Source organism: Ictidomys tridecemlineatus, chromosome 7, assembly GCF_052094955.1.
Source record: "Ictidomys tridecemlineatus isolate mIctTri1 chromosome 7, mIctTri1.hap1, whole genome shotgun sequence".
In the NCBI taxonomy this organism is placed as follows: domain Eukaryota; kingdom Metazoa; phylum Chordata; class Mammalia; order Rodentia; family Sciuridae; genus Ictidomys; species Ictidomys tridecemlineatus.
In genome coordinates this window covers 46,830,325-46,974,503 of record NC_135483.1, presented here as the reverse complement: position 1 = coordinate 46,974,503, position 144,179 = coordinate 46,830,325, and the positions used below count along the sequence as shown (strand labels likewise).

The window sequence follows — 144,179 nt, the reverse complement described above, 5'->3', positions numbered from 1 at the left end:
AATAAATACATACTCAAGAATATTATGAATGGTTGATTTTATTGGCATGTTTTATTAATATTTAATTTATGCTCTCTTAAAATTTTTTCTTTACATTTTTTGGTGCATTATAGTTATACATAATGGTGGGATTTGTTGGTACATATTAGTACATGCCCATAATATAACAATATAATTTGGCCAATATCCCTCCCCAGCACCTCCCCTGTTCCCCCACTCCCTGGTCCCTTTCCTTTATCCTATTGATCTTTCTTTGGTTTTCATGCAATCAATCACCTTTCTTTTCCTTTTTTCTCTCTAATTTCCATATATGTGAGAAAACATACAACACTTGACCTTTTGAGTTTGGTTTATTCTACTTAACACAACGTTTTCAAGTTCCATCCATTTTCCTGCAAATTACATAATTTTCATTTTTCTTTATGACTGAATAAAACTCCATTGCATATATATAGCACATTTTCTTTATGCACTAATGTGTTGGTGGGTACCTAGGTTGGTTCCATAGTTTGGCTATTGTGAATTATGCTGCTATGAAAATAGTATATATGTATCACTGTAGTGTGACGACTTATATTCTTTAGGATAAACACTGAGAAGTGGTATAGCTGGGTCATACAGCATTCCTTCCATTCCTAGTGTTTTGAGGAGCCTCCATACTAATTTCCATAGTGTTGTACTAATTTATAATCCCGCCAACAGTGTAAAAGTCTTCCTTTTTCTCCACATCCTTTTCAGCATTTATTATTGTTCATATTCTTGATGACTGCCATTCTGGCTGGATGTGAGATGAAATCTCAGTATAGTTTTGATTTGCATTTCCCTATTAGATAATAATGTTGAACATTTTTTCATGTATTTGTTGGCCATTTGTATTTCTTCTTTTGAGAAGCGTCTGCTTACTTCATTTGCCCATTTATTCATTGGGCATTTTTATTTATTTATTTTTTTGGTGTAAAGTTTTTTGAGCTCTTTATATATTCTAAATATTAATCTTGTCAGAAGAGTAGCTAGCAAAGATTTTCTCCCATTCTGTAGGTTCTCTCTTCACCTTCTTAATTGTTTACTTTACTCATTCTCTTTCAAAAGATAATACACTTTCACATTCATTGGAATGGTTAACATTAAAAACAAACAACAACAGACACAGAAGAATAAATATTGCTGGGCATGGTGACACACGCCTATAATCCCAGCTATTCAAGAGGCTGAAGGCAGGAGACTAGTTCAAAACTAGTCTCAGCAACTTAGCAAGACCCTATCTCAAATTTAAAAAGTAAAAAGAGCTACCACTGAGCTATACCCCCACTACCAGAAAACAAATAAATACATAAGTAATTATTATGTGATTCCACTTGGAAGAAATAATTCAAAAGTGAAGTGACATTCAAAAAGGAACAAAGTAAAATGATGGCTACTAGAGGTGGAGAGAAGAGGGAAATGGGAAGTTAGTATTTAATGGGTATGGAGCTTTAGTTGATGAAGATAAAAAGTTCTGGAGATGGATGGTGGTAATACCTGTGCCACAAGTGATTGTACATAAGGTAAAGAACCACACACTAAAAATAGGAAGTTGTATGTGTATGTATTTTTACCATAACACAAAGCAAAAAGGACAGTTAAATAAATAAATGAGGGGTAAACACCCATTATTACCAATAAAGAATTGAAGCAAATCCTTCCAAAGGCTTGACACAAGTTAGGTAGCACTGATTGTATGGTACTTAGGGAAAGCCTGATGAAAATGGACTATGAAAAAGAAATCACAAACTTCAGTCAAATCTTTACTATGCAGCTTCAGTTCCTCTGTGTGAAGTTCATTTTCATATCATCAAAAAATACAAAATTATATTCAAGGATAAAAGACTTTCCTGCATCAAAACAGCTTTCTTTTTTATGATAGAGAAATACATATCTATGTTACTATAATCACATAAATTGAATAAATGCAATTTTCTTCCACATATAGGATGAGAGACATCCCTCAATAATACAGTGGCACTTAAGCACTTGATGAATGCAAAACATTTTTCTCTTAGTTGTTTGCTAACAAACATGAATGAAGAACTTTCTGGAGGGTCCAACAACATAACTAGAAAAGAAACCAGGTCATTATGGAAACTGCTATGAATTATGTATTGTGGAATCATCTAGGATTCTTCAGCAGCCCAAAATAAGAAAAGAAAAATTATGAACAAAATAAGTAGTTATGATTTTTGGAAAAGATATTTGCAATGTAGAGAAAATAATGTTACAGAAACATTCGGGCTTTTCATGTTACTGATAGTTTTGTGAACTTTAAAACCATCTCAAATATTCCATGCTGTTTTCGTGCTATGAGTCTCAACTTTTGTTTTAAAAATATGGTTAATACACAGAACAAGAATAAGAAATTCTGGCTTTGCGGTTTACTGTCAGTTCAATCCAGAGCAATTTAATTGCCTTACAGTGAAATGAGAATATAACACCCACCTTGTTCTTATAAGGATTAGATAATAACATAACTCATATATTTGGAAAATAGTAGATATTGGATAAATTGATATTACTGTTAATACTAGTAGTGTAAGGACCTGGGAATAAAGAAGGAATCTGTCTAAATCATCTCTATTTTTCCAATAAACTTCATGGCTAGACGCAGTGGCACTTGCCTGTGATCTTGGCAATTCTGGAGGCTAAGGCAGGAAGATTGCGAGTTTGAGGCCAACCTCAGTAACTTTGCAAGACCCTGCCTCAAAATGAAAAATTAAAAGGGCTGGGGATGTAACCCAGTAGTAAAGTGGCCCTGGGTTGAATCCTCAGTACCTAATAATAATAACTAATAAAGTTAAAAAAAAATTTAAAACACCATTATCTTCTTTGTAGCTTGAACCTAAGAAAAACTAGAATAAATGCTTTTTACTTATTGCATCCCAAGCCACTTTAAATTATCCTTGGACAAGACACATTTTATTTCAGACTAAAAGTTCTACCCAGACCTGGAGTAAACACAGACATTTCCCCAAATGTAGTTCTCAGTCAGGTTCATTCCCACTGAGATCTGAAATACCAGCAGTTGGGAAAGGATTGCAAGATAACCTGCCTGGTAATGACTTTTCTAAACCTGTCTTTAGGGAGAGTGATGTTGACTTCCATTTATCCCATCTAGCAGGAGAACAAGAGGAAATTGGCTCAGATTGAGCCAGAAAGATTTACTGTTATTATGGAAGTTTTCTTCATTCTGTTCTTCCCTCAAATTACCATCCTATCATTCTTTACTTTCATTACAAATGTCACAAAAATAGCTCCTTCTTTCCACCAGGCAATCTATGCAATGTGGTTTTCTTCTCCTTTCTTCTCAGAGATCACTAGTAACCTCAAAACAGTCCTAAAATGCCTTCTTCCCGCTCACCCTCTTCAACTCTCTGTAGCATCTGACTCTCTCTACTGGTCTGTTCTTTCTAAAGTGGATTAATCACTTTGAACATCATTTCCTAGCCTCCTGGATGGATTCTCTTTTACTTGCACCTGAAGAGTAGACATTCCCTGGCCTTGTGTCAACTTTCCTTTTGTCTCTTGTGTAGCACACCTTCTTTGGAACCATTTTCATGACGATAAAATGCTGACCTCAGTACTCCTTCTGTCTCCACAGTTTTGCTCTTGTTATTTACTCTGCTTAAAAAATCTTCTCTTCAACATCACTTTTTCAAGAGTCAGCCCACATGGCAAGCTTCTCCGAAAAGCCTTCTTTCTCATCAAATTGAACATTCCTTTCTATGATTGTAGTAGTTTATTTGCCTCTCCTTGATGGTACTTCTGAGTTATTGCCTGTTCTTTCTTCAAGAGTAAATTTATGCCAAGGGAAACCAAAGTACTTAACAAGCATCAAATTCATATATTAGAGGAAGAGGAAGCCAACAGCATAGGTAAGAGAATGAAACTGGTGTGCAAAAATCACTGATATTATTCCTAGAAATTTCCAGTTTCTCTGTCCCTTCATATGCATCTCTACAAAGACCCCTACAGGCACTTGAGTTTGTTATTTGTTTGTACAGGGGATTAGCCTCAGGGGTGTTTTACCACTGAGACACATTTCTAGCCCTTTTATTTTTTATTTTGAGACAGGGTCTCACGAAGTTGCCCAGGCTGGCTTTGAACTTGAGGCCAGCCTCGAACTTACAATCCTGCTGCCTCAACCTCCCAAGTTGCTGGGGTTACAGGCTTGCACCACTGCTCAGGCACATCTCTTAAAGTAAACTTGGACTTACACTCCATGCAATAAAGTTGAGCAGATAATTTGAGTGAAATGTCTATTGTACCTACATGTATGTTGTTTCCTGGTTTTAGAAACACATTTACCGTGTCAAGGAGAAATGAACAAGAAAAGCAGATGAAGTACATAGTGAGGTTTCTATCTATTATTCTAACCACAGGTAGAGTCTGGAAACACTAGGAATGAAAGGAATGAGAAAAACAGTAGCAGCAATCCTGGGGAAAAAGTGACCAAACTGTTGTCAATTTAGGAGGGTGGAGTTGTGGCTCAGTAGTTGAGTGCTTGCCCTAGCATGCCTGAGGCATTGGGTTCATCCTCAGCACCATATAAATGTAAAATAAAGATATTGTATCTAATGAAACAAAGATGTGAAAGGAAGGGTCATTAACCAATCCTTATTCAAAAACAGAAATCAGCTTTGGTATTTAGTCAAAGTACCATGAACTGACAGTACAGCTCTATGAGGCCAAGATTATTAAACCCTCTGACAGTTGTAAAACTGAGTCTCAGAGAAATTACTTGGCTCAAAAGTCATACAGTAGGTAAGCACAGAGGCAGGGTGCACACCATTTTGGTGTATTTCCAATGATGGTGCTCTTCCTGGAAACCCAGGCAACGATGTCAACTGTTGCTCACTAAACTTTCACTAGAAGTAAAAGCTGAATGAGCCACTAATTTTAAAATACATAAATTTTAGAAAGAAATATTAAAGTATTCCTAACAAACAATTAATGCCACACATTGGTCAGAAAACCATCAGTAGAAAACAGGACTAAAGGAAGATCCAGAGGACTGGATTTGGGATTGTTGTTTGTTTTAGAAATTCATAGCTTGCAGATGAAAAGTTACTTCTGCAAATGATTACTTAAAATAAAATATTTCAACAATACTTCCCTTGAAACTTCATGTCTGGATTAACCTCTGAATTTGGACTTTCTGACTAAAGAGATCTGTCCTTGCTACTCACTGACAACCCACATTCCCAATTCTAATTCCTGTCCAATCAAAACCGAGGAGGCAGCGAGATAGCAAAACAAAGATGTGAATTTGGATTATCATTAGCATTTTGACTGACTCAGTTTAGCCATGTTTTTGAACTCTTTTATTTTGAAATAATCATAGATTCAAAAGTACTTGCAAAGATTCCAAATGCCTTTCACCCAGCTCTCTTGAGTGGTTAATCTGACATAACTATAGAATAATATCAAAACTCCTTTGACATGGACTGATGCAGTGTGTATGTATCATTCTGTATCACTGTATCACAAATGTAGATTCATGTCACCACAACTTCAATCAAACTAAGAACTAACTATTCCATCACTGTAAAGCTTTTCCCTAGTGCTACCCCTTTTATAGTCATACCCCATTTCCTCTCCCTCTCCCCATTCCTATACCCTGGCAGCCATTGATCAGCTTTCCATCTCTATCCCTTTATCAGTTAGACTATTATATAAATCTAATAAGTGGGATCACATAGTATGTGACTTATTAAGATTAGGTTTAGGGAGAGAAAAGGGAAATTGCATGGAAATGGAAGGAGACCCTCAATGATATATAAAATTACATATAAGAGGTTGTGAGGGGAATGGGGAAAAAAAACAAGGAGAGAAATGAATTACCGTAGATGGGGTAGAGAGAGAAGATGGGAGGGGAGGGGAGGGGGGATAGTAGATGATAGGAAAGGTAGCAGAATACAACAGTTACTAATATGGCATTATGTAAAAATGTGGATGTGTAACCGATGTGATTCTGCAATCTTTGTAATGTTTTGAACAACCAATAAAATAAAATTTAAAAAAAAGATTAGGTTTATTTTTTTACTTTGCATAAAGTTCTTGTGTGTATTAATAGTTCCTCTTTGGACCGAGCAATATTTCAGACTTGGTATTAATCCATGATGGTATTCCATGGAAACTGTTGAACTATTAGCCTATAAAAAGACATTTTGATTGTTTCCAGGTTTTGATTATGACAAACAAGGCTGCTCTGAAAAAGCATGTACAAATTTTGCATAGGTTCAAGTTTCATTTTTCTGGCATAAATGCTGAGAAGTGTGATTGCTGGATCGTATGGTCAATATATGTTTAACTTTTTAACAAACCACACAATTATTTTTAGAGTGGCTGAATCATTTTACATAGTGTTTAATATTGTTAATATCTTTAAAAATCTGTCCTAATACGTACATAGTGGTATTCATTTGCATTTCCCTAATGGCTAATAATGTCGAACACATTTTTATATGCATATTTGCCATTCATGTATCCTGTGGTGAAATGTTTCTGTGTACTTTGCTCATTTTCAAATTGGATTATGGGTTTTCTTAACAATGATATTTGAGAATCCTTTATATATCCTAGATATTTGTCCTTTATAAGGTATATAGTTGCAAATTGCTCCTCTTGATCTCCAGCTTTTCTTTTCACTTTAACACTTGAACTGCAATATTGACTCTTTTCTGGTCTCCAAATTGATGGCACACCCTGCAAATCTTGACTTTGCCAGCCTATGCATTGTGTGAGACAATTCTTTAAGAACTCTTATCTATGCATCTACCCATCCATCTATCATCCACACTATTGGCTCTGTTTCCCTGGAGAACTAACTCCTGGCTAATACAAGTACTATGTTTACTTATGAGTATTATACAAATAATCTCTTAGTGTTGACATATTATCAGTTTTAATGAGCATGGAACCCCTACTTGCCTTTATCTCTCTTTAACCTCTGCCACTGATAATATAATTGTCTTAAATATCTCCTAGATACTTTGAGAACAGCATTAGTCAGTATTGTATTTTACTCATATTTTAGTTCACGCCTGTGCTCTTTCTTTCTTCCAGATATCCCAAGATACTTCTTTCATCATTTGCTTTCTGTCAAGAATTTCCTTTAGTCATCTTTTTAGAGTAGGCCTTTGGTGACAAATTCTAATAATTTTCTTTCACCTAAAGATGGCTTGATTTCACCTTCATTCCTAGAGGATATTTTCATTAGAGGTAGAATTCGGGGCTATCAATTCTCTTCTTTCAGTACTTGACAAATGTTTTCTTACTTCCTTTTGGCTTCCATGATTGCTAATAAGAAATTCACTTGTCATTGAATTATTTTTCTTGATAGGTAATGTATCATTTATCTTTGGCTGTTTTCAAAATTTCTCTTTATTTTTAGTTTGACCATGATACATTGTGGTATGGATTTCCTTGAGCTTATCCTGTTTGAAGATCACTACATTTTTTTAATCTTTAGGCTTTTTAGATAAATTGTTGCCCATAACCATTACATTGAATGATTTGGGTTCCATATTCTTTCTGTTCTCCTTTTGGCATTCCAGTGACACAAATATCAGACATTGTAATGGTCTCTCATGTCCCAAGGTCTCTGCTCATTTTTTAAAAATTTTTTATCAGTCTATGGACTCTCTGTTGTTCAAATGACACAAATCTCTTCTGTCTTCAAGTTCAATGATTTTTTTCCTTTTTTTAAAAATTCTTCTGTTGAATTCATCCACTGAAGATTTTTTTCATAATTGTTAATTTGAAATTTTCATTTGATTCTTCTTTATAACTTTTTATTACCACAAATTCAATTCATTTTCTGAAGTTTTCCTTTTTAAAATTTTGTTTCAAGTGTTTCCATGTTACTCATTGAAGTATTTTTATAGTTGCTACTTTAAAATCATTACTATACAATTCTAACATCTGTGTCATCTCAGCTTCAACAGGTATTGATTTTCTTGTCTCATTCAGCTCATTGTTGTCTCAACCAGATCTTACTGGGTCTTAGAATGACAAGAGATTTTTTTTTCTTTCTTTCCTTTTTTTTTTTTTTTGTGTGTGTGTGTGTTTGTGCACTAAGGATTGATCTCAGGGGTACTTCTTTAGCTACATCCCTAAGACTTTTATTGTACTTTTTATTTTGTAAAGTTGCTGAGAATCTCACTAAGTAGCTGAAATTTGCAATCCTTTTGCCTCGGCCTCCTGAGTTGCAGGAATTATAAGCATGAGCATCCATGCCTGGCCATAAAGTGATTTAATGATTGAAACAAGAACATTTTGGGTATTATACTGTGAGACTTTGTATCTTGTTTGAATTCTGTGAGTTAGCAGGCATCTTCTGGTGCTGCAATGTTAGGGGGCACCTCCTTGCTGTTGCCACGTTGGGGAATAGATCAGATTCTCCACCCAGCCTCCATTATCACCCAGATGGCAGGGGTTCTTCATTACTGCAAGGTCAGATGAGAGTTCAGGCTCTCCATTGGGCCTTTCCTGATACCACCTGTCTAGGAGAGAGAAGATGTCTCAATATTGCTTCCCAGGTGGCCTCCACTGACAGGAGGAGGGGTAGTAGCTTTGCTATAGCTCAGTGGAGGTTAATGTCTGACTCTCCAGTAGACTTCTGAGCTGTCTTGTTGTGGGAGGGAGAGGTGCCTTATACTATAGTGGAGTTTCCACTATATCCTTATAATAATCCCACTATACCCTCCTTACTAGTCTACACTGACAGCTTTCAAGCAAAGGGAAGGCATTTAGGGATCCTAACTACAATCTGACAATGGGAAAAGTCTGGGCTTTCCATCCAGCCCTTGCTGGTGGGGTCAGGGTGGGGCAGTTTCTTCTGTGGTGTTTGGCTGGAGTAAAATGGTTATTATCTAAAAGCTTTCTGCCTTATTTGGCTGCCCCTTCTTGAACCTTTGGCTAGGGAGAGCAGTTTTCTTTAGCTGTTGTTGTTGTTGTTGTTGTTGTTTTGTATGAGACCATTGGCAGTTTGGGTTGCCAGCTTCTCCAGCATGCAGTCTGGGATATACAATAGCCCTTCCTTTTCTAAGGTTTTTGCTTTCATGGTTTGGGCTACCAGTGGTCAGTTGCAATCAGAAATAGTAAATGGAAAATTCCAGAAATAACAATTTCTAAGTTTGATTTTTTGTTTTTAAAGACAGGGTCTTACTGTGTTGCCCAAGCTGGTCCTGAACTCTTGAACTCAACTGATCCTCCTGCCACAGCCTCCTGAGTAGCTGGAACTACAGGTGTGTCACTGCCCTTAGCTCATAAGCTTGAAATTGCATGCTATTCTGAACAATGTGATGAAATCTTGTAAAGTCTTCTGGGATGTGAACCATCCCTTTATCCAGTGCATACATGCTGAATGTAGTTTTACTACCTCTGCCACCTTGGTAGCCATCTTCATTATCAGATCAACAGTCACGTTATCACAGTGCTGTGTTCATGTAGCCCTTATTTTGCTCAGTAATAGCCAAAAAGCATGAGAGTTGTGACACTGGCAATCAGATATGCCAAAGACAAGCTGTAAAAGCCTTTCTTGAAAAGATGAAAGAAAAATAAGGTATTTTGAGAACAAGATCACATTCACATAACATTTATTACAATATAGTTATAATTATTCAATTTTATTATGAGTTATTGTGAATCTCTTACTGTGCCTAACTTATAAATTAAAATTTGTCACATGCATGTATAGAAAAACTTAGTTATATATAGGGTTTGATACTATCCGTGGTTTAATGCATCTCCTGGGGGTCTTCTAACATAACCCCTCCACATAAGAGGAGACTATTTATAAGACCAAATAATAATAATAATAAACCCAGACAACTCAGCACCATGTCATTCCTTAAAGGACCCTAGATGGTCTACCTTCTTCTTTGCACTTTTCAAAGCTTTCTTATTTGTTTTATGTATCACATCTAGGAGGTTTTTTTGCATTTAGTGGGAAGAGTAGGGGAAAGAATGTATGTTTACTTTATCTTCCTGGAAACAGAAGTCCTCTGTTTAGAATTTTAAAACATTTTAACATATTACACAAAAATACATAGACTTTCTCATTCTTCAGAATCTGAGGATTTCTTTAATAGATGTTAAGAACCTAAGGGCTGAATTGTGTCCCTTCAAAATTCATATGTTGGGTTGCTAATCTTGGGGTGTGCTATGGTTTGGATATGAGTTGTCCCCCAAAGCTCACTTGTGAGAATACGAGAAGGTTCAGAGGAGAAATGATTGGGTTTTAAAAGTCTTAATCCCATCAGTGAGTTAATCCTCTGATAGGGAGTAACTGAAGTGGTAGGGTGTGGCTGGAGAAGGTGGGAATTGGGGTGTGGTTTTGGTGTATATATTTGTATCTGACAAGTGGAGACCCCTCTCTCTCTCTCTGCTTCCAGATCATGATGTGAGCTGCTTTCCTCTGCCACACTCTTGTGCCATGATGTTCTGCCTTACCTTGAGCCCTGAAGAATGGAGTCGGCCTTTTGTGGACTAATACCACTGAAACTATGAGTCCTCAAATAAACTATTCCTCCTCTAAAATTGTTCTGGTTGGGTCCTTTAGTCACAGCAGGAAAAGGCTGACTAAAACAGGGTGTTACCATAATTGTAGACTGGTAATTAAGTTAAAATGACATTAGGAAATTACATACAAGTGACATTAGTCCAATATGACTAATGTCTTTATAAGAAGAAGATATTAAGACGCAGACAGGCTAAGAGGAGTAACCATGTGACAATACGGGAGCAAAGATGACTATCCACGAGCCAAGGAGAGGTCACTAAAGGAATTGACCCTGCTGATACCTTGATCTTGCGCTTCTAGCCTCCAGAATTATAAGCAAATAAATTTCTGCTGTTGAAGCTATCCAATTCATGCTACTTTGTTATGGTAGCCCTACAAAATGGAGACACAGTACATTACATTAAATAATGTTTTGATTTTTTTTTAATTTGGGGGGAAATTTTTCTAAATGCAAAAGTTAGTTCTCTCATTTTTTTCTTATCCCTTCCTTTTGGCTTAGACTAAAAATTTCACAATTGTAACAGCCAGCATATGCTCCAAAAAAGAATTACTTTTCTCCAGGAGAGATATTCTAAGAAAGTATTTAGAAGTTGAAAGTCTGGAAATTCTTCTGCTATTGAATCTGTTCCATAGAATGCTGACTAGAACTTCTAAATTCACAAAATACCTGTCTGATGCAAAGACAGATGGTGCCAGAAAAGAAAAAAATCTGGGAGAAAAATGTGAAAAATAGCCATACTGCACTGTGCAATGAAGCAAGTAAAGACTGAAAGTTAGATGGAGGGACAGAAAATTTTAGAAGGAAGTATGAGAAGAAAGAAGAGAGCATGGGAAACGGGGGTGGGGGGGAGAAATGAGGTTGAAAAAGAGGAAAGACATAGTATAGGGACAGAGAGAAAAAAAGAGTATTAATTCATCTATCCTCTTTACTGTTATTTATAGAAGCTCATGGAGTTCTTCCAGAGTGGAAGTGTCTGTATGGGTTGATAATAATGTTTTGAAGAAAATGGCCAATGTGCAAAAAATTATGCTGTGAATGTTTATAAAATAATACACACGGTTTTCTCAGTTTGTTTTGCCGAGTTATTCATGACAATGATGTAGAGTAGAATAAAACAGTTAATTGAGTGGTGGGAGTTTTCAAATGCAATGACCTTTCAAAAAATTGCAAAGCATAGAACATCAGAGAGAGGTTTTTCTTTCAATGTTTGGTTTCAGCAGGGTTGAACCATTCCAAGCATTTGTGCATGTTGTTACCAATGACTAATTGTTTTTACCGACTGATAACAACTCTTGGCTGCCCCTGTCCAGAGAATCGCCTCAGCCACACAGGAACTACTTTGGGGATTCAAGGTTCTCAAGCACATCTTACCCAGCAATAACTGAGAAAGCAAGTCTCTGATGACTGTGTAGAATCAAGAGAGATGAAATGTAAAATGGGATAAAGGTGAGTCTATTAATAGGTGCACATTGTCCCATAACTCAGAACTCAGTATCTTTGTCAGGGTCTTGGCTGAAGATTCCAGTATGCTATTGGGTTGGCTCCTGGAAAACTTGGGGAGAAAGAACTCACCCCCATCAAAATAAAAAGTGAAAGATACCTTATCTTCCAATGGCAAATTAGTGGAGGAAGGGATCAAAAAGCTCAGAGAAGTGGACATGCTAGAATGGGATTACAATGTAAGACTAGCAAATCTTCCACAGGACCATGCTCAACTCCGGGTACTTCCTATCTTATAAGGAGCAAACTTAAAATTTAACCTCAGTTGGTAAAAGAATTTCAAATTCCCTCTTGATCTCATCTTATTCACAGGAGTGATATCAGATTAAGATGAGGATGGAGAGCTATGCATAAATATCCATCTATGGCCTTCCTCTGGTCTTGAGGGCCTCCACTGAGGTATAATTGTATTAACCTAGGCTTTATGTTTCCAGATTATTTTCTTTATTATACAATTTAGCATAATTTATCCATATTAACTTTAAAAAATAATTCAAATATTTCTGTTTTTTAACTTTATATCTGTATGGCAACAAATTTTCTTCATATACTTCAACTGAAGCAAGATATTATACAAGAGTGAATGTAAGCAGGGAATGGTGGTGCACACCTGTAATCCCAGCAGCTTGGGAGGCAGAGCCAGGAGGATGGCAATTCAAAGCCAGTATCAGCAAAAGTGAGGCACTAAGTAATTTAGTGAGACCCTGTCTCTAAATAAAACACAAAATAGGGCTAGGGACGTGGTTCAATGGTCGCGTGCCCGTGAGTTCAATCCATGGTACACTTCCCCACACACACAAAAAAGAGTGAATGCAGAAGTATATATGAGAATTCAGCTGTTCACTATCTGGCCAAATATGAAAAATATTTGCAAAAAATGTAAAGTGATTCTACTTCTTGCATAATTTCTTTTTGGTTTGGCAAACTATAGTTATTTTTCATAAACATGTTATCTAGATTGCTATGTGATAAGGTTTTATTGATATTTAAAAATTAATTAATAAATGTTTTTAAAAGTTTGCATATAGTAAATATATGTAGCTATAACCCAAAATAACAAAAGCTCTTTGGAATCCTCAATAATTTTTAAGCTTCTTAGGTCTAAAGAGCTTAAGATCCACTAATTTACAGGTTCCTATGACTTCCATAAAGAAGCTCAAACAGAATCATTGTTACGTCTCTTGATTTATGGTGCTGGGGATTGATCTCAGGTCCTCACACATACTACGCAAGTGCGCTGCCACTGTGCTAAATCCCCAGCCTACAGATAGAATCTGGAGCAGAGGAACATAGAATCTGAAAATGAATGGAATCACATCCCATTGGGTCAGTAGGGTCTTAACAAGAAGTTCTAGTCATGAGTCCATTGTCATGTAGCTTCCAAATTTCTATTGTTCATGCCCCATCTCAAGCCCAGTTCTCATAAATTAATGAATTTCTTATCTTTCAATAAATTGACTTCACTTAAGTTAGCTGGGAATAATTTCTGTTGACTACAATCAAATCATGCTAATGAACACAATGTTTAATTAATATTCTTTTTTTTTTAAGTCTGAGTCTGAAATCTTTCCTTTATAGTTCAAACTCTGTTGTGAACACTCCACCAAATGAAACATTGGTGACATTACAAGGGTCCTCAACAACAAAGGAAGAAATGAATTGGAAAATCCGGTTTTGCTCTCCCCAATCTATTTTAAGCCAGTAAAAACTGTCAGCTCATAAGACACCATCTCCCTTTCTGATTGCATGTTGACAAACTAGTCATTAAAGGTCTGCTTAGCCAGAGTCAGTATGTCTATTGCATTTTATCTTCAAAGTGTGGAACATACATCAGTAGAATAATCTACTCAACAAGTATAGGTATTGCTGCAGATAATATTAGCCTCATTTTGAAAACTAAAGCAATTAAATCTCTTCTCTTAGGTCCTCAAGGGAACACACATTAAAAGCTTCGCTGTAAAGCTCACATCACTCAACAGAATCATGGCTCCCAGAGAAAACATGTGAGCTGTAAAGCTCACATCACTCAACAGAATCATGGCTCCCAGAGAAAACATGGATGTTCAGCATCTATGCAAAAGGAATTTGAAAACAGCACATTTACTGAACAAAATTTGTATAAGCCCTTATTTTAAAATACAGTAGATAACTTGTGCTGCAAATTTATTTTACTTCACTAAAAGATAAATTTTCTTTTTATCCTTTCAGACACTCTTATCTAGTTTCTTCTTATCTTTTTGTAGAAGAATATGTTCCCTGAGAAGGCTTATTTACTATCTTTGTAAGTGTAATTCTCAAACTCTAGTTTTGGTAAAAGATTTATGAAATCTGAGAATCAAAGCATTTAAATACCTACAATGAGCAAAGATAAAGTCCTGCTCCACCCAGTAAAAACTACATGTGAAGGCTCTGCATTTATTTTTGGATATGACAGATTTAGAAAAGGTATGAAGTAGAGAAGGATGGCCAAGTTGATAGATGAGATCAAAATCATATTTTATAAAGAAATTTAGAGTGTTTAATCTAGAGATATTTGGACTACTGGGCATGAGTATTGTTGTCCTCCATATTTGAATAAAAGAGTTATTAGACTTTATTAATTGATTCCAATTTGTGAAAGATACAGGCATAGTTCTTTCTTTTCTGAAGGTTTCAGAGCATTCCCCAATGCCAAGACCATACCAGTTAGGCATGTCATAGGCATTGGATGTCATGCCTAATTGGATCTGAGATGCTTTCACTCCCTAACTCACCTCACTTGTTATTTAAATCATTTCCACCACTGAATCTGAAAATCTAATTAAATTAATAGAAGTAACCATGGAACCTACATCATACAAAATAATTTTGTGCTAACAGTTAAAAATCTGTAAGGATAGATCAGTTTTAACTACACATCTTATTTGTAATTGTATGAAAACAGTAGTGAATTTAAGAATACACTTCTGTCCTCAGGTAATTAAGAATACCAGGAAATGTACACAAAAAGAAGTAAATTAAGTTTTAAGATCTTGGTTCTAAACATCTAAAAGGCCAACAGAGCAAATGAAGCTGTCATTTTATCTGGAATCAGGGTTCAAAATATATTTCAGGAAAGAGAAATAAAATTTTACTTTCATTGGATGCATTAAGAGTGAACTCTATAGTTAATATAGAAGGGAAAGAGAACAAAAAGAATGGATGAGTGGAAGAGGCAGTGTATGACTCATCAAGATATGAATATGCAGCCAGGTGTGGTGATACATACCTGTAATCCCAGGGTCTCAGAAGTCTGAGGCAGGAAGATCAAGTTCAAGGCCAGCCTCAGCAATTTAGCAAGGTCCTATGCAACTCAGTAAGACCCTATCTCAAAAAAAATGTAATGAAATGAAAAGGGCCAGAGATGTAGCTCAGTGATAAAGCACCCTTGAGTTCATTCCCCAACACAAACAACAACAACAACAAAAGAGTGGAGTGTGTCTTACCATTATAAATCATAAAAGGCGACCTTTCTGGGCAGATGTAGCCTTCACTTGTGGGCACTGAAGCAAGCAGGACCAGCTGGCTAGATGCAGTTCCTATTGACCTGCATATCTTTAAGAAGCTTCCCTATGACTAAAGGTACTTGATTTTCTTTTTAACAAAAGAAAGCAATTTTCAAGATAAATTCTGTGCAGTTATAAAAATATGTCTGTTACCATATGCTACACACTATGTACTTAGGAATATGCATATACATATGATCTCATTCCTTTAAAAAAATAAAAAGATGTATAGAAATTTTACACTGATGATATTACCGATGATTTATCATTACATAGAATTTTGAGAATTTATTCCCATCTGAGAGATGTAAACATTTAATGGTAATTTTAAATATTAAATGATTTGTTTCAAACTAAATGGAACAAAATTAATAGTACAGTCAAGTTAATTATAATACAAATTTCCTCTAGCAAAAGGAGGAAAATATAGATTAAAATATATCTATGGAGGTTTAATTATTTGGAATAAAGCCCATCAGAAATTAAGGTTATATGGCCAATAACATAAATATAGTTTTTTAAAATGCTATCTAAAATGTTTTTTTTTAAACCCAGATAAGTTTTTGTTTATCTTCCTGTAAAAATACAAGTTAGTGGGGAAATGAGCTAGTATAAAGAGTTTAGCTAAGACTACTTTTGAAAGAGATTTTATGTTGCAGGATTTTATTTTAAAGGACATGGCCCAAAAATTAACATTTAAGAATTAGATTAATCAGTATTCTACTTTTAGGATAATGGTGTTAAAGTCAAACAAGCTGCTAACTAAGTAGAATAGATTGTTTATGAGTTTTCCATGGAACCAACCTAAGTATCAACATGGTTCATTTGACTAATCTCAAGCAGGAAAACACCAATAAAATTAAAAATAAAAAAACACCAAGCTGGGAGTAGGGTGCATGCCTGTAATTCCAGCAACTCAGGAAGCTGAGGCAGGAGGATCACAGGTCTGAGCAATTTAGCGAAGACCTAAGCAAATTAGGGAGACACTATCTCACAATAAAAAGGGCTGGAGATATAGCTCAATTATAAAGTGTCCCTGGGTTAGATCTCCAGTATCAGAAAAGTGAAAAAAAAAAGTAAATAAACAAACAACAACAACAAACCCCACAAGTTATATCTTCAAGTCTATGACTATTCACAATTGGAAAAGATCAACACTAAATGGTGTAATTTTCCGCCTGTGAAGGGGTGGAGAATCCAAGGGAAATTTGAAAACTGGGCCAAAATAATTCTCCTTAAAGTTTCCAAGAGAAAAATAAATCACTATTACTCTCGACTTGATTTAACATTTGGAGGATTCTGCACTAAACTCTGCAGCTTAGGAAAAAAAATAAAGTAGGCAGACACTTCTGATATATAATTTGAGAGAAGCAAGCCCTCTCTGCTACCCCAAAATATCTCCACAGCTAGTCTCAGATTTTGCACCCCATAATTAGATGTGCATTCTTTCTTCCCCTTTAAGGGGTTTTGTATCTGGAAAACACTCTTGGGAAAAGCAAATCTCTCCATTAACACTTGAAGGAGAATTAGTTACTAAATAAGGAAGTGAGAGGTCTGAAGCAATAGAAAAGAAGAGAAGCAAGGTGTACCCGAGGCAAATTACAAACACTCTTCAGTTGTCTCACAGGCCTGCAATCCCACCTGTTGGGAGACTGAGGCAGGAGAACAGCAAAATTAAGGCCAGCCTGGGCACCTTAATGAGACCCTGTCTCAAAATAAAATATAGAAAGGGCTGGAGATGTGGCTCAGTGGTAGAGCACCCCTGGGTTCAATCCTCAGTACCAAAAGGAAGAAGAGACGTGAGGAAGATTCTGGAATGGGGAACCACATAAGCCTTCCTGTCAAGGGTTGGTGGTCTATAGAATGTGTAGCCATTTTGAAAGATAGTTTTCTACATTTCTCTTGAATTTCTGCCCTCATGAGCAGAGGTACTAGTAGTCTTTTGTTCTGGACTATATTTTTATATATGTTTGTGTAGCAACCAGTATGGAAAGATGGAGTTAGTACCTGCTAGAGGAAAAGGCAGGTTTGTTTACTGCCAAATGTAAGAAACATAGTGTTTCCCTCCAAGACAACAGTGGATGTGCTTGCCTGCAGTGCATTAAAGATGATTCGGTTTCCTCAGCGCACACACATACACATACACACACACACACAATTGCTTATTCAGCATCTACCTTGGCCACACCATTTTCCTTGAAACTTGAAGAACAAGGGGGACAGACGTGAACATGAAGCTCATTTTGCTTCTTTTTGTCCTGTTATTAATAAAGTTCTTTGTCTCTGCTTCAGAAGTTACATGTCCTCTGCCAGTGACCATGAAACTGTAGCAGACCATGAAACTCAAGCTACTTAGGCCCTTCACAGTTCTTGATACCCGTAACATCCTGTTCTTGTCTTAATACAGCTCTTGCCATTATAGTCTATTAATTTCTATCACAGGAAGAAAACTGATAATGGAAATTAGTGACTTTAAATTTGGGAATACTTTTAACAATGACTTGTGCAGGAATAAAAGCCCTAATGTATAGTATTTTCCAATTTCCAAGTATAAATAACCCTTACCTTGGTCAATTTTAAGGTACAGAGTTGAGAGGAGATCAACTCTCACAAGTCAACTCTAGTGACCTCCCCCTCCCCCGCTTTGTAACAGAATTCATTTCTTGCCAATGGTACATACTCTTTGTAATCTGTCTTTGACTCTGCATCAATTCATTCCCATTCCAGGCTAAAAAATCAGCTCTTAACTTGGGACATATCAATTGTGTGGCAAAGGGAAAACTCTTAATGGTTGATTCTGAATGATTCTGTTCAGAATTGGTATAAGTCATTGTCAATCATATTTTATTAACCAAAGCAGATCACATGGCCAAGCCTGGGGTCAATAAGGTGGGAATTATATTCCTCTTGTCTAGGTAAACCCAGTAAGGAGAAACAGCAAAATTTTATACTAATGCAATCTATAACAATGCATATCTAGTCTTATTTCTCCTTGATATCTACATCAGCCAATAGGATGCTTTGAATTTAGTGAGTGCTCAATTAATGATAAAACTAAATGCCAACTCAGGAGGCTGAGGCAGGAAGGATTGTGAGTTCAATTCCAGTTTTAACAACGGTGATATACTAAGCAACTTAGTGAGGCCCTGTCTCTAAATAAAATACAAAATAGGGCTGCGGGTGTGGCTCAGTGGTCTAGTGTCCCTGAGTTCAGTCCCCAGTACCCTGCCAATAAACAAAACAAACAAACAAAAAACCTAAAAGGCGAGTTAGTGAGAGTCTTAACATTAACATGAGAAAGTAGATTAAAATATTTCCTGTGAGACCAGCAAACATTGTGATTGGAACTTTGTTTACCTTTCTCTCAAAGTCTTCCAAGAAGTTTACAAATCCTTCTCAAGCAAATACACTATATCTAGTGGTTAAGTTCATCCATGTGTTAGCAGTCTACATTCAACAAAAATTTTTTGAACCCATACTTTGAGTTGGCATTGTTGCAGACTTGGGAATAAATAGTAATAAAGAAAGCAAAGATCTTGTTCTCACTAAGTCCATCAGGAGACATATTGTTGGCAAATAAGCACATATATACCATTCCATGATAAGTTCTATGAAGAAAAATAATGTTTAATTAGTGTTTATAAACATGTATGAACCCATAGGGTATGAAGGAGAGTTCTTTTGCATCATCATTGTCTTGATTAGTAATCCAATATCCATGTATCAAAAAATAGGAAATTACACAGATTCCATGACATGCATAAATAGTGAATTTGATAAGAATAATCTCCTGCTGTGGTTTTTTTTTTATTCTTTTCTTTCTTTCTTTCTTTCTTTTTTTTTTTGTGTGTGTGTGTGTATGTGTATGTGCGTGGGTACTGGTGGTTAAACCCAGGAATGTTTTACCACTAAACCACATCCCCAGCCCTTTTAATGTTTTATTTTGATATAGGGTCTCACTAAGTTAGGTAAGACCTTACTAAGTTGCTGAGGCTGGCCTTGAACTTGTGATCCTCCTTTCTCAGTCTCCCCGGTGGCTGAGGTTACAGGTATACATGCCAGTTGGGTTTTGTGGTTTTTATCAGCAATTAATTCTTCATTAGATTTCACGTGGGTAATACTTGACATTCTTTGTTTCTAGTTTTAAAAATTAAGCAGGCTGGGGTAGAGCTCCCTTGGTTTCAACCCCCAGTACCACAAAGAAAAACAAAAATAAGCAGTTTGCTTTTTGGGAGGAGATTTTCATTTGATTTCATTTTTCTTTACAGGCCTTTTTTTCTTTTCTGGGCTCTATTTCATGTTTTTAAATTTCTCAACAAGGTACAGTGTTGCGTGCCTATAATCCTAGAGATTTGGGAGGCCAAGTAGGAAGATTGAAAGCTAGTGAGACCCTGTCTCAAAATAAAAAAATAAAAAAATCTAAAAGGGATTAGAGATGTAACTCGGTGGTAGAGCATCCCTGAGTTCAATCCCTAGTACCAAAAATAAACTCCTCCCTCCCTTCCTTCCTTTTTCTTTCCTTTCTTTCTTTCTGTCATTTTTTCTTTCTTTCTTTCTTTTTGATACTGGGGATCGAAACCAGGGACACTCTTCCACTGAGCTACATTCCCAGCTTTTTATTTATTTTTTTTAATTTTAAGACAGCGTCTCCCTAAGTAGCCCAAGCTAGCCTTGAACTTGTGATCCTCTTGTCTCAGCCTCCTGAGTTGCTGGGATTATAAGCATGTGTCACCATACCCAATTAAAACTGCTTTATATTTTGAAAACAAAAGTAAAAAAATATGGAAAGCCATTTCCCTGGGGCTTGAAGAATGTTATTCAGTGTTGTTTAAAGTGATGCTACACTATACCAGTGCTAAGAAATGGCTGTGGAGTAACAAAGACACCTGCATGTCCTTTAATTCACTTTCTGTGTTTTTGACATATACTATGGTTTGAATGTTTGTCCCCTTCCCTTAACATATGCTCATTTCAAAACTCATGTTGAAATTTAACTGCCATTGTAACAATTTTAAGAGTTTATTAAGCCATAAGTGTGCCCCTTCATGGTTGAGACTGATGACATTACATGAGGGCAAGTTCAACCTTCTTTTGCTCTCTCTCACCTTCCCGCCTTCTGCCATCTAATAATACGCCAGAAGGCCCTTGTCAGATGCTGGGACTTTGACACTGAACTTCCCAGCTTCCAGAACTGTAAACCAATAAATTTCTATTCACTATAAAATTACCCTGTCTCAGGTGTTTTGTCACAGTAGTACAAACTGGACTAAAGACATATTATATGGGACCCTCTAAAGCAAGAAACTATGTAGCTCTTTATATGCTATAGTAAAGAATTCAGATTTTATTTTAGATGGAAACTCTTTGAAGAATTCTGATCTTACCTCGATTTTTAAGTTATGTTTTCTGAAGCAAAATATAGAAAAAAAAATAGATGTAGGGAGACAGTTTGAAGGCAATGCTCAAGGTATAAAATTTAGTTGTTTTGGACAACAATGGTAGATGTCATCAGAAGTGGTCAAATTCTGGGTATATTTTGAACATAAAACAGAAAGAATTTGCTGAAATGGATATGAAACACAGAGAAAAGTCAATGGACTCTTCAAGTTTTAATGCTCAAGTCTACCTTTCATATGACCATCTTCAAAACTGGATTTCTATGAAGATTAAATATAACAAGCCATGTAAGGTTGTTCTAATGATGCTTGGTATAGAGCGATGTAATAAATATTGGTTATTAAGTTACCTTTTAAGCATCACCTGATAAAACCATCTTTCCCAGATATCCTCTTTCATGCCTCTACATTTTTGCCCATTTATACTTCTATAAGTAGGGATCCAACAACCCAGTTCTTTTCCTTTTAAAATCTATCTAACGAGAGTCTGAAGGTGAAAAAGCTTTCCAAGTTTAAAGGATTAAAGATCACATATTGAAGACAATAGGGGATGGGTTGATGTTTGAGGGACTTGGAGATCCCTTCACAAGCAGTTGCCTGTTTCACTTCCTAAATCTAATTGGCTAAATCTGAAACTAATTATTGAGTACTACAATAGAGTAGTATCGAGTACTATTTCACTAACAATTTGTTAATTGCTAATGATTTTAAAAAAAACAACTCACCTACATGCAAGAATATATGCATAAAAATAAAAAACAAATCATCTTGCCAAGAGACTAATAATATCATTGCCTAACTGCTTCAGAAACCATCTCCAGTCTCTAATGAGAAAATATTTTTAGATTGAACTAAGGAGACCTCATATCTAGTAGGGCTTATAAATGATACACACCAATACACTAGAAAATTGGACTATAACACATTATCATTATATGTTTTACAATTGGTTAAGTTGTAAATAATCCTCCATATTGACATTCTGAATATATTCTTCCAGTACCATAGAACTAAACTTGTATTTTCAAACACAGGAGAAATTCTAAAGCCTGTAACCTTTAAAACTTGCTTTTTTCAGTGTTAGCAAGTAATACAATCATTCATTATGCAGTCAAAAAGGGATTTGCAAAGTGAAGATAATTAGTCAAAGAAATTAAACTGATGTGATCATCAAAATGATTGTCACTATCGTTATTGGTGATATACAGTCCTTGCTGGAGAAAGGGCAATGTTAAACTTTGAGGCAGTGGGACCATTTGGCTAGCAGTCCTATTCAGTCTTATATGGAAACTACATTTAGTCAAAAAGGTACTATATTTTCAGGCATAAACACATAAAAGTATCGTTTATGTTTTTGAGGGGATAACACTTTCAAGATGGCCTTCAATAAGTGAATGGATAAACTGTGTTATATCCGGACAGTGGATATTATTCGCTGCTTACAACAAATAATAGAAATGAAGAATACTTAAACGCTCATTACTAAATCCTTTCATTAAGTAATGAAAAGGCTACATACTGCATGATTCAACTATATAACTGGGAAAGACAAAATTGTGCATGCAGTAAAATCAGGAGCTAGGGAAAAGAAGAGGTAAAAAGGTAGAACACAGATTTTTAGGACAGTGAAAATACTTTGATACTATAGCAATGGATACATGTCATTATGCATTTATTAAAATCCATAGAATGTGCAACACTAAGAATGAACCTCTATGTCAGCCATAAACTTGGAGTGGTCATGATGTGTCCTCATAGGTTTATCGTTTGTAACAAATGTATGGCCCTGATGGAGGATGTTGATAATGGAGGAAGCTATGCATGTGTGGGGTGAGGGAGTATATATGATACCTTTGCATCTTCCCCTCAATATTACTGTGAACTTAAAACTTGTCTTTAAAAATATAGTCTATTTTTAAAAGCCCACCAATGATGTATAGTTTAATCAATTAAATTAAATTAATTTATTTGTAGTACTGGGAGTGAAACCAGGGATCTTCTGCCACTGAGTTACATCCCCTGCCTTTTTTTATTTCTTATTGTGAGATAGAGTCTTGCTAAATTGCAGAGGGTGGTCTTGAACTCCTGCCTCAGCCTTCCAAGTGGCTGCGATTGCCAGGGTGCATCACCACAACTATCACTTTAATCTATTTTAAAGTAATAGGAGAAAATTCCTGTGATAATGAAAAATAATGAACTCTGTGTTCCATTGCATTGAATAGCATTGAATTTTTTACAAGAATACCTATACTGTTCCACAGATGTTCATTTTTCATCAATTTATTCCATCAAGTTGTGAACCAGTTACTAAAATAAGGAACAATAAAAGAGGTCTTAATAGAGATTTGAACAGTTCAATTCAAAACACAAATCTTTTTTAAAAAAATATTTTTAGTTGTGGATTGACACAATATCTTCATTTTATTTATTTATTTATTTTATGTGGTGCTGAGAATTGAACCCAGTGCCTCACACATGCTAGGTAAGTGCTCTACCCCAGCCCCTAAACACAAATCTTAAGCATCCAAGTGAAGATGTTGTTACAAAGGAATTGGGATACACAAATCTGGATATTAGAAGATTTATATGGACTGATGAAATGAATCACAGTAGCTGGAAGTAATTGAGGTCACCTAAAGTACTGAGCAGTGAAGTGATAGTGACTATGGACTGGATTCTAGTGAATTCTATCATTTAGAAGACAGAACCAACAAAAACAGATGAAGTGGTGAGGGACATACAAGAGAGTAGAGTATGCTTCTTGAATAATGAGAAAAGAAAAAAACATTTCAAAAAAAGAGTAATAGAGTCAAATATTACTAAAGGATAGGATAACTGGAGCCATTTTGTTATGTCAGGTAAGATTGAAACAGAAGAATATCTACTGGATTTGGGAAAATATTCACTGTTGTTCACCTTTATAAGAGTAGTTTCAGCAGTTAGGTGTATTAAAAGCAGAATGGGTGTGAGAAAGTGGAGGCAGCATTTACAAATAACTCTTTTGAAAAGTTTTGATGTGATCTGGGTGCAGTGGCAGCAACTCCGGTAATCCCAGCTACTGGGTGCAGCTGAGGTAGGAGGATTACAAATTTGAGGCCAGCCTCAGCAACTTTAGCAAGACCCTGACTCAAGGAAAAAAAAAAAAAAGTGTCTAGGAATTTTGCTTGGTGGTAGAGTGCCCTGGGTTCCATCCCCAGTACAAAAAAAAAAAAAAAAAGTTTTCCTTTGAGGGAACATAGAAAAAGTAGGAGTTGGAGAAAGGTACCAAAGGTCAGTGTGGTAGGAGAGAGACATTTTCCTTTGTTGTCACAAGAGGGAACAAAAAATACAAAACAGGATTGTAGCAATCACAAGAGAAAATGAGCATGCTTTACTCAGTGAAGTATAAGAAAGGCCATTTAGTTGAGAACAAAGGAGTTAGTAGAGTAGGCATGAAAGAAGAGCAAAGTAATATTTCCTGAGAAGTGTGGTAGGATTTCTTCTGGTGGTTACTTGACATGCGTAGTTATAAACTGAAGTGAAGTAAGTCAGTGCAGTTTTGTGGTTTTCTTTGCAATATTCTGCTATTCAGTGATAGGCAGAGAAGACAAATAGATGGGTCCAGCTTGGGCTGGAATTTTGCCAGGCAATTATAAAGGCAGAGAAGAGGGTGAATAAGTTTTTACTAAGAAGAGAATTTAATGAGAGACCATGAAATGTAACCATGTTCCTGAGTGAATTGAGGAGGGATGGATAGGAACAAAGTGGTAAAATCTATGGTATGGAAGCCTCAACGTGTTGGAAGAATTAGAGTAAGGGGCATACTCAGACAAGTAAACTGAAGGACGGGAGGCAATAGTTAAAGAGTTAGATGTTTGAAACCAAGATTTTGGAAAAGGTAATATTTATTGTATAGGGACAGAAAGTCCTGAACATACTACTGCATAACTACCCCCAAAACGTAGTGATTTAAAACAACAATCTTTTGTTTGTTTGTTTCTCACAATTCTGGGTTAGCTTGTGAGTTCTGACCTGGCCTGGGACTATTTGATCATTTCTGGCCTTATTCATACTGAGTTCAGCTTAAAGGTCTGCTTGGAGCTTACTGGGTAGAGATGACGTCATCTGGGAAGACTGGGCTCTGCTTTACATGGTCTTTCATCCTTCAGTAGACTAGCCTGTGCTTGTTTTTCAGTAGTAGCAGAGGATAAGGGGAAAGAGAGAGGGAGCATGCATAAGAGAGAGAGAGAGAAAGAGAGAGGGAGAATAGATGCATGTTAGCCTCTTGAAATCTAGACTCAGAATCTACTATAACTTCTACATTCTTCTATTGGCCAAATCAAATCTCAAATTAGCCAAAACTCAAGAGGTGAGAAGGGTATCTCTCCTGCCTCATATTGTTAAAATGAAACAACTAGGGCCATTTTGTTATCAACAAGATCTAGGATGGGATCTTCTTCCTATCACCTTCTTCCTATCACCACTACTGAGAACACATTCACAAATTTAATACATTTGAATAGCACTTTTGAATTTGAAAAACGTTTGTAACTATTTGATTGATCTTTAGTACAATAAGTATCTAATCCCCCTTTACAAAGGCATGGTAATTAAGGGTTCAAACATGGTCAGATTTGTGCATTAAAACTTTATCCTGGGGCTGGAGACGTGACTCAAGTGGTAGCGTGCTCGCCTAGCATGTGTGAGGCACTGGGTTCTATTCTCAGCATCATGTAAAAATAAAAAAACAAAGATATTGTTTCCACCTAAAACTAAAAATGAATGAAAAAAAATTTATCCTGGAATGGGATACTTTTTAGGTATGGTATGCTTAGAGAGGGTGAATAGGTCAGAAGAGCAATTAGAAGTCTATTGAAGGGTTCTGTGGCTATAGACTGAGTCTGATCTTAGGCATTAAACATTAAAAAAAAATGATATACAGAAATATTTAAGAGCAAAGTCAAATACAAGATTTATTGACCCATTGGGTATATGTAGGCAAGGAAGGAAGGTGATTAATCTTGTTTTTAGGTTTCTAATTATGGCATTCAGATGGATCCTCAAGATAGGGAATTGAAAATGATCAGCAGGTTTGAGGCATAGGCATATAGGCTAGCAAGTTCAGTTTTCGTTACATGGAGTTAGAGACTCTTAGAAGACTTAAACAAATATTAATTGACTGTTGGAAATGTGAGTTCCATAAACTCAGGAGAATTCTGTGTTCAATGTAAATCGAGACTATCTCTAACAGGTGGTAATGGAAGTAAATATATATGGAACCAATATATTAGGAAAGAGATTATAGGAAGAAAAGAATTTCAATTTAAAAGAGTTTATAGGAAGAAGAGACTTTAAAATGGAGCACTGAGAAACAGCAACACTGAAGGGCTAATCTGAAAAAGAGGAGGTAGGTATAATCACCAAGGAGACAACAGGGAGCAACAGTTGGAAAACCAAAATAGAAAATTATGGAAACTGAGTGACTGCTGGCTATCACGTCAGAAGTCTGAGTACCTGAGATTGTCACAAGGTGAGGAAGTCCGGCCACATGGAGAAGCCATGTGTGAGAGTCTGGTCAACAACTCCAGCTAAGGTCCCAGCCAAAAGCCAGCAATGACTGCCAGATGTGAATGAATTGTCTCCAGGTGATTCTAGTCCCCAGCCATCAGGTCACCCACTGCTTTCAAGTCTTCCTAACTGAAGTTCCAGATGTTGTGAAGCAGAGATAAGCCATTCTCCTGAGCCCTATTGCTCTTTGTGACCCACAGAATCTGTGACCATTAAAAATGGTATTTTAAGTTACTGAATGTTGGTGCAATGTCTTACACAGCAATAGTAACTGAAACATCACTGAAAGAAATGACATCTTCACAGAGAAAAGATGGACTTTTTATGATAAGATAATTTTCAAAGGATCTTAAATTTGCAAAATATCCTTCCCAACTCAAACTCTAATCCTTGCACATTTTAAGGTTGTATCGTGTTTAAATTATTTGTATCTTTTTCCAAGTTTCTCAAGATTTACAAGAATCCCTTACTATAATTTCCTGTTATCTAATATCTAAAGCCTGTCCTAAATCCTATCTTCTCTCTGAAATCTTTAGTGAGTACTTTTGATAAACATAATCTTTCATCCCTGTCCTTTGAATCCTTTTAACAGTTTTGTTTGTTTTTGACATAAGGTCTATCTTACTCAATAGATCTAACAAGTCTAGGGCTTGGTTGTTTCCTTGCACGTATCTCAGAGTATTGTGTATAATAGATCCTCAAGAAATACCTGTTGAGTGATATTTGTTAATGCAACTATCATTATTGGATTTTAAAGCTGGTTATTTTATTCTGTAACTTAATAAAATTCACTCTACTTGCTTGCTTTCAAAGAAAGAGATTGTATGGACTGTTATATAAAGTATATATCCTCTTAGTGTCTTCAAACTTTATTACTGTCAGCCAGGCATGATATTGTAAGACTGTAATCCCAGCGGCTCAAGAGGCTGAGGCAGGAGGATCACAAGTTCAAGGCCAACCTCAGGAACTTAGTGAGGCCCTAAGTAATGTAAATCATCCTTCCTTCTTTTGAAACACTGAGACCCTGTTTCAAAATAAACAATAAAAAGGGCTGGAGACATGGCTCAGTGGTTCAGCACTCCTGGGTTCAATCCCCAGTACCAAAAAAATAAAACCCAAACAAAACAAAAACAACTTACTATGTTAATAGTATGTATTTTCACTTTGATTCTGCCCTCTAAATAAATGTATTTCAGTGATGAAAAGTGTCCAGGCTAAGAAATGTGATCACAATCCATGTTGAAAAGTGCTGGGCCAAGTTTGTACTCACTCACGCAGTTTTATAAGAATGGAAAAGAAACAGAGAGAGGAAGGGTGACTGGCTCAGTGGGAGGTAGCTTGTTAATTAGTAAACAAGTGCTGCATACATACTGAGCAGTGTGGCTGCTTTTCAAAAAAGCCAAGAACATGAGAAATCTCAGCGGTTTCCTGAAAATATGCTCACTTACAATTCCCTGTAGATAGAGGTGTGCTTTATTATCTGTGAGAACGGAGGAGTTTGTTTACTGAGAAGCAAGAGATAAAATGGTGATGGTGAAGGGACTTTAGAGTGTCATTTTGGAAGCAGACTGAAGAAAGAGAAAGTGTTTGTGGTTGAGGGCCTGCTCAAGCAGCAAGCAGTGAGGACAGTCATGTAAATCACCCTTCTTTTTTACGAAGGAAATTTGCCATTTCAGAATTGAGATGAGAATTTGAGTGTGGATGGGGTGGGAGATGGGTGCCCAGTTGTTTTCCAGATGTGTTTAAACATAGCCATTCAGGGGTTGTAGTGGCAGGCCTGTCATCCCAGGGACTCTGGAGGCTGAGGCAGGAGGATCACAAGTTTCAATGCCAGTCTTAGAACTTAGGAAGGCGGGCTGAGGATATAGCTCAGTTGGTAGAATGCTTGACTCACATGCACAAGACCCTGGGTTCAATCCCCAGCACCACAGAAAACTAAACAGAACTTAGGGAAGCCCTACATAACTTAGTGAAACCCTATCTCAAAATTAAAAAATAAAAACAGTCTGGGAATGTGGCTCAGTAGTTAAGCACCCCTGGAATCAATCCCTGGCACCACTCCCCCACCCCCCAAAAAAGCAGACATTCTAACCAAGGACCCATTGAGTCACAGACTCAGACTCTTGTCTAGGCCCTCAGCCCACGATGGTGTTACTGAGTTCATGGACTTTTGTTTATTTATTTGATAAATATTTGCTAAGAACATATTACAAGCCAGACATGGTTCAAGGTACCAAGAATACTACAATGAGGCTAGGAGGAGGACCATATCAAAGTCTCTGCTCTAAAAGAATTTATATTTTATTGGTAGGAAGATAGACAATAAATAGGCAAATATGATTTCCAGATGATGATAAGTGTTATGGAGAAATTAAGTGATATGCTAGAGATTAAGTAATAGAAGTTAAGCGATGTAAGAAATTGGCCTTGACATTCAGTAAAATGAAATCCTTTGCAAGGCGCCAGACTGCCTGATGTATCAGAGCCCTTAGAAGGATCATGAACCACTCAAAGCCCATGCCTGTGTGGAAAACTGTGCATTCATCCCTATTGAATAACAGCTATAAAGTCTCTTGACTGGTCCTGGACCTCACTTTGGTTACCAGAGATTCTTTATGATCCCAAAGCAGGAATGTTGTCCAGTAGCTTAGAATCCTTCTGAAATAATAGTCCTCTTTCAGCAGATGCTTCTCGACTGAAACAACTCTTATCTGTAAGCATGCCCTGATTTATGTCCACCTTATTTGTTTTTCCTATCTTTATGTCATTGACATCAGATTCCATTTAACCTTGAACCTCACTTCCTTTCTCTGCTGCCATATCTGGACTAGCTTGTTAATGTCATTGATATCAGATGACATTTAACCTTGAGCCTCACCTCCTTTCTCTACTGCTATGCATAAACTATCCTGCTTGCTTTCAGAGACAAGTCAAGCTTGCCTAATCCTATCTAGGACCTAACTGGATGGAACTTGCTGCTGATGTGCCCCATAATTATGACATCTAAATGGCAGGTTAACTAGTTGACATAGAAAAACAACATCAATTAGTTCAAACAATGTTGAGTGGTGGGTACACCCATAGGCACAGATAGCCATGGGACTACCTGACCAAGACCTAGTAGTCCAGGCATGTACCAGAGAGTTTGAGGTACCCTGAAACAGCTATGCAAGCTTCTTATTCCAGAATCATTTGCCTGGAGGAGCTAAGAAAGATGTTCCAATAAACCAGGTGAAAAGAGAAGTTATTTGAAGGATAAGTGGGAATCTCATATAATCCAACTGCAAATAGTACCACTGGGTCTCATAAATGTTGAAAAATCTTCCAACCACTTCTCTTTTTCTTCTGCCTTTTTGTTTAAGATAGCACCATTTCCCTCTTCTTCATCTCTCTACATGTCATTTCCTTGATATAGCTGGGCTTTTCCCCCCAGGTTCTTGTTTGTTGTTGTTGTTGTTGTTGTTCCTGGATAAATTCAGTTTAACATGAGCCTCTGTTCTGCTGTGGAGCTATTTGACTCAGACTTGACCAGATATTTCAGTGCCAGCATTCACAACTAATTTGTAAGTCAAAGTCAACATCTCTTGGTTCAAAATCTTTGTTGTTTGCTTTTGTTTGCAATATTATTGGGGATTTAATCCAGTGCTTCCTGCCTGCGAAGCAAGCATCCCACCGCTGGAAGCCACACATCCAGCCTTTTTTAAAAAATTTTATTCTCTAACTCCAGGTCCTTTTACCTAAAGATCCTGAGTAGCTGGACTTACAGGTGTATGCCACCACATTGGCTTAGTTCAAATTGTATTTATTTATTTATTGGTACTGGGGATTGGATCCAGGGGCACATTTTTACTGAGCTACATTCCTAAGCCTTTTTAATTTTTTATTTTGCAACAGGTTCTCACTAAATTGCTCAGGGCCTAGCTAAATTGCTGAGCTGGCCTCAAAGTTGTGATCCTCTTGTCTCAGCCTCCCAAGTTGCTAGGATTACAGGCATGAGTCACCATACCTGGCTCTTAGTTCAAAATTATTGTGCAAGAAAATCTGATTGGCCTGAATAGACTTTGAGTTGTTTTCCCCTGGGTATTATGTGGCAAGACCCCAGCGCTGGAGATACTATGAACCTGTACTACAAACATGGTAGCCATGGGTGTGGTCAGAGGAAAGATTTTCTTAGATGGTGGGCAATATAGGAAGGAGACAACAATCAGCATCCACTGAGGCTATAAAGCTCCAACAAGACTATAAAGTTTGGCTGCTACCTTCAATTATCAAAGAGGCTAGTCCTAAGGCCCAAATCTTGAATTGCCTATTGCTGTGGGAGAATATAGCTATTTTGTTTTGCTGCACTAGAAATTGAACCCAGGGTCACTCTACCACTGAGCCACATCTCCAGACCTTCCCATTTTTAAAAATTTTGAGATCTGGTCTTTGTTAAATTGCCAAGCCTGGTCTCAAATTTGTCTCATCCCCCAAATCACTGGAATTACAGGCGTGTGACATAGCGCCCTGCCAGAATATCATTTTGTTTATATTGCAAAGGGGAAACAGATTGTAAACATGCTGAAGATGGACATTTTGTAAATATTGATCTAACAGAGTTAGTCTAGAAAAGTAAAAACTTTTAAAGCAATAGTGAACAAGGATTTGAATAAAAATAGTTTATAGCTGGCTATGATGGCACATATACACCTATGATCCTAGCTACTTGGGAGGTTGTGGCAGGAGGATTGCAAATTTGAGACCAATCTAGGCAATTTAGTGATATCCTCTGTCAAAATAAAAATAAAAAGGGCATTGGGCATGATGGTATAGGCCTGTAATCCCAGCAATTTAGGATACTGAGGCAGAAGGATTGCAAGTTCTAGGCCAGCCTCAGCAATTCAGCAAGACCCTGTCTCAAAATAAAACACTGAAAAAAGGTCTGGATATATAATTAAGTGGGAAAGACCCTTTGGGTTCAATCCCCAATACTCTTGCCTGGCATGCATGAGGTCCTGCATTTGATTTCTATTACTGGGAACAATGAACAACAAAAGCAACTTCTATGAAGAAATACTCACTTTTCATTGAATCAAGTAATATCAATGTTTTCTCAGATATGTGGAAACTAGTCCAAAATGGGGCTGGGGGACAGAAAGGAAAAAGAAGGTGGGGGGTGGAGATTCCATCAAAATAGCAGAAAGAACAATGAATTAGATGAAGGGGATTGAGGGGAAGAGAGAGGGATGGGATAAAGGAAGAACAGTAGAATGAATCTGACCTAACTTTCCCATGTACATATATGAATATACCACAGTGAATCTCACCCTCGTGTACATCTACAAGACATTAACTAAAAACAGAAAACAGCAACAACAACAACAACAACAAAAATTACAAGTAAATAACAGAAAGATCAGTAGAGTAGAGGAAAGGAAAACAGGGTGGGAGGGTGGATAGGAGGAAAAGGGGAAGTACTAGGGACTGAATTAGAGCAAATTATATTCCATTCTTTCATGATTTTGTCAAAATGAATCCTAATGTTATGTATAATTAAAAACAACCAGCAAAAATCAGCATATTCATTTTGTACCACACATCAATAAATGTGATATAATACAACAAAGTGGAGAACATAAAGTAAAAAGAAAGTCATAAATGTGTTATCATTACCATATAGTAATCCATATTGAATAGATGCTAAAACTCTATTCAATATTACTAACTCCCCCAATTAATCACTTTTGTTCTGGAACATCAATGTGCTTATCAGTTATTTGTTCAATACTTGTCTGTTTTCCTCCCTGGAACATATACTCCCTTGGGGCCCAAGCTAGGTTTGATTTGTTACTACTGAACCCCTAGTGTGTAGCTCAATGCCAGCACATAATCAAGCATTCAACAAGTCGCTAACAAATAAATAGTGAATGAATGTAGACATATAAGGATAAAACAGTTGCATATTTTTCAAAATCCAAAATTGGGACAGTTATAAAAAAGAAAATTAAGCTACCCTTTATTGAAGACAATTTATAAAACATAATTTATTCAAGAAAATGAGTTCTTACAAATAAAGGAATCATTTAAAAGATAAATCTACTTTGGATTTTGGCAAAGGCTAATTAGTTCAAGAATTTAGTAACTTGGGGGCTGGGGATGTGACTCAAGTGGTAGCTTGCTCACCTGGCATGCGTGCGGCCTGGGTTCGATCCTCAGCACCACATACAAAGAAAGATGTTGTGTCTGCCAAAAACTAAAAAATAAATATTAAAAAATTCAAAAAAAAGAATTTAGTAACTTGGGAAGCCAGACACAGTGGTGAATGCCTACAATCCCAGTAATTTGAGATGCTGAGGTAGAAGGACTGCAAGTCTGAGGCCAGCCTCAGCAACTTAGCAAGACACTTTCAAAATTAAAAAACACTGAAAAGGACTAAGGGTGTAACTCAGTGATAGAGCAAACCTGGGCTCAATCCCCAGGATGGAGGAGGAGGAGGAGGAGGGGAGGAGGAGGGGAGAAGCCCGAGGAAGAAGAAGAGGAGGAAGAAGAGGAGGAAGAAGAGGAGGAAGAGGAAAAGAAAGAATAGTTTAGTAATTTGTTCAACAAATATGTGTTGTGCAGGAGAAAATGAGGTAAGCTTGGTTTCTGTTCACATGAAGTTTATAGAAATCCAGAAGGTATTAGAAGGCTCAAAGGTTATTTTCCTAACATGTAAAAATAAAACAAAAAAATCTATCACAAAGAACCTGCACATTTGATAAGCAAATACATAACAGATCTTTGATTATATTCAGTTAAGTAACTCCCAGTCCCATGCTGTACTCTGTGATTTCTTGTATAATCTATGCTTTTCCACATTTCAGGTCAGTGTTCATGCTGTTACTCTCTGCTGAAATGTTTTCCCACCTATATCCTTTTTGTTTGTTTTAATCAATTCATCCTTAACTTCTGAGACAGTCTCCCATCTGCCACTGCACAATTCTCAACCACTCTTTAAGCCTTGTGTGTACCCCTTATCCCTGGGTTTATCATAGCATATTAAATTCAGTATTTGTTTAAATATTTGGGAACTCAAGTTTCTGAAGAGCAGATAAAATAGTTGCATAATTTTTAAAGTTCAAAATTGGGAGAATTATAAAAAGAAAAATTAAACTACCTTTTATTGAAGGGTAGAGCAGAGGCTAATTTTCACTGATTTTGTGTGTATAATGCCCAGTATATAACAGGTAGACAATAAATGCTTCAGTGGAGCTGATGACTCTGTATTCTGCTTATAAACCTTTATTTCCCTAATATATGATCAAGGACTTTATGTGATGGCTTATATTTCCAAAATTTATTTTTTTTAAATTTTAGTTATAGGTGGACATAGTAACTTTATTTTGCTTATTTGTTTTTTTATGGGTGCTAAGGATTGAACCCCGTGCCTCATACGTGCAAGGCAAGTGTGAGCAAGGCAAATGCTCTACCACTGAGCCACAATCCCAGCCCTTTCCAAAATTTCTTTAACAGGTATTCAATCTGAATCATTGGAAAGGCCATAGCTGAAAGCATTCAAAGCCTGAGTACATTCTCTTTGCTTCCCACCAATAGCTCAAATCTACATGAAAATATGGGTAAGAGAACATTATTATCTTTACCATCTTTTTTTTTTTTTTTTTAGTACCTGGAAATGAACTCAGGAGTGCTCATCCACTGATCCATGTCCCCAGTGCTTTTTATTTTTTGAGACAGGGTTCACTAAGTTGCATAGGGCCTCGCTAAATTGTTGAGACTGACCTCAAGAATCAAGCTTGATTTAGGCTGGAGGATCTGCTTCTAAGAGGTGTGTTCCACATGGAGATTGGCAGGAGGCCTCAGATCCTTGTTGATTGCTGGCAAGATGTTTCATCTCCCTGCCGTGTGGGCCTGTTCATAGGGCTGCTTGATGTGTGGTAGTTGTTAATGATCTGAGAGAGAGTAAGGAGAATCCATAATGCCTTTTTATGACCTAATTTGAGAAGTGATAGTTCAGTCTCATTGTATCTGTTAGAACCAAGTCACTAACTATATTCCACACTCACTTGGAAAAGAATCAGATTCTGGTTTGTGAAAGAAGGAGGATCAACAAAGTTGTGGACATATTTTAATATTACTACAGTTAGAGAAAGTTTTTTTTTTGTTGTTGTTTGTTTGTTTTGGTGGTACTCTGGGAATTGAACCCTGGGTTCCTTTTTATTGTATTTTTGAGACAGCTTCTTGCTAAATTGCTCAGGCTGACCTCAAATTTGTAATCCTCTATCCTCACCCTCTGGAGTCACAGGGATTATACACAAGTGTTACCACCCCTGGCTAGAGAAAGATTCTTTGACAAATAGACTGGGAAATACTATGAGCTATTTAGAGAAAATAAAAGAATATCACTCCAAAATAAATCTTCAAAGATTAAATTACTTAATGAAAAAAAAATTGTCTAACACATAGAAAAAAATAAGAGTAGAAAAATTACATGCCCTAACGATGAGAAAAAAATGTATGAGGTAAAAAGAAAACAAAAATGGAAAAGACAAATAGTTTAATGAAGGATCAATATCTACACGATAGAAAGTGCCCTCTTGTGAATTACGCATCCCAGCAAGAAAGTGGACTATGGACCAATGATAAGATAGCATATTTACCAAAGTTACTCATTGTGACTTGGGCACTGTGAAGAAGCACATTTATTGTCTTGTAGTGCTGTGGGAAAATTTATAATAACAATTATGGCAACAGGAATTCATTGATTATGTGTCATACTTATGTGCTAGATAGCTATAAGTTTTCTTGTAGCAAGTTATTTCCTTTTTATTACAATATCATGTGGCAGCACTATACTAATTTCCTAGCTGAAGTACAATCAGATTAAGTAATTTGGCCAAATCTCATGGTTTGTAGGTGGCAACAGGGCCAGCTAATCCATTAGGCATAATAGGCACAGTGCTTCAGGCTCATAACACAGTTAGAGCCCACAAAAATGCTTTAATTTCTATTTAGATCAGAAGGAAAAACATAAATGTTTAGGTAAAAGAAAAAAATTGGGGGAGGGTACAATATGAGGTTAATGGCATACGCTAGGCAACACTCTACCTCTGTGCTATAACCCCAGCCCTTTTTACTTTCTTATTTTGAGACAGGGTCTCAAAAAATTACCCAGGCTGCCCTTGAACTTGCCATCCTCCTTTCCTCAGCCTCCTGAGTAGCTGGGATTATAGGTGTGTACTACCACACCTGGCTTAAAGAAAGTATTTTAATGTATAATGTCCATACATTTGTCTCTATACCAATGCAGTATGAAAACATAGTTTGTAATTTTGTTTTATGGAGGAAGAAGCCCACAAAAGTAAAAGTGTCTAGGATCTTGAAAGTCAGAAGGTGGCCTGCAATGGCAGAGCTGTGTTTCAATCCCTGTGTTCTTCCTGGAAAGCAACTTGCCAACATGTTTCAAAAGGGTTAAACTTGTTCACACCCTTTGATGACTTTTAAGAATTTAACTTAAGATAGTACATAAGGACATGGACAGTGATTTTTAAAAACATATGTACAACTGTATCCATTGGAAACCCAAGAAATGATTAGTAATAAAACTAAATATTTGGGGCAGGGGTTGTAACTAAGTGGTAGAGTACTTGCCTAGCATTTGAAAGGCACTGGGTTAGATCCTCAGCATCACATAAAAATAAATAAATAAGCTGGGCTTGGTGGTGCACTCCTGCAATCCCAGCTGCTAGGGAGGCTGAGACAAGAGGATTAGGAGTTCAAAGCCAGCCTCAGCAATGGTAAGGCACTAAGCAACTCAGTGAGACCCTGTCGCTAAATAAAATACAAAATAGGGCTAGGGATGTGGCTCAGTAGTTGAATGCCCCTGGGTTCAATTCCCAGTACCAATAAATAAATAAATAAATAAAGATTAAAATAAATAAATAAAATAAAGGTATTGTGTCCATCTACAACTAAAAATATCTTTAAAATGTAAACATTCAATATTGGGTGTCAATTCAGGGGATGAGAAGAACATTAGGAGCTTCTCTACAGGGCTGAGGGGACACTGAGCAATTGGGGGAGATGAAAGTGAGACAGAGCAGGAAGCAGGAGGCTTTGTACAAGTTCTGGAGAAGGAGTAGAGACGCTGCTGGGGATAGGCATAGTGTTTCTGAGGGGGTGTTTATAAGCAGTTGCTGCATTTATTGAAAGGGACCTGACAGCAAAAATATGGGAAAAAAGAGAAAACAATATGTATTTAAGCACAGAGATGAGTTAACTCATTCAGGCAACTATGAAGAGTTCTCATTACAGAAGAAACCAAGGATGTGAGCATGAAAGGGGCCTTGAATCTGGTTAGTCTTTGTCATAAAAGCTCTAAAGAGCCAATGAATGATTTTAAGCAGTAGAATGATATTATCAGTTGTATATCTTAAATTGATCTTGGTGCATCATGAGACGATGCGCCTGATTCAAGTGTGAAGTCAAAGGGCAGGGATTAAGGCACTAGAGTGGAAGGGAATGTACATTGTTCAGTCAAATTTGTTGAGTGTCACTGCTATTTTTGTTACACACTTCTTTCAAAAAGTTTAATGAAAATGGGAAAAGATAACTAGAAAGATGCTTGAAAGTCAAGAGAAAACTTAGGACAGAAGAATCTTAAAACATGATTATGCTGTTGTAGCCAGGAGAGACAATAAAGTTTTCGAGACAGGCTAAGAAGGGGGTCCCAGGAAAGAGCAGTCAGTGGAGGAGTTTCCTTTGGAGAGGAGCAGAAACTCTAACCTCTGAGAGGGCGAACTAATAAGCTTGGAGGTTGGTTGCAGGTAGTTTGTAGGGGTTGGGTAAGTGGTTTGGGCAAAAATTGTAGAAACCGACTTTGATTATTTATCTTAAGACCATGTCATCTGGAAAGTCCTGTGATCATCACTGACTTCTATTTGCAGGGAGGCCTTTCTTCTAAAAGCAACAGATTACCAATAGCATTTTTCTAAAACAGTTAACTCATTTGTATAATGGAGCTAATAGACACTACCTTACAGGACTGTGGTGTGGATTAATTGCATGGACACATGTATTTGCTTTATTATTGGCCTGATGTGGTAGTGGGTGGTGGGGGGAGTGAGCAATTTGATTACTAATAAAAATGGACTGCAAGACTTCTGGTAGGACCATCTGCTGAGTCCAATTATTTATTCTTGTAATGGGTTCTAAGTCGAATACTAAGGTAAGTCAAGGAGTATTTACTAGCAGCCTACAAAAATAGGCTGCAAAGTGTTGGAGAAAGAACGCCACTGCCCCGAGGACCTTACTTGAGGTCATGCACAGGGTTTGGCGGACCGGAAAGTCAAGTCAGCAGTTAAGTAGTCAGCGTGAATTTAGTGAAGCCTCTTCCTAAATCTCGGCGGCGGCCCCGCCCCTTCCACAGGTTCTGGCCACGCCCCGATCTTCTATTGGCTAGTTCGCCACCTCCACTCGACCGCTCCGAAGACCCGGAGGAGCGGAGTTGTCCAGAGGCAGCTTCGGTGCACCCTCGCTGCGCATGCTCGCGGGGAGCCGGATTCCGGGTCCGGAGTTGGAGGCTTTGGGCGGCTTCGGCGCAGCGCGCTGTGTAGGGGCGGGCGGGGAGGCGCGCGCTTGGTGCGCGTTGCCGGCGTCGCGGGTACGCGGCACGCTCCCGAGGAAGGGAGGTGTGGGGTCGGCTGCGGGTAGCGCGTGGCCGGGGTGGGGGTGGGGGGAGGGTCGGGTGTCCGCAAGCTCGGCGTGCGGGTTCCGAGTGGCTGCAGGCGGCCTGGGCTGCCGGGGCCGACGCCTGGGTGGCTGCCGCCGCCGCCGCCGCGCCTGCTGCGAGATGGCGATCCTGGGCGCGGAAGGGTGAGAGCACCCGCCGGTGGAGGAGGCGCTGCTGCCTTGGCCGCCCGGCCGACAGCTTCGCGCCGGGTAAGGACGCCGGGGCGCCGGGCTGGGGCTGGGGCTGGGGGCGCGGGCGGGGCGGGGGCGGGGGCGGGGGCGCGGGCCGGGAGTCTGCGCCGCGGTGCCAGGAGCCCGGCGCTGGCTGTCCGCTGCAGGACCCTTGGAGGGACTGTCGGGGGTCAGTCCGCTCTGCGGTGGCTGCCTTCTTCAGTCTGGGGGCTGGGAGTTTCTGGGGTGGGGTCACAGGTCTTGCCCCGAGTTGGCCCTGGCACAGGCCTGTGCTGATGATACTGGAGCGGAGCGAAGTGTTTTCGTGACTCTGCAGCCGCAGTTCTCAAGCTTCCTCAGCCTTCAGTTCTCCTTCTTTTTACCTTTCTTCCTTTCCCTAGCACCTTTCTCAAAACTGCCGGTGCCCTGACTTTCACCCCAGTTCTACCATCCCAAACCAAGGACTCCTGCCTTAGAACGTCTTTTTCGGACGTGTTTTAAGCACTTCGCTTCTGTACTGGCTCCGTAGCTTCCCCCACCACAACCCCCCACCTCCACCTTTTGTGACCTGGTAGGTTCCAGTGACCTTGCAGATTTTTACTAGTCCTATTTTATCTGGTGGCTTGGGCCCTGCCCTGTGATATTTTTAATTTTTTTTTTAGTTCTGTAGTTTGTGCATTGCTTTTACAACCTTTAAATGATCAGTTTGTGTGTGCAGGAACTGTGCAGTCCTTTCTTTGCTCCATCGATTTGGAGTTGAGGTTTTTATTTATTTTTTGTTGTTTTTTTTTTCTCCAGAAATTATATGAAGTCTCATTACCAAAGAAGAGGAGTTATCTATTATAATTTTGACATTTTTATTCATCCAGGATAAAATATTTTCCAAGGAGCTTGATGTGTTTTTCCAAGTTTTTATCCTTTAGTGTAGGCGAATGTGCAACAAGAGTTGAGCTTCTGCTTTAAAATGCTGCTTGTAATAGTTATGGAAAAAGATAACATTCAGGCTTATCTTCTGCTTCCCTTTAGTGGCTTTTTTTTTTTTAACCAGAATTATCTGGTTTACAGTTGTCTGCAGGTTTGTACATGAGTTCAGACTTATGCATAAATCCACTTCACCTGTCTTACTAAGTATGCATGTATTGTGCAGAGCAAAATTAGGAAAAAATTAAATTCTTAAATAAAGGCATCCTCTTAGTTTTATGACTTGTTTTCCCCATAAAGTAGCATATTAGCTATGACTGGAAATTAGTATTTTTCATAAATAGTTAATGTTTAAACAATTAAAAATGTAGTGGCCAAGTTTGGGAACTACTAAAACTGAGATGTATGAAGTATATGGTATGTTTCTTTGGGTCATGGCTTATTAATATTTTAAAATAGTTCTTCCCATAAAATGTAGAACTGCTTGTAAGACCTAAGACACCATGATTTTGAAAAGCAATGTGAAGATTTATGTTATTTGGAAGCCTAGCAAGATACAGGAGGTCACAGATCAAGTCTGCTTTAGAAGAGAGACTAATCTTTGCTGTTTACTTAACAATGGCTGAAATTTCTTTTCCTTGCACAAATATTAAGCATCTACTGTATGACTGAGGTGTTTTGGGAAATACAAAAATGAAGATGATTAGTACTGTTTGTCTAAGGAGGTAGGCATGTATGTCCCATTGTTCTTTTAATCTATACTTAAGTTTCATAAACAATACAAAAATCCTCTTAGAATTCAATCCCAGAGTGGGTAGAAGTCAGATCATTTGGCAAAGTGGAAGTAGAGTGGGTTAGTTCATGGAGGATTTGTCTTTTGAGATCTTGGATTTGAAGGATGACTATGACTTTTGACGGGCAGGGAAAGGTGATCCAAGCAGATAAAAGGATCTGAGAGTACAGAGTTTATACATTTAGAAGAGGCAAGTGATTATGTTTGTGTGGGACATAAAGTGTTTGTACTAGGATAAAGGATGATAAAGGTTGAAATAATCATTTGGTCCAGTCAATTGTCTTGGCCCCCTTCTCTGCCCCTCCCCCACCATGGGAATTGAATCCAGGAGTGCTTTGCTACTGAACTACATCCCCAGACCTTTTTAAAAGTTTGAGACAGGGTTTCACTAAGTTGTCTAGGATGGCTTAGGACTTGGAATCCTCCTGCCTTGAGTCTCCCAAATAGCTGGAATCACAGGTGTGCATCATCATGGTAAGCTAAGTGGCTTGTTTTTAATGACATGCTAATGACTTTGGATTTCTTAGGCAGTGAGGATTCCACAGATGATTTTTGAGTTGGGAGCAAAACAGTTTTAAAACTTTGTTTTAGGAGGATAAATCTTGTAGTAAAATGTAGTGTGATTTGAGATAGGGTAAGCCTGGGGTACATAGATCTCCCTATTGTTCAATTCATAGGTCTGAGCTATGAATCTGAGCTAAGGTGGTAGTAATGCTAGTGGAAAAGAGAAAGGCAGCAGAATAGACAATTTGATGAAGTCAAATAACTTGATTCTGATGCAGGTTTATTGGGAGATTATTGGTGGCATTTTGAGCAAAAATCCATGGAAGCATTTTGTGTTTTACTTTACAACCTTCTGGGGGATTTCTAATCCTTGTTGAAATTAACTGTTGACCTGGAATATTTTCAGATTCACTTATAGATTGTGGATATGATTTTAGGGGAGGCTGTGGATTACATGAATCTCCTGTGTGAAACCTGTGGGCCAGTCTGTTGGGCTGGAGGCAGCTCCCAGAATTACTGAGTATTTTTTAAAAATAGTAGAATCTTCATATTTTTCCATTCACTGATATTAAGAACTCCTACTGTAGGGACATAGGGACATTATTTGCAGCTAGAAACACGTGTGTTGTAGTTTACAGAGAATTTTGACTAATATACATTATTTGCTGTTATATTACGGAACAAAGTAGAACAACAGTTTATATAATTGCACTACAGACTAGTCAGCAAGTGGGTAAAGCAAATCAGGAGTTTGTTGACATGATGGTTTTCTTTGTGTTTTAAAGATCATCCAACTCATTTACCATCAGTTGGATATAATTAATGCCTTTAAGTGACCTCAGCAGTTAAGGACTAGATCCAAGGAGATTCCTTCTAGTACTTAATTCTTGGATTTTAGATTTTCATTGGAATATGTGTACCCATTTTGTTTCTTAGTGTTTTGAGAGCTGATGAGTCTTGGGGGTGAGTTGGGTGGATGGAAAGCACATAACAATGTCAGGCTAGTCATTTAATTATAATTGCCTTTGTAGCTCTCAGTTTTGGATGTAAGTGATATAAATGAAATAAGAAACTTTCAACAATTTTTTAATCTACTCTATAACCTGCATGCCTTAATTAAGAATATTCTTTACCTTACCTTCATTCATTTTATCAATTGAACACCAAAACTTGACAAAATAAACCGTGTTTCTTATTTAGTGAGTTTTCTAAAAAAAAAAAAAAAATGAAGTTACTCAATCACTAGTGTGTTTAAGACATGGTTTGATTAATGAACAGTTGACCTATCTGCACCTTCAAGATTGTCTCCCTGGTATGATAGAAACAGAACATGTTATTTGGTTTCTTTTCCAGTTTTAGTAACTTTGATTCCATATTATTACAAAAACTGGAGTCTTTTTACTGATTGTATAAAACTATAATCATAATGAACAATGGAAAATCAATAAATTGCCTGTTATAAACTGTCCAAGGAATTAGTTATTAATACTTGATGGAGGAAAAATGTCTGTTGAAAACAGATGTATTGGGCTGGGGATGTGGCTCAAGCGGTAGCGCGCTTGCCTGGCATGCGTGCGGCCCGGGTTCGATCCTCAGCGCCACATACCAACAAAGATGTTGTGTCCGCCGAGAACTAAAAAATAAATATTAAAAATTCTCTCTCTCTCCTCTCTCACTCTCTCTTAAAAAAGAAAACAGATGTATTTTACTTTTTGATGGTATTAAGAAGAGTATCCTTATAATATTTTTCATTATTTTATAGTGACTGTAAATGCTGGATTATTTGATTCTTTGTGACAATTGGAAACTAGGTGGGTCAGGAAGTAATCATTGCTTTTTAGATGAATATACAGAGGCTCAAAATAAGTTTAAAGAACTTCAGAAAAGTTAAATTTGGGGGATATTTGGCTAGTTAGTGGCCAAAATCAGAACTAGAATTAAGCCCATATTTTTGTATGTAGGTCAATATTTTTTTCCCACTAAAATTCCAGTTCTTCACCTACAATGGAACTTTACTTGTAGGAAATATGTGAAAAGTTTGAATTGATCTCTTTGGAGTGTTTAATTTTTGTAAAGTGTAGATTTGAACTTGTCTGTTTCTCTTTCTGTTGTGAAGATAGATGGTAACCTAATTGTAGTGGCTGTTTTTAGATAATGTTGAAATTTGTAAGTATTTTATCACAGAATAGGTATAATTTGTTAAGGATAAAGCAGAAGTGGTTTTCTTGTTTGGAATAATACATTGGTGAAATGTAAGTATTAATTTCCTTTTGAAATTTGTTGATTTCATATATTTACATATATTTTTTTCTTTGGTGGTGTTAGGGATTGAACCCAGGACCTTATGCATGGGAAGCATAAGGTCCTGGGTTCTACATCCCTAGACCTGAAAATTTGTTGATTTCAATTCTGCTGTTTTTATAAGATGAAGTCTTTGAAAAATTGTATTTTGGGGGCATATGAATCAGAACCCAATTTTCCAGAATATCTATCATGATATTTTATTATTTTTACCTTTACATACCAAAATTTACCATTAAAAAAAAGTTGTGCCATTGAAAGTCCTTAGTTTATACTTCAAATTCGTGCTTAAACCTCTTTTTCTTGGACCGGGGTTGTGGGTCAGCAGTAGAACACTTTCCTAGCATGTGTGAGGCCCTGGGTTTGATCCTTCGCACCACATATAAACAAAATAAAGATATTGTGTCCACCTACAACTACAAAAATGTATTTAAAAAAATATTTGGCTTTCTTTTTTTCATTTGGTGAATGTATTATGTTAAACCATGTGTCAGACAGTTTCTAAGTTGTAAAAATTGAGTAGCTTTTGTTGACTTAGTTTTGGTATACTTACTGTGTGCCAGAGTTGGCCTAGGACAACAAATAGGAAACTGAACTTAAGTATTGTTTTATTTATCTATTGTTTTGTAATAAAGAACCCTAAAATTAAGTGATTTAAAACACTTATTTGTTCACAGTTTGCTCTCTTGGGTTGGGCTCCCTTGGGTGGTTCTATTGGCTTTTTTTTTCACCTGACAGTTAAGCTGGGGGGTGGATGCACACACCTTTGTCTCTTCATGTAGGCGGGTATTCTCAGCCCTGTCCTCTCCATGTGGCCTTTGCAGCATTGTACCAACCTTTACCTGGTAATTTAGGGTTCACAAGAGTGCAAAATAAAAGCAGCCAGCCTTCTTAAGGCATAGGCTTGGGGCTGTCACAGTATTGCTTCTGTCTCATTCAGTTGGTTAAAGCGAATTATAGGTTTAACCTAGATTCAAGGGGAGGGAACTACACAAGCACATGAATCTATTCAAGGTCTTCAATGTAACAGATTACCACAATTTTTTTTAAGTCCATCATCAGCTGTCTTACCAAAGATCTCCTGGAAAACTGCTTTGAGAGCCAAGGCTTAGACTGCTTACTACTTTCCCCAAATCTAGGCTTTGAGTCTTGCCTGCCTGAGGGAAAGCTAAGTGTGAAATGCAAATGGCAGCACTTTTGGCTTAATACGAAGCTAGCTAGCCTTGGTCAGAAATGAAGAAGGGCTGGGGATGTATCCCAGTGGTACAGAGACTGCCTATCATGTGTGAAGCCTTGGATTTGATTCCTAGCACTCCCCAACCCCAAAAGTGGTGAAACTGGGACCTCTGTGGTTTGATCTACTATAGTACTATTATGGGGTAGGATTAACTGGTTCTGCCTGAGAGCAGTTGGGTCTAAGAAAGGACCAGCACCCAGGACCCCAGGCTGCTAGAAGCAATAGGGATTTATTCAATTTCATGAGTGAGACCAGACAGCACTTGATGCAGAGAATGGACTACAGGTGGGTAGAAATCCATTACTTAGCCTTTGTGATTAGTTATGAAACCTAGGAGAGCAGAGCTTCTTGACCAGTCACTCTGGATTTGACTGTCCTTGAGCATCTTGTGCCTCACGGATGTATTTTTTGTTTACAATGTCGTAACAAAGGTTAGGATAGCTGGGCATGGTGGTGCATGTCTGAAATTATAGCTACTTGAGAGGCCAATGTAGGAAGATTGTAAATCTGAAGCCAGTTTTGACAATAGGACTCTGTCTCAAATGATTAAAAAAAGGCTGAGCTGTAGCTCAGTCGTAGAGTGCCCCAGGGTTCAATTCCTAGTATCATAAAACAAAACAACAACAAAAAGTTTGGGATAAGCCACTCTTCTCTGGGAAGAAAGAATGCTCTTTTCTTCTGTAGTCTGGAGTGCAGGTCTTCTCTTATGGAAATGTAAGGAATAAGGTAATAATCCTAAAACAGGTAGACACAATGTTTGCTACCTGTTTATTTCCTCACTTGATCACTATCTCTATGACATTTTGTCATATTAGTCTCAGTAGTACCTTTTCTGTTCGAGTTAGCTATGGCATGGTATGCTTGAAATGAAGAAAATAAGTGTTTAGTTTTTTTACATGATAGTTTCTGAGTGGAATAGTGAATTAATGCATTTCATTTAAAGAATTTCACTTAAAAATAGGCCCCCACAGCCTCCTGCAAATATCTTGCAAATTTCTGAAAATAGTAGAGGAGGAGTTTGGTGATTGAATGTACTGAGAAACATAATTTATAGAACTTAGGAAAGTCTAGTGTGCAAAGAAGGGGACAGATAGAATTACATTAAGGTGTTTCTTGAAGGCTCTCTGCTCTGAATTACTTGAATAGTTAAGCATGCTCCAGCAGTAACAGAAATGTAGGTATGATAACTTTATTTTATTTATTTATTTATTTATTTTTAAAGAAAGAGTGGGTGAGGGGAGAGAGAGAGAGAGAGAGAGAGAGAGAGAGAGAGAGAGAGAGAATGAGAGAGAGAAAGAATTTTTAATATTTATTTTTTTAGTTCTCGGCGGACACAACATCTTTGTTGGCATGTGGTGCTGAGGATCGAACCCGGGCCGCACGCATGCCAGGCGAGCGCGCTACCGCTTGAGCCACATCCCCAGCCCCAACTTTATTTAACTAAGGAAAACCAGTTCTTTTGATAGCTGTTCAGTATACCCATAATTATGATTAAATAGGATGGGTGGAAGTAAACTGTTGAGTCCTGACTTGAATTAGGTTAGTGTGGCTGTGTATTAGTTCCAACTTGCCAAGATATACCACTCTTTACCAGTGTGGAGTTAGGGTGAAGTGGAGAATTAACTGAACCTGGTGTGTGTAAATTAAGATATTCTTTACCTTAGAAGTAAACAAACCAAACCCCCTACCCCCCAACTCTCCTTAAAATTTTAAGAATAGATGCACTCTTGGCATATGGATTAAGAGCCTTGTTTTAAAGTCAGATCAGACTTCTGGCAGTGTTGCCTGTTTTCTTTTGCAAATATAAAGAACATTTTCATTATTGGATTTTTCTAAGGATTATGTGAAATCTTTATAAAACAGAAAGTGTGATGGCTACAACATCATAAGCCCTTAAATTATATTTATTGCTCTTAATTTGTTATTATTAAGTTGAAAATTCAAACTAGTAGTCATGACATTGTGGGCCATTCATTTCTCATGGGTAGTAGTTGGTATGGGCAGAGCTACATATTTACTCTCACCTCTTTAATTTTTAAAAGTAAGTTGCTAAAAGGTTAAGGATGAATCTGGGAGAGATACTGACAGAACCCAGTGCATCAGTAGGTGATGGTTTGGCTATATAATCAGATCAAGAAATTGTTAACACTATCATTAGATAAAATGTGGTGTATACCAGTGTTTGTGAAAATGCAGTCCCTGCTTCACAATCATGCTTGTTAAACATGTAGGTTCTGGAATGTCTTTCAAGGTATATGGTTTGGTCCTTGAGAGGGGAGCCCAGCAGTCTTCATTTTTAATAAATACCTCAGATGATATTACACATATATATATGATAGCTGCAGATATAAACTGAATCTGAAATTTGGGATCTTAGTGTGCTCTGTGGGACCATTTTTTTTCTATCTAAAGTATTCCTACTTATAGTTGTAATATAAACACAAAGAGAGCTTAACATCTGAATCTTCCACATGTTTAAAAAAGCTTAAGATGATTGCCAAGGACTTGATACATACAAACTATAGAAACCTGATATAAGGTGATTATAGTGAAGAATAGGCAAGAGAAATGACCTTGGCTTCCTTGTTCAAAAACTTTCCCACACAAGAAGAAATTCTTTTTAATAAAGACAGTTCTTTTCTTTTTAGTTTTTAAAAATATTTTATTTTTTAGTTGTACACAGTTAAAAAAATTTTTTTTATTTATTTTTATGTGATGCTGAGGATTGAACTCAGGGCCTCCCATGTGCAAGGTGAGCGGTCTACCGCTGAGCCCAACCCCAGCCCCAGTTCTTTTTTTTTTTTTTAATGCCTACTGATAGAGTTGTTATATATTATGATTATCACATGGTCTTATTGCTTTTCTCTTAGTTAAGATAAACCACACAAAAATATTTTTTTTCTTTTTCTTTTGTGCCAGGGCTCAAACCCAGGAGTACTCAACCAATGAACTGCATTCCCAACACTTTTTATTTTTTAATTTGGAGACAGGATCTCACTAGTTGCTGAGACTGGCCTTGAACTTAGATCCTCCTTTCTCAAATCTTTCAAGTTATAGGAATTATAGGCATGTGCCACCATGCCTAGCCCCCCTGTATATTTTTTGAGACAGGGTCTTGCTGAGTTGCTTAGTCTTTATAAAGTTTCTGAGGCTGGCCTTGAATTTGTAATCCTCCTGCCTCAGCCTCCTGACTTGCTGGGATTACAGGCTTGTGCCACCATGCCAAAAATAGATTTTGATTGAAGTGTGTCAAATTTGGAATTCAGGTTTTGAGGTAGAAAATAGATTGGCTGTGGGTGTAATATCTTTTGGGAAAAGCTATTGCTCAGCATAAGGGCATTGACTTATGAAGAAAGTCATGAGAAAAGGTTTAAATTTAAAATGAAAATGAAAAATACTTTAGATCAATCTCTAACTTGCTAACGGTGACAGCCCTATATCTGTATCTTAAACAATCCTCAGTTCTGTGACTAATAGGACCCCACCAATTCTGATCACATCTGTCATTAAAACAGCAGATCTTTAAATTGGGGACAGTACCTGGAAAAAAAAAATCTACAAGTACGGTTGCTATAAACTTAGGTTATTGCTAGTACGTTTTGTTTTGTTTTGTTTTGTTTAGTGAAAAAGCCATAATTCTTTCTAAATTTAAGTGGAAAGGATTAGTTGGCATTTTTGTTTGAGAAGTCTATTGTTTTTGTGGGTTCTTTTCACTGTCTTTCAGGGCCTCTGTTTGTTTGTTTATTTATTTATTTATGAATGACAATGGAATGTATTTCAATTCTTATTACAATATAGAGCACAGTTTTTCATATCTCTGGTTGTATACAAAGTATAGTCACACCAATTCGTATCTTCATAACTGTACTTTGGATAAATTGATCATCATATCCCACTATCATTAATAACCCGATGCCCCCTCCCTTCCCCTCAGGGCCCATTCTTTGAGGGTGAAAATAACAAAAGAGTATTTCTTTTTGACCTATGATCTTTGGACTGTGGTTGTCAATGTTTAGCTGTGATTATCCAGAATGGAAAGAACACATTATACTTGGGAATTTCATTTTTTTAGGTTAAAAATTTTGGTAACTATAACTTGTTTTAAAACTCCCTTTGTGACTTAAGTTTTTCCTTTTAAGTGTTGTCTAATAAAAAGCTGAGGCCTTAAGGTAAAACAAACCTAGGTTTGGGTTCTGGCACTCACTTATTGGCTGAGTGATACTGGTAAAGTTAACCTGAATTAAGCCCCAGTTTTATCATATGTAAACTGAGTTTTCCTATGTAAAGTGAGAATAATAATACATAATTCATAGATTTAAACCTGGCACTAAGTATTCAGTAAATACTTACTAGGGTGGTATGTAGTACTTTGTCATTCATTGATATTGGGATCACAGTTTTAATTTTTAGAAAGACAGTGCATCCCATGTACTACCATGTTTGGTAAAACCTCAGTGAAATCTAGGTTGGTCTCTGTTTTTGTTCTGTAAATGTTTAAGTATGAATAAATAAGAACAATAAATAGCCATACATTTGGCTAGATTTTTGTGCTGTATGAGTTCAGGTCAATTCACTTTTTTCCCAGCAAATGAGTTACAAAGTAACTTTTATAGTTTTTTGCTTGAAATTTTGTAGATAAAGGGTTGTACACTTGTATTTTTACTGCATTTTAAGCCTGAGAAGGATTACATTAATCTAGGAGTAGCGTTTTAGTTATTTAATAGGTTATTTCATTTTGGAAAATGTGTTCTTATGTTTTTCTCTAAGAATGAAAAATATTTGATGAAAGTTGATGCTTTATAGCATGCTTTAACATTCTTAGGAATAGTATTTATATTCAGTAAAATAACATTATCTGTCTTTTGTTTGAGTAGCTCTCAATTAATTTGAAATTGTATATTTATAATAAAAAAAAGTGCTAGTAATACATTCCTCCCAAGTACTCTAACATAATTTTGATCCAGTCCTTACTGCAGGTGTGGATGTTGCTGTGTATTATTATGTAATATGGCTATGTAAATGAAGAGCCTTTCTTTACCATGGTCCTTACTTAACCACTGTTGTGAAGTATGGTAGAAAAATATTGGTGTTTCTATAGTTCAGAATAATTGAGTATGGTTCTGGTTGATATAGCAATGGGAGAAGGGACTAGGAAATTAACACTTCCTGGGCACTTTCTATATTCCTGTTGTGGGAAGAGTTCCAGTTTCCTAGGGTTAATGTTAACTGTTTCCCCATCATAAAACTACATTAGTTTGGTGTTGGTATCCTTATTTTTCATATAAGAAAACTGAAACTCATGTTAAACATATACAAATAGTAGAGTCGAAATTTGGACATAGGTCTGACTTAAAAACCATTCTCTGTATTACTACATTACCCCAATATTCTGTTCTCAAACTGGAAATTGTCATTTAGAAAATGAAGAGTTAGAAAATCTGCATGGTTACTTAATGTTGGCAAATTAGAATTCTTTGTGTATTTAGAAACAGGAAATGTTTTGGCATCAAATTTTGGGTCATGATATCCTGTGGCCAGCACAGTATAGAATATTAGCCTTGTCAGCAGACCTGGATATGGCATTAAGGAGCTTTGTTTTCCTGAGTCTTCTAATCAGCTTTCTGCTGCTTCATAAAATATAGTAAATATAGTTGGCTTTCCATAATTGGTGGTTCCCCATTTGTGGATTCAAGTACCTCAGATTGAAAATAAACTCTGTGTATTAAGTAAGTACAGACCTCTCGCCATTGTTCTGTAAATAATACAGTGAGCATTGAGTATTATAAGTAATCTAATATTTAAACTATATGAGAGTTTGTATGAAGGTTATTAGCAAATACTATCCCATTTTATATAAGGGACATAGCAAATGTGGATTTGGGTCTCTCATGGTTACCTGGGGATGACTGGTTATTACACAGCTCTTTATGTTAACTTGAGTTTGGAACTCAAGTTTTTATGTACTTAGTCTTATTTGAGTAATATTTTCTTTAGTGACATTATGTAGTACAGGAGCAGGTAAACCTGTTTTCTACTGCTGCTCACTAAGGCAAAGGGAAAAATTAGTGTACGTGCGCACACATACACACACATATGGACTGTAGAAGTTTGGGTATCTTCTCATTGTAAACATAATATTTCATTAGACATTAAGAAATAAATTACAAAGAAAAGAAACTACCTCATTCTCAGTATACTGAAACTACTTAGGAATAGTTCTTTGTTTTTGTAACTTAAGTTTAGTATGTTTCTTTTTCCTTTTTTTTTTGCACTACTGGGGGTTGAACCCAGAACCTTGTATATGCTAGACATTCAACCACTGAACTACATCCCCAGCTCTAGTATCAGTTTTTTAAGACAGGAAAAATAGCAATCATTGCCTTAAATTAGCATAGAAGAAATTAAGTTTTTCAATGTATAATACATAAAAATATATTTCAATTTTTTTTTTTGTTTAACAGGAAGAGAAAGTAGAGCAGGGAGAGAACCAAAATCAGTGTGCTGGGCTGGGATTGTAACTCAGTGGTAAGGCTCTTGCCTCGCCCCTGTGAGGTTGCCTCGCTCCTGTAAGGCACTGGGTTTGATCCTCCCATCTTCAGCACTCAAAATAAAGATATTAAAATTTTTTTTTAAAATGATGTGATAATGAGAGACAGTAGTGCTGCCAAAGTCTTGTGTTTTAGTTTTATTTTTAAGAACCATAGCCATTTAAGTTGAAAATTGGAATAATGGTTACTAAATTTGATGAGTACATTTATTCACCATTCTCACTAATGTTTCCTAGTAAACAAAGTGCAGACCATTTTTATATGCAATGGAGTCAAGCTATTTCATTTTGGGGATGTTGGCATAATGTATTTAATTTTATAATTGAATTTTTTTTAAAATAGAGCAACATCACCATCTTGTGGCCTTCTAGAATATTGTTGCCAAAGTTTTGTTTTCATAACTAAGGGTAAATAAATTACATTCTCTCTTAATGTTAGTCAAGGGTTCCAGCAAATTTGTAATTTTCAGCTTTTAACATAAAGGAGGGTAGGGAGAGGAAAATAAAAGGACTATAATAAAATAATTTATTAAATAAAAGGGTTGTAGCTTTGTAAAAGTAAGTGTTCAAGGCAAATGATCATATAAAATTTAAAAAAAATGAGAGGGCTGGAATTGTGGCTCAGTGGTAGAGCACTCCCCAAGTGTGTGTGAGGCCCTGGGTTTGAGCCTCAGCATTACATATAAACAAATAAAATAAAGGTATTGTTAAAAAAAAAAAATGAAACCAGTTTGGTTGGTATAGTTATGGATGATTTGTCTTATTTCACATTTTTTATGGAAAACTATATTCATAGAAATACTCCATATTTCATATTGATGTAATTTTAAGCTAAAACATCTCAGTATGTTTTGTGGCTCTAGTTCTCATTTAATAAGAAAACTAAAGCATAAAGCAGTTTGGATACCCTGACTTACTCAGCCTATTGGTGGATTTTTAAGTTTTTTTCCTAAAACAGTGTTTTCTAAACTAGTGATTCTTGGAGGAGTAGTTTTTATAGTAATTTTTACACTTCCTTTTTATTTGGAGGAGAATTTTAAAGGAAAACAAATGATGTATATGGTGGTTCATTTAAAAAAGCATCTAAAATGAATATGAGGCCATTTGGTTTTGGTGCCTAGGGTTTCTTAATTATTTTTGAAATTTGATTGACTCAAATATGTATTAAATATCTCCTGTGTGCCAGGCTTTGAGGTAAGCAAGGTGGGTACAGTGGAGAGGATTTATCCTGGCCCTCTTGGAATTTAGTATCAGGAAGAAAATAAAGCTGTCATGATGACACAGAAGTTTGAAACTTGGAAACCTTGGAACTCAGAAATATTAGGACTAGAACCAGGGAGTATGTTAAATAGGAATTCTGGATAAAAATAGCTATAATTTATTATTTCCTCTGGGTCAGACATTATGCAAGTGCATTAGGTACTTTTTCTTAGTCTCAGAAGTTTGTTTTGGAATTTTATTCTGATTTTTCAGAAGTAGCATATATACTCACACAAATAAGTATGTGGAACAAAATGTTTACTTACAAAATTCAAGAAGTTAAGCACTTACAGGTCTAGCAGGTTTTACCTACTTGGTCTTGGCAGTCTACTGCCATTTGTAACATTGTTTCTGTGAAAAACACAGAAATTTTAAAAGTCTCATTAATGTATAATTTGAGAATTCACAAAATACTTTTGCAGTGTTGTGAATGTTTAGTTAGAGCTGGAATATATCTAAGTGTAATGAACTTTTCTCTTGTTTATATATTTTCGCTTGTTTATTTAATAATTCAAGTGAGCATTTTAGGTTCTTTAATTTTGTATTGGACTTTTTTGCACTGAGCCTTTGTTTTGGGCTATGGAGATAAAACCACATTGATGAAGGTGGACATGGCCTTGGAACTCAGAAATATCAGGACCAGAACAAAGGAGTATGTTAAATAGTTTTATAGTCCACCTGTATAGGATCTCTCTCTCCTCTCTGTACTGGGGATTTTACCTAGGGGTGCTTAACCACTAAGCCACATCCCAGCCCATTTTATTTTTTATTTTGAGACAGGGTCTCACTAAGTTACTTAGGGCCTCAGCCCCCAAGTTTTTGGGATTATAGGTGTGCACCACCACACTTGGCTAGGATTTCTCTATAATGTTTTAATTAAAAGTCTCAGTTCTGTGCTATGTAAGTCTTTAGGCAAGCCCTTATCACTGAGGCTATATCATACTTTTTATTTTGAGACAGGATCTTGCTAAATTGCCCAGGCTGGCCTCAAACTAGCAATCTTCCTGGCTTAGCCTCCCCAGTAACTGAGATTATAGGCATGTATTACCACACCTTTTCCTTTGTATATGCAGCTACCACATAGCCTAAGCTCATCTACACTATAACCATCTCTCAAGAATGTTTTCTTGACAACTCTTCACCTGTTGACTACTAAATCAGATTAGAATGCTTCTGTAATTTACTCTCTGTACATTCCTCCCTGCTAGTGAGTTTAAATTTGTTTGCTCTTCTATAGGTTTAGGTTACAATCACTTAAACATTCCCAATAAGTATATGCTGAGTAGAAGAAAAATTATCAGAAGTGACTGATATCTAGTTTGTTTTTTAATCTACTTATTTATTTATATTTAGTTGTCAATGAACCTTTAATTAGTTTATTTTTATATGGTGCTGAGAATGTAACCCAGTGCCTCACACATGCCAGGCAAATGCTCTACCACTGAGCTACAACCCCAGCCATATTTTTATTTTTTTGCCACATGGGAGTTTGATTCTTTTTTTACTGAAAATATTTTTTTCAGTTTTTTATTGGTGCATAATAGTTGTATATAATGATGGGATATGTTGTTACATATTCATACGTACACATAATTTAAGAATATAATTTGGCCAATATCATTCCCCAGTATTTTCCAGAAAATATTGAACTACAGGTTTAGGTCAATATTTCTTTAGAGTATGGAAGCCCAGTCCATGTTTGCTGAATGATTGCACTGTTGTCTCATGGTGAAGATAGAGGTCCAGGAGATAATGGGTATGAGGTGGCCGATATTGAGCCATGTAAAAGGGAAGCAGACAATTTCAGTAAAGTAGGAGGAGGGCAGCAACCAAATTGCAAGGGTAGAGGTAAGAAAAAAGGTTGGCTAAATTTTTTAAGAAGTCAGTTCGTTAAAGGATTTTTTCTCCCTGTTTGCCTGCTTGCTTTTATTTGTTTTTGTTTGTTTAGTTTTCTGTACTGGGATTGAACCCAGGAGCACTTTACCACTGACCTACGTCCGCAGCCCTTTTTATTTTTTGAGACAGGGTGTTGGTAATTTGCTGAGGCTGGCTTGGAACTTATCCTAGAAGGTTAGTAAAGTGCTGTAGTGACACAACTTCAGGAAGTCTGACAGGAAATTTCAAGGCAGTGGCATGGACATTGCTAGTCACTATTTGCCAGTTATAATGTGAAAATCAGCAGAAAGCAGAGGGTAAAGATTTGAAAAACTTGGAGTTTGGTCTGAAAAGTGGAGTAAAACTGGAGCCAAGTAAAGTATGGTTATTAAAAAGATTAAACAGATGCTAAAGTCTTTACACAGAGACAATAGGAAAGATGACTTGAGGACATCTCAGCAATTGGCAAGACCACACCTGTCACAGGTTCATGGGTGTAAAAGTAAAAATTCCTTTGAGAAGAGACTGAGGGGTCACCTGCTTGCACAGGGGGGTCTAGGAAGTTTTCTCACCATGCTTAGCACCCAGATACTTAGAAAGTGCTGCAGACATGGTCCCAGAAACCTTGGATAGTGCTTGAGATAGTAGCAGAACTTGATGTCTACCAAGTGGTGCTGGTTCTGTAAGAATGCAGGATGCTGGAGATAGTGGGTCATGGAAGCTGCTACTGAGATTTCTAAGGAACTCCTGCAAGGAACTCCTGCGAGGCCAAGCAAAGTGTAGTATCGTAAGAGTCACTGCTGGCAGTCACTGAGAGGGCAATAGGTGAAGATATGAGAAGGAAGCCAAAGCTATGGTGGAGACCCCTGAGATTAAGAGATGCCAGCTAGTACAGTGGAAAGTCCTCCAAAAAAGCTGCAGGAATCTAGCAGAGAAAAAGCTTAAGAGAGAGACCATGTGGGCTGCAGCCAGCAAGGATGTGAGGCAAGCTACACAAGCCCTTTGGAGAAAACACCATGTCACCATGTTCCCCAGATGCTGGATGTGGAATTGTTTGTCTAGCTGGATTTTGGTTTTACTTTGCTCCTGTTTCAGGATTCTCCTGTGGAGAGATGGGGCACTGGGGCGTTCAACAAGAAGCAGTATTTATTAGTTGTGGCATTGGCTGAGTGGATTCATATCCAAAATCTGAGCCTTGAACACAGGAGGCATTGGTTTATATTACCTCTTGTTAGTTCCTCTTGGTAGCTCTTTGTCTCCCTTATAAAGTAATACACATTCTGATTGGGCATTCTGTTTCTCTACCTTAGAGTTGTAACAGTGTTAAACAGTTGTGGAAGGGTGGTGCCCTGTTACCTTTTCTTTGTTTTGAGAAAGTCCCTACTATAGTCTTTGAATGCCTTTATTTCTCCCTTTTGGAATGGAAATGTTTACTCTCTGCCATTATTTATTGGATATGCTTTTGATGTTTATAGGGGAAAACTTTCAAGAGTTGGCCTTGAGTCTCAAATGAGATTTTGGACTTGGGACTTTTGAGCGGAACTCTTGGAAATGGACTAAACGAACTTTCCATTGTGAAATGGGTGTGTGAATTTTGGGGGCCTAGGGGTGGAATATTGTGGTTTAGATATGAGGTGTCCCCCAAAAGTTCATGTGTGAAACAATGCAAGAATGTTCAGAGGTGAAATATTTAGATTATGAGAGTTTGAACCTAATCCACGGTATGTATTAGCTGCTTGGTAACTGTAGGCAGGTAGAATGTGGCTAAAGGAAGTAGGTTGCTGGGGGTGTGTCTTTGGGGTTTATTTTATCTCTCCCCTCCTCACTCCCTCCCCCTCCCCTTTCCTCCTTCTCTCTTCCTTGTCTCCCCCTCTCCCCCTCTCTCCCTCCCTCTCTCTCCCCCTCTCCCCCTCTCTCCCCTCCTCTCTCTCTTCCTCTCCCCCCTCCCCCCTCTGTCTCACCCTCTTCCTCTCTCCCCTTTCTCCCTCTCCCTCTCTCTCTCCCCCTCTCCCTCTCTCCCCCCCTTTCTCCTCCCCCTCTCCTCTTGCCCCTCTCTCCCTCTCTTTCTCTTCCTCCCCCTCTCCTCTTGCCCCTCTCCCCTCCTCCTCCCCCTCTCTCTCCTTCTCCCCCTCCCCCCTCTCTCTCCTTCTCCCCCTCCCCCCCTCCCTCTGCCTCTTCTCCCTCTCCCCTTCCCCTCTCCCTCTCTCCTCCTTTCATTCCCTCCCACTCTCCCTCCCTCCTCCCTCTTTCTCTCCCCCCCCCTCCCTCCTCTCCTTCTCCCCCTCTCTGTCATGTGCTGAGCTGCTTTCCTGTGCCATGCACTTCTGTCATCACGTTCTCCCTCACCTTTGACCCAGAGCCATGGAGTCTGCAGACCATGAACGGACTCTCTAAAACCATGAGCCCCCAAATAAACTTTTTCTCAGCTGGGCGGGGAAAGTGAAAATTAGGGAATAAATGAAAACAATCCAAAGTCTTGGTAAAAATTAACTTCCTCCGGTTGAAAATCTAAAATTTGGTGGCGAAGAATAATAAGAGTTGGGTATTAATATTGACTTGGATAATTTGGTACATTAAAAATTAACATTCCCATAAAAAATACTTCCTGTGATCCTCCCCTAAAGTAATATGTTGTACACTAAAAAGAAATTTGGAATTGGCTGAAAATACAGCAAGATAGAGGAGAAAAAAATTAGGTTATTAGGTCCTGTGATTAAATAGGCATTTTTTAGGGACTGGGGATGTGGCTCAAACAGTAGTGTGCTTGCTTGGCATGCGCACAACGCTGGGTTCGATCCTTAGCACCAGATACAAATAAAAATGTTGTATCCGCCGAAAACTAAAAAAAAAAAAAAAAAATTTAAAAAGTTCTCTCTCTCTCTAAAAAAAATAAAATGAAATAAAATAAATAGGCATTTTTAGGTTGAAATAAACATCCAAATTGCAGTCAGAGGTGAGAAAGTATCTATAGATTTCCATCTTTATTTGTCCTTTTTTCTAGAGATATTGCAAGTACTCTTCAGGTCACCCAAATTGTGCTACTTTAGAAGCATCACTTTTACCCAGTGACACACATGTAAAATTATCAGGGGTTGACATTTTTGTGTTTGGGTTTAAGTGGATTAATCAGTGGTATAAATATAAGAAGAGGTCCTTATGGACAAGAAAATTTTATTAAAAATCAGCTACCTTCTGTCACAGTTTATAAGTATACACTGAACTTCAGTGAAACTTCACGAAGTTTCTTTGAAGATATTGGTTGAAGACACATCCTAGAAAGAAAAGTCAGAGAGGGGGTGCAGTTTAAAGGAAACAGTATTAATATTGCATTGGTGAAATTGGAAACACTTGCACTTACTCTATTTCCCCTGATATGATAGTTCAAAACTGTCAAGTGCTATGCACACATAAAATAGTGATGGTGTGGCTCCAGGGACAAAGGAGAGTTGGAGGGAGTGGAGTTCCTACAGTAAGTGGGCAGATTGTAAGGGAAGACTGTGGTGGAAGAGAGAATTATTGGGAGGTTGTAAGCAGAATAGGGCCCATCAAGCTTGGGAGGGGTCACTTGTGTGAGATGATTGAATGGAGTTTGGCAGTTTGCAAGCTACAGGGGTAATGAGTCCTTGGCCTGAATGCAGAGACTGTTGGGGGAAGTTTGAGGGCAAGGGATATGGAAGAATTTACTATATAGGGAGGAACAGTAGGATTGAATATTAGAAAGCTCATGCAGGAAGTTGAAAATGCCTTCAGCCTTTAGGAGTCAAGAGTGTTGATAATTTGGAGGGTTTGTTACTGAAGTCTATGAGTGGCATTGTATGTTAAAAAAACCTGCCTCTTACTTTACCTACTTCTGTTTCCCAACATGTCTTAGTGGGTAGTCCCCATAGAACTGAATTTTTTTCTTCTTGAGTTTGCAGGCTACATGGAAATGAAAAAAAAAATAGCACAATTACACTTTATATGACCAGATTCCACTAGAAAAATTTCTTTGAGGTGTATAAAAAAGCTGTTAGACCCATCATATTGTTAAGATTATCCAATATCCCAGTTTGCCTAGAACTGAGAGATTTCTTTGGATGTAGGACTAAAACCTGGATTGTCTTGGGCACACTAGGATGAGTTGGTCCACCCTCATGTTTATTGTCACATTTTATAAGTTCACTAAAATGACTAGTAGTATCTCTAAAAATGACTTATCTCAAGAGAATATTCCTGTATTGTTTATTTTTGCAGTACTGGGGATGAAACCCAGGGCCTTGGACATGCTAGGCGAGCACTCTATTACTGAGCTGCATCCCAAGCCTGTTTCTGTATTGTTTAAAATTAAACCCTACAAACTGTAGTCTGCATTTTTAAAGAAAATTTTATGCATTATTATTTCTTAATCTCAGATGTATTAGAAGGAGGACAACTTTACTACATTTTTACTACATTTCATTGATTTTTCGATTTTGTGCTGTTGATGTAATAGTTTTTTCTAGTTTCATGTTTTCTAACTAAGGTTCCACATACATTGGACTAAACTTTCCTAGTGCATGATGTATACCATCTGATCTTGTTACTGAGTTGTTTTCTGTGTATTCATTGAAGCTGGACATTTGTCATCTACCATTTTTATATCTTTGTCATGCCTGCTTACATACTAGGCAGTCAATAAGTATGCTTATTAATTGATCCAGGTAGATGGATTTGTGTTGATAGTTTGCTGGCTTCTCAAAACCCCAACACTGTGTATAATGTGCAGGATGAATCAGATCTAATCAGATTTTTTTTTTAAGATTTTTGCTTTTGATTTAAGAATGTCATCTTGAAGTAAGCAATCACTATATATCTTCTAAATGAGAATTTGTTCTATAATCTCAGTACTGGAAATATAGTTGGTTATCTACATTCAGGTCTTTTTCTTGTGCGGTTGAATAATAATGAATTTTTGTAAAACTCTATGGCAGTTTTAAAGAGTTGAACTGGACATCATCAATTTAGATATAACTGGCTATATCCTTTAAGCATAGTTATAACCTAAATTTATTTGGACAAATAACCAATTTGCTGTAAAGTTTGTTAAAAATTCAGACTTTGATTTTCCTTTTGCCACGCCCACTTTCTAAATTCTTGAACCTGAATTGATCATATTTTTTTTCCTTCTCCCCTCCCCTCCCCCCCACTCCTGTTCTCTGTTACCATATCCTAGGAACAACTGGAAGATAGTCATATTTTCATACCAGTTGTTGTCCCCATGGATTTGTTATTTTAAGTAGTACTAATATTGTGCTTATAAGTTGATTGGCACCCTCTTTTATTCCTCTATGTATCCAAATATTTTCTCCATGAGCAAGCTTTTTTATTTTTTTTAAGTTTTTTTTTAGTTGTAGATGAACACAATACCTTTATTTTATTTGTTAAAAATATTTTTAAGTGGTGCTGGTTATCGAACCCAGTGCCTCACGCATGCTAGGCAAGCGTTCTACCACTGAGCCACAACCCTGGCCCCGCTTTTTTTTTTTTTTATCTTTCATGGATTTAATACCACTTGCATAAACTATAACTTCAAAATATTTCTTCTTTATAGACCTGTTTCAGTTTTCTAACTTTTTAAGTTCCACATTTGTTGGACTAAACTGTGTGACACCCGGATGAGAACAGTCTTCCTTTGAACAACATGTGCAAAATGAAACTTTTATTTCTAACCTCCTCCCATAATAAGAGCAATAGCTAGGCTTTATTAGGCGGTTACTTCTTGCCACATAATCAAAGAGCTAAGTATTTTACTTGTTTTATCTTATTTAATCTTTTATTATAACATGGGGTAGATGGCTTTGCTCTTCCATTTACTGATATAGAAAATGAACCATGGAAAAGATAGAACTTGATCACATATCTCTTAAGTGGCAGAACTGGAAATGAAGTACAGATAGTCTTACTCTGTAGATGGGCTTTGAAAACTTTGCCATATTATCTCCCTAAATTTGCTCCTCTTCTTTTTCTTGTCCTTATAGCACCCTCATCCACCCAAAATCTGAGATGAGAAATTTTAGCTGTTTAGATTCCTCTTTTTGTAACCCTCAGCTATTCCATGACCATCTGCTCAAAGATTTTTTCTGTATCCCAAGTTCATTCCGTCATACTACCAATAATGTGGTTCTGAAAAATGAGCTCATAGTTGCCAAAATTAATTTTTTCAAAATGAAATTCTCATTATTGAGACCTATCAGTATGTATAAGTTACCTTCTGGATAAACTTTAAAGTACTATGCTTGGTTTATTTAGATTACCAGGTAAACTATTCTGATCTTTTCTGTGAATCCTTTCCTGATCCCTGAATATTAGATTATCTACTTTGTCTTGTGTGCTGCTTTATATTTTGCATCTATTTGGTAACTATCACACTGAAAACTATATTTATTTAGATTACCAGGTAAACTATTCTGATCTTTTCTGTGAATCCTTTCCTGATCCCTGAATATTAGATTATCTACTTTGTCTTGTGTACTGCTTTATATTTTGCATCTATTTGGTAACTATCACACTGAAAACTATATATTTGTTTACAGGGTTGTCTTCTCACCAGACTATGAGCTCCTTGAAAGAAGGAATCACATCTTATTCATCTTTGTATCCCCAGTGTCTAGGACAGTTCCTGATACATTGTAAGTGATTAACAGTGTTTTTAAACTAACATTGTATTTAATAATCAAACTCAGTACATGTTGATAGTTAATTATATCTACCAAAACCAGTAATAATGATGATATAAAAATATGACCATGGACCTTTTAACATTTCTGAGGCATTTTCTCATCTCTAAGATGGACAAGGTACCTCCTTGCTCACAAGAGTTATTACAATGCTAGGATTAAAGAGAAAATATATAGAACAGTATATTCTAAGGTGCCAGGCAACTTTGTTTTTAAATGAAGCAAGGGGATTAATTATATGTTGAAATTGAACATTTTATTTGTTGTATATGTTTTTAGGACAAGATGGTATTTTTTAAACATTTTTTTCAGTTGTATATGGATACATAATATCTTTGTTTATTAATTTATTTTTTATGTGGTGCTGAGGATTGAACCAGTGCCTCACACATGCTAGGCAAGCACTCTGCCACTGAGCTACAGCCCCAGCCCAAGAAGCTATCATTTTTTAACCAGCTTATCATGTTTTGTAGTTTAAGTTTGCAGTTACTGGTTATCAGAAGCATGTGTTCTTGAGTCTGATGATTGGTTTATGTAGAAAGGTCTATATGAAACAAAGCAAGAAGTATATTGGAGCTGGGTATCAGGGTATAGGAAGTTTAGAATAGTAGAGTGAACAGTTTAACCTGGTTGGCACCAAGTCCCAGTCTGCATGGTGTTTTAAACTTTTAAAATTAATCTCAAATAGTTAATCCAGTGCCTGTCTCCTTTATTTTCTGCAATTACCTGAAATTATATAGCACCCTCATCCACCCAAAATGTTTAAACTATTAATGAAGTTCCTTAATTTTTTTTTTAAATGTACTTCCAGATGAATTAATTTCTTCCCCTTTCCTTAGTCCCTATTTACTGACCAGGAAGAAGTGTCTTTTTCTTGGAAGATAAATAAAACACCATCTGTTTGAAAAATAATATTTACCCTTCTCTTCTATGATAAACTATAGAAATCACACCTGACGAATTAGTGATTTACATTTTCCTCTGTGTACTTCTTGCCTTCCATGGATTAACTTATTAAAAATGTATAATTTGAATATGCCAGATCATATGTAACATATGGAAGTCAGTAATTAATACATAAATCTGTGAGTCAACCATTTCCAATTGAAAACTAGGTTGATACCAGCATGGTTAAAGGATTACCTGTGAATGCCTCCTGATCCCATATTCTGTCTTTTCCTAACTCCCAATGTAACTGTTATCCTGAATTTGCTTTTCCCATTATTTTCATTTTTTTAATACTGGAAATAAAATTCTTTGTTTTGAGCTGGGTGTGGTGATACACACCTGTAATCCCAGCTACTCTGGAGGCTGAGGCAGGAAGATCACAAGTCAAGGCCAGCCTTGGCAACTTAACAAGACTGTGGCTCAGAGTAAAAAATAAAAAGGGATGGGGATGTAGCTCAGTGGAAAAAGTATCCCTGGATTCACTCCCCAGTACCACCAGCAAACACAGAAACCTAATTCTTTTTTTTTTTTTTTAAGAGATAGAAAGAACTTTTTAATATTCATTTTTCTTTAGTTTTTGGCAGACACAACATCTTTATTTGTATGTGGTGCTGAGGATCGAACCCAGGCCGCACGCATGCCAGGCGAGCACGCTACCATTTGATCCACATCCCCAGCCCCAGAAACCTAATTCTTTGAGTTTCATAATCATTCTTTCTGTAGACTTTTTAAAAAATGTGCACAAATAATATCATCTTATTGAGGAAAATATAATTTACAAATTTTTATACATTTCAAGGAAAACAATGAAACATTAAAAGAAACATCTGGATATGTAAATTCATGTTTATAACCAGAAAATAATCGTGGAGACTTCTTTTGGACTGTGTAAATATTGCTATATACCATTTTTTTTATCCAGAGTCCAGAAATGTAGAAAAGTCCTAAAAATGTAAAAGCATTTCAGTACATTAGTTTCTTCTGTACAAAAATGTTTCAATTAGATTCATAGAGTACTCCTTAGAAAAATGACATCCTGTCATTTGAGACTCTTTGGACTTAAGCAGTTCTTCAGTTTGTTCCATTTAATTTTGTGTTTTTTTTGTTATCTTTTGAGACTCAGGACCCACAGTAGCCCACATTTGTGCATTTCTTTTTCAATCATGAAACCAGTACATTTTCAAAGGAAATTCATAGCAAAAGATGAGGTTATAATAATTTCTTTCTTCTTTGTCTTTAAGATGATTTTGTTACAGAATGTTAAATCTTGAAAGTAGGACTGCATGAGAGAAAGATGTTAATGCTCAGAAGTCCAATTTGTCTTTTTTTCTCCACTTATTATTGTTCCTAAGATACATTCATGAAGTTGCCTTAAGCTATAGTTCTTTCATTTTCACTGTTGTGTAATGCTCTATTGTGAGTTAACCTAATTTATTTAACCATTTTTCTACCAATGGATATTTGAGTAGTTTGCCATTGTTTGTTATTATAAAGAATGCTTGGAACTTAACTGCAAAAATATCCTATGTTTTAAAAACCAGAATTGCTTCTGGAAGGGCACTTGAATGTGCAACTTTACATGAAAATATTATATTGTTTTCTATGCAGTTTTAACAATTTAAACACTTACCAGGAATGTATTAGAGCTACCACTATTCCATAGTTTTTGCCATATATTTGATACTAGCAATATTCCTGATTTTTACTATTCTAATAGGTTTTAAAATGAAATCTTGTGGGGTTGGGGTTGTGGCTCAGTGGTAGAATGCTTGTCTAGCATTTGTGACGCCCTGGGTTGAATTCTCAGCACCACATAATAATAAATGAATAAAATAAAGGTTCAGCAACAACTAAAACATATTTTTAAAAAATGAAATCGTGTGGTCTGAAGTTCTGTTTCTCTGATGGCAGTTACAACTGCATCTTTTCATATATTTGTTGATCTTATAAGTTTCCTTGTTGGTAAAATTCTAGTTAAGGTTGTTGCCCATTTGCCCAATGTATTGTCTTTTTATTATTCTTTGTAGGCATTTTTACATAGTTCAGATACTAATCTTTAGTTTTTTTAATTTTGCAAATATCACTAGTTTTTTTGTGTCTGGTCATTTTGTTATTTTTATTTAAAAATTTTTTCCTTATGATGTCTTAAGATAAACAAGTTCTCGATTTGCAGGTAGTCAAAATATTCATTTATTCACTTTTTTCTTATTAATTAAGTTTTGTCTCTTATTTATAAAATCCTTCTTAAGTTTTTTTTTTTTTTTCCTAGTACTGGGGATTGAACTTGGGTGTTCTGCCACTGAGCTTTGTCCCCAGTTCTTTTTATTTTGAGCACGATCTTGGTAAATTACTGAGACTGGTACTAACTTGTCATACTCCTTCCCCAGCCTCTCAAATTGTTGGGATTAGAGATGTGCATTACTGCTCCTGGTTTGTTTAAGAAATCCTTCTATGGGGCTGGGGATATAGCTCAGTTGGTAGAGTGATTGTGTCACATGCACAAGGCTCAGGGTTGAATCCCCAGCACAAAGAAAGAGAGGGAGGGAGGGAGGGAAGAGAAATAGGGAAGGAGGGAGGGAGGGAGGGAAGAGAAATAGGGAAGGAGGGAGGGAGGGAAGGAAGAAAGGAAGGAGGGAGAAATCCTTTCATGCTGAAAGAACATAGTAGTAAACAGTAAACAGTAGTTTACTACTATAATTTCTTCCATATTCACATCATTAGGTTGCCTTTCATGTTTACATTATTAGACCATCCTGCATTTTTCGTATCACTAACTCCAGAACATTTAATTTTCCTTCTTTCTTGTGAGTTGTGTTACTACATCTGTTGCATGGGTATGCCCTTTCATTCATTGGTCTGTTTTGGAGCTTCTTTTGTTTCATTTTTTTTTTCTCCTCAGCAGTCTTGCTGATTATTTATTTATCTTAGTGTTTTCTAAGAATTAGTTTCTTACTTTCTTGATACTTTTTGTAATCTTTTTTTGTACTTCATTAGTTTTTTCTCTCTAATCTTCTTTTATTGAGTTTATTCTGCCATTCTTTTTCTCTTTCTCATCAATTTTCAACCTTTATTTTCCTAATAAGAGTCTTTTGTTGTTGTTTTGTACTGGAGTTTAGGCCCAGGAGTACTCTATCAATAAACTACTTCCCAGCCCTTTTTATTTTTCTTTTGAGATGGGGTCTTTCTAAGTTGCCAAGGCTGGACTTGAACTTGTGATCTTCCTGCCTCAGCCTCCCTGAGTAGCTGGGATTATAGGCTTGTGCCACCACACCCAGCCTAGTATATAGACTTTCTCCAAGTGTAACTTTTCCCATATTCTACAAAGTTTTATACTTTTTTTTTGTTATTATTTAGTCTTTGAATTTTTAAAATAATTCTCCTGAGCCCTGAAATATTAGAAGGGCTTTAGAATTCTATTTGCATACTTAAGATATCTTTTGTTATTGATTTTAACCTAATTTTATTATGGTCCCATATGGTATTTGAAATTCAGTTGAGATTTCCATTGTTGCTCTATGGGTAAATTATTTTGGGGGTAGTTCTTAAGAAGAATGTTTATTTTCTAATAATTGGGTACGAGATTCTCCTATGTCAATAAATCCTATTTATTCATTATTAGTTTTTTTGGGCACTATTGAACTATGATTAATTGAGATGTTGTGAAATCTTCTATACAATGTTTAAATTTGTCAATTTTCTTCCTATAGTTCTTATAGTCAAGGGTTACCCACAATAGATGGTGACTTTTGCCTTGAATGGTTAGAGATTTGATAAAGCACAGGATATAAAGTCAATTTGGTCAATCTTCCCTTTCACCATCAATTGAGGGAGCAGTATATTTCTAATACTGAACTTGAGGGCTAGATTATTTTCAGGTTTCTATGACTTGGGTACGGAGCTGGAGTCTTGATCTTTTTTTGCCCTCTGTCCTTTCAGACTTCTTCCATTGGCCTTTATTCCCTCCATCTCCTGACCACACTAAAGTTCTCACTTTCCCTTTTGGGATACTCACCCTTGTTTGCTTTATTTTATTTTTATTAGATGATTCTGGTTTAGCTGGGGCTACTTTCCACCTTGGAGGAGATTGCTTTGCTCTACCTTAGTGCTGAAATCAAGCAGGATTAGCACTTTGCTTCATGTACGCCTGTTGGTAGAGAAGCTAGTTTCAGAGGTTTAGAAGTTGGAGAGTGACAGTCTTTTGTCTTTCTGTTTCATTTTTCCAGATATTTCTCGCTTACTCTGTCCTTCATGCATCCTGGTCTGATTTCTAACAGAAGTGACTTGAATTCCTATCTGAGATGACTCACTTCCTGTTCTTAACCATTTTGTTTTGGTTTTCTTCACTTGGTCAGTTTGGATGTTTCTCCTAAGGCCAGCATTCTAATTTTGGTTTACCTATCTGATACTGCAATTTCTACTGTTCCTTCGATAGCTGCTCTTCTACTACTACTTCTGCACCCAAGTCAGCAGGCTTTGCCCATCAAAAGAATTTGCTCAACCTGGACTAGGAGGTGCCAGCAGAAGTCACCTTTCTTAGAGTACTCTGAAGCTTCAAATTCAGTTTGGATGTTCTGGAGAGACCTCTATCATCACATCTATAATCTTCCTGAGAGTAATCAACTTTGGAGTTCCACAGCCAAATGTCTCTGCTGTCATATCATCCTAATTGTTGGTACTTCCTCTTTAATTATTCTTTCTCCTAGAGTACACCCCTTTCATAGGCTCTATCATAGTTTTTACTATCTCAGTTATCGTAGAAATCTCTACATTATAGTCTCCATAATGATCATGACATTTGCCTTCAAAATTATCACCACTTACAGGAGGATGGATAATCCTGAAAGCTACTTATGGCAGGATAGGCTCTATCTTGGCCCCAAACCCAATTATTTCTATCTTTATCCCATGCATGACTAGCAGCATAGACTTACTTTGTTACATTCTACCCCTTCATTGAGACTCAGGACACTAAGCATGGAATTCAGATCCTCAAACTTAGCATATTCAAAGCCTTTCAATGTCTCTCATTTGCTGGGTTCATGTGGTAAATGTACTGATATTTAATCCTCTAAAGAATCCCTTAATGGAATTTTCTGTCATATCATCACAAGTCAGATTCTGTAGAAAAAAGTGTCAGTTTGGAAAAGTGACTATGGTTGATATTGGATTTCCAAAGAGCCTGTGGAACAGTAAGTAGGTTGCAGAGGTCAATTAGAGATGCCCAATAAATGTCTGTTTTCATTATTGTGCCAGTGGTTGAAACAGTTGAAACATCATCTGATATTTTATCACTTCATCTGACTGGTTTGGGACCTATGCTTTTCCACCAGTACTACCACTAACTGGAGGTCTATTAGGGAGATAGTCATTCTTTTTTATTCTTTTCTTGTTGAAAAGAGAGAGAATTGGGAGAGAGATGCTTAGATGACATTTTAAAGTATACAAGTTTAGAGATAATACTGAATTATATCCTTTTCCTTGTTCTCATTAATAATACTGTTTTGTCTGCCATTGTAACTAATTTCAGACTTTGTATTTACCTGGTGTGTTCTCTTCCTTATTTTTTTCTCACTCTACCATATCTTTATTTGTAGGTGTTTCTTGTCTTTCAGATTTGTCTGTAGACATTAATTAATTATTGTTTTTATATTTGGACTCTTACTTTGTGCTGATGGTCTTGGTTATTTATATTCCCTGCCACCCTTTTCTTCGTAGCCTTCTGTGGATTGTTTCCTTTATTCTCTTCCCACCTCTGTAGTTTAGAAATTATACCCTCTTATTTCTTTTTCTTGTGATTCACCGTGCCAGGAATGCTATGCAGTCTAAAGTTCAACCAGATCACAGTGCCCCTGTTGAATGAAGATTTACAACATGAGCTCCTATCCTCATTATGTCCTGCCCACCCACATTTAATAATAAGATGTTATTTTTGTTGTATTCCAACAATATTTAGTTTTCTTGTGTGCTTGGCAATTTCTTTACTCATCCATCCTGTACCTCAGAGGTCATCATTCTATGGTAATTTCATGAAGCACATCCTTTAGACTTTCTTGAAGTAAATCTGCTGTTGATAACTACTCTTGATTTACCTAGCAATGTTTTAATGCCCTCCATGTTCCCCAAAGAAAGTTTTGACGGTTATATAATTGTTAATTCTCTCAGTCCTTTGCAGATGTTTGTTCGACCTTCTATGTTTTCATTGTTGCAGTTGAAAATACTAATATTATTTTCCTTTCTTTTATTGTCTGTAATCTCTTTTGGCTCTGGCAGCTTTCACATGCTCTCTACTATTGATATTCTGCAGTTTTCTTGGCAGTGTGACCTATTGTGACTTTCCTTATGTTTATCTTGCCTCTTATTAATAAAATACTGTGTTTCTTGGAATTGTGGTTAAATATCTTTCATTGCTTTTGAAAAGTAAGTAATTTTCTCCTAAAATGAACTCTTTCATAATTTTCTGGGATTATGAGTTGGGATATAGGTAAGATTTTATTTTATCTTTCATGTCATTTAGCCTCTCTTTGGTATTTTCTATGTGTTTATTTCAGTGCTATTTCTAAACTGTATTTTTAGATTTACATTTGTTTGATTCTCTCTTAATTCTAATTTTAAACCTTTCAGTCATCTTACTTCTCTAATTTAAAAAATTCTGTCTGCTTAAATAATTTGTGCATAAAATCTGGCCTTAAGGAAGTGGAACACAACTGCCCTCACCTTTATTCTTCCAAAGCAAGCAGTGTGGGAAGGAAGAAAAGAGTCACTTGACAGTGGTGGACTCTGCTGAACAGGACCTTAGCCAGATGATCAAGGTTAGTTAGCATCAGTAGTCAAATCAAAATCATGTTCATAGCATGTTCCTTAATATAGTTGCAAACCAGCAACCTCAGGTTAACAGTGAGAGAAGCATCAGGCGAATCCTAGTAGAGGAATATCTGAAGGTACTCAAGACCATAAAAAACAAGGAAAGTGTGCTGGCAGTGTAGCTCAGTGATACAGTGATTGTTTAGCATGTGCAAGCCTCTCAGTTCAAGACCTAGCATAAAACCAAAACAAAACACAACAATAACAACAACACAAACACACACACACAGCAAGGTCAAGTCCTGAGAAACTTGTTATAACCAGGAGGAATCTAAGGAAATAATAACTAAATATTATGTAGTGTTCTTGATAAGATCCTAGAATAGAAAAAGGACATTAGGTAAAAACAAGGAAATCTGAATAAACTGAACTTCAGTAATAATATATATATTTTTTAAATATTTATTTTTTAGTTGTAGTTGGACACAATACCTTTATTTATTTTTATGTGGTGCTGAGGATCGAACGCAGGGCCTCACACATGCTAGGTAAGTGCTCTACCACTGAGCCACAACCCCAGCCCCAATAATAATATATTGATATAGGTTCATTTATTATGAAAAATGTAACATACTAAAGTAAGATGTTAAAATAGGACTGAGGACATAGCTCAGTGGTAGAGTGCCTGCCTAGCAGGAGGCCTAGGTTTGATCCCCATTTCCAAAAATATAAAGCTAAAATAGGGGAGGAGCAGGGAGGGAAGATAAGTAAGTTTTATGTGTCTTTAAAAAAATAAAAATAAAAACAAACACAAAAATTGAAGGGGAATTGGGTTTTCTACAAATCTGAAACTGTTCCAAAATAAAAAGTCTGTTTAAATAAATTCAATTTTTATTTTTCAAATGTCCAATGAGATTTTCAAAAAATTTGTTCTAATTAGTTACATACGACAGAATGCATTTTGACACATCATACGTAAGTGAAGTGTAACTTCTCATTCTTCTAGTTGTACATGATATAGTGTTACAGGTCGTTTAATCATATATGTACATAGGGTAATACTGTCTGATTCATTTTGCTGTCATTTCCACCCTCATTCCCCCTTTCCTCCCTTCACTCCCCTCTGTCTAATCCAAAGTACCTCTATTCTTCCCTATCCCTGCCCCGCCTGCATTGTGAATTAGCATCCGTCGATCAGAGAAAACATGATAGATGGACTTTGGTTCTTTGAGATTGGCTTATTTTGCTTAGCGGTACAATGCCATTTTTTCCCCCCCACCAAACAGAAGGGATGATTTATTGTACATGAGTTACATGGACCACAATTAAAAAACAAATTAGTCTAGAATGCCAAAAGTCCAGATAAAGGACCAACAGGGGATGTTAAGAGCAAGGTGGGTCTTCTCTCATTGGTGATTGTGGTGACAGGGTGGTGAAGTAAATTCTTAAATCCACAAAATTTGGACAGTGGCAGGCACTCCAACAACTTGTACCAATGTCCCCAGCCTCTGGCATTCCTTATCTCCACTCCTTTGGCCTCCACTGTGCACAAGCTAGTTTACTTGGACCTCTGCCTCATCTTTCTTTTGCACTTCACCCTGTGCATTTACTTCTTCCTCCACTTGGCTCTCATGGCACAGAGGTTTCCAAGAAGATAATGCTAAGGCCGAGAGAAGTAAAATGTCATTTTTATAGTCTTTTCTTGCTTGTCCATATTTTCTTTCATCTTTTATTGCTAAATTAGTTTCTAAAAATTTGTATAATTGTAATATTTAAAGTCTTTAGAGGTCAAAAACTATTGTATTTTGTTTAAGTCTCAGTCATAGTGATACATTTTCTTATAAATTAGGTTTTTTAAATTATAGGCTCAGATTTGGTTGTTTTTCATCTTGGATAATCCCAATGGTTTAAATGTGTGTTTTGATACATTTTCTTAATGAGCAAATCTCAGCTTCCTTACCTTGCAGCATGCATAGTTCTTTTGTCTCCTGATGCCAGTGCTACTCCCAGCATGCATATCCAGGACAACACTATTATGTATGTATGTATTTTTTGCTTCCAGTTCCCCATTCCTTACTCTATCAACTCACTTTATTTTTTGTGTGTCAAGTCTATTATTATATAGGGTGGTATACTTGATGATTTTCCTTACGTCTTAAGAACATAAGTTTCCTTACTTCTTGAGAACACATCTAGTGGTTTAGACTGCTAGAAATTAAAACCTTCAATTTCCTTTTATTTTCTTCATGGTTCATTGATATATTTAAGGTTTGTATTTTTATTGATTTTTCTCATGCTGATTACTTTGAGGTAGACATAATTTTTGTTTTCTTTTGGTTTTTGGTACCAGGATTGAACCAAGGGGCACTTAACCACTTAACCACTGAACTGTATTCCCCAGCCCCTTTTATTATTTATTTTGAGACAGGGTCTCACTAAGTTGCAGAGTCTGGCTTTGAACTTGTGAACCTCTTACCTCAGCCTCCCTAGCCTTTGAGATTACACGCATGGGCCACGGGGTCCCACTAATTTATTTTTTTATTTTTCTATTTTTGCTGGTACTAGTAATTGAACCCTAGCCCAGTAGATAAATTCTTAAGTCTTTTTTCTCATTTGCAGAATTAGGGTATTGGCTAAATGAGGTCTCAGAACCTGTGAATATAGGTAACTGCAATGAGTTAATCATATCGTAAGCAACTGTTTTTCTTATGTATAAGCGCTTGCGTACACAGGCACATACAAACCCTCCGCACACTTACCCTACATACCCTCCGCACACGTCAAGCATATAATATATCCAACTATAAATGAGTAAAATGAATTTAATAATTTTAACCTATTGGGTCCCTGAAATGAGTGGTAGAATCTAAATGGAGCATAGAAAAAACTACAAATAGAAGGAAAACCAAATGTTAACATTCGTTAATATTTCTCAATCTTTCTCAGAATGTTCCACTTTATCTTTAGTAGGTTAAAGGCAGATATAAGTTGAACCTTGAGATATTTGTTATCTATAAAAATATTGATGTAGCTCCTGTTTTGAATTTTATTTAAAAAATAAAAATTAGGGGCAGGCGTGGTGGTACATACCTATAATTCTAGCAATTTGGGAGGCTGAGGCCAGGAGTTTTCCAAGTTCAAAGCCAGCTTCAACAACTTAGTGAAGCTGTAAGCAACTTATGAGACTTTGCTTCAAAATAAAAACTAAAAAGGACTGGGGATATGTCTTAGTGGTTAAGCACACCTGTGTTCAAGTTCAATTCCTATACAAAAGCAAAAAAAAAAAAAAAAGAAAAGAAAAGAAAGAGAGGGAGAGAGAGAGAGAGAGAGAGAGAGAGAGAGAGAGAGAGAGAGAGAGAGAGAGAGAGAGAAAATTGGGGTGGGAAATGTAGAGCCAAACTTGGAAAACAGTATCTATAAAAAAAAGCATGCAAGATTTACTGGAGACCTAATTAATACTGTATATAAATCTGGGCTAGAGCTGACATTTTGGTAAAGAATGTTGTTGAGATGATTAATTAAATTAGAATATGGACTGTCAATTTGATAATAGTAATGTACTTGCTCAATTTTCTAAATTTGGTCATTTTACTGTGATTATTTAAGATAATTCTTTCATTCTTTTTTTTAATATTTATTTTTTATTTGTAGTTGGACACAATACCTTTATTTTATTTATTTACTTATTTTTATGTGGTGCTGAGGATCGAACCCAGGGTCTCGTCGTACACACTAGGTGGGCGATCTGCCGCTGAGCCACAACCCCAGCCCCAAGAATTCTTTCATTCTTAGAAGTACACACTGAAGTGCTGAAGAATAAAGGGCAATATATAGTTCAGATAATACATAAATTTGTATTATAATAAATTTGTTAATTCATTCATTTATATATTTATTTTATTTATTAATCAGCATATGACCCTGGATTCTTAGTAATATAATTTTTTTCTTCCTCCACTTTTCTTCCTTCAGGTATGATTATTGTTCATGTTCTTTTATAACATTTTGAATGACTTAAGTCTCAGTTTTAAATGGAGCACAAGTGTGAATTTGTCAACATATTATGGATTGTAAAGATATGTGGTTTTTAGTTCTTTTAAATGAACAGTTTTTGGTTTGTTTTAGAGCCTGTAGTTCTATACATAGTAGTTGGATTCCTCGGACAGAATCATACGTACATCTCTCTTTTCTCTTTCCCTTTCCTTTCTCCCTTTTCTCTCCTGTTCTCCCTCTCCCTGTTCTCCTTCCTTTACTCTGCAAGACTTCTTTTGGCTTGTCTATTTATTTATATTTGATTGATTTTTTAAAAATTTATACATAAAGATGAATATATAAACAGTGGTAATGTATGTACTTAACATGATTTTTTTAAGAATTCATTCCACTTTGACTTCCCTCTCCCATTCTTCTTCTCTGCCTGTTGATCTCCTTCTACAATACAGATCTTCCCTATATCTTTATGTTTTAATTAGCTTTTTTGCTGCTGTGATCAAAAGACCCAACCAGAACAACTGTAGAGGAGGAAGAGTTTATTTGAGAGCTCATGGTTTCAGAGGTCTTAGTTCACAGCTGGTTCCATTCCTTGGAGCTAGAGGTGAGGCAGGCATTATGGTAGAAGAGTGTAGCAGAGGGAGGTGGCTCACATGATGATCAGGAAGCAGGGACTTCACTCTTCAGATACAAAATATATACCCTGTAGTCATGTCCCCAGTGAGCCACTTCCTCCAGCCATAGCCTACCTGCTTCTAGTTACTGCTCAATTAATCCCACCAGGAATTAAGTGACTGATTAGGTTAAGGCTATAGCCCAATCAATCATTTCTCCTCCAAGCCTTCTTGCATTGTCTCACAATTGAGATTTTTGGTGATACTACATCTAAATCTTAATACTTTATAATATTCTATCCTTTCTTGTTTTCCTTTATTTTACTCTAGTTTCCACATAATGAGAGAAAACATTAGACTTTTGAGTTTGTGAGTCTGGCTTATTTCACTTAGCATGATGTTCTCCATTTCCATCTGTTTACCAGCAAATGCCATACTTTCATTTTTCTTTATGACTCAGTAGAATTTCATTGTGTATATATACCACAATTTCTTAATCCATTCATCTATTGAAAGGCATCTGAGTGATTCTGTAATTTAGTTGTTGTGACCTGTGCTGCTACACATTGAAGTGCCTGTATTGCTATAGTGTGCTGATTTTAGTTCTTCTGGGAAAATACTGAGGAGTGGGACAGTGGGTCATACGGTGGTTCCATTTCTAGTTTTTTAGGAATTTCCATACTACTTTCCAAAGTGGTTGTACTAGGCTACAGTCCCACCAGCATTGTACAAGTGTACCTTTTCCCCACATTCTTGCCAGCATTTATTATTATTTATATTCTTGATCATTGCCATTCTGACTAGAGTAAGATGAAATCATAGCGTTGTTTTGATTTACATTTTCCTGATTGCTAGATATGCTGAACATTTTTTCATATATTTGTTGGCCAGTTGTGTTTCTTCTTTTGAGAAGTTTCTGTTTAGTCTTTTGGTCATTTATTGATTTTTTAAAATTTTATGCTGTTAAATTTTTTTAGTTCTTTATATATTCTGGATACTTATCCCCTTTCGGGGTTGTAACTGGCAAAGATTTTCTCCCATACTATAGCTCTCTCTTCATACTCTTGTTTCTTTTGCTGTGCAGAAGCTTTTTAATTTCTTGATTCTTGGTTTTATTTTTTGAACTTTAGGGATTTTGCTTGAGGAAGTTGGTACCTGTACCTGTATGATGAAGTGTTGACCTTCTGTTTTCTTCTAGCAGTTGCAAGGTTTCTTGTCTAATTCATAAGTTTTGATCCATTTCACTTGACTTAATGTGCAGGGTGAGAGATAGGGATCTAGTCTCATTTAATTTCTATGTTCTTGATATCAAGTTGTCCCTGAATCTTTTATTTAAAAAGCTGTCTTTTCTCCAAAATATAATTTGGGCACTTTCATCAGGTGTCAGATAGCTGTAAGTATGTGGTTTGTCTCTGTGTCTTCTACTCTGTTCCATTGGTCTTCATATCTGTTTTGATCCCAGCACTATGCTGTTTTTGTTACCATAGCTTTGTAATATAATTTGAGATCAGGTATTATGATGCCTCCTGCTTCACTTTTCTTGCTTAATACTGCTTTGGTTCTGATTCTCTTATTTTTCCAAATGATTTCAGAGTTGTTTTTTCTAATTCTGTGAATAATATCTCAAATGAACATTTTGGAGGGGGTTTACTAGGGATTAAACTCAGGGGCATTGGACCACTGAGCCACTTTCCCAGCCCTATGTTGTGTTTTATTTAGAGACAAGGTCTCATTGAATTGCTTAGGGACTCGATAAATTGCTGAGGCTGGTTTTGAACTCATGGTCCTCCTGTGTCAGCCTCCTGAGCTGCTGGGATTACAAGTGTGCACCACCACACCCAGCTCAAATGAACAGTTTTTGTGGTTTTTTCTTTTAACATTTAAAAAAATTTTTTTAGTTGTAGGTGCGTACAAAACCTTTATTTTATTTTTTTTGTGGTGCTGAGGATCGAACCCAGTGCCTCACACATACAAGGCCACAACCCCAGCCCTCAAATGAACAGTTTTAATCATCATGAAAATTAGAATTTTTTTTTAATCTAAAATGTGAGTAAATTATCTTTTTTTTTTTTTTATAGATTGAAGCTGAATTTTGGGACATGGCCACTGCTTCACCAAGGTCTGATACTAGTAATAACCATAGTGGAAGGTTACAGTTACAGGTAACTGGTAAGTAATTTTTCTAATAATTTAATATGGTGATTCTCTGATGAAACTTTTTTTCAAATATTCAGTTCAGCAAATTTATTCCATAATTGATGCTCTTGGAAAATACCAAACTTGGACCTATATTAAATAGTACCAAGTTTTAGTGCTTTACTTTACTTTTCTCTTCACCTTTTCTTAATTTTATTAAAAATAAAAACTACCTTATAAAATCCACAGCCTTACTGACTTCGCAGTATCTTGTGTCATACATATTAACCTTCTGACTAATCAGTGAGGAAATTTGTGAATCAGAGGAATTAAGTACCTTAGTAAAACCAACTAAGACCTTAGGACTCCCAAGTTGTTGCTCTTTTTATTAGATGAACAGTAATGTCTGTATTTCTTTTTCTTTTTTTCTTTTTTTGAAGAATCAAATCATGTCATGATAAAAGCCCCTCTGCTATTGCAGTGTGGCACTTTACTGTTTGGAAACTGAGGTGTACTTCCCTGAACTAACTTATTTTTAAAATCCTAATTTATTTTTATTGTGAGCATAAATATTTTTATTCTTATTTCTGTTCATAACCCACATCTGATTGCAAATAACAAATAAGAATAAGAACAGTGGGCTGGGGGTGTATCTTAGTGATAAAGTGCTTGCTTAGCATATCCTAGGTCCTGGGTTCAATACCCAGTACAGAGGAAGGAAGGAGGGAAGGGAAATCAGTGAGCATGGAAAGCAGGAAAACTATAATAGAAAGAATCAAACAGAACATTACCTACTATAATAATGACACGTGCTATTTTATACAATGGACATAATCATTTGACTATTTGAGGTTGAAAAATTAATGGGCTTTTAAAAATATATTTTAAATTTTTTACCTGTTAGGTTTTCTTGTAACTTAATTTCAATTTTTAAGATAAAAAATTTAAGTCATTATTTTTGTATTAGTGGTGTGAATTATAAACTTTTCAACTACTTCAGCATACATGTAGGGAATAATCTCTCTTTTCCGGTTGATGTGAAATATCTTGTTCTATTCTCTTCATTTCTCTTATATCACTGTCAGACTATTGTATTTTTTTCATATAATACTTTAAAAAGTAGAGAGAGCTGGACATAAGGATGCCTGCCATAATTCTAGCTACATGGGAGGCTGAGGCAGAAAGATTACAAGTTTGAGGCCAGCCTGGACAACTTAGCAGTATCCTGTCTCAAAATTACAGAAGGGCTGGGGATGTAATTCAAATGTAGAGTGCCCTTGGTTTAATCCCCTGTAACCCTATCCCCATAATTGGAGAAATCTTTTATTACATTCCATTTTATGCATGCCTTCACTGTTCTCTAATTTTTTTGCCTTTCTTTTGAATTTGAGTCTTAATTTCCTTTTCCTCTGCCCCCACCAAAAACACTCAACACCAATATGTTGTTGTTTTTATTTTAAAGTATTGTATTAAGTTGGAGGTAATTGAAATCTTTAAGTGTTAAAATTTCAAAATCCAACAATGTATCAAGTCATTCTCTTTTATGTCAGTAAAGCTTTATATATATGGGTGTGTATCCTATACATTTCTTAAATATATGACTATTTTTTAAAGGGAAGTTATTGTGAGTGGAGTTTTAATATTAACACCCATTGTACCCCTTTCTGATAGTTTTCAGTTTTTATATAACCTTGTGTTATAGGACATTCTGTGTATAAATCTAAAAGAAAACTTATTAAATGGGAAAATAAAATTATTCTATATATTTCCACTAGTACGAACTCTTGATTGGAATAATTTGTCTTTGGCTATTTAAATCATAGTATTGTGTTTATTTGCACCTACTTGCCAGCATATTATAATTTCTTTGTGAAAATAAAAATCATTTTTTTAAAAAAATCTCTTTCCTTATTGAGCACTCTATCAATTAAAGGTATACAATGGATGTATTTTGGATGGTTCTGTAGTTAAGTCAGACAAGTTAATACTTATACGATCAGTAATAATAAATAGAGTAATAGTCACCGTGTTGGGTGCCAGGAATTCGTTGACAATGATGGTGTTTTGCAGTTTAACATGCCCTCACTCACCAATCCTAAGAATCAGATTCTATGGTTTTCCTGTTTATGATGAGAAAATTGAGGTCAATTGATTTCTTTTAAGGTCAAGCTTCTAGTAATTGGAAGAGTTAAAATATGAACACAGATAAATTACACCCTGTGCTTTTAACACCTTTCTACGTTGCATTCCCCTTCTTCCTGTTTTCTTCTAGTGTATGGATAAAATCTGCATATACTGAGGAAATGACACTTTTATTTGGAATGAAAAAGCTTATTTGCAAGATACCTTGAGAGAGAGCAAGTCTGGGTCTTTGACATCAGTCCAGTGGTGTTGAAACTTAGAGCAACTTGGAACAGCCAAGGACGGAAATGAGTTTTGCCAAGACCCTGAGAGTAGTTCTTCAGACATAACAGTGCACATTCTTTGGTAGTGCTGTGTTGCCAGTACTTAAATACAATATTTGCCTTGAATATTCCATTATTCTTCAAATATTGAGGACTACTGTATTTCAAACGCAACCTCTGCTGAAGTACTTATTACATTGTATTTCATCAGTTTGTTTATACAACTATTCTCTCACTATAAAATGGAAATTACATAGCTGGTGTATTTCATATCCTTAAACATCCCATGTATATGACATGGAGGAGGCTTTGTCTTTCTGTTCATAGGTGATTGATGATAGAAGTGATTTTGATAAGATATTTTACTGTTTGGTATTCAGCATTTTGCCCTGAAAGTAGGTAGTCCCCTATTTAGATTAGTAGTTTTAAACATTAAAGTAAAATGTTTAAATTAATTCCTTTATATCTTGTGTAAATCAGATTTAAAATTCACTTTTTGTAAAGGGTTATGAACTTTTATAATCACATTTTGATTTTTAAAGTTTGTATTTGAAAAAGCAGATATTTCTTTTTTTTGAAACCATCGTTCCAGGTGAAACATTTATTTTTAACAAGTGCAACAGTTACATGATGAATACCATTTAGAAGGTAACATCCATTTAGAAGGGATGTTAACAGGCATGTTAAATCTGTAGACACTTTTTTCTTGAGCATTGATGAAGTTTAGAATTAAATTCAATGGTAAGTAAAAATATGGAGAAATCAGAATCTTCATACACTTTGATAGGAATTTACTCAGCAGAGACTTACTATGTTAGCAAGCAATTTCACTTCTAATATGCCTAAGGGAAATTTCATACACAAATTTATAGAAGCATGAGGCAAAACAGCCAAAATGTGTGAACAATTCAAATGTCTGTTAATGGGAGAATACATAAATAAAATATGATATGTCCGTATAATGGAATGTTATTTGTCAGGAAAAGAAGTACTGATGCATGTTACAACATGGATAAAACTGGAAAACACTATGCTAATTGAAAAAAGGCAGTCCCAAAAGACCACGTGTATGATGATTTCACTTATATGAAATGTCCAAAATAGAAAAATCTGTAGAGATAGATGATAGATTAGTGGTTGCCTAGGGCTGCAATAGGATTGGGTAGTTGGAAGGAAACAGAGGGGTTACTACTTAATGATATGAGTTTCTTTTGGGGGTAACAAAATTGTTTTAAAATTGAATGTGGTGATTTTTAAATGCAATTTGGTGAAGATGTTAAAAATCAATGAATTGTGCCATTTAAATGGATGAATATATGGTTTGTGAATTATGTCTCAATAAAACTTAAAAAGTCAAATGATTCTCAGGTATTATCAGTAGCCCTTTTGTATTATGTCTAAATTTCGCCAATAAGAAGAGTTCTAGTTGTACAACAAATACAGTTCCATTTTTAATGGTATATTAGTAGGCAATCCTACTTTTTAACTATACATATTCAATAGTGATCATCATTTTTCTGTTAGTTTCTAGTGCCAAACTAAAAAGAAAAAAGAACTGGTTTGGAACAGCAACATATACAGATGTAGTTGTAGATGGAGAAATTAAAAAAACAGCCAAATCCAGTAGTTCTTCTAATCCAAAATGGGATGAACAGCTAACTGTGTAAGTACTTTGCAAAATTTTCAAGAGAGTTGTGCTTCTATTTTATTTTCTTATAAAGGAAGTGTACTAATTCTTGCCTTTTTTATTAACTAATTTCCACATAGCCTTATTTTCTCTGAATGTCTTATAAATAAATTGGTATTCCTTAATTCTGGCATTTGTGATATAATGGTATAAATTTATAAAAAAATTTACATAAAGTATTATAACTAAATGCCATCATTTAAAAAAAAATCTTCAGAAATTTATTCCAATAGTAACAGCATTATTGTGAAATCTCAGTATACTCTCAGTGTATTGCCAGTGTTTTTATTTGCTAGCCACAAAAAATTCTTATCTAGAATGTACTTAAAATATTTTAATTCATAATTCAGACAATTTACTATTTCATACAATATTAAATAAACTAAGTTCCCAATTTAAAATATTATTGAAATAAATGGTTTAGAGGGATTACCACTTAGAATGATGATGTATACTTCTATATTTTTGTTATAATTTTACCCTTGCAGAAATGTGACCCCACAGAGTACTTTGGAATTTCGAGTTTGGAGCCATCACACCTTAAAAGCAGATGCTTTATTAGGAAGAGCAACGATAGATTTGAAACAAGCTCTGTTAAAGCACAATAGAAAATGTAAGTTTTTGTTCTACTTTTGTTTCTTCATAAGTTTCAGACACTGAACATACCTTAAAGTCCAAAAGCAAAAAACATTTCTGTATTCATAAAGAGAACTTTACTTCTTGCCTGTAATTACTTTTAAGTTTGTGGCATTATATAAAGCAGGTAATATTGACGCTAGCCTCTTGGCATCCTATAGATTTACAAAAATGACTTCAGTTATCCACAAATACCCTGTTATCAGTGGTTGTCAGCCATTTATTGTTTACTTAATATATACTTTAAATATTAAAAAAATCATCTGAGCCTATTCTGCTTTGTTTTTTGACTAATAACAACTTTATTGGAATATAATAAACTCTAACTTTAAAAATTTCTTTTTCATTTATAATCAATTCATTGCAGAAAACATGGAGAATTTAGAAAAGTCACAGAATAGTATAGTTATCTGTAATTCTTCTATCCAAGGTCAGAAAACAGCTGACCATTTTAAAGGAGACTATTGCAACTAAGGAACTTACTTTAAATTGTATTTCATTTTATTTAAATTTAAATAGCCTTATATGGCTAGTAGTTACCATGTTGGACAGTACAACCTCTACTTTTTGTTTGTTTGAATTGTAAAATTAGAATTTAGTCTTGCTTTTTTTTTAAAGAAAAAATAATTTTTATTCTCAATACTTATTTTTTAGTTGTAGTTGGTCACAATACCTTTATCTTATTTATTTTTATGTTGTGCTGAGAATCAAATCCAGGGCCTTGCATATGCTAGGCACTCGCTCTACCACTGAGCCACAACCCCAGTCCTAAAATCCCAATTTTTAAACATTACCTTTAGTTATGAGTTTAGATCACTTGAACACCATTCTAAACTATAGAAGTTATTTAGTTACCTCTGCAAAGATGTGTGGTCTTTTTAGCTTTCTTTTCCTTATGTCATCAGCATCAGATACTGATATCTAAGACTTATTTTACCCTCTTTGTTTCACTGTTTCATAAGTAGATTTAAATCGGTAATACACTTTTGTAAAAAGGAGGAGTCATTTTAAACTAAACTGAACTTTAGTTTGTACACAGGTGATAAGATATTTTAAAGGGAAAAAGAGTTGGTTTGAGCAGGAATTCAGTAGTCAGGAAAGTGAAAAATTACCAAAGATTGATCAGCATAGTTGCAACTTGGCCAAATATGTATGGCAATTAGCAATGTTAGGATTCTGTCCTCCCAGAGAGACAGAGATTTGCCTTGTCTTTTCTGATCATTACATTTTAAAAGAATTGCTTTCAGGTCCTTGAAAAACACACTCCAGTTTGTAGGAGAGAAAAGAGAGACACTTGGTTATAAAAGCCATTCCTACTTTTGCCTTTGTCCCTTGTATTACTCACTTTGAGAGACTCTTAGGAAGCACTGAAGTCTCCTTTCAACATCTAGCACTAACTTGCCAGATGTGTGTGGGCTCCTATTGAGTTCCTTGGTTGTAGAAGCTATGAACAATAAGTGGTTTTTGTTACTTTAAGCTACTAAATTTTAGGATAATTATTGCTCAACAATAAATAATTAATACATTATCCTAGCAGTTTAGAAAAACAGTTTCAGTATGAGTGTGAGCTAAATATAAAGCACCTTAAAAACAAAGATTTTTGAAAAACTTTTGTTTCTCTAGGGAAAACACATATTTTCAACAAGTTCGTGATTATAGGATAAATCATTGACTTATTTACCTAGTTCCTCAGTGTCTCAGATTATTCTTTTGCTCTTCTTAAGCTAAGGAAGAATGTCTAAGTAAGAAAAAAAACCTACTTCTGCCTTATAAGAATAAATTTCCCTTGGGGCTGGGGATGTGGCTCAAGCGGTAGCGTGCTTGCCTGGCATGTGTGCGGCCTGGTTTCGATCCTCAGCACCACATACAAACAAAGATGTTGTGTCCACCGAAAACTGAAAAATAAATATTAAAATTCATTTTCTCTCTCTCTCTCAAAAAAAAAAAGAAAAAAAAAGAATAAATTTCCCCAGGACAGGACTGTCTTAATCACTTAAATGTTTATTAAGTGCCTGCCTTCTGTCAGATGCTGAGAATACATCTCTGAATTAGATGGACAAGATCCCTTTGCTGTGTTGGAACCTTCAGTTCATTTGGGGAGGTAGATCAGAAAACAAATCAATTCTGGTGGTGGTGGTGGTAATTCCATTAAAGGAATGGTAGGGTGTTCTAGTTGTATTGGTCAGAGATCAGTCTTCCCCAGAGAACTGTGCCTGCCACAGAATAGGTACTCACATATTCAATAGATGAATATATCCAAGTTTCTGTGTTAATACTGTGATGGAATAATACTGTTATCTCTCTATAAATATATAAACATATACATGTAAGTGGGAATTATTTTTTTACCTTTATTTTATTAATTTTTATGTGGTACTAAGGATTGAACCCAGGAATTTGCACATGCTAGGCAAGTACTCTATCAATAAGCCACAACCCCAGCCCTAAGTGGGAATTATTTATGTGATAGTAGTTATATGATTCAGAGTATTTTACTTCAATCTTACATGTTCAGAATTGTGAAATATATGCTGTAAAGAACCTCCTATCACAGAAAGAACAACTAGATCCTAGACAGAACAAATCTTTGTGACATTGATGATTTGCAAAAAGACAGAGGTCCCTCCTTGAAATAAAGGGCGAGCAAAGAAAATCTTTTCCTAGTAGCTTCCATGTTGGACAGTACAATCTAAGCTTTTTTGTTTGAGTTGTAAAGTGGAATTAGAATAGTAGGCCACGCTCATAGCAGCTTTCAGAATACCAAGCTTTTGTTTAGTAGCCATATAGGGGACCTGACCCTGAACTCCTCCAATCTAGACTCTTGGGAGTACCTTAAAATTTCTGGCAGAATTACAAACAAAGCACAACTGTGTTAAAGCCCAGAGATTACCTATAAACTAAATTGGAGAACAAGCTCCTGTCAAAAATTACAGAATATAAGAACAGATATTTTCTAGAAAGATCTAGATACTAAATATTTAAGCTTTATAGGCCAACAGTTTCTGTTGTACTGATTCAACTCTTCTGCCCTTGTAGAGTGAAATTAGCCATGAAAAATATGTAAATGAATGGGTGTAGCTATATTCAGATAAAACTTTACTTATAAAAACAGGTGACTTTTTTTTTTGGTAGACTTTATTTATAAAGGTAGGCTAGATTTTGAAGTATGGACTGTAATTTGCTGACCCCCAAACTAGAGGAGATATTTTAAGGGATAATGATAGCAAATTTCTGAATAATAATGAAAAACATGATATTATCCCAAATAAAATAGCAAAGAGAAAGTCATGTTTGGACATACTATAGTGAAATTCAAGACACCAAAGACAGGTTTTAAAAGGATCCATGGAGATAAAACAAGTTATTTGCAAAGATTTATAATTTAGAATTGTAGAATTAACAGCAGATAGGGAAAGATAGTGAAATAGTATCTTTCTTCAGAGATTTGGAAGATCATTATCAATATAAAGTTTGCAAACCAATGTGATTCTGCAATCTATATACAGGGTAAAAATGGGAGTTCATAACCCACTTGAATCAAATGTGTAAAATATGATATATCAAGAGCTTTGTAATGTTTTGAACAACTTATAATTTAAAAAAAAAAGAAAGTAGTTCTACTTTAATCGAGATGAATAAGAAAACAACAGAATTGGACTGGATAGGTAACAGATGATGTCACTTTTAATGAAGGAAAGTGACATCATAGCATGCCTCACAAATGAATCTTGCTCTGTGATTCAGAAAAAGAAATGTGTTTGGTTTGGGTTATCACAAATCCTTCAATGTCCATACCTGCTCAGGACAGATACCCCTGAAAAAAAAAAAAAAGTTTGCATATCCAACAAATCTGTCTTTCTAGGATGAGAATGCACACAATTAATAGACAAATGAATCAGAATTTACACAGAGATCTATATTAAAAAATTTCAAAATGCTGGGTTTTTTTAGTAATATGTTCAAATAGCTAAATATTTTATGAAAGAGAGCCCAGTCTCTTTCTGGGCACTTTAAATGGAGGAAGATAACATCAATGAAATAGAATGTTGGTCAATATAGTTTTCTTCAGAGAGATTATTAGATAAAATTCAAGTTCATTCTTTTGTAGGTTTTTTTTTTTTGTGTGTGTGTGTGTGTGTGTGTTTTTTTGTATTTCCCCTAGTTTCATTAATTGCTTTTGATTTAGAATGGAGATAAGGCTAATTGTACTACAAATAGTTGGATAGGTATTCTATAAGGTCTTCCTTAATTACATGGTTCTTCAATTGTTTTGAAAAGAATTCCTGTCCAGTATTAGTTGTAAATTTTTGTCTTTTCTGTACATGGATAGGTACTCAAGATGTTTGTTGTGGATGTTTTGTAAATGGGGGGAGGGACTCAAATTTGTTAAATATAAGCAGTATCAAAGTTATGAACTTTAAGATGTGAAAAGTTCCATGAATTCAGTAGCTTCAGAAAGCCACTAAAGAGGGCTGGAGTTGTGGCTCAGTGGTAGAGCGCTAGCCTCGCATGTGTGAGGCACTGGGTTCTATTCCCAACACAATAAAAAAATGAATGAATAAATGGGTTCTATTCCCAGCACAATGAATGAATGAATGAATGAATGAATAACCATTGACAACTAAAATATTAAGAAGAAGAAAGAAAGTCACTAAAGATCAGACTGAAGTAACTGACCCCATTTTGGATACTAAAGTGATCATTGATGAATTTTTAATTTTAAATTTTTAAAAATTCTGAGTTGAGAGTTTTTAGTTGTATATATTTGTGTGATACAAGGTATGATGATTTGTAAATAAAATGTGTAATAATTAAGCTAATAAACATACCTGTCACTTCACCTCAAATACCACTTTTTGTAGTGAGAAAATTTGAAAGTTAGCCTTTTAGTGATTTTGAAATGTGTAATGTTATTATTTATGATATTCACCACACTGTACAGTGTATTTCAAAAGAAAAAAATCTTATTTCTTCTAATTGAAACTTTCTACCCTTGCACTGTCATCTTCCCATGTCTTCTGCCCCATACTAATAACTTTTAATACGTTGTATGATAGAAGTTGGTATGAAATCACTTGAATTTCATTCAGTTACAGCTAGGTCCTCCAATAATGGGAGTGAAGTGTCTGACTAATGTAAAAAGAAATAACAAACTATTGTCACAGTACTTAGCATTTAGTGAGCACTAACTGTGTTAGGTGTGGTGCTAGTGCTTTCTATGTGGCTTTACATTAGGTCTTTATGACTGTTCCTAGAGTTTGAAGCTCTTATTATTTCCATTTTGTGACAGGGAAACAGGCTTTAAGAAGTTAGAATAACTTTACTCAGAGTCCCCCTAGTTGGTTGCAGAGTTGGAATTTGTAACAGCATCACCTAATTCATGTTCTCTGAAGTTCGTCCTGTACATGGAAGTAATGAAAGATGATGTTGAAAGTATGGGGTTGGGGGAGAAGAGTTACTTAACAAGGTATGAAAGAGAATGATCTTGGTGTAGTATAGAAGGAACTACAGATAAAAAAAGCACAAAAATTACTTCCAAATGTAACTGTCAGGTACTGAACTTAAGAGTAATTCTTGAAATGTAATTTTGATTTCTAAAACATTTTTGTATGTGACAAAAGCTTTTAAATTACGATATTTTTTTCTAGTGGAAAAAGTGAAAGAACAATTAAAACTTTCTTTGGAAAACAAGAATGGCATAGTGCAAACTGGTGAATTGATAGTTGTGCTTGATGGATTGGTGATTGAGCAAGAAAATCTAACAAACTGCAACTCATCTCCAACTAGTAAGCTGACTATGTGTTTTTAAAATTTAAAGGAAAAAATTGCCAAGGAGTATATAAAAACCTAGAGTGTTTGTTTCTTCTTATTCAGTAGAAATACAGCAAAACGGTGATGCCTTACATGAAAATGGAGAACCTTCTGCAAGGACAACTACCAGGTAGAATATTTTATTTTAGTGTTTGAGATGATATGATAAAACATTTCCCATGTATGACGTTCTAAATTTTAAACTTAGTTTAGAATTTGCCACATAATTTAATAGCTTATATGTGAACTTGTTATTTGTTGAATGCTTATGAGCATAGCTTTATAAAATAATGTTTTATTGAGATACAATACACGTACTACAGAAGTCACTCTTACAAAGTACATGTTTCAGTGGAATTTAGTATTTTCACAGATGGCCAACTATGATCACTGATTTCAGAACATTCTTATCACCACCCCAAGAAGAAACTATAGCCATGAGTAGTTACTCACTCCCAATTCCTCCTTCCTCCCAGCCTCTGTTATCCAGGAATCTACATTCTCTCTCTTTTCTATTCTAGCCATTTCACATTAAACGTTCATATAACGTGAACTTTTTTGACCAGCTCCTTTGACAAAGCATAATGTTTCAGGGTTCATCGTTTATGTTGTATCTTGTTAATGCTTCATTCTTCTATTGAAATGTCCTTAAATCTATATTTAGGCCTTTTTATTGGTAAATAGAGTCAGATATTGTGGGAAAATCATATGTTTTATTGGAATTGTCATTCTCCTGTATATTATGGTCTTCCTACAAAAATCATCCTGCCATTTCAAAAGCTTCCTGGCATTCACATTTCATGACAGTTGAGATTCTTTGGTTGAAGTATCTAAAGTGCAATGCAAGTGAATAATAGATGTATATTGTGAAATTAAAACCTGAAAATATAGAAATATATTACTATAAAATTGATTAGGTACATTTGAAAAGGTTTGTTGGTAAATGCGAAAGTTTTTACAAAGTTATTAATAGCACTGTTCCTAAATTGCCATTAAATGATTCTCATAAAAACACTTTGAACAGGTAAGTACACCTTCTAGAATGTATATTTGTCTTAAATATATTTGGTATCCACATTATAATTTACAGTGAGAAAATTAATGACTAAAAGTGGACAACATAGGTTGATTAAAATTATTAGCGTGTGAAATATGTCTTTTTTATTCTTTAAAGTATAATTTTAGATAGTGGAACTTGAATGACTACCAATCTAAAACTTAATATTGTTTATTCATAGTAACGCATTTAAATTAAGGATAGTTTCTACAGTACTAGGAGGATTTCAGATGGATTCTCTCATCTCACTCCTGAATCACTCACTGATTCTCACTAGGTAGCTGTGGAGGGGTACACAAATTAGATTCATTTGGAAGCTTTTCTCAGTACCTATTAAAACTTCCTAAATATATCTCATAGGTGACAAGGGAGAGGAGGATTTAAGAGATGCTTATTGAGTGCCTGTTCAGTACCAGACACTAGTCCAAACACTAAGAGTACCAGATCAGTTCCCAAGAAATTTACATTATGGTGGGATAGATGTTGGTATTAGACTACAGAATAAATAAATAAGCTAACCGAATATAGCGATAAGAACTGTGAAATAATTGAGGTAGGATGGAGGTTACATGAATGGAGAAGAACCTATTTTAAAGAGAGAGATCAGGGAATCGTCTCCAAGAAAGTCCCATTTGTGCCAAAATTAAATTAAAAAGCTAAGAAAACTTTCCATACAGAACTCTGAGGGGCAGAACAAGTTCAAAGGCTTCGAGTTTATTTGCAGCTAACTTCTTTTCTACAGATTCTTTTAATTCTAGAGTATAATTAACCTTTTCCAAAAATCTTATTATAATTCTAGTCTGGTATATAATAATTTAAAATGCACATTTGAACACTTTTCATACTTAATAAAATTGTTATACTATATTTTTTGCAAGGTGAGCAAGAAACTTGGAGAAAAATAAGTCAGGGACATAGATGGGGTGGGAAATGTGGCTGATTTTCAAAAGCTTTTTTGACTAAGGTAAGAAGCCTAGATTTTATTCCAGATTTTAAATCCCTAGATTTAAGCAGGGAAGGGACAAGATCTGATTTGTATTTTAAAACAATACTTAGGCTGCTTGGTGGATGTAGGGTGTCCTATATATTTGGAAAAGCTTTCCTGGCCACTTCTAAAATATTACCAACTCCTCCCTATTGGCAACAGGATTTAAAATATTTGATTTTGTAGTTCTAGTTTTTATTTATTTGTTTATTTGCAATTAATTTATATATCATAAATTTTTATAATTCTGGCGTATAATAGTTAACTTTCTGTGATCATCGTACACTCAAAATTTTATTGTTTACTACAAAATACTTTGTAATGAATATTAACAGACATTTCAGCTTTTTTATTATTCAATAAAATTATAAGCTTAAAATTGGTTTTTATAAATTTTATGAGTTTTTTGAAACTACAGAGAATTAAAAATAGGTTAATATTCTTATACTGAAATATTAAAATGTACAACTGGATCATTATTTGAACTGATTTATTTGAACTTAGTATATTTTTATATCAGTATATTTTTGCTTGCTAGTATTGTAATACTGAAACTTCAATAATAATAATAGGCCATATCTTTGTTCATCACACTTAATACCTATCACTTTACTTGAATGTTAAGAACTCAGCAAATGTTTTTCATGAACATTCTAATGAAAAGTTGTTTAATTATACTTATTGAAGTAAGACTTTTTCTTTTTAAAGGTTGGCTGTTGAGAGTAGCAATGGAGTAGATAATCACATACCTACCAATACTGTTGTCCAGAACTCATGCTGTTCGTATGTAGTTAATGGAGACAACACACCTTCATCTCCATCTCAGGTTGCTGCCAGACCCAAAAATACACCAGCCCCCAAAGCACTCACATCTGAGCCTACTAATGACACTGGTAAGTGTTGCTATTTATGACATATTGTTTGAATGTAAACTAAATTAAGTTTATTTGTCTTTGCCTATGTTTCCCTTATTCTACAGTCTTTCTTAATCTTCTATTCTGATAGTAATTTTTAAATTGTAATTCCTGAATTTTTTCTGAATTTAAATTTTTCTAGATTATTTAGGATGATATTCCAAAAATATATTAGAGATAACTACACATTTTTCTGAGTGGTTTTATGATAGCTAGATTCTTGGGCTGTATGTCACAAAATACTGTTTAATTCATGGTATAAAATATATTTCTGAAAGAACTTTAGTGAAGCATTGATTTAATAATGAATGATTTTTTAAATTGTCTTTTAATGTGCAAGTGCTTCTTTTTAGCCTTAGTACTTAACAATGCGGAAAAAAAAAGTACTGTGGGTTGATAGAGCTATCAGAAAGTTTTATATTTAGTAAGAATTACTCTATTATAGAAGGAATACTTTAAGAATGTTTTCTTTCTAATCTTTTTTTTTGATCTGTCTGAATCTGCAACATAATATGAAACATATAACATGGTCTCTCATTCTAAGAAAGCAAATATAGTGGTGAATTTCATAGAACTCTGCTTGATGTTCTCTATCTTCAGTGTAGAATAATGATATATCTTCATAGTACAAGTCAATTAAAAGTCATCCTTTTAGTAGCCATAACAGCACATTCTAAATACTTGGCTTGCTTATGAGTATTTGCTTAATCTTGAAATTAAAAATTGCAATTTAAAAAATATAGTCTGAGTAAATAGCTATACAAAGACCACTCACTTTTTTTTTTTTTATTTCACATAGTAAAAAGATTTATCAGAGTATCAAAAGTTCTTCACAATAAGGCATGAAGCCAATGATTTTAGTCAGGAAAGCTTTTTAAGTTATCAAATAGTTACCCATACTTAAAAAAAATGAATTGATTTATTATATGGGGCTATCTTTGGATTTAGAATGGTTGAGCCAGTTCCATTCTTTTTGGCAGTAATTAGATAGCAGGGCCAATTATTAAGTCCACTCTGAATTAACAAAAGGAATAAGATGGAAATGTTGACTGCTCATTTCAGAAAGGATTATATCACCTTTCTATATCCTTCTTGTCATCTTCATTTAAAAGAATGGATTTGAGGGTATAGCCCTTACTACTAAAACGGTTAGCTATTTGATTAAATTGGTGAAAGTATCCACCACAATTAGTTAGTTTCATGTTTTAGCACTTGGGCATAGTCAGGTGTTGATGTAAAAGGGGAAAGGAATTAACCAAGGCTCTTCTCATTGTAGGAATCTCTTATTTAAACTCCCTAGCATGTCAAATACTTCTATGGCCTCTTTCGATGGGGAATAAATTCACTTTTCACATTCTTCTCTTATCCTTGCATGGGATTTCAAGGTAAAAATAAAATATACATATGAGGAACAAGAAATGAAAGCTCTGTCATAACTAATTCCTGTGGCATTCCTAATAATTATAAGGTAATCTAGGGCATCTGAATAAAAGTAAGAATGATAGCTAACATTTGTGCTGTGCATGTTTTATATATTGCATATCCATGAAATGAATTAATGCTCACAATAACTCTTTGAAATAGATACCAGTATTTTCCTTTTTTTCCTCTGATGAAGAAACTAAAGCACAGAGAGATTACAGCTAGGAAGTAGAAGAGCTATGAGTGACATATAGCTTTGTGGCCCTCAACTGTACACTGCTTTCTTGTTCACTTTGATGTATATGGTTTTTATAGTGTCTCAAAGGGGTAGTATTCATCTTTTATACTATGGTAGGCTTCAAATAGTATTCCTCCAACCTCTTCATCTCCTCTGATTATTGTTGGTGTTATGTGACAAAACAATCCAACTACCACCATTCCGTAGGTTGGTCTACAAAGGCTTCCAGAACCTACTTTGATAGCAACCACATAACTGATGCCTTTTGTATGATTCTCATCCCTTACAAGGAGGATGAATTCAGGTATCTTTTCAAGGAATGGGTTATCCCTGCCTTTTTTAAGATGTTGGTACAAAATGGTATTTATTTTTTAAAGTAAGGATTTTAAGGTCAGTTTTTGTTGTTGGAGTCGTGGGGGTAAGGGTGTGTGTGTGTGCATATTCTATTATAACATCTTTAATTTCCTATCTGGTGCTATAGTTTATAAGTTATTTGCCCCTCAAAGATTCATGTGTTGGAAGGTTGACCCTCAGTGTGGTAATGTGAAAGTTGGACCTTTAAGAGGTGGGACCTAGTGGGCGGGGCTTAGCTCATTGGAAGTGTGCCCTCATAGAGAATCAAAGTAGTCTTGTAGGACTCTTAAGTTAGTTCCGAAAATGAAGTGGTCATAAGTGGGAGCCTGACCAGCTAGTTACTTTCTGACTTCCTGCCTGGAAATATGATTTCTTCTCATACATGCTCTCCCATTTGCCCATGAGGTCTTTAACCTGTAAGGGTCCGGCGAAACGTCGGAGAAAGAGACCACAAGAGACTGTCTTATGCAACAACAGAAGGGTGGGTTTATTTGGAGACTAGCATGCTAGGGCCCAGAGCTCTCTATAGCAAAGAGAGATAGAGCCCTGAGAACCGCTTGAGCAGAGCTTATATACTTTTCTTGGAGAGGGCAGGGAGGGAAGTTTATTGATGGGTCAGGTCGAGTGAGCAGTTTGCCTGCAACCCAGTGAGGGAGTGCATCCTGCAGTTTGGCAGTTGGGGACAGCATATTCTGGGAACAAGTATAGATTAGCAAACAGTTCACAGTTGGGGACAACACATCCTGGGAACAAGATTTCAACAGTGTTTTGTTAAGCATATAGAAAAACAGAGTGACAAGTACCTATTTTATTAACCTTTCAAACCAAGTTGAACCGAGGTTGATGCCATGCACTTGAGCCTCCCAAACTGTGAGCTAACCATACCTCTTTCCTTTATAAAGTTACTCAGCCTTGGGTATTTCTTATTAGTGAAGATAGACTAATACAACTGTTAATTCCAAAATACTGAAATCACTAAAGTTGTTCTTTTTTGAGGGAGGGGGGAAACTCATTTGATGGCAAAATGACTAGAACTTACAAGAGGTTATTTGTAGTTTTTACTTGACATGCTTATTATGTGTATCTCTACATTTTATTGAGGAGTGTTTAATAACAATGTGTGGCCTCCAGCCTGCTCTGATATTAGTGTAATATGTAATGTATGTGTTATATAACATCTAAAGTAATGAATTCTGGAACACACCTGACTACAAGGTTTTCAGATAAGGTATGGTGGGCCCGGAGTTTAAGACATACATAAACTAAGGAGTTTAAGACATACAGTATTTTTTCACAGCATTGTAAGTCAGGGTTTTCCCCTTCCTTTCCTTTCAAGTCTTGAGTAAGAGGATCCATTTGACAGGTTGTGTGTACTAGTAGTTATGTTAGGCTGCAATGGGAAGCAGTTGTGATGTAGTAAAAAGAGATTAAATTTGGCCTCAGCCAGGACTGAGCTCAGTCACCTAACATGTTAACTGTGATGTTGGAGAAATCTTCAAAATTTAGCTCCTTCATTTATAAAGAGGTTATTACTCTTATTCAAATACCTTCTAGGACTGTATTGAAGATTGAATGAAATAGTAAGGAAAAACCATCTACTGTAGTCCTTGAACAATGGTAGGTATATATTTTACAATTTGTTCTCATACCCCTAACTTTTAGTGTGAATTGAATTTTTCTACATATTATTATTTTATTAATAGATCAGAACTCAGTATGGTAAGTTTCAGACAGAACCTATTTTATAAAATTTACTGGACTTTTTTTTTTTTGGCTTCTTGTTTTTTATTCTGAAGAATTTTTTAAATACATTGAGAGTTGTAATCTTTTCAAACTCCTTGGATAACTACATTACAAAATCAAATTCAAGAATTTGACATACATAACCATCCACAGAGCTTGTTCACATTTTCTGGTTCTACCTGTACTACCTGTGTGTATGTGTGTGTTTGTCTGTAGTTCTGCACAATTTAACTTCCATTTTAACCTTCCCCCCCTCTTTTTTGGTGTTAACTGAGAGTTGAAAACTGGGCCTCTAGCATACTAGGCAAGCATTTTACCACAGAGCTACATCCCCAGTCCCACACTATTACCATGAGACTCCCTTGTGTTCCGTTCACTTTATAACCATAGCCTCTCTCTCAAGTGTGAATAAACTTTTAAAGAAACTTGCAATGTATGTGCAAATATCTGTTTTTCATGTCATAGTTATAAATGGGAGTAAAAATGCTATAATAGTCTATATTGTATGGCTTTGATAAAATAACTCAGTCTGGATAACTTATAAAGAAAAAAAGTTTATTTGGTTCACAGTTTTGGAGGCTGAAAGTTCAAGATTGAGTAGCCCCATTTGTTCTTTTGTGTGTGTTGGGAGAAGAAGGGGGCAACACTGGGGATTGAACCCAGGGCTAGGCAAGTGCTCTGCTGCTGAGTTATATCTCCAGCGCAAGTAGCCCTGTTTATTTGGCCTCTAGTCCCTGACTAGAGGCCAGAATGGATGACATTGTGGTAGAAGTGCATACAAAGGGGAGAGATCACTAGGCTAAATAGGAAGCCAGAGATCACCAGGCTAAACTAAGAGGTCAGGCTTGCTCTTTTATACTGACTCACTTTCTCAGGAACTCAACTGGGGTCTCAAAAGACCCACCTTTAACCCCTTCAAAGTAGCATCCCCAGTGACCCAATCTCCTGTCTCTAGATGCCACCTCTAGAGGGTTCTTCATCCTCTGAGCTACACTGAGTACCAAGCTTCTAAACATATTAGCCTTTGGGAGCCAGCACATTCAGACACTCCAGTGTTTATGGTATTCAGACACCTCCAGTGTTTCTACCTTTGTCTTTTTTACCTAAAAGACCTGTTAGAATGAGGATAGCTGCTTATCCATGAAATGGATATATCATACATCTAAAACTTCTCAAAGATTAAACATGAAATTAAGGAGGTGTGTCTTGTGACTTCAGAAATCATAATGACTGAAAGTGAGATTTGGGATATGTTCATTAAGAAACCATGTCAGTTTGGGTGTGTGGTATACCTGTAGTCCCAGTTACTTGGAATACTGAGGCTTGAGCCCAGGAGTTTGGAGCCAGCTTGGGCAACATAGAAAGACACCTTTTCTTAAAAGAAAAATTGGTAAATGTGTTCTTATATCTCATGAAGAAGGTGTGAGATGTTTTGTAAATGTACTATCACACCTATCACATAATATTTTAATTATTTGCTTGCATATAATTCACCATATTTCCTTCAGGGAGCCTATGATCCTGGCCTTTTTCCGTTCATTTCTCTTTGCCTTTCCTTTGTGAGTTTATCTATTCATTCCTTGTTATATCCACTTGTCAACAGATGTTTATTTTGTATAAACATCACAAGGTTGGACACTGCCAGGTATCTGGGTGTATATTTGTCAGAGTTTGTCGACCTCAGCACTATTAACGTTTCAAGTTAGCCAATGCTTTGTCACTGGGGGTTGTCCTGTACATTGTAGGGTGTTTAGGAGTATTTAAACTGATCAGTAGGTGCCAGTAATATCACCCTCCCCTCTAGTTATGACAAATATATCTCCAGGCATTACCAAGTGTCTCCTGGGGGGCAGTGCAGGGAAACCCCTCCCCCCCATACACATACAACAGTTGAGAACCACTGATATATATGAATAGTAATCCCTCCATTCAAAGGTATTATTGTGTTATTTTTAACCAGTTGGTAGTATTGGCTAACAAGTGTTTGTTGAGTTATTGAAATAAATGGTCTCTAGCTAGTTTTTTAAAATTTATATACTTTATATTTCAGTATAGTTTTAGATTTAGAGAAAAAATGAGCAGAGAATACAGAAGTCCCATATTCCCCCTGAATCTAATTCAGAATAATCCCTGTTGTTAGCATTATATATTACTGTGGTATACTTGTTACAACTAATGGATCATATTAATGAATTATTAATAAATTGTCACTAACTGAAGTTCTTAGTTTATATTAAGTTTCACTCTGTGTGTAACAGTTTCATGGGCATTTTTACAAATGCATATTATCATATATGCACCATCATTACAGTATCATGCATAGTAGTTTTCATTACTCCAAAATTCTTGTTCATCATCAGTCTATCTTTCCCCCAAACCTTAGAAACCACTGATCTTTCTACTATCTGCAAAGAACTGCCATTTCCAGAATGTCATATAGTTGGAATCATTTCATTTGTGGCCTTTACAGATTGACTCCTTTCACTTAGCCATGTGCATTTAAAGTTTCTTGGTGTGTTTTGAGGGTTGCTATTTCTTTTTATCACTGAATAATAGTTGACTATATGGGTGTACCATAATTTGTTTATCCATTCACCTGTTGAACGAATTTGATTGTGATAAGTTTTGGACAGTTATGAATTAAAATTACTGTACACATTTGGGCACAGGCTTTCAACTCAATTGGGGTGAGGTGTGAGAGAGGGGGATTATATGATAAGATTATGGTTAGTTTTTATAAAAAACTGCAAAGTGTCTTCTAAGGTGGCTGTATTGTTTTGCATTCCCACCAGCAAGGAATGAGAATTCCTGTTGCTCTGTATCCGTACCAGCATTTATATTTTAAGGAGAATTATTATTTTTATTATCTAAAAATATTGAATCTAGAGCTTTTGAAAATCTTTATTCATTCTATTTTAGAAAATACCTCCCTGCCATTTCTCTGGGTTTTGAACTTAGGGACACTTTTCTACTGAGCAATATCCCCAGTCCTTTTATTTTTTATTTTGAGGCCTTGCTAAGGCACTGACAATGGCCTTGAACTTGTAATCCTCATACCTTAGCCTCACAAGTCTCTGGGATTACAAGTGTGCAACATTATGCCCAGTTTAAAAAACAAAACAAAAACAAACAAACAAAAAACCTCTTAGAACTGCTTTTTAGTTTTCTTTAAAGTTGGTTTTCTTGTGTGTTCTACAAATAATCTTTACAAATGTGATTTTACTATTTTCTTTCCAGTATCAGAACTTTTTCTAATCCTAATGTGTTGTCAAATATAATCAACAATAACGAGTTGAGTCGTGATTGTGATCTTATTATTTTGTTTTGATTTTAGTTTTTTAAAAATTTTAATAGAAGTTCTTCTAATGTTTTACCTTTGATACATATATGCTTACTATTGGTTTATGATAGTTAATCTAGATTGTTATACATGATTTTTCCTTGATTGCTCAAGTATATCCTCAATATTTTATTTAATGCTTTTGGGTTTGTTTGAAAAATAATCGCATGGCCTTTATCTTACAGTCTGTTAACACATAGATTTCTTAACATAATTCCCTAATATTGAACATTGTCGAATTTATTTATATATGATGTTGCTCTGTAGTCTTCTTGGCTGCTGCTGTTCAGTTAAGGTTTTGAAAGAATTATATTACCTTTATAGAATGTTGGAAAGCTCCCCTTTTCTTCTTCTTTTTCTCTCCTCTTTTAACATTTTAAATAACATGGAAATCATCTATTCATTAAAGGCTTATACAATTTTCTCAAAAACTTCTCTGAGCCTAGTGCCATTAAGGTAAATGGTGTTAGTTCTTTTGTCACCTTTTCCATTTCTACCTTGATTGGTCTTCTTAAATTTTTCTTTTTTTAAAAAAACTTGGCAAGCTATATTTCATGATTTCTCCAACTTTGCTGATTCAGAAAGTCATCCGATGCATTTGTTTAAAATATAGACTCCCAGGACCTTTTCTACAGCTTTCCCCTAGAGTTTTTTTTAAGTCTAGGGTGGGAACTGAGATACAATTTTTTCAGTAAGATCCCAGTTGATTCCTATTAGGTGGTTTAGGAAGTTCTGGTCTGTTTTGTCAGTTTTTGATTCATTTCTTTTGACCAGTTTGTTTCTCCCCTGGCTCTGTAATTGAATTGTAAGATTATTTATTACCATTCTTTCTTATATTCTTGGGTACTTCTTTGACCATGTCCAATAACATTTGACATAGATGTTTGTCATTAATTCCTCTAAAGTTTGTGATTTCATTTTCATATTCTTTTAACTTAATAATTATTTTTTAATCCTCTAAGCAAATTGAAGTAAACTATGTATAGTTATACATATTATACAAATATTTGTGATTGCTTTTTTAACTCAAATTTAGATCAAGTATATTGATTTAGGTTATTAGATCTTTCATATTATTAATGTTTCTTCTAATGCACTGTTTGTTATCTGCATAGTTTTGAGACAGGTATGTTTAGTTTTGCCTTTGTGATTTGTCTTTAATTTATTAATTCAGTAAATATTTATTGCTTACATATGTCAGGCATTTTTTTTAGCTATTGGGAATACAAAATGAACAAGTATGACAAAGCCTTTTCACTCCAAACTTAATGAGAAATAATAAAAACAAATAATTTCAAAACATGAGAAAAAAGAATCATATGCAGTCTGGAGTGAGTGGGCATGTGCATCATTAATTAAGGTGTTCAAGGACTGCCTTGCTAAAGGTTAAGTGAGCATGGACTTTGAACCATGAGAAGAAACCTGTTATAAAGTATTCATAAGAAGTCAGGCATAGCTGTGGACTAGCTTTTGGTAAAAACTTTGCAGTATTTTCATATTTATTCTGCTTGCAATGGGAATCTTTTTTGGTACTGGAGATTGAACCAGGGGCACTTAACCACTGAGCCACATCCTTAGCCCTTATTTATTTTTTGTTTTGAGAAAGGGACTTGCTAAGTTGCTTAGGGCCTTGCATATTTGCTGAGTCTAGCCTTGAACTTGAGATCACCCTACATCAGCCTCCGTAGTTGTTGGGATTACAGGCTTGGGCCACCGTGCCTGGCTACAGTTGGAATCTGATGGCATGTTTGTTCAGGCAAACAAGGAGATCTGTTAAATGTTTTAAAAAGATTACTTCTGTTGGAAGAATGGACTGTAGTTGGAAAAGACAAGAGGTAGGCAAATAATTAGGAGGCTTTTATAATAGTGTAAGCAAGAAATTGTGATCTCGAGTGTATTGGTAAAGACGAAGAAGAATTGAGAGCACTTGTTCAATTACATATGGGAGAGAAGTTTTGCCTTGAGTGACTGGTAAAGTTTCCATTTAATTTTCTTCCTCTGTTTCTAACAATTTTTGTTTCATGTGCTATGTTGAAGTATGCACCAAGGTTTCTTCTTGGACAGAATTACATCTTTCCTTAAATATTCCTGTTTCCATTTAATGTTATTTTGCTTCAGAAAGATCACTGATAATCCTTTTTTTTTAATTTTGTGGAAAATCGAAGGAAATATTGTTTTTAAGTAAACATCATAAAGCAGACCTGGGAACTAAGTCTTTCTCTGAATAGTGTCTTTGTGTTTTTCCATGATACCTTAACAGTGTTGGGTATGGAGTAGCTCTGTAGATATTTTCTCTCTCATATTTCACTGTTGTCTTCACTCCATTTCCCTAAGCCATTCTCTCCTCCATATTTGGTACAGCACTTGATTTATTCTGTTGTTTCACATTTGATTCCTTGAGTAATGTACTCTTCTTTTTTTCCACTATTAAGTCTTATTTTTTCTTTTAAAAACTACCTGAAGATTTATTTCACTTGCCTAATTACATCTTCCTATATCAATTCCATTAGAACTTTGAGGTGGACCACTCTGACAGGTTTTGTTCAGTAATCTATTTTCCTTGCAATTTTAATTGACTCACCTTTATATGATACATAGTTGAAAATGGATCATTAAACTTAAAATGAAACTTATGGAAATTACATCACCATTACTCACCAGTATACCAGTCTCAGTACAGGGTTATTTCTTCAGAAAGCAAATGGGTTCATGGATCTTTTTACAGTTTCCTATTGTACTATTTTAAGAATTAATACCATTATATATTCCCTATAGGCAAAAAGTGGTTTTTATGATAGCTACCATTTGTATACAAGAAAAGAGGTTGAAAGGGATCATTTTGAAGTTTTTATATAGCCCTTTTAGACTTTGTCTTTTAGAATAGATAATTTGGAGGGAATATTTATTATCCTAATGTTGGTTTCTCTTTCCTGAAGTTGATTATGTATACTTTTTAATTTGATTATTTATTATTTTTTTCTAAAATGAGAGCTTTGGAAAGTATAATCCTCTTTATTTTCATCAGTACCTGCTGTATTGCTTATTGCTCAGTCTGAATTATGTTCTGATACAGTGTAATTGATTGATTACGTAATTAGGTGCTTTGTCTTTACTTCCTAGATCATCTTATTAATTTTCCCTTCTCAGTTAATCGAGAATCATCCTCACCTGCACCAACTGATAATGCTTCTGCCATGGGTACTCAATTAGCATCTGAAGAAACCACCTTGACTTCAAATTACACTAGCAGTACCATTGAAGATCCTCCTGATCAAGAGATACAAGAGAGTATGGTTTCCTCAGAACACAGTGAATGTGTTCCTTCTGTCAGTACAGAATTGGGATCTGAAGCTAGGAGCATTTTAGACCCTGACTCCTCTAATTCTGGAAATAGTTCTGCTTTTGACAAATTAAGGCAGCCAGATGGGTGTGTGGAATCTGTACGGCAGCAGTCTGGAAATGCCAACACAGAATCTTTGCCATCAGGGTATGTTAAATTTTTTTTTTTTTTAGTTTGACTTCCATTTAAGTACTAACTTTTTGGTGATATGTGACTACTGAATATGTATATTAAATGTTTCTGTTGTTCAGTAATTTGAAATCCTAAGTTGGAATCTGATTTTTACTATTTATTTATGCCAAGCACAAGTACTTTCTGGAACTAAGAACAATTGCTCATCTAGTTAAAGTATACATGATATGAAGGGAAAAATAGAAAACTGATGTTAATTTGATTTGATTTTGACTTTTTCATGAAAGTGACCATAACACTGTAATAACCTCAGTGTTCTACTCTCCAGATGTCACACTTGAGAACAACTAGTCTTTTTTTTTTCTTTTTTCCCTTAATATTGAGTGCTGGTGACAGTTACAGTTATGTAATCCCAACAACTGGCTCTATTACAAACTGATTTTTATTGAAGCTTAGTAATTCATAATCTCCTTTAAGTTTCCCTCTATAATTATTCAGTTCCCCATAATTTTCTTTAAGAGTATTCTGTATGTGTGTTCCATTTGGTGATCTCTTCTATATCAGTAGGTTGTTTTTTCTTCTTATTTGGTACTGATGATTGATTCCAAAGGTGCTCTACCACTGAGTTATACCCCTCCATCCCTTTTTAATTTTTATTTTGAGACCATGGTCTTGCTAAGTTTCTTAGAGCCTTGTTAACTTGTTGAGACTGGCCTTGAACTTGTATTCTTTCTGCCTAAAGCCTCCCAAGTCACTAGGATTACAGGCATGTGCCACAGTGCCTGGCTACTTAGGTGTTTTTTTTAATTTTTTCAGTCTTGGCTCTGATGACATTAATATTAATCATTCATTATTTTTATATTCAAAAAGGTTATTTACAGGTCCAGATTTGAAAATGTGTACATATAATGTAGTTTGTGCTGTAACAAAAGTATAGACAGTGTTTTCAAAACATCTTATAGTGGACAGAATGTCAACTCATAGCTGTTTAAACTACCCTTCTAGAGGTCTCTAAGTACTTTAATGACCTCATTTTCTTATGTAATTATGCTCAGACTCCTTTCCTACTTTGGAACCATTTTTTCTTAGTGCTCTTTACTGGCATGTGTGATTTTTGCTCACTGTATGCGGTTTAAGCCTTTGTTGTTATTGTATGTGTGTGTGCATGCACATGCATGTAGAACTAGTACTCTCGTAGCACTTTATTCATAATGTCTAACTAGACCTTTCTCTGAGCTGATTTTCAGCTGCTTTCTGGAGATTCCTTCTTGTGTTTCTTGTAAGCACTTCTGACTATACATTATCTTCCATTTTTTTTCCCTCAAAAATCTCTTTTCTTATGTTTGTATCTTCTGTAGCTTTTTATCCTTATTTCTTGTGTGTATTGTGATATAAATATAGAAGAAGTTCTTACTGTCAAAAATCAGTGACTGTACAGTTTATTTTAAAGCTATGCTAGAGGTACGTTTAGGATGCTCTGGGAAGGAGCATAGCAGAGTTGGGATAGGAAGAGTAACTGATGCTCTTGAGGCCAGTGAATACTTTCTGGAAGAGATGACCCCTTAGTGGATTTCTGAAAGAAGAGTAGGAGTTAAGCAATCAAGTAATTGGCACAAGTGTAAAAAGTTCCATTCTCAGAAGAGCCATTTGCATATTTCAGATCACTAGCATCTATGAAATGTATATATCGAACCCAGGAATTAATGTTTTGTTGTAGATCATGTTAAGCATTTGTGGAAAGAAGGAATATAATGTTGAAGAGTAAACAGTCCTGTGAAGAATTTTGTATGTTTGCTAAGGGTTTGATAGCTTTTCTGGAAAACCATGAATAAATATTAAACAATTTTAAGCAGAGAGTAGCATGGTCATATTTTCATTTTACTAAGATCATTCTTTAAGTGATTATGAACAGATTGGGAGTTAAGAAGGCAAGTTAGAGTAGCAGCCAGCCTGTTTTATAAATGAAGTAAGAAAGCATTCCAGTTCAAAACGGCAAGTACATAAACCTAATCTGTGGGAGCCAAATAAATGCTTCAGTACACGTGTAGCTACTATTTTATAGTCTTTTTATTAGGGAAATTTGCAGTAATTTAAATGAACTTCAGGTTGTGGTTTGCAGCCCATTAATAGGATATTATAATGAAATAAATCAATATAGTCTAGAATAAGAAAGTTTGCTTTTCTCATGTGCTTATGTATATTAAATCTGGATAAATAGCAACCTAGTATACATAGAGATAATTATGTAAAATATATTTCTTACTCTGTAAGCCATGATCAAAAAAATTTTAAAAACAATTAATCCACGAGAGACTTTAAGGGAACTTGAAGTGAGATAGATGCTAGTCTTTTAAGGTGGTATTAACATGGGTCTTAGTAATGAGCCTTGGGGAAGTACAAGAGTAGAAAGAGTGGGAGCAGATGGATTCTTCTGGCATAGACAGTACTTGGTTGTGTAACCCTGAGACAGCAAATTTCAACTTTATATCATCATCCCTTTTTTGCTTAAAAATCTTAGTTCTTGTGTTTCCTCTCTGGTGATTTACCAGGTTATTTAATTAGCTACAAGCATATAAGACTTTGTGAGAATGTTATAGCCAGTTTGAGAACTGGTGCTTCAAGTTCTCTTGTTAAATAATTCTTTACTCCCCAGACTTAATTTTGCTTCTTTTTATATAGAGATACATAGGTAAAATGAAACATTCCATGTTTCAAAATCTTACTAAAAGCACAGGTCTGGAAAAGCAGACAAGTGTATTAGTATTGGATTACTCCTTCAGAGAGATTAAAAATAGATTTTGGGTCTTTCTCTGTCCCTGAATAGTATTTAGGCAGCTGAGTGATGGTGTATTTGATTGAAATAATGAATAGAGCATTGGACCTGGGGCAAGAGAATGAAGAGGCAGTGTTGTGTTTATAGGGCATCCAGTTACTCTTTTACCACATGGCATATACCAGGGAGGTATCCTGAAGTCGAGTATTCTAGCCTGGTGGTGGCATTTAAGTGTTTCTGCCAGGCATGACCTTGCCTAAGGACTTGTTTTATCTCATATCTCTTTATCCACCTAATCAATCCTCCCCTCCCCTCCCCCCTCTCCCTCTCCCCTCCCTCCCTCCCTCCCTCCCTCCCTCCCTCCCTCCCTCCCTCCCTCCCTCCCTCTTCTTCCTTCCTTCCTTCCTTCCTTCCTTCCCAGTACCTCATGCATGCTAGGCAAGCACTCTACCACTGAGCTATATCCCTAGACCTTTCTATTTATTTTGAGACAGGGTCTCATTAAGTTGCCCAGGCTAGCCCAGGAACTTGAGGTTATCCTGCCTGAGCCTCCCAAGTAGCTGGGTCTACAGGTGTGTACCCCCATGCCCAGCATATCCAATTTTAAAATGTGTTTCTATTAAGTTGTACATATCAGTATATTTTACTCCTCAGTACTTCAGCATGCATATCATTAACTCTAGAATTCAGTATTTGCTTAACAATTTTGGGTGAAGTTTACATAGAAGGACAAGTACAAGTGTCACATGTACTGTTTTGATGAATTTTAATAAATGTAAACTCTGATAAATCCTTATTAAGACATAGAATATTACCATCACTTCAAAAAATTGTCTCAAGCTCCCTTTTGAGGCAATCAGTATTCCATATTTTTTCCCTACTGTAAATTCGTTTTCCCTGGTCTAAAACTTATTATAAATAGAATTAGTTCAAACTCTTTTGAGTAGGGGGCTTTTAATCTGCATGCTATATGTAATCTGTATTTTTTTAACACTTAAAATTACTACATGATACATATTTATGTGTTATTGACTATTTTCTTTCCACTGGACTTATTTTTTAATTTTTAAATAAGTGAATTAGTGCTCCATTAAATGATTTTGACGGAGTAATTAGGCAAAAGATCAGGCTTGTAATTGCCAGTGAAAGAAATGGTTATTGAGGTCAAAAGCTGCTGAAAGGGGAGAAGGGCATAGGGTAGCTCAGTGGATGGAAGAGCATGCACTGGCCCTGGGTTCTGTCAGGGCATGGCAGGAGATGGAGGACTACTGAAAACTTAAAGGAAGAACTGAAGAACACCCAATGAATATAATTACAAAGAGGTTATTTATTGTTAATCTTGTTAGCAAAGTTGTCTCAGGGAATAATGAGAGCTGTATTCAGATTACTGTCATTTGGGAATGAAGAAAAGAGGAGGAAATGGGATAGAAAATTCTTGAAGGGTGATACAGTGAAAGAGGAAAGCTTGATATAAGTGGTCAAAAAATCACAGAACCTGGAGGTAGTTTTTGTTCTATTTTATAAAATGGAAGAGACTTAAAGATCTATCTGCTGATAAGGAGTGGAGGCAGAAATTGGCAATGTAGGAAAGAGAATAACTTGAGTTGTGCTTTATGTGAAAGCACTAGTCTCTGCCCCATTTGTAAAACCAGTTCTTTACCAGTCACTAAGTTTTTTACCAAAGGGGATGGGGGGAGATGGAATGTAGGATTCTCTGGATAGTTAGTGAAATTGGCCAGGCTTCTTCCCTGTGGGCTAGGAATTCTCGTCCTGAGATTCCACTATCCGCACTCCCCAACACACATACATTACTGGGGTTTGAACCTAGGGACACTATACCATTGGGCTGTATTGCCAGACCTTCTTATTTTTCACTTTTGAGTCAGGATTTCACTAAGTTGCCCAGGCTGTCCTCAAACTTGGAATTCTCTTGCCTCAGCCTCCCTAGTTGCTTGGATTACGTGCCACCACACCCAACCTTAAAATGTCGGCAGAAGGCAACTGGGTACACAGCATACCCAGTAATCCTCAGGCAAAGTGTAGGGGGCAGGGCAGGAGTTTTTCTCTTTTTCATGTGACTACTACATAAAACCAGGTACTGTGATGCACACCTGTAATCCCAGCTACTCTGGAGGCTGAGGCAGGGCAATCACAAATTCAAGGCCAGCTTCTACAGTCTTGCAAAACTGAATAAGTTAAACATTTCCAAAATATTAAGTATCATAAGCACAATGCCAGAGATAAATATCTGTATGTTCTCCCCCAAAACATTTACCAGACACCAAAAGCCAGTGTGGCTCATCATTTTCTTGGGCAAGACTTCATCAAGAAAATAGATTAAAGCTAGGATCTGGAGTGTTGCTCCGTGGTTAGAGAGGGTACTTAGCATACTGCATGCCCTGAGTTGATCTCCAGCACTGAGAGAGAGAGATATATACGGACACTTTGCCCTTGATTCTTCCAAAGATATTTCGGATAAGCTCCCCAAAGTAAATCCTAAGATGAAAGTCCAGAGATACAGCATTTGGTCTAGTGATTTCAGAGAAAGAATGAAACTTGAAGGGACTCTCAAGAGGTAATTGAACTTCTAATGAGACAAACCTATGTCAACAATGGATGGTGCCAGAAAATTAGCATCCTCTTTGATTATTTGAGGCTTCAGACCTCAGGAGCCCACCTGGAAGAGCACACAGGAGTTCAGAATACTTGCCTGTCTAAAAGCATATAGAGAAATCATCTTGCTTTGACTTTTTCTTTTTTGGTACTGGGAATAGAATCCAGGGCTTTACTCCTGTTAGGCCAGTGCTCTACCACTGAGCTACATTCCCAGCCAGCGATGAATTCTATTTAGAACACAGACACTGAAATCTGAAAGTGATCCCTTCTTTTGGAAAAAATAAAGTGACTTGGAATGTAAGTGCTTATTGAATATTTGTTCAATGTTAATTAGAAATGGTTGCAGTTAACTTAGAAAATGGTTTCATAGCCCAGTAAGTACATGGAAGGCTTGGTTTACTTTTCCCTCATATTTAAATTGTTTTTGATTATAAAATTAATGACTAAAATATTTAATTTATGCAAAAAAACATTAGTAATCCTTAAGCTTACTAACCAGAGTGGTATCTGTATATTTATTATGGCAGAGAATATTTTAGAGCCTTCTCTGAGGCAGGTGATAGGCCTTGTGTGTACAGACAGGAAAACCCGTTGTTCTGTGGAACGTGTGGTTCAGCAAGCAAACAGGCAGTGACTTATGTTAAAAACTTACTTAATAATGTCAGGTAGTTGCAGGTTCTATAATGAAAGATTAAAGAAGGCAAAAACAATAGAGAATAGATATATACATTATTATTTTGCATATACTTGCAGAATTATTTTCAGAAAATTGTTTCATATTTTACTATATTCTGTTTTTTTTTTTTTTAATTTTTAAAACTTGGTCATATAACCATGTCATTACAGATAGATCACACAGTCACCAAATATTTAGTTAACATTTAAACGTCTTGAAAGTAGCAGATTCAGTGCTGGGTTCTGTTAGTACACTTGGTGAGCTAAACAAAGGCCAAACTTTTTTGGTACTTATGGGCTAAATATATAGTTCTTCCTTAACTGTCTATTGCTGTGTAACAGATTACTCCAAGATTCAGTATTTTAGAACAACACCTTATTTCATGGTGTCTGAGGATCAGGAATATAGAAATAGCTTATGTGTATGCTTCTATTCAAAGTCTGTCATGAGGTCGAAGTAATCTGGAGCAAACCCAAGAGAGCTGAATTCTGGCTTGTCAATGAGAACAGCCAATCTGTATATTGGTACTTCTGGAAGGTTCAGGAATTGGTAGCATCTGATCCTTAGTAGGTGGTGGTGAAGATAACATTATAAACAGAAAGAGTAATTGAAAGTTAGTTTGAAAAGTTAACACCTAATTCTCTCTGCAGCCAGGATTATTGCTTCTAAACATTCCAAAAATTAAAAACAAAAGGATAAAGATGGCAAGTTTCATATCAGAATGGCATCAGACTTGTCAGAATCAATATAGAAGCTAGTGGACAAGGAACCAGAATCAATGTTGAAGGAAATTATATCTAGCTTAGAATTTTGTGTCCAGCTATACTGTTGATGTGTACATACAGTTAATGCATTTTCAGATATCCTGGATTTCCAGAAGTTCATTTCCAATGTCTTCTTTATTAGGAAACTAAGACCTGTGTTTCTTCATGAATCTCAGGTCTTTCACTGTCACCACTGGATTTTGGAGAAACGTGAGTCAGCCTTAGTTCCCTAAGAAATAAGACACCAGTCTGCCAGGAGAGGAGTGAAAGGAATGTCAGCATCATGGTAAAGAGAAGATGGCACCAGGCAGTGGGTCTTGTTAGAACATTCCAACAGGACATTTACTCAACTATACAAGTGTTTGTGGTTAAACAACTATGTAGAAAATAAGGCAATGAGAGGGTACAGGTATTCTAGCTAAGAGTTGTTTTTGTTTTTTTAAAGAAGTCATGGTAGGTTCCATAGTTTAACTATCAAGAGTCTATATAGATGTAATAATAACTGTGAGAAAAGGCACAATACATGTATATGGTTGAAGCAGTTAGGAAGTAGTCAGTATGTTTGTTCAGGAAACCAACCTGAAAAGCTTCATCTGTCATGGTGAGTAGTTAGTACTTATGTTTAAAATTAAGTCGTACTAGAAGTTAAGCATATTCATAAGAAAAAGAGGTAAACACCAGAAAGATGGACTAAAACATTTGAAAATGTGAGGGGAAAATGAAACAAAAGAGAGTAGGTGGTATTTTCACAAAGGGTTCAATAGTCTATAATAGACTGTTTAAACTATGTGAAGTATATATAATCATATAATTATGAAGGTGTGTATTAAATTATGTGAAAGTTTATATAATTTTGAATAAAATTAAGCTAGACTTAAAATAATAAAGGGTATTTTGTTGTTGTTGTTATTGTTTTGTTTTGGTACTGGGGATTGAATCCGGGGCACTTCACCACTGAGCTATATCCACAGTCCTTTTTATTTTATTTTTTAAATTTTGAGACAGGGTCTTCCTAAATTGCTAAGGTTGGCCTTGAACTTGTGATCCTCCTGCCTCAGGTTGCAGGGATTGCAAGTATGTGCCATCCATGCCCAGCCAGTAAAGTGTATTTATGTAAAAAGAGTTGAAACCAGGGAATGTTGCTATAGAACAGCAATAACAATTTAAGGACTAATTTTGGGAACTACTACCTAAAAATAGCATAGTACCATTATTACTGGGAAGCTCTTGAAATTAAATCAAGTTTTTAGGTTTTCATTTATTTTTGGTAGTTAAGCTTTTATATAGATACATAGCTCGCTTTTCTGTTATCGGTCTTCCTGAAATGCCTTTAAAATGAATTATATAAATTATAAAATCATGTAAATTATATAAATTCTTTCTTCCCATGAAATTTAAAAATTTGAGTTTTTTTTGGGGGTGGTGATTGAATTCAGGGGTACTTTACCACTGAGCTACATCCCCAGCCCTTTTTATTTATTAATTTTTTAAAATTTTGAGACAAGGTCTTACTTAGTTGCTTATTAGGGTCTTGCTAAGTTACTCATTCCTCAAACTGGCGATACTCCTGCCTCAGCCTGCCAAGTTGCTGGGATTATAAGTATGTGCCACCACACTGGGCTCCCATGAACTTTTTATTAAAAGAAACAATTGAAGTTAATCTGAAGATTCAGGTTATGTATTTTTAGTGAAACGTTTTATACAGAATATCTATATTTTGGTTGTGCAGACTAGCACGAATATTCAGATAGGATTTTATATCACAGTGTTTTTTAATAGATAAGTTTAATAACTTGTATGATTCTGAGTGATTATGAACTTGGAGATCTTTGTTGTTCATAGTTACTCAACATTTTGTGACTGAGGTGTGGATTGAAATTTTTTTGTGTAATATATGTAATTTTAAGTGTGTAAGTCGGTAGGTATATCCTAGTGTAGGGAATAGCCTTAATATGTATGCTCTTAGTGTATAAAGATTATGTTTGGAAAATAATTTAAGAACTTTTTCTCTGTTGGTGAGGTTTCTGTGTTTAAGAGAAAGGAAAGTATTTTCAATTTGTTTTACTTTAAAATTGAAAACAAGAGGGTTAAGCTCAGAAATATCAGGTTTTTTATTTTTTTCTCCTCTCACATTAAGAGTGGAGAAGAAGAAACAGATCCCACGGAACATCGGAGTAGGGCAAATGAGAGATTGAAGTAGAACAGGAAAAAGATAAAACTGTGATATCCATAAATTCAAAGCCCTATTAGAAACAAGAGCAGGATGGATGTGAACAATGAGATACTATATGCCAAAGATGAAAGAATTTTCATGTATCATTATCACTACTTACTCCTTTAAGATTTTTCTGCTACAGACTCACAGTTATGTATTTTTGAAATCAAAAGTAAAATGAATATTAATGAATTTGTGCCTTGGGTTTGATATTAAGCTGAAGTGGTACTCTTGATTTTTTTGTTTGTTTTCTGATGATGTATAATTTTGAAAATAAGTAACTTAAAAGTTTTAGGCATTACACCCTTTTCATAACTATAACTGTAATTACTATTTGAGTTTCCAATACTATTATGAAGAGGGAATAATTAAGAAGTTAAAGAAGCACTAATACTTGAGAAAACAAATATGTTTTTATATATGTAAAGCTTGTAATTTTCCTGATTGTAAGGAAATTTTCAGATTGTCTTAACATGTTGTTGTTTACTTTTGTTTTTGTTTTTGTATTTTTATTAAAGGTGGGAACAGAGAAAAGATCCTCATGGTAGAACGTATTATGTGGATCATAACACAAGAACTACTACCTGGGAGAGACCACAACCTTTACCTCCAGGGTAGTGTAGCATCTTAATGTATTTTCAGTTGTACTTTTTTCATACATGTAATGTTTACATTTATTTAATACAATATAGAGTGTATTAGGCTCTAAAGATAAAGACAGTAGCTGCTTAAAGTTTGGATAGTAGTTTTAGTGAAATAAAACCAATGTTATATTATCAGTGGGTTTAAATGAATGACAATAATGTGATGATCCTGTCATAATTAAAATGAACTTTTGGTTTGTTATTGAAATATAAAGTTCATTTTAGTATCAAATAAGGTATGATAATATCTTATTTGATACTAAAATGAATTTTTTTAAAATATGGAAGTCAAAATGAAATCTGGAAGGACTAGATATTTTGATTATCAAGGACAAAAAACATTTTAAGCATAGGCAGAATGTTTAGCGGGGAATGTATAATTCAAATAGCTATCAGTGCAGTATTATGAAATATTATAGAAGAATTAAAAAGTTAGTAAGGATGCAGTTTGGGCATGACATTGAAAGATAGCCTAGAAGCTTCAACATTATTTAATATGTAATAATTTTTTTATTAAAACCCTCTATAATGTAATACAAGTTCACTTATAGTCATCTTTCTAGATCATTATTTTGAACTAGTCTATTATCTCTTATGTCATTAAATATTTTGATATAACATAGGTTAGATTACTATCTATGGAGAACTGTGTATATAAATGGTTTGACTTTACTCTAGTTTTAGTAATAAGCTTATGGAAAGAATTTAGAATTGGTTTTTGAAAGGATTCTGAAATAGTTATAGTATACTTAATGACAGATGTGTGGGAAAGGTGAGAGATGCACTGAACCCTGGATGGAGCCTGAATAGAATTCTGGTTGGTAGAGGAATAGGGAAGGCCATTCTGTTCTCATGGAATATAAAAGAATGACAGTGTGAAACACAACACTCTTGGAACCAGCAGGAAGTAGTGACTTTGACTCTCAGGGAGCCCTTGAATGTTCTCAGGGGAGTGAGGCTGAAAAAGTAGATGGGTTCATTTGTATGTCATACAAAAGAGCTGTGCTAAGTGGAATGGAATGATTTCAACTGCAGTTCAAGAAGATAACTGACAGCAGTGTGACAGCAGAGGGCTAGTTAAGAAGCAACAAAAAGGGTTCAGTTCATTTAATATCCTGATATAGGCAGTGATCACAAGGCAGATTGCTTGGTGTACATTAAGCACTCTCAGTAAATGCTTATTAAAGAAAAAAAAGTGGGGGAGAAAGGGTAGTAGGATTGAAACTGTTAAATCAATGATCTCTCTTTTAGGCAGTGTTTAGAAATTATGTTAGTTATGGAATGGTAAATGAATGACAAATATTTTATAGCTAAAATATTATATAGTTTCATAGATTTTTTAAAGATTAAAATTTTATGATTTTAAATCATTCTGAGTGAAGTATTAAAATTTAAAAATTTTCCTTTTTTGTTATTTCTTTTTTTTTTCTTTTTTTCATTTGCTTGTTTGTGTGGTACTGGGCATTAAACTCAGGGTCTTGTGCAGTGAGCTACATCAATTATTTAAATTTTTATTTTAAGGCAAGATCTCACTAAGTTGCCCAGGCTGGACTTGAACTTGAGATTCTCCTGCTTCAACTTTCTAAATAGCTGGGATTATAGGCATGTGCCACGATGCCCACAGTATTTTATTTTCTTTTATTGTTTTTATTTGTGGTAGTTGGGAAAGAAGAGTTGATGATCGTGGAAGAGTTTATTATGTGGATCATAACACCAGAACAACAACATGGCAGCGGCCTACCATGGAGTCTGTTCGAAATTTTGAACAGTGGCAATCTCAGCGGAACCAATTGCAGGGAGCTATGCAACAGTTTAATCAACGATACCTCTATTCGGTAATTAGCAAATTATAGGATGTTAACTCAACTTTTTCTCTCAGGCATTTGCTCTTTTTGTACTTTAGTTATTTTCTAAAATGTTATATAGTGTATTTCAAGGTATTTCCTAGTCAGTCTTTTAATAAATAAGATTTTTTTTTTGGTAAATTTTGCATTCAAAATTTTTGCAGGTTTTGGAGCATTTCAGATTTCAGAGTTTTGAATAGGAATGCTCAACTCGTACTTTGTAAATAAGAAATTATGTACTGTGTGAATTTATCTTGTTCATTTATGGAACCTATCTGTGTGCATGAACCTTGGGTGAAACAAGGCAGAATTAAGTATTAACTATGTATCAGAAGTATGTTCTACAAGTAACAGAAATTCCCTTAAAAGGCCTGAGGTTTAGGGGCTTAGGGGCTGGGGTTGTGGCTCAGTGGTAGAGCGCTTGCCTTGCATGTTTGAGGCACTGGGTTTGATCCTCAGCACCACATAAAAATAAAAATAAATAAATGTCTTGTGTCCAACTACAACTAAAAAAAAAAAGAGGTTTATCACAGTAGAACATCAAATCTCAGGTAAGAGTTTAAGAGGAATACTGCATTGGCTTAGTAGTGCCGTAAAGTACCCAATTACTCTCTGCCTTTTAGTTCACCCATCCTTATTATGCATCATGCCTGTTTGTTTGAACATATGGAATTGCTGCCTTCTGACCCTCACTCCCACAGTTAAGCAAGAAGAAAGGGAAAGGGGAATTGTTTTAGCTGGGTTTTATGTAGCAAGTTCTTGCCTGTTTAGTGAGGCATACCCTCGACCTTCTGCCTATACTCAGTAGCCAGAATTTGTCACTTTACCAATTCAACTAAGGGATTGAAACAGGGAATGAAATATTTCTTATGGATACATTGCTATCTCAAACAAAACAGTGGGTTGGTTACCTAGCTAGGAGTAAAAATGCTCATGGAGTACAACTAGCAATATCTGTGAAAAGAATAAAAAATATCCATCAATATACTTTATCATTAGGAAATTTTTTTCAGGTTATTATTTTTATATTCTTTTAGAATTTAAGAGATCATACATTTTCTTCAGAACATATTTTTAGTTGCAATCATAAGCATACATGGAAAAGTTTTTTTAAATGTTTGAATATATAAAAATACTAAGTAAAAATAAAAGTTCATTTCTATAAAGATGAATCTGGAGTTTAATATTGGCTTTATTAAAGGACATTTATTTTAAAGAGTACTGTGATAGTTGTTGTGTTTTTAAACAAATAATATTGCCTCATTTAAACATCATTTATGTGCTCTTTGACCATCTCATCTCACCCTTATAGATGATTATAGAAGGACTAGGAGATACCGATATCAGTGTAGTATTTCTAAATTGTTTTAGTAAAAACCTAAAAAGCTTATCAGTTGATAGGCTGCTCTTAACGACGTATTTAGAACTCTGTGTCTTGAAATTGATATACATATCTTCATCTTTATTAAATTTTTTAAGAATTATAGATTCTGCCAAGTGCTTGGCTTATTTCTGCTCTTCTGTTAAAATGCTGTTATTTGATTTTTTTCTCTCAACCCCTTCTCCAATCAGGCTTCAATGTTAGCTGCAGAAAATGACCCATATGGACCTTTGCCACCAGGCTGGGGTAAGCTGATATGACGTTGGTAAAAATGTCTGTAAGATATGTCTATATCAAATACTTATTAAATGCTATGCTCACTTTATTTATTTAATTTTTAGAAAAAAGAGTGGATTCAACAGACAGGGTTTATTTTGTGAATCATAATACAAAAACAACCCAATGGGAAGACCCCAGAACTCAAGGGTATGTTTATACTTACTATAGTCATTTTGCATGCATCTGTAGATAACAATCAGTGAGTCCTGAATCCTTACAAAATATTCACCTTGTGATTTTAACTTTTCTCTTTTAGCTTACAGAATGAAGAACCTCTGCCAGAAGGCTGGGAAATTAGATATACTAGGGAAGGTGTTAGGTACTTTGTGGATCATAACACAAGAACAACAACATTCAAAGATCCTCGCAATGGGAAATCATCTGTGTAAGTGAAAACCTGTTCTCCTTAAATGCTGCTTAATGAAGACATGAGGTCCAGTCTCTAGTGTAGCCTCAGTTTAGCAACAAATTTTACCTTTTGGTTCAAGAAAATGTGCACAAGTCATAAAATACCTATCTTTGTTCTGTCCTGTACCAGAATAGATTTGGCATGGAATTCCTTAATTACATTATATTATATATAATAAAATAACTGACAAATATATGCATAGTAGTTGCTACATTCAAGGATTATCCCAAGCACTTTATATATATTCATTTTTCTCTTGCGTTTGGAGTAGATATTGTTATTCTTCTTTATCAAGTAAGGACACAGGTATAGCGAGTATACCTACCACCAAGTTATAAGACAAGTAATAGAGCTGTTTCCAGAATCTGTGCTCTTAGCTCTTATATCATACTGCTGCAAAATGAGGGTGAGATATTGAACAAAACTGAATTTCCCAAATAGATTCCTGAAGTAGTGGATAGATCTCTTCTTCATCCTTACTCTGAGGTGTTATGTCTTTGTATCATTAAGAAAATGAAAGCAGTCATAAGAAGTCTTTTGCAAATTTCTTCACATCTACCTGTCTCCCAGCACTCATCCTCCATCTTTCTTCTTTGTTCCCAACTTGAGAATATCTCTAGAGCCCAGCTATATCTTATTACTTCTAATATTGCCATGTTGGTTTATTTACCATTGTCTGTCACCTGGAGAGTATAAGGGTCCTTGCTCTCTCTGCTTTCAACTCACACCTTCTGTGATGTTATATTATTCTCTATATTGAAGGAAAACTTTTTTTTTTTTTTTTTAAATAAAAAGTCATTCCTTAGACTCTAAACTCCTGGCAATGATTTTCATGTGAATTAGAGTAAAAAAGCAGTTTTTAAAATGGCTTCTAAGGCCTTGTAGAATCTGATCCTTTTTAACTTTTAAACTTCATCTCTATTTTCTCCTCATTGACTCTGAACTAGCTCCATTGGCCACCTAGCTATACCTTGAACATCTTAAGCTTCCACCTCTGAATCTTAGCCTTTATTCCCTCTGTTTGGTATGTTCTTTCTCTAAATACACATATAGCTTATGCCCTCTCTTTTTGTGTTTTTGCTCAAATGTCACTGTCTATGAACCCTACACTCTTTTCATAATTGCAAAAGTCTCTCCCCATATCACTCCTTATCCTTTGTCCTCTTAATAAGACTTTTTTCCCCCTTTAGGAAGTTGTAAGTTATTTACCTCCCCCTTTTAACATACACCATTTATAGTTTACTTATTCATTGTGTTTCCTTTCTTTCCTCTTCACTATTACTGAAGTTCCATCAAAAAAGGCATTTTATTTATTAAAAAGTAATACTCTAATTTTCTAGAAGTATGCCAGGTACATGGCATACATTTAGTAACTATTTGTTGGATGAATGGATAACTAAAATGTACCCTAAGATGGTAAAAGTTTTTTGAACCTGTTAGATTCTCAGTAGGAAAGAGACCCAAGCCTTCTCCCTGTGAGTCAAACCATATTATAAAACCTTCATTTCTAAATGCCATTCACATTGCCTTTTGTCTCAGTGACCAACTGAGCCCTATGACCTGAATGTCACTTCTTGTTCCTAGGAGTTTGATTTTGCTTTGCTTATTATCTCTTCCAATATGTGTTTTTTTCAGGTTAGGTTTAAGATGTGATACAGTTGCCTTCCATGTTCCTTTCATAAAAATAGAGATTTTGTTCTCAGATTTAAGGATTAATGTAGGCTTTCTTTGAAATGGCCTTCAGTAGACCTTAATATTTCAATTATTAGTTAACACTGATGTATGCAGTCTCCCTCTTTTTGAACATCTGTGTCCTATTGCTGTATTAGCCCTATGATCCAAACCTCTGTTGGCCCACTAAATAGACCTTTATTCTTCTCCCAGCAAATAATATTCCTGGCTTGTATGTAGGACTCTAGTATACTCTCACTTAATACTGAACATGAAATATTTATTTAATTTATTTAATTAATTTATTATAAATTAATACATACTTTGTTTTTTGTTTTCTTTAGAACAAAAGGTGGTCCACAAATTGCTTATGAGCGCAGCTTTAGGTGGAAACTTGCTCACTTTCGTTATTTGTGCCAGGTACTACAGTGGTAAATAAACCTTATCTTTATAATTGTTTCGTATTACTTTATATTATACATTTATATGGCTTACATGATATGATACTATTTTTGTTTTTAGTCTAATGCACTACCCAGTCATGTAAAGATCAATGTGTCCCGGCAGACACTATTTGAAGATTCCTTCCAACAGGTAAGGAAGATTTTATCAGAATAAAATAATACTGTTGTCTTATTGTACTCATTTTAGGGTTTTAGGAATTTTAAACCATTTACAGGTAAAGGTACTAAAACTGAGAGAACCATCATTCTATCATGAATTTAAATGTGTACTTACTAATATTAGATCAACTTGTTCCAAAGTGGTTTGTTTTGAAATTTATTTACTTGACTACAGATTTACTACATCATACAAAAAGTTTTGAAAATGCTAACAAATTAAGTTTAAAGATACTATATTCCATTTGAATATTTCATGAATACCTCTAATGTTCATTCTTTCCTCTAGGTTTCTTTTTAAATGTCATAGTCTCAGAGCAACTTTGTCTGAGCATATTAAGATAGCAATACCCATTCACCTATCTCACAGTCACATTCTAGCCATTTATGGTACCATACTCTTTTTCATAACACTTAACTGCTATCTTACATACATTTTATTCATCTTCCCTATCAGAATGTAAGCTCCAGGAGAACAAGGACTGTTTTGTTTACAGCTTTTTTGCCCAGTTTCTAGAATTGTGCCTTGCACATTACAGGTATCCACCATGAACGAATGAATAAATGTAGTATGTATGCCTTCCTGAATCATCTGTAGAATTTTAAAGATTATAAATCAGAATACTTTTTTTTTTTTTTACGATTAAGTAGAGAATTTTTCATATGAAAACCTCTCACTCTCCTCCAAAGTATTATAGTGATGAACCAAACTTTCCCCTGTACTCAGATACAAAGGGGTTTTATTTATTCTTTGTACAGGTCAAAATGAAATAACAACACTCTAAAGTCATAGAGGTGTTCAAATCCTAGCTTAGTTTTTACTAGCTGTTTGTTGGACTTGGAACAAGATAGATAATAGCTATTATCAAAACTTGGTGTTGATCATTTTAAGTGTGCATCTAAATTCATAGTAAACCATCTTGTCCTTCAGGAGAATCATGGTCTATTAGGATAATCAGGGATTGAGCCCTTATTGTCTCTAAAGGAGAGGCCTGCTAGAGAGATGTGTTTCTAATGCAGAACTGCCAGTCTTGGCTCTGGTTCTGTGATGGAAGTAATTCATTTTTTTATACGAAAAGTAAAGCCTACTTTAGTAAATTGATAGATGTACTAAGGATTATGAAAATTTGGTACAGGTACCTTCTTAATATATATTATTCTATGTACAAATGCATCATCATAGAAATAATGATTATAGAGGAGTTACTTTCCTCCCGAGAGAATGTTTGGTAAGTAGGGTGCAGAACAAGTTCTTTTGCCTCGTAAATGTTGCTACTCAAGAAGATTTACCTGTTTAAAATAAGGAAAGATTTTGGTATGGTTTTGGAGAGTGAGAAGGAAGAGAATATTTTCTAACTTTAACAGCTTTCTGTGTCAAATTCTTTCTTCCTTTTTACTAGCCCAAAGTATAACTGTAATTTAGTTCTAGAAGAGGGGAAAGAATATATTAAAGTGGGTCAGAGAAAGTTTAACGGATTATATCTAGCCATGAAAAAAAAATTCTCTCTTAAGTTAAAGGCATCTTTTCATTAGATAATGAAATGTGTAATTCTGAAAATATAGGTTAAATTTAAATTGAATTGTTTTGGAAGTAACTAGTGCCCATCTATGAATGTTTAAATATTCATGTTTTTTATTTTAATTAGATTATGGCATTAAAACCCTATGACTTGAGGAGGCGATTATATGTAATATTTAGAGGAGAAGAAGGACTTGATTATGGTGGTTTAGCAAGGTAACATTAAAAAATATGTATCAGCTTTGAAATAAGTGTATCTTATTGTATGCAGTAGACGTATGCTTGAAAAAATATGTGATAATATTAGAGTATTTTTTTTCCAGTAGCAATCCACTGTTATTTTTAAAAATAAAATATTTGTACAATTCTACAGGTAAATTTTATTATTACCTTTCTTAATTATCCTATTATGTATTTTCTCTGCATATATGTATAATATGTAAATATACATAGGTAAATTTGTGTTTACATTAAAATGGTATATGTTTATTGCTTTTAGTAGATTTAATTATACAATGTATAAAATGTAAGAATTTGTTTAGAGGACTAAGAGTATGGTTAAGTGATAGAGTACTTACCTAGTATGCAGGAAGCCTGCTTGTGATCCCCCATGATGAAAAAAGGGAAAATAATAATTTGTTACTTTATATATGGATATCTTTCAGTGTCAGTAAATATGTAAAGAGTGCATGCATGCACATGCTAATACTTTTTTTCAGATGGTTACACAGTTTTTCGTATATAGTGATATAATAATTAATGGATCAGCATAAGGTTATTTCTTAGTTTTTGCTGTGATAACATTGTATTTTAGTTTTATATTTGTATTTTCAATCCAGATTTCTTCTTTTTCCTCATTCACTAAAGATATTATTAACAATAGACATTTGTGAAGCAATAAAAAACCCTGTAACTTCCCATGTTTCACACAAACCTAATTTGACACTTTTTATTTAGTTTTTTTAGCAAAACACTCACTAAACTCTCCTAAGAATTCAATTTGTTTTTTCACAGAAACAACTCTTTTAACTCATATTTCACTGGTGTACAGAATTATGAAATCACAATTTTAATACAACTAACAAAGAGTGATGTAGAGTCGGGTACAACTGTCAGGGCAGAAATATGACATTGTAAGTGAGACTATCAGAATTTTATTTATGCTATCATATTTATTCATCCAAAACATTAAACTTTTTCAGTGAAGAAACACTAGCACAATTAATGTTCATATTACATCTGTTGTGAATTTTTCTAAATTTCAGAGATGTTAAGACATTAAAAAGAAAGGTAGATTTTAGAGGTAAGGAAATGTGGTATGATTTTTCCAGTATCTGACTTTATAACATTCGCAGTCTTGTCTGAACCCTTATTTGCCTTAACTGTTTGGGTCTAGTTTTGTATTTTGACAATGTCCTCCCACAACTTTTTATTTATATATTTATTTTGTGGTACTAGGGATTGAACCCAGAGGTGCTTTACCACTGAGTTGCACCCCACTCATGTTTATTTCCTGAGACAGGGTTTCACTATATTGCCAAGACTTGCCTCAAAAAACCTGTGATCCTCCTGCTTTAGCCTCCCAAGTAGCTAGGATTGATAGGCATGTGCCATTGCACAAGTCCTATTTTGGCAGTTTTAATGCATATAGCCAGTCTTTCTATCCCATGATTTTTTTATTTCTAATTCTTTTTAATTCATGTGTTTGGGCTAGACTCATTATCAAATGATTTATTCAAGAGTTCACATGGTGATATATCCTATAGTCTTTGCATGTTTGAAAATGTTTTCTGTTGCTTTTTTGTATACAGAGAACAATCTCACTAGATTTAAATTTCCTCCACAAAATTCATTACTCAAATACTCTAGACATTGCTTCACTATTTCTAGCATTGAATTGTCAGTACTACAATGGTATGAAGCCAATCTCTTGTAGGAAACTTTTCTCTCGGTGTCCACACAGTTCTTTTCCTTGAAGTTCATTAATTTCATTGTTGGTTATGTTATATCTTTTTTTCAAGGAACATACTAAGATGTTCCTTAATTTCAGGGAAATTTTCTTTTATTATATCTTTGAATATTTTTTCTGTTCCATTTGTTCCATTTTTCTTCAGGAACATCAATCATGGGTATGTGGAATCTCCTTTGTCAGTCTTACTTGTCTGTCATCTTCCTCTAATCATTTTTATCTTTGTGCTTCTCTATTTTGAGTTTTCTGAAGCCTGTCCTCATGTCAGTGTGTGCAGTATTGCCCCATGTTTTGCTGCTTCTAATGTGATTTTTTTTCATTAGTAGTTGTACTATTTTCTTTAGGCTCTGCTGACTCATCTGTTGTGTCATAATTTTTTCAACTTCTTGTGTCTCTTCAATTTATTTGAGACTGTAGAGAAGGACATGTTGAAAATTAATTCTTCTGTCTCCTGTTAGGAATTTTTTCTTCTTTTCTGCTAAGGCAACGGTTAGGTGTCATGTTATGGCCATTCTTTGAGTGAACTTGTTTTTTCTGGGCTGCTGTTTACTAAAAGTGATCTGAAGCAACCAGAAACTTTATTCTGAATTTTTGTGTATCTAAATACATTCTCACTAGACTCCTCAGTCCACTTCCCTGAGGCCATGTCTTTCTTTAGCCTTATCACAGAGTAACTTGGTTTAACTACCATGTTGGGTCTGGATTTCATTTTATGAATTGCTTTTTATCATTTCTTATTTGATTTTGTTTAGGGACTTCCTTCTCTCCTTCAGGTAGGTTTAGGGATGTTTTAAAAGCTCTTGAAAAGCATTTTTAACATGCTGTGGAGCCAGATGACCTGCATAGAGATGCCTCATTGTGATTTTAAATTTTGTAAATTACTGATAATATATTTTTTTAAAACACCAGATTATACTTAAGAATTAAGTTTCTGACTTTTCTTTAAAATCATAGACTCATATTTCCACTTTTTTACTTGCATCAGTTGGCTGCATCTTAGTAGCTGTTTCTTCTTTAAGGGAGCATAAAACTGTTTCACTATAGTGCTCAGTACTACCCACTCTATTAAGACTAGGGAAATGTGTCTAGAAAGTCTCCTTATTTAAAGCAATTAAGTTTAGCAATGCTGTAATGAGGAACAGAGGATTGTGGCTAAGTAGAGAATATAAGCCCCTGTACTCTTTGATTGTTGTAATCATTTGAGCTTGAAATTTGGCTTTAGAAGAAATTGTTGTTGAAAAGAACCTTCTGCAAATTGAGTTTTATTTTGTGATATGAATTATTAATCTCTTATCTAGTTGAATTCTTAGACTTTAAAGTGAGGGAATATAATTCATATATTATCATGTTTAATTTCTTATCACATTTAACTATAATTTTAAAATTATAATTTCATTTTTAAGGCATTGGCAATAAAATAAAACTGTTCCATAGCAGCAACGCTATGTGTTTCACTAGCAAATGTTTTATTAAAACCCATTGTGGAGCCTGGGGCTATAGCTCAATGGTAGAGTGCTTGCCTAGCACCACCAAAAACAAACAAGTGACCATGCAAACAAAACAGAAAAACCTATGGTGTATAGATCCTAGGAAGTTAAGGATACAAAGAATACATAAAGACATGGCTTTTGCATTTGAGGAGCTTGCTCTAGTGGATGGGATAGGTCATGTGGTTAAAATAAATAAAATTTTGAGGACGTTATCACAAAGTGGCTGAATAGATGATATACTGAAATTGCTTCAGAAATGAATGAGGTTGGATTTACACTGAACTGAGATAAAGTGGGATCTATAAGTTGAATTGAAGTTGAGAAAAACCAAAATGAAAGTGTGGTGTAGAAATTAGCATTTGAACAGTGCATTTATGGTTTGGCAATGCAGAAACTAACAGGTAAATTTTGCATGGAAAATCAGGTTATAGAAAGGCTAAGGAATTGTGCAGTAGAACTTTAAAGGTTAGTGAGCATAATCTCTCTCTCTCTCTCTCTCTCTCTCTCACACACACACACACACACACACACATACACACACACGGTATATATATGGGTATATTTAAGACTTGTTTTTAAATTCCCATATATGAATACTAAAAAATAATCTTGATTTATTTTCTTATAGAGAATGGTTTTTCTTACTCTCACATGAAGTTTTGAACCCAATGTATTGCTTATTTGAGTATGCAGGCAAAAACAACTATTGTCTACAGATAAATCCAGCATCAACTATTAATCCGGACCATCTTTCATATTTCTGTTTCATCGGTCGCTTTATTGCAATGGTGAGTTCCCACCTTTTGGTATTTTATTTTAATTTTCCCTATTTTGAAAGTATTTTATGAGAACTTTAAAAGACAAAGATAAGCATTAATTATTATTCAGATATCTTGTTTCCATGGAGTTTTGCCTAGGAAGTAATTATCAAAATATAATTCATATATTGAGTGCCTGTATGAAATTAAGGTTATGAATATGAGGATTATTTATAAAGCACATCTTTATAAGTCATTTTATAAAGTAAAGCCTAATTATAGATAAAAGGAAAATCAATTATCTAATCAGTGGTTGTTTTTGAAAATTTCAGAGCATTGAAGAAGCCCTTGTGGAATTATTGTCTTTTGAGAAGTGTTTGTATTTATTTACACTGGACTATCAATTCATTCATTCAGCAGATATTTATTGTGTGTCTACTGTAATGCCTAGCACCAATCTAGGCTCTTGAAGAGAAGACACATTCCTTACTGTTAGGAATCTAAATCCTGTAAGAGGGAAAACAATATTAAATATGTGCTCAGGGAAAGGGTGTATTGCTCTTTTATATAATGTCATAAAAGGAGGTCTCTAATGGATGACACATGAACAGAAACATGCAGACAGCACAGGATTTAATTTTGTTATTCCTTGGAGAACATTTTAGGCACATGGAATAGACAAAGGCTTTGTGGTGGAAGTGCATTCTTTGTTGAGAAACAGGCCAACATGGCTGGAGCAGAATATATGAGAATGTGGTAGGAGATGAAATTAAATACTATGCAGGAATGTCAGAAAATTTACATTAGGGTTTTCAGTAAAAGGCAGTGAGTAACATGAACTAAGTAACATGTTACTTAAATTTTATTAAACTTACTTTGCTACTGTGTAGAAGAAAGACTAATTGGGGCAGGGAAAGATAAAGAGTGGAAGCGGGAAGACCATTGACAATAATCCAGTTGAAAGATGACAGTGACTTGGATTTGTGTGATATAGCAGTGGAATATAGGGGATGTGGTTTGGATTCTGGATATATTCTGAAGTTAGAACTAAAAGTATTTTCTGGCAGGTTAGGATTTTCTGTGTGAGAGAGTAAAGTATGGCACCAAAATTCGTGACCTGTGTATTTACTTGCAGTTGCTATTTCCTAATAGGCAAAATGACAGCAAAAGAAAATTTGGGATGTTGAGGAAATAAGGATTTGGCTTACTAAATTTGGGATACTGTAGACATCCATATGGAGATATGGATCGACATATAGTTGTATATATAAGTTGGGCATTGAGGGAATATCTGGGTTGAGGGAGGGAGAGGCATATGGGAGTTCTGGGCATGTAGAGAAGGCTGTGATTGTTTAAGAAATTTCAAGGACATTTGTAAGTTGGGGAGAAAATAAGGAAGGAGCAAAGTAGCTGAGGTGGGAAAATCAAGTAGGAGTAGTTCCTAGAAGACAAGGGAAGAAGTAGTGTGTTACAAAAAAGGGAGCTATGATTAATCCTGTCAAGTTACTGCTAGGCCAAGTGAGAAAAAGTCTAGGGATTGACCATTTGATTTGGGAAGGTAAAAGATATTCATGGGTGGTTGGATGGAAAGATTGATGAGGAAAAAATCAAGAGAGACTGGAAGAAGAGAGAGCAAACAGAAACGTATCTTTTAAAGGAGTTTGCTGTAGAGGATCATAGAGAAATGGGCAGTAACTAGAAATGGGTCTGGATTAGAGACAGGAGGAGAATAATAAAGCATTTATATTGCTGACAGGGATGATCAAATAGGAATGAAAAGAATTTGGTGAGGTCAGTAATACAAGGAATATTGGAACAGTGATGTTGAGTAGGAAGAAAAGGAATGGTACACAGAGAAGTACACAGAGAAGTAATAGTAACCTTATTTATAATAAGTGTGTACTGACCCAGCCTAGTAATGAGCAGATTTGGTGGGACACAAAAAATTCTTTTCTGATTGCTATTTTTTTGGTGAAAGAGGAATTAAGATCCTCAATTCAAAGTGAGGAGTGAGAAGAAAAGGACTTGAGGCAAGAAGAGGAACTAAATTAGTCATCTTAGGAGCATGGGAGAGTAAATGCCAGACAACACATAGCTTCAACTTCAGATTGTTGATCGTGAACCAGTTAGTTTGTATATGCATTTCCTGTACCACCTAGGTACAGGTATTGAGTAAACTGAGAGTTGAATTTAGCTAGCCTTGGGATTTTGCTAGAAATTGAGCGGGGGTGGTGGGGTTTGAAAGTATGCAGAAAAAGTAATTTTAATGATTGATGTGAGAAGCCAAACTGAATAAGGGGAGAATATAATTTCATATGCAGATAAGTAATTTTAATGATTGATGTGAGAAGCCAAACTGAATAAGGGGAGAATATAATTTCATATGCAGATAAGTAATTTTAATGATTGATGAGGGAATCTAAACTGAGTAATGGGAGAATCACTTCATGAAGGGGTTGAGATACAATGATAGGGTAATAGTTTCAGTGTTTGTTGTTGTTGTTTGTTTTTTAAGAACCCCAAGGAGTCAAAAATTGCTGGGAGCCTGGGGTTTCTTTCTGTGTTGGCTGTAGTGAATGGGAGTTAAGGCACAGTGATTATGGAAGTCTTGCAGGAACCTCTGAAAATAAGAAAGGAATGAGATAAGAGTCCTTAAGGTTATACAGGGCTCTTCTTCATTTCTGCATTCAGTTAGGTTAATTTATAAGAAAGTGTGAGGGGTGATTGGTAGTATAGTTCTTTATCATACAATTTTTAGTTTTGATAGTGCATTATACAGCTAAGTGTTTGACCATGAAATAGGTTTGAACTCTTTGTTTTTTATACTTGGCATTTTATGTTTTAATTTTCATGATTTATGATGTTCATGTCCTAATTTTTTTCTATAAAGTCTCATATTATCATTATGCTCTAAATTATTGCAAATTTTAAATAAATATTTTTGTTTTTCCTGGCAGGCACTATTTCATGGAAAGTTTATCGATACCGGGTTTTCTTTACCATTCTACAAGCGTATGCTGAGTAAAAAACTTACTATTAAGGATTTGGAATCTATTGATACTGAATTTTATAACTCCCTTATCTGGATAAGGTTTAAAAACTTATTTTTTTCAATAAGGCATTTTCTTGAAACCCATTTACATATTCTGTTAATTTAATATTTTTTTTCTTTTTTTAACCTAGAGACAACAACATAGAAGAATGTGGCTTAGAAATGTATTTTTCTGTTGACATGGAAATTTTAGGGAAAGTTACTTCACATGACCTAAAGATGGGAGGTTCCAATATCCTTGTGACCGAGGAGAACAAAGATGAATATATTGGGTAAGGTGATATACATTGTTGAGTCTAATTTCTAGAATTTAACAGACAAATTGGAACTAAATTCTCTATCTGGACTTTAATATTATCCTTTTCTCTCTCCTTCAGGAAGTTCTAAATAGTACCAGTGTTCTTGAAATAAGAATACATGATGACCTTTACTTTCCTACTACCGTTTGCTAAAAGTCATTTGCCTTTGTCCAGATTCAAATCTGTAGAATATGTAGATGCTGAATAGTGGCTCTGCAAAGACTGTGCCCCTTAATTGTTTTTTGGTTTTGAAGGCTGGAGTACTGGGGATTGAACTCAGGGACATTAGACCACTGAGCCACAGCCCCAGCCTTATTTTGCATTTTATTTAGAGACAAGGTCTCAATGAGTTGCTTAGCGCCTTGATTTTGCTGAGACTGGCTTTGAATTCGCAATTCTCCTGCCTCAGGCTCCCGAGCCGCTGGGATGACAGGTGTGCACCACCGTACCTGGAATGTGCCCCTTAATTTTTGATGAAGTTATTAGGCTTTGTTTGATATAAGCAAAACCAAATCTGGAACCTAAGCTTTTTACTGTCAGTCTAATGCTTATTTCTATGCTGTGTCACTTTTCCATTTTTAACTTAAACTTTAAATAGTGCTCACCACAACCTTTTTGAAACCTTGTAGTCTCTTGAATTCCACGATACTGTATTTTCCTGATTTTCTTAGTTTTCTCTTTTAATAGTTCTCTAAATTTCCATTTCCTAAACAAAGGAGTTTTTCCAAGACTCTTTATTTAGCCTGCTTTTCTGTTCTGCTACCGTGGCTTCATTTTTTAAATTAAAGTAATAGCTAAGCTCTAGAAATAATATCCATTTGTTATCCAGGTAATTGTAAACTTTATCAGGAAAGGACCAGGTAGTTAAATATTTTAGGCTTGTGGGCCACATACATTCTTACTCAGGTACTCAGCTCTAGTGACAGTGCAAAATTAGCCATCGATAACTTATAAACAGAAAATGTGATTACATTCCAATAAAATAAATTTTATTTCATATAGTTGTATATCACAAATTATCTGAAACATTTTTTTTTTTTTTTAAAGATGGCCAGCCAGGTAAGGCTGTAGTTTGCTACCTCCTGACTACTCAGTCAATGACCCATCTGAAATTTAACATGTCCAGAATAAAAATTCTCATTTTTTTCTCTACATATTATCTCTTCTTGACCTATTTTTTATTAATAACACTACCATTTTCATCCTTTTAGACTTGGATTCTAGCTGTCATCTTTGTTTTTTTCCTTTCAGATTTTTATATGTTGTATTTAATGGGATCATATTCATATACATTACTCTGTAGCTCATTTTTTTTCTGACCTTCACCTCAGTAGAGATAGATCTCATTTTCTAATGGCTAAATTATGGTATATTTCTTTATATAAAAGAATATATATATATATATATAAAAGAATATATATATATTTAGTCACTTCTACTCCAAGGGTCATTCAGATTGTGTTGTTTGGGCCACTACAAACAAGGAAGGAGGATATGTCCTTAAGTATGAGTCCATACATATTATTACTTATTTTTGTAGGATAGATCTATATAAAGTGAAATTATTGGGTCAAAAGTATTTAATAGATATTACCATGTTGCTTTCCCCCAGAAGATCATAACAATCCTTTTTTCCCTTCTTTATTTTTAAATTGTTATGACCTTTCAGTTTCACAACCTTTGTGTCTCTCTGTTTACGAAGTTAAGTGCAGACTTTTTAGCATGATATTCTAGGTCTCTTGCTACCTTTTTTTTTTTTTTTTTTTTTTGCTTTTAGTGAGAAAAATCACCAATAATTGATTTTCTTGTTTGTATGGCTTTCTACTTTGTGAGGTATTTTTTGTTTTACTTTGTTAATGTAATGAGCATTTATTATTGCTATTGGAAAAAATAAAGCTATTATAATATTTTAAAGAAAATACATTCACAAAGAAAACACTGGGCTTTTATGTTGGTGAAGCCTTAAGATTTTTACAAAGACCAACAGTAATTATTAAATAACAACTTAAGCATTTAAAAAATGCTATATAAATGATTTCAGATAACAAAAAGCAGCTTAAATAAAATTTCATCATAGGAGGTTTATAGTACTTATTACTTTGAACTTTATGATTTCTGAAAAGTCACCACTATATTTTAAAATCTTACTTGTAACTACTGTAAGAGTTAATAATCTAATTTTGAACTCCCATTTTTTCCTCCGTATTGTGCTAGGAGTCAAACCTAGGGCCTTATGCATGCCTCATGCAAGCACTTTACCACTGAGTCACATCCCTAGTCCTAATAATCTAATTTTGAATCCCAACAATTTTTAGAGGATTTTGTGTGCATCTCAAACAAAATCTTGTTTTTAGTTTTGCTTTTAAAAATTATGTGATAATACTTTTTAGTTGTGATACCTTATTTTTGGTGCACAATAGGATCTGAACATATCTGAGTAAATGAATGGTAGAAATATGTATGAAGTTTTGTCAGAATCCAAAGTGGGAAAGAAGTTATTTATTCTCCTGTGAGGGCCAGGAAAGCTCTTCATAGAATGTCATGGGTAAGTTAGGTCTAAAATGATGCCCGAGAGCTAGGAAGGTGAAAAAGAACAAGAGCAGAGGAATTGAGATATTAAAGGAATAGTTTATTCTGCGATTCTACAATGCTCTAAGGATGTTATAAGATGATGAGAAATAGTGGCTACATAGCACTATTTCTCATCTCATCATCATCAGTTGCACCTCAATTTAAGAGAACTGTTATTCTAAGAGAAGAAGGTTTTTGCTCTAAATTATAAATAGTTATTATAAACAAACCAAGGTAGAATCATCAGAATGTTTTTGGACAACTAATTTTGGCATCTGTGTGGAAGATGAATAGGGTAAGAGAGCAACTGGAGACTAGAATACTAGTTAAAAAGTAGTAAGGTATTGTAGGCTTGAGATAGGGCCTGTGCAGTAGAGATAAAAATGAGGGAGTAGATTTTTGAGGATATCACAAAATGGTGCAGATTCAATGATTGCTTATATATAGTGCAGGAAAGAATAGTAATTTGAGATATTTGACAGTTGAGGTTTATGGTTTGGTTGACAGGTGGATTGTGTTAACAGGATTATCCAAGGAGACACAATTTATAACTATCTTCATCTAAGGAGGGAAGCCAAAGAATTCCTGGCTTTTCTGTGATACTTGAAACTGTAGTAGTTGAAAATATCATTCTTTTAGAGAGTGAACAACTGAAGGAGAAAAGAAGGTAGAGATTTAAGTAACACCAATGTTAATGGAATATAGTGTGAACCAATGAAGAGTCACCAAAGCCCAATTAGAAATGGCATTAATTGACCTGGGAAGAATTTGCAAGAGTTTAGAATGCTAATATCTAGGGATATAGACCATTCTTGTACCATGAACACTGAAAAGAAGACATTGGGCTTGGCAATTAGAAGTTCCTTGATGACATTCATAAAGAAAGTTTATTGAGGCTGGGATTATGGCTTAGTGGTAGAGCACTCGCCTAAAATGTGCATACCCTAGCTTCCATCTTCAGAACCACATTAAAAAAATAAATAAAGGTATGTGTCCAGCTGGAATTAAAAAATAAATATACATTTTTTTTTTTTTAATTCTTGGGAGAGATATTGGAAGCTAAATTATCAAGGTTCAAAATTTGAATGAACAGGAGGTGAGAAAGTGGAGACAGTGAATGTAACCTAGTCTTATAAGTCCAGTGCTAAACAGAAGACAAACAGTGGTTTAAGTCACTGGGTTGAAATAAGGGTTTTTGGAGAAGATTTAGTCTGAACACCTTTGTGAACAAATGGAAGAGGAGGAGTAGAAAGGTACAGTTGAGGATATGGAGCAACTTCCTGTAGGACACAAAAAGAGATAGAATCTGCTCTTATTGGTGACCTCTCTTCATCAAATACTGTATGTTGTTTCTCCAGAAGATTTTCTGCAGATCATCTCCTTTTCGAAGCTTCTAATACAGATTTTGTATTGATGACAGATTTTTTTTCTTATTTCTTTATCCTGCTTCCCTATTATACGGATGCTTTACATGGCTTCTCAGAATGTTCCACTTCAACCTTGATTTTTTAAAAATATTTTTTTAGTTGTAATTGGACACAATACCTGTATTTATTTATTTATTTTTATGTGGTGCTGAGGATCGAACCCAGTGCCTTGCATGTGCTCGGTGAGTGCTCTGCCCCTGTGCCACAACCCCAGCCCCTCAACCTTGAGTTTTTTGGACTGTTTTGGTTAGGAAATCTTCATGCTCTCCAACAAACCAGCATGTAAAGAACCTGTTATCTAGGTTTAAGGCTTTTAAAGCCATAAACCTATACAGGCATGGGGCATGTAAACAGATTGTCATTGGAAGTTCCTGAGAATCCCTGATCTAGCACCCTCAACTCTTCCTTGCAAATGCATTGTACAAGGAGAGCCTTTTAAATGATTAGCAACTCCCTTCCTGTGTCAGCTCACAATAGTTGATATTTTATATGTGAGGAAATATTAGTGCTAGAATTTGACTCTTACTAATAAATGAAGAACCTCTTATTTTTAAAATGTCCTTTCTAATAGCTACTTATGTGCTAGAACTGATTATCTTGAGAAGTATGTTGATTCTAAAATTTTTTTTGTGTGTGTAGATAGATATACATTAATATATGTGTACACACACACATATTTATAGAAAGGAAGGAACTGTAGAAATTCTTGGTGCTTTTAACCCTTTAACTTAACATATAGTAATCTATTTTCAAATACCTTTCTTTATTTTCAGTTTAATGACAGAGTGGCGTTTTTCTCGAGGAGTACAAGAACAAACCAAAGCTTTCCTTGATGGTTTTAATGAAGTTGTTCCCCTTCAGTGGCTACAGTACTTTGATGAAAAAGAATTGGAGGTTAGGCTCTTTTATTATGGTGCTGTAGGGAATGTTACAACATGGGGGAGGGGGCATGTGCTTTCATGCATCAGTGGACACACATTTGAAGTCATGTAGCACAATCTTGAATCCTCAAATTTGTTTAAATGTTTAGGTGGCATTAATACTACCATTGGATGAGAGTCTTAGTTATATTCTGTAAACCCTGATGATCTCATAAGCATAAAATCATCAATCATAATCAGATGTTGAATCATAGAGTGATTTGAATATTATTAATAATTTTAGGAATTAGTAGTGAGTTTCTTCAAAACTCAGTTTTCTTGTTTATTTTTGGTACCAGGAATTGAATCCAGGGGTGCTTAACCACTAAGCCATATTCCTAGCCCTTTTTATTATTTTGAGACAGGGTCTTGCTAAGTTGCTTAGGGACTCACCAAATTGCTGAGGCTGGCTTTGAAATTCTGATCCTCCTGCCTCAGCCTCCCAGACTGCTGGGATTATAGGCATGCACCACTACATCTGGCTTAAAGATCAGATTTTTAAATTAGGAATTCTTAGTGGTCTTAACTATATTTAGGGTTGTTAAAAAGTATATCAGAAATTCTTTTTGTTGTGTATGATAAATATAAAATTTACCATCTTAACCAGTTTTAATTGTGCAGTTCACTAATGTTAAATATTATCATGTATCTAGTCTTCAAAACTTTCCTCTTGTAAAACTGAAACTGTACCTATTAACAATAGCTCCTTACATCCCCCAGCCAGTGCCGACTACTGTTCTTTGTTTCGGTGAAATTGACTACATTTGAAATCTCCTTATAAGTGAAATTATATAATATGTTGTCTTTTTGAGACAGCTTATTTCAGTTTGCATAAGTCCTCAAAGTTTGTCCGTGTTATAACATGTATTGGAATTTTCTTCCTTTTTATGGCTGAATAATATTACTATATACTGAATAAAATTCATATATATGCACATATGTGTATGTGTGTGTATGTATATATACATACACATGTATGCATATATATATATATATATATATATAACAAGTTTAACCAAATATACATAAGACCTCTATACCAGAACCCCAAAACATTGCTCAGAAAAAAAAAGCAGACCTAAATAAATGCAGTGAGATGAATTAGAAGACCCAATATAGTTAAAATGGCATTTCTCTCCAACTAGGTCTATTAATTCAACATAATCATAGTCAACAACCCAACAAAATTTTGTTTTCAAGTGTTAGGAATTGAACTAGGAGCCTTGCCCATGCTAGGCAAGCTCACTAACACTAAGACTGCATCCCTAGTCCTTTTAAACATTTTTTTATTTTGACAAAAGGTCTTGCTAAATTACGCAGGTTGGCCTTGAATTTGTAATCCTCTTGCCCCAGTATCCTAAGTAGATGGGATTATAGGTGTGTGCCATCATGCCAGCCTCCAACAGAATTTAATTTTCTTGTAGAAAGTGAAATGTGATTCTAAAATTACAAAGAAATATAGAGGCTCTGGAATAGCCAAAGCAATTTTGAAAAAGGACATGACTTATTTATAAAGCCATAGAATACTGTGGCATTTGTGGAAGTACACACAAATATATATCAGAGGAGCACCAGAGAGTTCAGAAATAGACCTACACATATATTATCAATAGATTTTTAACAAAAGTGCTAAGATATTTCAATGGTAAAAGGGAAAATCTTTTCAATAAATGTTGGATCAACTGGATATCCATATGGAAGAAAATTAACTTTAACCCGTATCTCTCAGCCCATAAACAAAGATTAATGTTAAGGTGAAAGTTTGAAAGAAAACAAGAAAAAAATCTTGATAGGCACAAGTTTCTTAGAAAAAGAGCAATAACCACAAAAGAAAAATATGGATAAATTTTACTTCATCAAAACTAAAAACTTCTGTTCTTCAAAAGACACTATTAAGAAAATAAAAAGGCAACCCATATACTGCAAGAAACTATTGAGACATGGTATTATATCCAGAATATATTTTTCAAAACCTTTATAGCTCAATTAAAAAAAAAACACCATTCTTTTTAATTTTTTTTAGTTGTAGTTGGACAGCAATTAGGATTGTTAAGAGTGTATCAGAAATTTTATGTATTTTTATGTGGTGCTGAAGATTGAACCCAGTGCCTCACATGTGCTATGTGAGCGCTCTATCATTGAACCACAACCCCAACCCAACAAAAGCATTTTTAAGATGACAAAGATTCACTTCACCAAAAAAGATAATGCAAATCATGCACAGTGGTGCTTACCTGTAGTGCCAGCTATTCAGGAGATTGAGATTGGAGAATTGCTTGAGCCTAAGAGTTCAAAGTCAGCCTGAGCAATGTTAACAAGACCCTGTCTCAAAGAAAAAGATATGCAGATGGCAAGTGAACACATTAAAAAGATGCTCACTAGTCATTGGGGAAATACAAATTTTAAAACTCAATGAAACAGCATTTTGGGATAGTGTTGATAGTTTCTTAAAATGTTCAGTGTGTAACAACCTACTTTATGCCCTAGCAGTTACATTTTTAGGTGTTTACCCAATTGAGATATGATATACATCCATATATCATATGCTTTTGCATAGTATTCATTGCAACATTATTTCAGTGTTACAAACTGCAAGCAACCTAAGTGTGTATCCTGTGAATGGATAAACAAATATATAGTCATGTCCTATAATGCTACTCAGTGATATGAATAATGAACTGTTGGTTCCCATAACAACATGAATGAATCTCAGAAACATTATGGGAGTGGGAGGTGGAAAAAGATCAGAAATCAGAAGAGAGTATGTATAGAAAAAAGCATGTATATATGCTTATATATAACTTCTCAGAAAAACAGTATAAATGGTAAAATTCTTGATCATCTAAAACTGTAGATGATTTTACCTACAAAAGGACAAAAAGAGACATAATGGAAATATTCAGTATCTTGACTGTGATGGTCATACAGGTGAATACGTCTGTTGAAACACTTAAATTTGTGTATTTTGCTGTATATAAATTATAGTTCAGTTGATTTATAAAAATTAAAATAAGTACTACATATTTTATTATACCTAAAATAGTTACTATCTTATACATATAATCTGGGAATGTTTGAAAATATTATATATGTAGAATATTTCTTCCCAAATAGATTGGATGAATGAATAAGAGGTTAGTGTATTTTTACTTTTTAAATATATAAGATAGCATAGATGTTTTAAAAAATCATCAGAAATGTATGTTTGAACTAATCAACAATTTGGATATCCAACTTGGGACATGTATATATTGTAAAGTAAAAAAGTTTTTTGGTACAGTTGTTTTTCTTGAAGAATAGATAACTCTAAGTGTTTTCAGCTCAATAAACATGGGTAAAATAAAATAGTAAAGGATTCTTTATGCTCTGTTGCTAAAAATTTTGTTGGACTTGCTTAGTGTTATCATTTGCCATGCACGAAGCTGTTCACATAGTTATGCTGTGTGCATAACTGCACAACAGAAAATTTTAGTCATATAATTATTATTTTTACTAAATCTTTATTGAGGCCTAATACTATGCTCATTTCCCAGGTTATGTTGTGTGGCATGCAGGAGGTTGACTTAGCAGATTGGCAGAGAAATACTGTTTATCGACATTATACACGAAACAGCAAGCAAATAATTTGGTTTTGGCAGGTATTTGCTTTATCTTTTCAAAACAGAGTATTCAAGGAAATATTGTCTAATGAAATGTGATTTTTTAAAAAAAATTTTTTTTAATTGAGACTGCTTTTAGATGTGGGTTTTTAGACTTCCAGTTCTAAATCTGAAAGAAGTAATGTGAACAGTTGCTAAATGTGTTTTCCATTACTTCTTTGACAGTCTTTCTGAATGAGGGAATTAATAACAGTTTAAGTAATAATTTAATAGTAATAGTTGTAGGCACACATTTTTTCTAGTAGTGTCAGAAATATTCTATGAATTTCACTATGAATTTCATGTTTTCAGTGAGAAAGTCCATGCAGGTACTTTAAGGAAATCAAATAATCCAAGGAATGATATCTAAGAACAACTTCATTTATTTGCTTATTTATTTTTTGTTTTATGGATTGAACTGTAATGGGATTGTCTCTGGACATCCAAGTGCACCATCCTAATCTTGATGCACATTTTGTGTGTTTAAGAATTCAAAATCTCTAGTTCTGGGATATTTTTCCACATAAATATCCTATTGATTAAGACTTTGTTTGAGCAACTTGATTAAACTTTTAGTTTACTTCTGCTTAACTGTTTCACTTTGAGATGAAAAGCTGGTGTTTGGTATAAGTAGATAAAGACTTTTCCAAGAGCTGTATCTTGTCATAACTCTATTGCTTAATAAAGAACACTTCTAAATCTATCTTAAAATATATTTGAACATTTGCAATATGATACATACCAAACTGTTTAATACAACATTGTTAATATCCTAACAGATACTAGAAACAACCTAAATGTCCATTAGGAGAGGACTGAGTAAATAAACTATAATAAAATTTGTGTTCTGTATAAATTATTCACTATTAATATTTATGTACTAGTGTATAAAATGTACCCTTAAATATGCTGTCTCTAAAAAGGCAGGGAGTAAAAGAAAAACAGTTCCAGAAGCTAAACAGTTGGAGGCCAAGCTGGAAAAGATGCTTTTTTACACTGTTTACCCTTATAGTTTTGAATTCTGTTCTGTTACCTATTATTTATAGATAGATACACATATATTATAGATAAATAGAAGTAAGTTAATTTTCAAGCCTAAAAAGTACCTGAATTACATTACTTTATCAAGTATATGCAAGTGTTTGTAAATGTCCATTTTAGGCTCTTTGCTAGCTTCATTGCCCTTTTTATTCTCTTGCTGTTTGGACATTTTGATCTACATAGCTAAGGAGCTAAAGCTTTGAATCATATAAAAATCCAAATGAACACTGTGTTTTCTGAATTGGGTTTGTTTGTGGTAGGTTTATGCCGGACCTCATATTAAGCTTGTCTTATGCTTAAAGTTAATTCCCTATTTAAAAGATACGTTTCTACTCTCACACTGCTTCCTAAGTTCCTTGCTTTCTATTATACTCAAAGCAGTCAAATCACTATTTCACCATATTTCCCTATTTTATGTCCCTTTGTCAAAAGAAGTAATCAATGAACTAATTTTTTGAGGTATTTGCAATTTGTTTTTTCAGATAATAAAACACAAAATGTTGGGAAAATGTTTAGTGCCAGAAAATACCACAAACTCTTCAGAGTGGAAACAGGGAAATGTTCTGTTTTTTGTAGCTTAAAAGGGAGAGGGTAGTTGACTCAAGGAAGAATAACAATGATTTAGAAGTGAACCATTCCTGAACTCAAATGTTAGTTCTACTACTTATTAGCTGTTTGAAAACGACAAGTTATTTACACTCTACAGGCCATGTGCAGCGGTGATGTTAAGGATCTAACTTATCTCATAGAATTGCTGTGAGGTCTAAATGAGAAGTATGTGGCATAGTGCTTCGCAGAAGCCCTCAGTGGGTGATAGCTGTTACATTATAATCCACTGACATCTATTCTAGTTCCTCCTTTTAGTGATATAATATTAGACAAGTAACTCAACCTTTCTAAGCTTCTCATTTATTTCTTCTCTGTAAGATGGATACGGTGGCCAATCTGTAGTGTTTTTTTGAGGATTAACATATACTTAACATGATGCCTAAGCTGAATAAATATTATAACCGTCTTTTAATCACATATCCTTTTAATCAATTTCAGTGTTAAATATTATTTGATTTATTCAACTGTTTTCATTGCATTTATTTTGTATTAATGTATATTTGAGAATTTAGCATTTATATTATATTAAAATACATTTGGTTTTGTTACAGTTTGTGAAAGAAACAGACAATGAAGTAAGAATGCGACTATTGCAGTTTGTCACTGGAACCTGCCGCTTACCACTAGGAGGATTTGCTGAGCTCATGGGTAAGTGCAGTTTTTCTGTAGATAGTTTTGTATTGATAATGGCTTTTAGACATATGAACTTAATAAACCTCAGGATTACTATTATGGGTTTCTTATAAAAAGCTTTTAATATCAAAATTGTTTATAAGACAAAAATGTGTCTCTTTATATAGCCCACATGGCCACTACTTTGCTTCCTGGGCTGATTGTGAAGGGAGTAAGAAGCTATAGAAATCCTAATCTTTGCTGGGCATGGTGGTACACACCTGTAATCCCAGTGACCTGGGAGGCTGAGACAGGAGGATCAGAAGTTCAAAGCCAGCTTCAGCAAAAGCGAGGCGCTAAGCAACTCAGTGAGACCCTGTCTCTAAATAAAATACAAAATAGGGCTGAGGATAAGGCTCAGTGGTCAAGTGTCCCTGAGTTCAATCCCTGGTACCACCTCCCTCAAAAAAAAGAAATCCTCATCTTTATGTGGTATAATTCTTTTTTTTTTTTTTTTTTTTTTGGATGCTCTGAGAATGATTTCTTTTTTTTTTTTTTTTTTTTTTTTTTTTTTTTATTGATTGTTCAAAACATTACAGGTGGTATAATTCTTAACTGCTAAATTTGCAGCACCAAGAAGCTTCTAATACAAAAGCAATGTACACTATAAATCTCTTCTTTAAGTTTATACTGTATTATTCATATGTCTACGTGATATGTTCTGTATTTAACTGTTGTCAGAATCAAAAGTGTAAAGGACCAGATAAATATTATACTGTTTTCCTGATTTAGGAAGTAATGGGCCTCAAAAATTTTGTATTGAAAAAGTTGGAAAAGATACCTGGTTACCAAGAAGCCATACATGGTAAGTTTAAGAATCCTGTAACAGGAAGATAAAAGTCAGAATATTTTGCTTTTTAAAAATATGTATGATTCTGTATAATATATTATTGGTCAGAATTTCAGTTTTGATAACAGACCAATTAATACAGCATTCTCCAACTAAACATGTGAGAATTACTGTTTATTAGTTAATACAAATTCTTGAGAACTGTTTCCATTCATTCAACAAATATTTATTTTTTTTATTTTTGTTTTTTGCTATAAAACATTAGATGCCATATTTCTTTATTCTTATGAAAGAATAAGCCAATGAATATTTAAATGAATGTTTTTTATCATTCACAACTAAACATTTTGTGTACTTGTACACAATTTTACATACACATGAAATATCTATAGTACTTTTTGCTTTATTTCTTCATAAGTTTTTAAATGAGCATATCTGGTTTTTCAAATCTGGGTTTGAAAAACCAGATATGCTCATTTAAATATGATAAGACAGAAAAAGAATGTGTTGAAATAACTCATCAACAAATATTTAGAGTATTGAAAGTAAGGCCACATTGTTCCCTACCTTTTGTGAACTTTACACTCCATGGTAGGGCACAAGTGACAAACAGGTGAACAGATATGTAACTATGGAAAAAGAATAGCCAGAGGGGTCCTGCTCTGGATTGGGTCATTAAGAGGTTTCTTGGAAAGGGTAATGTTTGAGTATAATAAATAGTATGCTGTAGGAAGAAATTGGGGAAGAACATTCTTTGAGCCAGTATGCTGTGGAGTGAGCAAAAACCCTGAAGTAAGAAACCATTTCATTACAAGGAAATGAAAGATGTCTGGTGTGATTGGACTTGGTAAGTCAGAGATGAAAAGAATTTGGAAATATAAGTAGGGGCTAAATTCAAATGGAGCATTATTGCTTATTATACAGAATTGAGATTCCATTCTAAGGAAAATTAGAAGCCTTTAAAGAGTTTTAAATCGCAAGTAATGGGATCGAAGAATCATTTGGGAAATAGGTTAGAGATGAAATCAGATGTACAGGTGAATGCAGGGAAACTAGCTATAGCAATCAAAGCAGCTGAAAACAGGAAGCTAGGTTCATTGAACTTTCATCTTTATGAGGCACTGAAATTTTTTTTTTTTTTTTACTGAATCTTCATCCTTGAGTTATGTCCAATAGTTGTGTCATAAAATACAAAGTCTGCATACTGCACTTCTGCATACCAAAGAATGGTGGTTTTTCTTGAAGGAGAGCTCTTGGGTAGTTGTTTTGAAATTAAAAGCTGGACTAACTTGCTTTTTTTATGGAATTTATTTTTATTTCAAAGAATGGCAAACAAACCATGTTTATTCATTTGGGTATTGGCATTTTCTTGAAAAGTAATGAAGTAAACTTATCTCACTTCAAGGAAAGCAACAGATATTTGTTGACAGTGATAAAAGTTGAAGTTTTGAGTAAAAATAAAAATTCTGGAAATTTTGTATATGCCATCATAAGCTTAACTACTTCCCAAGACTGGTAAGATTAGTGGTGTTATTAGTAAAAATGGATTTTTTTTCTATTAAAGTGACCCAATATTTAGCAATTTAACATAACCAGTGCATATTACACAATCATGCCTGGGTAAAAGATCTATTCAGGGTGTGAGAGAGACCGGTGGATTTTTTTTTTTAATACTTATTTTTTTTGGTGTAGATGGACACAACACAATGCCTTTATTTTTAGGTGGTGCTGAGGATCGAACCTAGGTCCCACCTGTGCTAGGCGAGTGTTCTACCACTGAACCACAATCCCAACCCAAGAGACCGGTGGAATTTTTTTTTTTTTTAAAAGAGAGAGAGAAAGAAAGAATGAATATGAATCTTTTTTTTTTTTTTTTTTGTAGATGGACACAAACACAATGCCTTTATTTTTATGTGGTGCCGAGAATCAAACCTGGATCGCGCCCATCCTAGGCTAGCGCTCTACCACTAAGCCACAATCCCAGCCCGACCAGTGGATTTTTAACAAAGTATTCTTTGATATGGTTTCAGGACCCATGTTGTCCATATCTTTATCAAATATACTATTAAGGAATTATCCATTTATCTGAAGATGATTATAATACATCTCCATTTTCTAACTGCTTATCTATGAGATAAGACTTTCATATACTTGATTCAGATTTTCATATGCTTAATCCAAAATAATATAGTATGATCCATTGACTACAAGATGTTTTCTTTTTCTTCTTTAATTTTTTAAAAAAATTATACATGGACACAATATTTTTATTTTATTTATTTTTATGTGGCACTGAGGATTGAACCCAGTGCCCCACATGTATGAGGCAAGTGCTCTGCCACTGAGCCACAACCCCAGCCCCCCACCCCGCACAAGATGTTTTTTATTAGATCAGATATTTTAAAAAAAGATTTGTAACACTGTAAAACAATGTCAGTCCACTGGTTTTTGGAAATAGTCATTGCATTCATTGCTTATTTAATAAAAATTAAAATTAATATTTTAAATTGTTTTTAGTTCCGTGGTAAATATTGATAAATATAATTCACATAAACAAAAGCCCTTTAGAGTGAAGAGTTCTTGTGACCAAAAACATTTAAGAACCTTTGGCCTGGATTCAAGGAGCAGATCCAATAGAGGTAGAGATTGCTGAGGTAGAGGAGTTAGAAAGATTTTAGATTTATAAAGAGAAAATAGTTATCAACATTTGGTTTTTCTGTATTTTCAAAATATAAGGTGAGGTCACTGGATAAGAATGAAGAAAATAAAATCTTCTAAGGAGAAAGAATTGGGCATTTCAGAAAAGAGAAAAGTATTTATTAGGCTGAATATTGGGTAATTGGATTGCTCAATTGGATTTACTACTTTATTTTAAATGACAACAATCTACCAGATTGTGTGGGTTTTTTTCCCCCAAGCAATTTTTTTTAAATATTTATTTTTTAGTTGTAGTTGGACATGATATCTTTATTTATTTATTTTTATGTGGTGCTGAGGATTGAACCCAGGACTTCACTTGCTAGGCAAGTGCTCTACTGCTGAGCCACAACACAAGCCTTCCCCAAGCAATTTTTAACTGTTAAGGTGCAAGGAACAAACAGAAGGTGGAATTCATTCAGGATTTGAGTTTTGATTAGTTAATTCAAAAGAAGGAGATACACAGTATTTAAAACTATTTGCAAAGTTGTGATTATAATAATGGAATAAGATCTCTAATTATAATGACTTTCTGCAGATAAAGATAAAAGTGAGGACAGAAGAGCTGAAGATGGGATAGGATGGTGAAGTAATAATGGGTTAATAGGCTGGCATTTTCATTGACCATTTTTCTTTCCAAATTATTTCAGAGAAAAAGATTTTTTAATTAAAAATGTACTGGTGGTGGTTAGGTTCAAGTTATGATCCTAGGGTTAGTAACTCAAAAAGCCAAAAGACCAAGGAACTTGATGGCCATATTGTTGCGTGTATCCATGTAAAAGAGAGGATTATGCCCCCAGGTGCCAGAGCTCTCAGTAAATGAAGGAGCACAACCAAGCAATCAGCAGGTAGGCTATACAACTATGTGCCTCAGAACAGGCTAGTTTTATTAACTGGCTACAGAAGAAATGGCATGTTTCAGACTTAACTGGATTTCAGTTATGATAAGAAGCTATTGAGACTCTGAAATAGAAGTTCAAAACAATAAGATGAAAATATGAAATGGTAGACAGGTTGAGTTTAATTCAAACCAAGGGAAATAGATCAGTATTGAGATGAGCATTTGGGTGAAAATATACGATCTATGCTGGTCATGGTGGCACATGCCTATAATTGCAGCAACTTGGGAGGCTGAGGCAGGAGGATCCCAAGTTCAAAGCCAGCGTCATCAACTAAGGGAGGCCCTAAGCAACTTAGTGAGATCCTATCTCAAAATTAAAAAGGCTGGTGATATAGCTTAGTAGTTAAGCACCCTGGGTTTAATCCCTGGTGCAAAAAAAAAAAGGGAAATATATGATCCAGAAAGACTTGGATTTTTATCAGTGACTGTGGTAAGCACTGATTTAATCTGTGATGAAATTAGTCTTAATGATTCTCAGATATAGAGAGGACACAGGGTCCTACTGTTGTCATCTCCAGTGGTTTGTTTTGAGAGGTAGGAGCTTTAAGCTTTCTGAAAGCTATATACAGTTGGTAAGCCAATTAGCATACAGTTCCTTCAGATGAAATAGATGCGTTGGTCAGTCTCTTTTTTATAATACACATCACACTAAAAAAAAAAACAGAATTAGAACTTAGTACTTACATATTTACATAATAAGTACTCAATAAAAGATGAATGGATTTTATTAAGTCTCTGTCCTGTAAAACATCACAGCTGGGCATAGTGGCTTATGCTTCTATTCTCAGGAATTTGGGAGGCTGAAGGTAAGGAGAATCACAAGTTTGAAGCCACCAAAAAATAAAAGGGTGGGAATATACAGCCAAGCACTAGGTCCTGGGTTTGATCCCCAGTGCCCCATACATACCTTAAATATAATCAAACAGCACAAAACATAATGACTAAGATCTTAAAATAGAAACTATTTGGTATTTTTTCAGATTATCTGCTTTCTTAATGTTCTTCAGCTTAACACTAAATATCTGCAGTATGCATATCAGATCAGTGTTTTAGGGATACAGAGCTAGCTGATGCTACCCTTGTAGATTTTAGAGTCTAAGGAGAGAAACCAGTTAGTTGAAAATAAACACTAAAATAGAAATAAAAAGAGCTCATGGATAGGCAAAAGATGCTCTAGGTAAACTTCTTGGACGAAGCTGTAACGTCTGGGCTGATTCTTGATGAATTAGAATTTCATAGGCTGAAAAGGATATTATAGACCAGGAAACTATTACAGCATAGAAATAGAAAAAGAAAAGAATGTGCTATACTTAGAGAACATTAAATAAGTTGATGGAGGCTATACTAAAAACAGGGTAGGCTTTTTTTCTGTCATTCTACCCCCTCTGTTCCCATAGCTTTTTTCTCTCATTCTACCCCCTCTGTTCCCATAGCTATTTGAGGAGATAAAGGCTTTTAAAGAGTCCAAAAACTAGTTTGTGAGTCCAAAAACGAGTTTGTTTAGCAGAGTATTTCTGACTAGACAGAATGTTGAGAAGTAAATTTAAAAATAGGGATATCATCAGTAGATATTAGGGAAATGCAAATTAACATTATAATGTAACACAACATAGCATTAACACGACCAAATTAAAACAACAATGAAAAGATTAGCAACATTATCTGTTGGTGAATTTTCCTTCTTTGTAGGTGGGAGTATAAACTGATATGCTTCAAATAAAGTTAAACATGCAGATATCATTATAAACATGTACATTTATGTGTGTATACCTATAAATGGTAATTCCATTTGTAATTATTTGCCCAAGAAGTAAAACAGGTGTCTGAAGAATTTTTAAAGGGAAAAAAAAATTGAAAACGTCACTAAAGCTTTACTCACAATAGCTTAACAAAATGGGGGGGGAGTGTCAGATAGGAAGGCAGGAAATTCTCTAGTGATTCAAATAAGAGATATACACAGGGATGTAGTGGCAATAGAAATGATAAACAGGGAGAAGATAGAAGAAATGAGAGAATTTGGCAAAAGCTGTATATATAAATTATGGAAGAGAATTAGAAAGGAACAGGTTGCTTTGGTTATAAGATTATTGAAATGATATTTCTTGCTGACTTCAATCATTATCAGATACTTTTATAATTTAAATGGGAGGGCAATATATGGTCTGCTTATACTAGGAGAATAATATGGTCTGAGAACCATGCTATTTTAGTCTGTTGCTTCCTTTTAAAGGCTCTTTTCAGCTTTCCTAACTTACATGGGAGGGGAAATATTTCCACATGAGGAAGGGAAGTTACAGAAAGGCTCTAATAGAGGGGGAACCAAAACTTTGGATACTGAAATCCTAATATAGCTAGTCAGTGCCATGTTCTAAAATATTAAATGTTATCCTTCAGAAACAGTACGTTGTTATTTTAAGCATTTTCAATATTTTTGTTTTTCATCATTTTGTCCCAGAAAGGAATTGAATCTGAGCAGAACTGAAAGTGTCATTATAGAAAAGGTTATAATCTCATTGGTGAAACTTGAGAAAACTATATATTTGTTCATTGACTATCTCCACCCCAGAACATAAAGGACTTTTTTTTTATCATCACTATATCACTAGCATATGAAGATTCTCAATAAAGAATGAATGAGTGAAAGAAATGGACTATTACAAGAGAACTTAGGGGGACTAATGACACATAGGAGTAGTAAAGAGAAGATTAATGATTTTTTTTTTAAATTCCAGAATCTTTATCCACATTGCTATAGTCAACATAATCCTATTTTTCTCTGGGAAAAATTAATTTTTAAAAAAATATAGGTCTTAAATTTGAATGGATTCCTCTAAGATATCTGAATATCCTAATATCAATAGTGAATTGTTAGAATACGTTTGGCAAAATTTTTACATACATAACATACTTCTCTTCATTCAGCTTTTCAGTGTGTTTTACTGTATTGGAAATATTTTCAGTTTATTTTATTAAAAATATATGATTTTGTTTTTGTTTTTGTTCAGTTTTAATCGCTTGGATCTACCACCATATAAGAGTTATGAACAACTAAAGGAAAAACTTCTTTTTGCAATAGAAGAGACAGAGGGCTTTGGACAAGAATGAATGTGGCTTCTTATCTTGGAGGAGCTCTTGCATTTAAATACCCCAGCCAAGAAAAATTGCACAGATGTGTATATAAGCTGTTCATTCTGTACAGTGAATTTTCTGAACCTCAAAAGTATAAATGTTTTCCGTTCTTCCACAGAAATATGCAAAAGTTCATCATTTTCTACTTTATTTATTGTTCCCTTGAAATGACTGACCAGGAAAAAGATCATCATTAAATTTTGAAGCAAGCAAGAGACTTTATTAAATATAAGAAGTATATTATCTATATAAGCATATATGATAGTGGCTCTAGTTCTATAGAGCCCCAAGTGTATTAAACATGACAGCTGTTCATTCACAAAGATCTGAATTTGCTTTACCTTGTTTCTATTATCCAGGGGAAAAGTGCAAATTGCTCCATGTTCTCCCTTATGTAACATCTCCTGAGGGTGTTTAGTTGCATGGCTGTTCAGGAAGGTATTAAGGGCTTAGGCCAAATCTTACTTTGAGTATACAAAAAAATGCTGCTGGCTTTTTTGAAGACAGGTGCTTGAACTTGTCACTCTGTTTTAAAATAAATACAATAGTTGAAAAAATTTCCACTCTTTGCTTACATCAGTAATACATTGAGTGAAATCATAACTAACATAGAAGTCACGTACTAGATCCAATAACATTTAGTTTGTTACAGAGATTGGAAAGAATTCATTGAGCAGCATAGAGATTTGTTTACATGTTACTTTGAGATGCTAGGTATTTGTGAAATTAAAAGAATCAGCCACTTACGTACTTCTGTTTTATAAATCTGTGATGTTCAAATTTAATAATAAACTAATGCAGCTTGATACTTAGGAACATATAAAAAGGTAACTTGAACTTTGGCACTTTTGTGTTGAAAGTTTTGGTTTTGTAAAACCAGAGGCATTGAATAAAACCGGATGCATTGAAAAGTTACATAAACATTTGAACACTCAAATAGGTGAATAATGATTTTTTATTAGTGTTTGAATATCTTCATTGCTCTCAAATTCATGAAAGTTCTATATCTGAATTACAATAAGCATGTAAAAATCTTCACTCAGGAGGACATTTACTTAACTACAAAAATACAATATCCAATGTTAATATTGCTTTTAGCAAACTGGGCTTCCTAATAAAATCAAAAAATTTTCAATTTGTATCATGCTTTCAGTATGCACCAGAAATTTCATTAACTCAGATTATTTTATAATATTGGGAAATGACTTATTTGAATGTGCTGCCTGTAAATATTCCACCATAAGTGCATATGGGAAACACTAGTATACAGTCTAACTTCATATATACTATATACTAGTTTTTGTTTTGCCAAAATTTTAATTTTTCTAATATTAGCTTATATTCTGCTTTTTTTTTTAATTCAGGAATTCACAGTAAAGATGAAATAAAGGCAGTGACTCACATAGTTGAAGACTCATTTCCAAATCCTAACCAAAAACATGCTGTTTTTTTTCAAATCTAAAGAATTATAAAAAAAAATTAATGGGGCTGGGATTGTAGCTCAGCGGTAGAGTGCTTGGCTAGCACGGGCGGGACCCGGGTTCGATCCTCAGCACCACAGAAAAATAAAGGCAGCCCATCTACACCTAAAAAATAAATACTAAAAAAATTTAATGTATGACAAGCTATGAAATACAGGGTGACCAGTCCCTCAAAAGGACTTATTAAATCATTCCAGAAAAAGACACCAATGGTAGCACTGTCACATGAACTAAG

The 144,179-nt window shown here is 35.1% G+C and overlaps 1 protein-coding gene across 7 annotated transcripts; it reads left to right on the top strand.

Moving 5' to 3' along the window:
- Positions 1-38,300: 38,300 nt before the first annotated feature.
- Positions 38,301-143,598, top strand: Wwp1 (WW domain containing E3 ubiquitin protein ligase 1). Of its 7 annotated transcripts, none has more exons than XM_078016943.1 (26): positions 38,301-38,442; positions 60,393-60,488; positions 74,968-75,058; positions 78,955-79,093; positions 79,606-79,730; positions 85,402-85,539; positions 85,631-85,694; positions 88,315-88,499; positions 98,738-99,104; positions 108,652-108,747; positions 110,438-110,612; positions 112,194-112,248; positions 112,344-112,428; positions 112,538-112,666; positions 114,706-114,781; positions 114,884-114,955; positions 116,628-116,716; positions 118,615-118,629; positions 120,588-120,747; positions 123,675-123,808; positions 123,901-124,041; positions 128,840-128,960; positions 132,520-132,624; positions 134,826-134,922; positions 135,679-135,751; positions 142,340-143,598. In XM_078016943.1, exons 3-26 carry the CDS (start codon positions 74,989-74,991, stop codon positions 142,437-142,439), a joined length of 2,811 nt encoding a protein of 936 aa, XP_077873069.1. In that variant the 5' UTR covers positions 38,301-38,442; positions 60,393-60,488; positions 74,968-74,988; the 3' UTR covers positions 142,440-143,598. The 7 variants fall into 7 exon arrangements, with proteins under 7 accessions (XP_077873069.1, XP_077873071.1, XP_077873068.1 ...); XM_078016945.1 differs by having other exon boundaries at positions 85,628-85,694; positions 98,765-99,104; XM_078016942.1 differs by having other exon boundaries at positions 85,628-85,694.
- The last annotated feature ends 581 nt before the right edge of the window (positions 143,599-144,179 follow it).

What these genes read in the sequence shown, in the direction of transcription:
- Wwp1 (XM_078016942.1), top strand. Translation starts at nt 74,989, where the DNA reads ATGGCCACTGCTTCACCAAGGTCTGATACTAGTAATAACCATAGTGGA. An exon ending in TGAGCCTACTAATGACACTG is followed by an intron (nt 88,500 to 98,737) that starts GTAAGTGTTGCT and finishes TTTACTTCCTAG; the next exon opens with ATCATCTTATTAATTTTCCC. An exon ending in GAAGACCCCAGAACTCAAGG is followed by an intron (nt 112,429 to 112,537) that starts GTATGTTTATAC and finishes TTTCTCTTTTAG; the next exon opens with CTTACAGAATGAAGAACCTC.